This window comes from Cyprinodon tularosa, unplaced genomic scaffold (genome assembly GCF_016077235.1).
Source record: "Cyprinodon tularosa strain WSP-4 unplaced genomic scaffold, ASM1607723v1 ctg243, whole genome shotgun sequence".
NCBI classification, from domain to species: Eukaryota; Metazoa; Chordata; class Actinopteri; order Cyprinodontiformes; family Cyprinodontidae; genus Cyprinodon; species Cyprinodon tularosa.
This window is the reverse complement of record NW_024038903.1, coordinates 496,722-640,900: the sequence shown is the minus strand read 5'-3', so window position 1 is coordinate 640,900 and position 144,179 is coordinate 496,722. Positions and strand designations below refer to the sequence as shown.

General features: G+C 37.5%; 6 protein-coding genes across 11 annotated transcripts in view; 4 read left to right on the top strand and 2 right to left on the bottom strand.

Annotated features, from left to right (window-relative positions):
- im:7138239 (uncharacterized protein LOC497366 homolog) overlaps positions 1-2,923 on the top strand; it is a 12,245-nt gene extending 9,322 nt beyond the window's left edge. Inside the window, exons 6-7 of one of the 2 annotated variants that reach the window (XM_038287668.1) lie at positions 1,181-1,239; positions 2,454-2,923. In XM_038287668.1, coding sequence (XP_038143596.1) covers positions 1,181-1,239; positions 2,454-2,604 — 210 coding nt within the window. In that variant the 3' untranslated portion in view covers positions 2,605-2,923. The remainder of the gene's footprint in view (positions 1-1,180; positions 1,240-2,453) is intronic. The other variant, XM_038287669.1, reaches the window with a different exon arrangement.
- Positions 2,924-6,339: 3,416 nt separating this feature from the next.
- On the top strand, positions 6,340-10,573 carry LOC119785221 (anti-dorsalizing morphogenic protein). The gene is made up of 5 exons (XM_038287726.1): positions 6,340-6,807; positions 6,889-7,025; positions 8,281-8,403; positions 8,497-8,686; positions 9,898-10,573. The coding sequence occupies exons 1-5, from the start codon at positions 6,528-6,530 to the stop codon at positions 10,320-10,322; spliced, it is 1,155 nt and encodes a 384-aa protein (XP_038143654.1). The 5' UTR covers positions 6,340-6,527; the 3' UTR covers positions 10,323-10,573.
- A 4,572-nt stretch (positions 10,574-15,145) lies between these two features.
- On the top strand, positions 15,146-21,580 carry cib3 (calcium and integrin binding family member 3). 2 transcript variants are annotated; one of them, XM_038287723.1, is made up of 6 exons: positions 15,148-15,381; positions 16,592-16,626; positions 17,425-17,536; positions 18,683-18,830; positions 19,378-19,573; positions 20,732-21,579. In XM_038287723.1, exons 1-6 carry the CDS (start codon positions 15,331-15,333, stop codon positions 20,751-20,753), a joined length of 564 nt encoding a protein of 187 aa, XP_038143651.1. In that variant the 5' UTR covers positions 15,148-15,330; the 3' UTR covers positions 20,754-21,579. The 2 variants fall into 2 exon arrangements, with proteins under 2 accessions (XP_038143652.1, XP_038143651.1); XM_038287724.1 differs by lacking the exon at positions 16,592-16,626 and having other exon boundaries at positions 15,146-15,381; positions 20,732-21,580.
- Positions 21,581-24,388: 2,808 nt separating this feature from the next.
- LOC119785204 (ras-related protein Rab-8A) lies at positions 24,389-32,443 on the bottom strand. The gene is made up of 8 exons (XM_038287700.1): positions 32,237-32,443; positions 31,749-31,809; positions 30,074-30,134; positions 29,916-29,993; positions 29,729-29,818; positions 29,561-29,626; positions 29,225-29,275; positions 24,389-28,156 (listed from the first exon to the last, which is right to left on the bottom strand). Exons 1-8 carry the CDS (start codon positions 32,358-32,360, stop codon positions 28,067-28,069), a joined length of 621 nt encoding a protein of 206 aa, XP_038143628.1. The 5' UTR covers positions 32,361-32,443; the 3' UTR covers positions 24,389-28,066.
- A 3,387-nt stretch (positions 32,444-35,830) lies between these two features.
- On the bottom strand, positions 35,831-54,596 carry LOC119785210 (tropomyosin alpha-3 chain-like). Of its 4 annotated transcripts, none has more exons than XM_038287714.1 (9): positions 54,255-54,595; positions 50,394-50,519; positions 40,958-41,091; positions 38,911-39,028; positions 38,728-38,798; positions 38,567-38,642; positions 37,012-37,074; positions 36,839-36,908; positions 35,831-36,334 (listed from the first exon to the last, which is right to left on the bottom strand). In XM_038287714.1, the coding sequence occupies exons 1-9, from the start codon at positions 54,366-54,368 to the stop codon at positions 36,252-36,254; spliced, it is 855 nt and encodes a 284-aa protein (XP_038143642.1). In that variant the 5' UTR covers positions 54,369-54,595; the 3' UTR covers positions 35,831-36,251. The 4 variants fall into 4 exon arrangements, with proteins under 4 accessions (XP_038143642.1, XP_038143644.1, XP_038143643.1 ...); XM_038287715.1 differs by lacking the exon at positions 35,831-36,334 and adding an exon at positions 36,453-36,659 and having other exon boundaries at positions 54,255-54,596; XM_038287716.1 differs by lacking the exons at positions 50,394-50,519; positions 54,255-54,595 and adding an exon at positions 45,142-45,409.
- A 4,791-nt stretch (positions 54,597-59,387) lies between these two features.
- Positions 59,388-82,340, top strand: ap1m1 (adaptor related protein complex 1 subunit mu 1). The gene is made up of 12 exons (XM_038287722.1): positions 59,388-59,597; positions 61,536-61,692; positions 61,838-61,905; positions 62,015-62,145; positions 67,302-67,449; positions 67,647-67,773; positions 70,253-70,395; positions 73,943-74,014; positions 74,293-74,451; positions 74,706-74,831; positions 81,109-81,184; positions 81,594-82,340. The coding sequence occupies exons 1-12, from the start codon at positions 59,556-59,558 to the stop codon at positions 81,614-81,616; spliced, it is 1,272 nt and encodes a 423-aa protein (XP_038143650.1). The 5' UTR covers positions 59,388-59,555; the 3' UTR covers positions 81,617-82,340.
- The last annotated feature ends 61,839 nt before the right edge of the window (positions 82,341-144,179 follow it).

The following is a 144,179-nucleotide window of genomic DNA, read 5'->3' as shown; positions in this document are numbered from 1 at the left end:
GGGAAGTCAGCACTCTAGCAGGGTAATTCAGAGGCTGGCACCGCACATGCGAGTGTGAAAACCACCAGAAAGTGATGTTCAGACCCAAAGAGAAAGAATTAACATAGAAATAGGCAACAGTAGCATTTTATAAATGGAAAGGAGATTAAAAAAGTCACAAAGAAACATTTTCAGAAGAGGAAATTAGGGTGTACCAGCAATAAAGAGAAAGTGGAAGCATGCAAGATCACACACAGGTAAAAAAAAAAAAAATGAAAAACTAAAATATAAGAATAAAAGAAAAATACAATGTAAGAACAATACTGTAAAGAAGGAGGTTACTGAGGGGGGTGATTTTGAAAAATAGAATAGAATAGAATAGAAAATCTATTTGTTGTCTGGTGTTTACAGCAGCAAAAAGATGATAGAAAAAATTGACACACATGTATGGACCTAAGAAAAATGTGTAAGAATAAAATAATAGTGAAGAATTGAAAGATAAACAATAAAATGCTGTACTGTAAAGAGAATAAATAACCAATATGCAGCTATGGACATTTTCACAGTAATGGATATTTAAAAAATGCAGCAACATCACAGATGTGCAGAAGGACAGCAGAAAGTTATTTAACTGACTAACTGGTAGAAACTGTGTAAAATCATGTGCAAATGTGCAATTCTGTTATGTTATCTATTTAAACACAGGTAGGAAAGTTATACTTTCCCCTTATCTGTGGTTTTTGCTGTGGTTCCTGAGTTTGAATCCTTTTTGTATCAAAGCTGCTGCATAATAATTGATTTTGGTTGTTTAGTTTTTATGTCCTGCAAAGCTTCTTAGCAGTTACTGAGCTGCTCTCATTCATGGAATTCAATTTAAAAAGATTTGCTTTGTTTTAATTTAGCATTTTTTATTAACTAAGGAGCAAAACCAACTAAAAAGATCTCTCAAATTTGCTAAAATACAAGAAAATATTTTTTCTTAAGAGGATCATTTGTTTCTGTTTTGGTTTTTGCTTTCTACTGATTCTCTGCACCAAATGTGAGAGCGGAGGTAGCAAACACAAATGGCCCCTGCAGGTGTCGAATCAAAGCGCTTTTATCTTTCTAAATAGCAGATGCTCCTCAGCTCAAAGTGGGTCAATATTTGCAGCCAGCTGTGGTCTGACTTCCCCTCTCTCTCTGTGTTGCTAATTCTCTGCAGGAAATAGATGTAGGCAGATGTTTGGGAGGTTGCACAACAGGAAGCCGATGCCTTCTCAGGTCAGTATGAACTCACACACACACACACACACCTTCTCCTGCCTCTCTAGTTGTAACAACAGCCTGTAAGCTCTAACACCTTCTGCACTTAGTCGTCTTTTTAGGGGATTAAATCCTTGCTTTATATTTGTATTCTGTCCTGCATCTGAAGGAGAAAAGCTGCACAGAATTTCACCAGAATTTTTCTATAGTTTAGATTTTTTTTCATTTGTTTATAAATACTTTGACCATATGTTATGCATACATAGCGGAAACACAAATTTAGGTAGAAAAAGAAGAGGAGACATGGTTTTCAAAATTTGGTTAAAAGGCTTTTGCATAAAATTCTGTGCAAAGAATTCTTTCATAAGTCACCAAACTAGATAACACAGTCCTCCACTGTCTAAGTCAGTCATCCAATTGTTCAGTAAAAGCCTCATAGGATTTTTAAGGGAGTACTTGTAAACAAACGGCATGATGAAGTGTAAAGGACAAAGCTGACAGAACAGGTAGAAAGCTCTGGAAGATTTACAGCGTTGTTAGAATTTAAGCAAGCAAGTCTGCAGTTTTTTTAAGGAAAATGATGGATCAAACCATATGCATGGTATTTAATGGTCCATTCAAAGTCCAGACTTAAGCCCAATTGAGAATCTGTGGGAAAACCTGTGCATTAATGTTTAAAGATGCTCTCATTAAAGTGACTTGTATGAGAAGAAGAAAAACAGACAGGGGGATTTAATACACAAGTATGCCACACTTTATGGAGTTAAACACATTAAAATCATGATTTTTCTTTCTCCTTACAATATATTCTGCTCTGTGCTGCTTCATCACTTCACATTCCCACAAAATCATTGAAGTCTGTGGTTGAAACCAGATAAAATAGAAAACAATAGGATCTAAGCACCGTAGTTTCCTGCTCTGCTTCACAGTGATATGCAACTTGTAGGTTATTAAACAATTAAACAAAGTTATACTGTAAAGAATCTTTTGATGATATATGTTTTGAATACTTTTGGTCTGATTATACTTTCTTTATACTACTTTGAACCAACAGAAATGATGTTTTAACTGTTTCTAAATAGAGATTTAGCTTTAGACAGATATTTAAAGTAGCCTCACCTTCACATTTCCACTAAAGCTGTCTGTTATTGGCCTAAATACTTAAAATATTTATTTTTGCACAGGTTTAATGTATTGATTAGATTTTTCTTATTTCTATTTTGCTGCTGTAGGAGTCCATCTGATGAGGAAAACTGTCTCTTGTGGTCAGATAGACAGTCCAGCTCCTGTGTTCCTAAGGGGTATGAGAGCCACAGCTTCATCAACCCACATGGACAGATTCGCACTGTCCTATCCATCACCTCCTGCCTTTGTCAAAACTGAACACAGCGCACTCTGGTGGAAGACAACTTCTCTTCCTTTCCTCATGCAGATTTACTAAACTTTATCTGTCAAACCTCTGTTTTTGTTGTTCTTGTTTAATATGTAATATATGTATAAATGATAATTTTGTAAATAAAATGTAAAAAAAAAAAAAGCAAGATCATAATGTGTATGTTGTTCTGCACACTTGGTATGTAAAAGATGTTAGATTGAGTGTGTCTTTGAGTGTAAGTTGGCATTAGTGTTTTATATTTTTTATTTTATTTTTCCAGTAAAAAATGAAACATGAATACATACAATAAAAAATTGTGCCTTACATGAAAAGATATGTTTAGAAATGGTCCCAGTTTCTGGTTTCATTGATGGCTGACCTGCCCTCTCATGTTTTAACTGGTTTCGATTTTTTCTATTATTCCAAGGATTCAATTAAGTGAAAGAAGGAAAAATTAACCACAGGTTTTTTAAATGAAGAGGGTAGTATTGAATTTGACAAGATGATAAAGGAATTAATGACTTATATACTTAAAAAAATATTTTTATTTAAAACAAAGTGAACCACATACTATATTTGCGTTTGATTTACAACCTAAAACTGAGGGAGTTTTTAGTGTTGATGCTTTTAAATCTCTAACTTAGAGGTTTGGGACATTTCTCATAAAGAATAACCCTTACATTAAAGCAAAAAGAACAAAGAATAAAATATCAGTCTTTAAAAAAACACATGCAGGCACTTACAACCTCCTCTTTTTGTCAGAGGCTTGTGAAGCAACACGTTGTTTGTCATGTGTTCTGTTTTTACTGCAGTAGAATTCTTTATGACCTGAATGCCAGGCGCTAGGAAGAAAACCAAACCTTTGATCCCTTAAATGTGTATTACAGTGAAGGAAACACATTTTCTAAACTTGATGCATCTATCTATCTATCTATCTATCTATCTATCTATCTATCTATCTATCTATCTATCTATCTATCTATCTATCTATCTATCTATCTATCTATCTATCTATCTATCTATCTATCTATCTATCTATCTATCTATCTATCTATCTATCTATCTATCTATCTATCTATCTATCTATCTTTATTTTGGAGCTAAGCCATGCAGGGATTTATAGACAAACAGAATTCTTTTTTTTTTTTGTTGGTTTGTTTTTTCTAGGATGTTAAAATGATACTGATATCCTAGATTCCACGAGTTTTTTGGGCAACTTTTCTTTTCTGTTTTACTAAGTGAGGTTAATAGCATGCATACTCTCCAAGAACAGAAAAATCTGTACAACCCATGGAGGTGTTTCTCTGGTTTAGATGTTCTTCAGGTTTATAAAAGCTACAGTTGGCAAGACCTGGAAGACTTTCTACAAGTCCTCAGCTAAAATTCTTGTCAACCACCAAAGAAACTTGATCAGACTATTTTTGTTCTTGCCTCCTTAAATAAAAGAAGTTAGAGATTACGTCAGCCTTAACAGCTACATAAATATCAGTCTAAAAGAAATCTGTAATAAGTTAAAAGTAACATGTGACTGGTGCATATATTGTTTATTTTCTTCTTGCTTCCTTTTTTTTTTAATTAAAAACTAAAATGCTCCTTTTTTGTATTTCTACAAATAGAAAAAAGGTTTCCTTCACATCCAAGTATGTTTTAAGAATATCTGTTCAGCATACAATAATATAGTTTAAGTCTAATGAATCTTAATGTGTTAGATTGTAAACTAGAGCTGCACAAATGTAGTTTAGATTCCTTTCACGTTCACAATGATCCAACAGTAAAATTTGAAGTTGATGGTCACTTTTGCATGCTTATGGTTAGCATTTGCTTCAGTTCTGTGGGCTAACAAATTCTGGGCAGCATGAAATTAGACAGCAACTAAATACGTGCTTTCTGTGATGTATGTCAAATAAGAGTCTTAAAGCCATTTCCAGTTCCTGTAATAGTGACTTGTACTAAAACAAAAACTACATGATAAAAAAAAAAAAATGGTTTCTGCAAGAAAAATTGTCACTTGGACATCAAATTGAGGTAATAACACTCATATAAAGTATAAGAATGAAATGTTGGCCTGCTTTGGTTAAAAAATGGGGCCAGTGTGGGATTTTTCAAGACATCTATTACGACACCTTTGTAGATGTAGATGAAACAAGTATGGAAGTGCAATAACCCAAGTCAACTACTATGTAGTCTTCACTTATCTCTCTACTGTGCAGATATTTCTATATCTAAGGAAAACATATTCCAGGACATTATAACTTTTTTTCTTTTTTTATGCTCTATCTTTACTTTATATAGAGCATATATATATATATATATATATATATATATATATATATATATATATATATATATATATATATATATATATATCTTTATGTTCTATATATACTCTTTTTTAATTGTCTGTTGTATTTTTATCTTTAATGGCATCTGGCTTTAACTCTTTGTACTCTATATAAGCTACTGGAACCAGAATTACCCTGAAGGATTAATCGCAACATATACGGTAAATAAATTTGAGTCTCTTTGGAAAAAGAGAAATCAAGGTTTGGTGGAGGACAACTTGGGGTAGATAGAGATAACCTTAATCATCCTGGATGTGTTGAGCCATTTTAAACTAAGCAAGGACCTCCAGAAGATAACTAACTGATTTTTTTATATGGATTTTAGTGAGTCAAGTAGCCTTTTGTGAACCTGGTCTTATCTAATACCAATCTAGATCAAGTATCCTACATGTAGGGCTCACATATGCATGCTGGCTAAAGGGCATCACTGAAATTATTTAAAAACTATAATACATAGAAAGGTCAAAGATGGATTAAAGCATAGTAAAAAACACAGATTTTGATTTGTAAATTGTTTACTGGTCTTTATTGGTCTTTTTTTTAGCATGGGACCACTTTAGGTCTAGCTTAAAATACCATACTTAGACCCAAAATATTCCACACTGATAATAATAACTACAGAACAGACTGTTGAGCTTATAAAACTCTAATTATGTAGTCAAAATTTCACTGTAGTTTTCAAACTTGTGTCCAAAGGTGATCTGTAATCAATACAAAACTTAAAATCTGTTTTTTTTTGTGTGTGTGTGTCATAAACTAAGTAAAGGTTTTACAATTGACAGAATTAAGTATATTTGCCATTAGTTTGAATGTATTATATCAGATTTGGACTTCTCAGGGTTGTATAGCTATGTGTCTCATCAAATGTATCCCATAAAACTATATTTTATTGATTGTTTCCTAACTACATTTTAATTTTATTCCCGTTTGACCTGATTATATATTGCAGTTTGTGAAATTTGGTGGAATATCCCTTTAGCTCCGTCCAGATGTGAATCAGAAGCCAACTTCGAGCTGGTCAGCTCTAGAGTTATCCAGCTGTAGCTCGACGGGCAGCTATGTAAATATCACCAAGTGTTACCAGTGACACTGGCAGCTTTATCCCTATAATTGATTTTCCACCTATAACAATGCAGCCTTTATTTTAAATTAATGGATTCATTTAGGCGCACTGGCCACCCACAGAGCGCGCGCCGCAGCTTCTGGCCCCTATGTTGCTCTAATCTTCATTTTTTTTATTTTATTTTTTTTATTTCTAAAGTTAATATACATACTTTTCATCTGCAACACATCTGCAAGAACACGATCACTTGTTTTGCCAAAGCAGACTATAGTTTATTAGAGTCATCTATGCCAGACACGCAGACAATGGGCTTGAATCAAATCTCCAATCGGGGGTCACACCTTGTTAGCACCGCCATTAGTCTCCCTTTACATTCGCTGATTGGTGATTTACATTTGCAGCCAAATAACATCTTTACTGCTGTTTACCGAGGCTGCAGAGGGGAACCGGGCCATTTGATATAAAAAGTGGAGCATCGGGGTCTCCAGAGTCATTCCAGCTCCAAGCTGCGTTCAAACAGACCAACATGTTGGGTTTTGCGCTCATTTCTGCGTCTCTGCTGTGGGTCACAGCATCCTGGCCTGCGCATCATTTCCCCTCAGAAAGAGAGTCAGACGAGGTCCGCTCAGCTGCCATTAAAAGACTCCTGGAAGTATTTGGGATGGATGACCCTCCTGCTGTCCATGCGTACAAGCAGCCTCCTCAGTACATGCTGGATCTGTACAACACGGTGGCTGATGTGGACGGTGTGACCAAGGATCCCTACCTGCTGGAGGGGAATACAGTGCGCAGCTTTTTTGACAAATGTAAGCTTCTTCTATTTTATTTCTTCAATACATTCAGAGTAGAAAAGTTAAATGTTCTTATAGTGATTTTTTTTATTGCAGTGCACAGTGAACAGGTGGAGTTCAAGTTTAATTTGTCTTCTGTGGCAAGAAGTGAGAAGGTCCTCACAGCAGAGCTGCATCTCTTTAAGCTGAGACCCCAATTATACCTCACATTCAGCAGACACCACTTCTGCCAGGTATGTTCATCTATGTCAATAATTCAATTACTGCATGCAGAGGAGCCCAGCTGCTGTATGGTGTTGTCCCTTAGGCATAGCCAAAAAATTTTAAGGGTGTCCAGACAATAACTGATAAATACTGAGGGGTGGCTGAAAGTGGATAGGCATCAAAACCTCAGGGTCAATCTTCTCTTTTCCAACAGGACAATTAACGAGAAAAACATCCATATTGTCTAAATAAAGACAAACTATACTTTCCCACAGCCTTTGCAAACTAATAGACGGATATATTCAAACATCCGTGCTTTCTAAGGTATAGTGGATAAATTTCTTTCAGGTTTGAGTTTTGGGCGAATCTTTTCCATTGTCTTCACTTACCTACTTTTATCAGTAATCATTCTGCATAAAATTGACATTTGCAAGCACTAATATCTACATAAATTGATTATTTAAAGAGTTTTTATTAAAATAGTTTTTTATCTATTTATCCTAGATGACTTGCAGAGATGCATCATTTTCTCTTTACCCCATAAAACACAAAATCTATTTCTGCCTGAATTCTGTATTTATCATCTTTAATTTTAGTATATTGATGTGCATAATTAACCGCAGTGTTTTTGTTGTCAAATAATTATCAATGTATGAAAAATTAAAATGTTTTGAATATTCCACTTGAGACTGTTACAGTTGCCACTGTCTGTATTAGAGGGAAATAAATGGTAGGGGTGGCCACAGGGGTGGCCAATGATTGGCTAAGGACGGCCATGGCCACCCCTGGCCCCCATCTAGCTCCGCCCCTGCCCTTTTGAGTCTATCTGTTGTTTTTTTTTTTACATCTAGACTTTTGTCAATTTCATCTTCAAAATTTAGCTAAGGCTCAATCAGATTTGATGTAGAGCATCTTTGAAGTTGACATTTTAAAAATTTGGTACGGCTTTTAAAGTGGAAGTCTGACAGGATATGCTCACAAAATTATTCTATTGTAGCTCTAGATGTAGAATTAAAGTTGGTGTCAAACTGCAGGGTGAATCTCTGCCAAACTCTCAGGTTTGTTAACACTTGAAAAGCTTTTTTTCTGCTACATCTATCCTCTTATGAGCTCTCACCAGCTTCCCTTTCTCTAATAAAGAAAGCTGGCCTGTTTTTCTTTGATTATGTCAAATTTCAATTTAAACTTAACCCCAGGGATACACTGGCAGCTTCAGGATTTGAATATATCTCTGGAAGTGAGAGTTTTATTCATTGGTTGCTTTTTCAATTCTCCATCATTCAGGTCAGCGTTTATCAGATTCTGGATGGCAGCAAAACAAACAGCACACAGCCAAAGAAGTTGCTGTCTTCTAGACTCATCCCAGTCCACTCAACCGGATGGGAAGTATTCACAGTCACACAAGCTGTAAGTATCGCCTGAAACTCAAATACTTCCAGCCTCAGCCTAAGCTGGATGGTGTATAAAAATAAAAATTGCTTTCTAACTGAAATCCCAAAGGTCCGCTCATGGATGGCAGATGAAAGCAGTAACTTGGGGCTCCATGTGGTGGTCAGGACCCTGGGGGGAAGCCAGGCGGACCAGAAACTGATCCGCTTTGCTTCAGGGCGCCACCATCACCTGAGCAAACAGCCCATGCTGGTTCTCTTCACCGATGATGGCCGTCGCTCTGCTGCCCTCGAGAGCACAAGTAAGATTTATATCAGTTTTAATGTCATTTATAAACGCTGAATACAACGAAGAGACTATATTGCTTTTCCTAAAGATTTGCTAATATTACTTAAAATATTAATTTTACTTAGTGATGACTGCCTTTGAAACTTCTAACTTACATGGAGGTTTGCAGGAAAAATCAGCTTGCAGCAGCTGCTGACTTGTTTTGCGTGTGTGACTTCAGGTCCATGATGACAGTTTTTATTCTAGATAAAAGAAGCAGAGCCGAGCATTGAGTGATTATTTTGTGCATATGGGTGGTATCCTCAGGTAACCTTTTATCAGGCTTGTATTTTTTAAAGCCAATCAAGATCAAGGACCACACAAGTTTTCTGTGTAGCTGGATTTTGAAATATGAAAATGCGTAGAAAGGCCAAATGAAAATTGGAGTATTTTATTTGGACAGAACCTAGAAAAAACAAAGAATTGATTTTTAAAACTGCACTCACTCAAATGGATTAGTTACATTTTATTGTGTTTTATATTGACTTTAGACATAAACTTTTGAAACGATACAATATTCAACTATGTACATGAGTTGATTAGAAGTGGAAAAACATTAAAGAAGTCAACACTAAGAAACAAAGCTTACCAGAAATGTAGACTTTATCATTAAGAGTGTTGCTAAGTGAACTCAATTTACAGGCTAAACATTTTCAATTTATTCTAAGGATCTGAAATGAAAACTATTCACTAGAAAACGACATTTTTATATAGATATTTCAAATGTAGTTTATTAGTAATGACTGTCTTTGAAACGTCTCATTTAAAAATTTTAGGACCTATTCCAAGAAGGGGATATTTAGTTTCCCTGACTTGGTAGCTGCTAAGTTAGTGTAGCCATGTTGCTTAGTTAAAGCTGGATACAAACTTAAATCTAAAATTCAAGAAAGAAATGTCTTGGCTTCCACCAAGAGTCAGGAGCTCTGACCTTTTACTAAGTTGATATATTCTTAAATATCCTGTAAAAACTAGCTAACAAGTGACAGAAAGAATATATTTTTTTGTAATTCTATTCAAAGTTTTGTTGTTAATCTTGAAATACAACCACTGTTAAAAATTACATTATAATTTTTTATTTTAACTAACATGAATACTTTGTCTGTGTTTTCGGTACATTAATATACTGTAACCAAATATCTGATCATGGTTACTTATCTAAAACATCTCACTTTTTTTCTCCTCCAGCTCCCCATGAGGCGATTGCCACGTCCCTCCTCCCTCAGACCCCTACATCGATCAAATCTTCCCGTACCGCTCGCTCCCTGGACTACGGCGAGGAGGAAGGCCGCTCCAAGCCCTGCCAGCGCCTGCCTCTGTATGTGGACTTCGAGGAGATTGGCTGGTCGGGGTGGATCGTGTCTCCCCGGGGCTACAATGCTTATCACTGCAAGGGGTCCTGCTCCTTCCCTTTGGGTCAGAACATGAGGCCGACCAACCATGCCACCGTCCAGTCCATCATCAATGCCCTGAAGCTGATCCGAGGCATTGAGACGCCGTGCTGCGTGCCCGACAAGCTTTATTCCATCAACCTGCTGTACTTTGATGACGATGAGAACGTTGTTTTAAAGCAGTATAATGACATGGTGGCTGGAAGCTGTGGCTGTCACTGATGTCATAAAGCCTCTTGTGTTGAGCGACACAGCTTCTGCCAGATTTAATTTTCACTCTTACCCATCCTGTTGCCCTTTCACTATTAACTCATGAGTAAATATGCTGAGCTAGACAAACAATACTGTAATATATGTAAATAACCACATAAATTATAATATATGACTGTGATGGAAGAGATAGCCACAAAATGTGTAAATATGTATATGTTATGTTTTGTTGTTTTTTATTTTTATGAGGTAAGAATAAATTGTTTTTTAATGGAGCTTCTGTATCTTCAATTAATCAATCAATCAATTTATCTGTCTGTCTATCTATCTATCTATCTATCTAGCTATCTTGACATCAATAAGGAAATTACTGTTAAGAAAAGTTAATCATTATAACAAGGGTGGACAAACTGACTGCAAGTCTAATGTATTTTGGAGCTAAGCCATGCAGGGATTTACAGACATATTTTTTTGTTGTTGTTTTTTCTAAGAAAGTCAGGGATGAAGTGGAAGAGCTTTCAGACCAAGGTGATGTACTCCTCTTTCTTAGCTTTACTGGGGAAGCAGGCAACAGCATTCTGATCATTTTAGGCAGACCTGAGATAAAACCACTTCACTAATCAATTCTATTAAAAGTGAAGGCATGAATTTGTTTTTTTTTAAATCCTGCTGAGACATTAGTTCTTTCATTCTGGAGATGTTCTTTAGGTGATAAAATGCCAACTTTGTTACTGTCTTTATGTGCCTCAGAAGGATCAGGTCTCAGATAATCTTTACACACAGATTGGCAGATGTTATTATATTGATGTTAATGGTTTATTCCTGTGTTTGAAGATCAAACTGGTAAGAGGATGACTGCTGCCAACCTCTGGTTTAGAGGGGAACTGTTTGTTCTTGATCTGATTAATTACTTCCATAGAAGAACATCAGGCGGCTCTCTCTATAGCACTGAATTGAACTATAGAAGTATGGAATATTAAATTAATTAATTAATTAAATAAAAATAATAAATTGTCACTATATATTCCATTAAATAAATGAATATCTCTATAAAACAAACTTTAAATAAACGAAGTGAACTTTTAATTATTCAAAGATTTATTAAGTACTTATTTTATGTATTGCATTATTTATCTATTATCTTGAAATACAACATACTTTTACAACTAAAATATTAATATATTACTAAACTATGTTTAAATAATTGTTTTTGAAAACAAACATTCAAACATAGAATATGTGAATAATACATAGAATACCACGTTATAAAGACATATTCCACAACCAATGTCAAGCCCACCAACCCTAGTCCCCCCCCCCCCTCAATTCCATAGTTTCACTACTCTAGTTTCGAGAGTATTGATACTTTTGACAACCCTAGCACTTGTATAGTACTATATCATGTATGAGTACCAAAAATAACTTAACACTACTTTCAATTATTCACACACTGAAGTTGGTAAGCTACTTTGTGACAACAGCTACGCTCTAAGATTGAGCGAAGAACTGGGAATTTCATTTGGTTTTAAGACAAAGGATAAAAAAAATACTTAAAAAAGAGGACTGAAATAAATTTTCTCTGTGAATATTTATTTCTAAAAAAATTATATATATATATATATATATATATATATATATATATATATATATATATATATATATATATATATATATATATATATATATATATATATATATATATATATATATATATATATATATATATATATATAATAAAGTCTCTGGGCTGGGCTGGGCTGGACATTTCTGGATTTATGAACAAAACAACTTCCTGTTTAACTGTTGTAATCTTTATTTCATTAAAAGCAGGATTAGTGACAGTATTTGGCATGTAAAATTGCAGCAGAATTCCAGGGTTGCAGCTGTACTCTGGAGTTCAAAATAAAAATAAAAAAAAAACATCCAAAAATAAAGAAGATTGATATGTTATTCACATTTAACTGCTGCTGTTTTAAAGGATGCTTTAACTGCTTTAATCCTTATACATTACTTTAACAAATATAGCTTTATTAGATATAGCAAACATATGTAGGATGTATATTAAATAGTCTAATAAATAGAATAGCTGAGGATTTCTAAGACAGAATTGTTGACAAAAGTAAAATGCAAGTCATGTTTGTGATGACTAAAGAGTTATACTAACAAGAAATTTCCAACTTTTGAAAGTGTTTTCATTAGGCACGTTTTAGTTTGTAACTTATCAGTAGAATATTTGAATGATAAATAACATACAAGAAAATAATTGCACATAATAAACCAAATTTGGAAAGAGAAGACACACAGTACAAAAGCTTTCACAGTTGTTGATGTATAAATAAAATATATATAAACAAAAATCATTTATATGCAATTTTCAATGTTTGTAACGTTTAGAAATACTTAAAATCCTCTTTTATAATACAAAAGCTTCAATTTACTTTTTTGATAGACTAATTCTACCAAGAACTGTTTCTTGTGGCCCTCTAGTGGTGACAATATGCAACCACAACTGTTTGTGAGGAATACTAAAAGTTTAGTCAATAAATAGGATTTCTAAAAATACTGAGGCTTCACATTAAAACAAAATATGTGATAGAAATGTAAACATTTAATCAATATAGAAATAATGGTAAACATAGTTTTGTAGGATAAAACCTTCAATTAATTAATTATAAACCAATAATATTAAGAACAGTTTATGCTCTTATGCTAGATGTAAATTTTGACACAAGCAGAAAGGCAAAAAAGATTAAAGAGACCTCTGGCTGTTCAAATCCTTGAAGCATTCTTACATTATATAATATATTATAATAAAAAGAGTAAAACGAAAAGCAATTGCTATCTCTCTCCCACTGGGCGGATGGCTTCTCTACCAGAGGCCTGTAGGTTGAGGGTTCTTCTTTGCATCTTAGGAGTCCCTACAATGGTGCATTTCTGGACTGAGATCTTTGTTGTTTCTACAGGTATCTATTGGAGCCACTTTTCCAGTGTGGGGGTTATGACCCCCAGTGCTCCAATGACCACAGTTGTCATGGTCTTGGCCCTGATGGTTGGCTTTTTTATATTTTCCTGCTAATCTGTCTATTGGCCTGGCGGCTGAAAAATACCAATCGTTCCCTCAGCTGTTTGTGTTGTTTACCAGCCTACCATCGGCGCCAGATTATTCGAGCTGTGATGAGAGTAACACTATCGTTAAGTGAGTTTTGTCTATAATTCTGATTCTGACCTGCTTCCCGTTTTGGATATTTGAGTTTTTGACTTGCCCTTGTCTTCTTTGCCAGCTGTGGTTTTTGTAGTGTTTTTCCTGGACTCTGCTGGTTACCAATCCTGGACTGTTTCACTGACCTCAGCTTGGATTCCCTTCACGGACTCTGTTGCTCCCTCTATGTCGGCTGGCGTCAGCTCATCATCACTCGGGGGTCTGGAAGCGGCTACGGCTGCAAACGGTTGACAATCTCCCTGCCGGATTCCTCTCCTCTGGGATTGGACTAGACTTTGAACCAAGTCAGTGACTTTATCTACTAGTCGTGATCAGCCCGACATTCCAGACACTGACCTGTGTTGAGTCCAAGTTTCCGAGGTTATTCCAACAGTGGCATACATCTTCCAGGCTCTCTCTAGTTCTTCCCTGAGGATTTGCCATTTTTCCAATTCTCCACCACTTTAGGAGGTGGCACCCATTTTGACCTGGGGGGTTTCCAGTTTGTATTCTGCACAACTCCATGTGATGGAAAACCAGCCGGGCTCAAACCTTCAGTGGAGGGATCGGGTTAGGAATGATAGACGGCATGGAAAAATATTAGTCTGCATAAATCTCATAGCTGCTGGAAAGGCTTTATTGACACTACATGAGGCATTATGTTACCTCTAATCAGTTTCATCAGATCATTGTATAACATTATAATGCATTATTGGTGGAGTGCTACTCCTCATTGCTGCGTCGAGGAGGCCTGGTGAAAGCCTGGCTGCTTCATTCTGATGAGCAGCATTAGCAGGAACAGACTTGGAACAGTCTGTGGAACAGGACCTTAGGTTTATCAGTCCCTAAATGCAGCTTTAAAGCGTTCCACCCAAACCCTGAGCCTCTCTGTGTTCATAGCAGGAGAGTAACATCTAAAAATATCCTGCTCTGATGGTCAACACCTCAGGAGGAGAGCATCAGTGTCTCCTGTTGGCTGTACAGAGATGAAGTTGAGAAATGTAGGGCTTGTTTCCATCTGTTTTCATGTTATCCTCCTTCATGTGCTTTCAGTTACATATTGATTTGAGATATATAAAAGAAATATGCTTTGGTTTTTTGTGTTTGCACAACTTTCAGTATCTGGATTTCTTTTTTTACTCCATGATTCAGTAGAAAATACATGCAAGCACTCAAACACGATGCCGTAGATCTTCCTGTACTTAGGGAGTAGAAATAGGAAAATAACTCAGGCTAGTTTACCTTATTAGGTAATGCATATGTAGATTGATGAAAGCGAAAAAAATGTGTGTTAAAAAAAGTGTGTTAAAAATGCATCCAGATCATGTTAAAACTGAACAGAAGTTAAAGCACACGCTAAGCTGGTGGCTTTTTGCCCAGACGAACTGAGGGAACTCTGCAGTTCTGCTAAAGGTTTTAATGTGGAGCTGAGACAAAACATTGACAATGTTGTTGTCAGCCATCAACGTTTCTTTCAGTGCTTTACAAAACCTTGCCTGTAAAGAATGTAACCTGAGCAGTGAGCGAGGCGTTGGCCATAGAGTGGCACCAAAGGGGGTTGAAACCACTTGGCATGATGCTGGACGACAGCTCTCATTCATTATCAGAGGGGCTGCTATTCACAATGGAGCAAACGATGAAATGCTGCCATTATGGTGGCAAGCAAAGGGCCCGGCTGCAGCCCGACACCCGATCTCCTCTTTGGCTCTGGCTTCCTTTTGTCCTGCTATTTCATATCTGACAGGGCCACCCTAATAAATACCCTTTGCTGGAGGCTGAGGCAGAGATGGATCTGTGGTTTGGGAGCTTGAGGGCTCAGAAATGGGGAATAAACAAACCATCTTCACAGCACAACAGCTTGATGCATACCAGGTTGGTTATGGATCCCATTTTCTGTATAATTTGAAGCATAACCATGATGTTTGTAGCCTTTATATTTGTAGCCTTGATGACAAAGCAGATTAAATTTGTTCTTAACCAGTGGTTTATTGAGAAAATGAATAAAGCCAGGGCAAGAGACTGCAACTCTTAATGCAATAGCGTTTGTTGATGTGATTTAGTAGAAAAGTGCTATTTATCCAACCTAAAAACAACACTATCCATAAATGTCTGAAGTTACATTTGATGTGTTTTGCATACAGACATAAAAATAATTTCAAATGCAGTTTGGTTTAATGCATGGAAAAAAACTTAAGCTGATAAATATTTATTTATTTTAGATCATAAAGAATTTGCTCTTAACAGGACGCCACAGATTTCTTCCTATTGTTCCTCTCTCCAATGCATAAAATGTAATAATGATAAGTACATTTAAACTGGAGTCTACAATAACTGACACGCTGCATTTATGTCTGTGGAGAAGTTTCTGTCTGCTGTTCTTTGCAAGATTGTTTGCAAGATTTGGTTACATTTAAAAGTCATTATGACTCAGCAATCAGGCACGAGCCCAGGCTTTGAAATACACGGTTTGAAAATCTGCATTTTATGTTTTCATGTGCTTGTATATGGTTGAGGTTGAAAGTGTACCTAACCCTTGATTAAAGGAAGAAAATTCAACTTCCAATAAAATACATTGAAATTGTCAAAAGTAAGTCTAAATAAAAGTTATAAAAATGGAAAATTGACATGGATTTGTATACATGCAAAAAAAAAATTTAAAATAATAATATACATATATATATATATATATATATATATATATATATATATATATATATATATATATATATATATATATATATATATATATATATATATATATATATATATATATATATATATATATATATAAGGACTGAAATCAGGTGTTTTCTGATGTACAGGAAATATTGAGTTAGACTTCTGCACCTGTTTGTTCAGTGTTCATGAGCAAGGCACTTTCATTTGTCTGCGTTTTTAAGTTATTTTTCTTTTTAAAACAAAAATTAAGAAACACATTTTTTTTACTAAATTAGTTATTGGTTAAAAAAAAGACCCCTGCAATAGGAGGAATACGTTTTCACAGCACTTAAATAAAACAGAGCGGGGATATGTGAAAGTAGGGATTTCTGTATTTCCAACGGTTGTCTCTTTGTATTTGCAGGATTGTACATATTTTACAAGGAAAGAAATTCTCAGGTGAGCATCACCAATCTTAAACATATCAAAAACATCAATCAGTTAAACTGCATGCTGAAGTAATCCAATGTTAGACCAACATATCCAGAATAAGGCAGCCTTTAGTTTGAGTACATTTATGCAGTGTGAAGAAAAGTGCAGATTAACAGCATTTTTACACAACTGAAATCATTTTTGTAAAATGAATAAAATATAATTCTTCATGCATGCATACTTTATTTTTTATTGAATAAGTCAGACAGCTGTCAAACTTCTAGTTAAATGCCATGTCTTTCCCAAGTCACTCAAAAATAATGTCCATCTTAAAACTGGGAAAGACAAAATAACAAGCAATGCAAGAGAGGCGAATGTACATCGACTTTTATGAGTCCCAAAATAGTTCCCAAAAAAAACTTTTTACCTAAACCTGCCCATATGAAGCGATCTGGGTTGACTAAAACTGGAAAACAAGTTTATAGGAGTTCTACTGCAGTAATGTAAACCTATAATAAAAATGACTGTTTTATATTTAATTCCAGATTGAAATGGAGGCTGCTGAGTTCTCTTCCTCCACTGTTTTATCCTGATTCCTTTCAGTTCTTTTCTCAGCTGACCCGTCCCTCTGAGATCGACTTTCACTGAAATCAGATTCTTTTTAAGTTTTGTTTTTTATTTTCTTATTTTGTATTTGAATCTTTTTTGTGCTTAATGCTTGTAAAAGGAAAGTCTATTAATAGTAAACAATATTCATCAATGTTTTATAATCTAAAAGATGATTTGTAATTGAATACTGAAAGGGAATGTGTTGGACCTTCCTAGACTGTTCTATCGCTATCGGGATTTGGCACCGCAGCTCGTTCCTCTTGACTACACCAACCAGCCAGATGTGAAGTTACCATACGAGCTGATTGGCAGCATGCCGGAGCTGAAGGTAGAGCCACTGATCCGATAAAAACCTTGCAGACCTGCTCTCCCCCTCTGTTCCCGATCCATAATTAATGACAGACTAATCGGCAGAATTCACCCAAGGGTTATATGTTATCTGACTCCTTTAAACTTGAAGAATACTGCTTTGGTCCCTGAGGACTAACTGGTTAAAATGGATCGATTATATGGCCCTTTACGTACAGGCGAGAAAGGTAAACATATTTACTGTTTACAAGAAGGCACCGAGGTAAGGTGGAAGCAGGACAAAATACTAAAGTCATTCAAACTGGGATTTTTTTCAACATTTTCACCTATTAAAATGAGAAAACAGTCCTGGAGGCCTGATTCTACAGCATGTAACCAGGGCCGGGTCTAGCATCAGGGATGTCCCGGGCTAAAGCCCTGCTTTTGTAGCCCCCATCCTTATACGTAAAGGTAAAGTGGAGGATGTTCTTTTTCCGGGTGGATCATCAAAATAAGTGGTCCTCCTAATTGTCAATCATTCTGGTGATATGTTTACGTAAGGCCGTCCTACATGCTCGTCCCCATTTTAACTTACCGGTGGTGAGTCTAACATAGTGGAAAAATTGCAAATCTTCTTTTGGAAAGTAGCTTGTATGAGCGTTGCACGAGGAGAAACAGGCTTGTGCACGCTCTCGCACACGTTTAATAGGCGTTCCCTCTCTGGAGCGGGTACAGGGTTGTGCATGTGTATTTTTTTTTTTGAAAGTGGGTCTAAAACCGGTCTTCTCAAAAATTCATGAAAATCCTGCACTATACCTTTTGCCAGAGACATGTGTACTATAACAATGAACAGCGTTTAGCAAGAAAAAGGAACAAGGAAATGTTATTTTTTCAATGTTCATGACATATAAAGGAAACTTGTATTTCCTTTATATTCATTAATGTATATTTGTACCGCTTTGCCATACCTTTTGAAAAAATTTTTTAATGTATACATTGAATTGTTAGCATTTTTAACCTGGGATGTTAAAAACATTTTTTTAAGATAATAAAATCTTCCTTTATTTAGCCATATTGAGTAAGATGGTTTTAGGGGATCCCCACAGACCAATAAATCAAATGGTTTAAGTATAATTTGTTTTAAAATCAGCTGAGGAAATTATTTTTTTTTTTGGTGTCTTTTCAGGACAACCCATTTCGGCAGAGGATCGCCGAGGTTTTCTCTGAGGATGGAGAGGGAAACATGACTCTGGATGACTTCTTGGACATGTTCTCAGTCCTCAGTGAGATGGCTCCTCGTGACCTAAAGGCCTATTATGCTTTTAAAATTTACGGTAAAGATTCACAGGGAGAATGTAAATGGAAAGCAATGCAAGGATAGGAACTGGAAAGGAAGCTTTTGTTTGACATGCATTTATGTACAGTATAAAAAAAATGTAGATTGAAATAAGAGTTTCATATTCTATAAACAAATGGAAAATCCATGTTTATATGTTAAATGATGCAGCTTTATTCATTTTAACATGCAGCATAATCTTTTATAACCTGTGCTGAAGTTAATAAACCATTGTAGTGATGCTAAGATAATGATATATAAATAAATCCTGCAGTTAGGGTTATATATATACAGTTGATATATATACATATACAATAAAGTCTCTGGGCTGTGCCAGAAACCTGCACTATGAGTAGCTATTGTGTCTTTTGACTTGATTGTTTGTGACTCTTCCATTTGTCTGATTACTTTTTTAGCGTACTTCACTTACCATCACCATATATTTGGATCCCAACAGCCCCAATTAGTGGAAGCTTACTGATCACATTTAACACAATGCAATTCAAATGAAACAGTATCTGATATATATTTTCTGCTTGTTACAGATTTCAACAATGACGACTTCATCTGCAAGTCAGACCTAGAGAAGACGCTGAACAAGCTCACTCGCAACGAGCTGACAGAAGACGAGGTGAAGATGGTGTGTGAGAAGGTGATCGACGAGGCTGACCTGGACAACGATGGACGCCTGTCGCTTGAGGATTTCCAAAACATGATTAACAGAGCTCCAGATTTCCTCAGGTATTAGTGGCGTTAAAAGTATTCACGCCCTTTGAATTATTTTTACATCTTGAGCTTCAGTGTGATTCATCAAACAAATATTAAATAATTAAGAACTGTGGAGTGGAAGGAATACTAATCATGTTTTTCAAAATTTAAAATTAAAATAATAAAAGGAACCTGAACAGAGTAGAGGGAATTTGTATGCATGTGATACTGATAATGAAATCCAGTGCAACCAGTTGCCTTCAGTGTGGTGATTAAATAATAAGAGCCAGGTCATGATAATTTAGTTTGCTATACATCCTGCCTGCTGTTCTGTGAGGGTTTCAATGCAATATGCAATATGCACTGTGTTGCAGAAAACTGTGCTGCTAAATCTGTGCCCCCAAGCTATGCTCAGAAAATAAAAATTATCAAATAAAAGATAATCTGACTGAAAACAGGAAGCAGACAAAACAAGGATATTAAACAGTAAAAAAAAAACAGAAAATATTTTAAGAAACTATTTTGTTATTTTTTGGGAATTCTTAATTCAATTTTTCTGTTTCAAAACATTTCTTTGAGCAAATGCAAGGCCCCAATTTAGGGCTACAGACAAAGTGGCAGACATCAACTCATCATCCAATGGTTGCGATTTTCTTTTAGGGGGAGGGACACAACAAGGATAGGAAGATGGAAGGAGCTTAATGCAGATTTGTTTTAAAAAATCATTTAACGTTGTAAAAGACTTGAGAGCAGAGTGGAGGTTTACCTTCCAGCATGATGAGGATTTAATGTTTGTTCATAGATACACTGAATGTTTTTGGTACAAAATGATTTATTACTGCAAGCCTATTCAAAGTCCAGAACCAAACCCAGGTGTAGAGAAAGACTTGAATATGGATGTTTACAGATGTTCTCCACCCACGCTGACCCAGAGCTCTTTGGTAAAGGGCAGGAATTGTCTCGAGGAGAGAAAACCTGATAAGAGCATAAATCAACCAGCTATCCTCCATGCAAACTGCTGCCACACTTTATTTGTAGAAGGCTTCCTTGAGCTTCCAGTTCTTCCAATTTAAAGTCATGCACTACGTTGCACTGGTTAATACAATCCCAATAAACTGCATGGATCTTTGTAGTTATTACTGTTCCAATAAAAAAACATAAATATTACATCTAAACATCTTTGCTTCACAGCACTTTCCACATACGGATCTGAGGAAACCAGCTGTGCCTCCTGATGGCTTGAATACAGATGGACTGGAAGCACTGCAGAACAAATGTGGACTTTCTCAGAAATGACTTATTGTTGTCATATAGTGAATATTTTTAACCCTAAATAAATGTCAACTCAGCCCAGCATCAGCAGGTGGACGGCCAGCTTATCAGCTGCCATGGGCTTCATTAATTATGACAATCAACAGCAGATTTGTTTTTGTCGTTAAAGGGTTTGGTTACACTGAATATAAAAGAGCCGAATATTCCAGTGGCTCCCTGTGGGCTAGTGGGGGGTGAATGAATCAGCAAAGCTTCAGCACAAGGTCACCTATTGGTTGTCCATTCAGGTAACCAATGAAAATACATTTCTTAGACTTAGATAAACTTTATTGTCATTTTGTATACACCAAGTGTATATGTTCGCTACAGTTTTAAAACAGTGAAATGAGCAGCTTAAAACAGTGTAATAATCATTACCATTAAAAAATGCACCTGTGATCCTTTTGTAAAAAGTACGGGAGAAAAGGAAAACCAGTTTAAAAAATAATGGTGCAAAAGGGCTTTAATATAGAACCGTTCAGTGTAGTGCAAAATGAATATGGTGCAAAATGCTGTATAACATTAGGTTGTGTCCTATTTAAAAGGATTATAAAAGTTTCAGCGACGTCGGTGGTGCAAAATAATGTTGCAGGTGTGATGCAGAGTCCAGTTTAGAGTTTAACAGTTCAACAGTCTGATGGCAGCAGGGAAAAAGCTGTTGCAGAACCTGCTGGTCCTGCAGCGGATGCTGGGAAGCCTCTTTCCAGAGTTCCTATGGGCTTTCTGTGAATGTCCTAAAACAGGGGTCTTCAACGTTTTCCAGGCCAAGGACCCCCAAACTGATGGTGAGATGGAGCAGGGACCTCCTAATTATATATACTGTATGAAATTGTGTTATATCAAACTTGTCCTATAGTCACTCTATTACAGATGGAATAATGTAATGAAAGTAATTTCACCCTGGAATTATCAAAGTACTTCTGATTCAGTTTCCTGGTTGATGGGACAGGTGTTGTGAATGAAACGGTGACCAGCTTGAAAGAGCTTCTGTGTGTCACTGAATGTGTGCATTGATGACTGAAAGACATCTTCTGCCTCCATTTATCTGTTTACAGTGTGTTGAATTCATGTTACGGTAATGTGGATTTAAAGACATGTCAATTAGTGTAATAAATTGCAGTGGGGAATAAAAAAAAAAAGTCTAATCAGCAAAAACTTTCGAGACCCCCATGCAGTGCCTTCCGGGACCCCCTAGGGGCCGCGGACCCCCTGTTGAAGACCTCTGTCCTAAAAGCCAGATTGAAAACATAACCACTAAAAATATGTTTGCTTTAAAACAACATGGGATGAGGATCTAAAGGAATTGTTAAAAACCAAAAAGAATCAGTCCATCTATAAAATCAAAGTACAGACCAAGTCTGCTCCTTGAGGCTCTGCGCTTAACTTTAGCAGAGGGATGTTTAAAAAAACTGGCTCGGTTAAGTCCCATCGTCAGACATGCAATATTTAATATTAGTAAATAAATGACAAATCTTGCTAGTGTATTGTTTCTATATAAATAATATTTAGAAATGAATCACTTGGTATTAGATAGCTGCTCCCACATTTCTGCCTGATATTAGACAAAAGCAGTAGCCTTCCCCTGTCTGTCCTGATGCTTTCTTTTTTTCTCTCTATCCTCACAGCTGAAATAAATTTATTTTTTGTTAAGAAGTATTTGGAATAAAGCTCTCTAACCACAAATAAAAGTGATCTCATTTTTTGATGTTTGGATTCACCATCTACTTAAATAAATGATTACCATCAAAAGAAGAGGAAATAACCCCGAACAAGTCATCTTTGTATTTTTGTCAAGATCTGTTATAAATACCAATAGGGAAAAAGACAACACATTTTGCATCGGTTTGTAACTAAGTGATAGTTTGGATCAGAAAAAACATCTTTTCATACTATAAACATTTGTGTGTCAATATTCAAACACATTTAAGCTGATTAATGCAGTCAGATGTTGCAAATTAACATGGAGCTATAAACTAAGTATAAAAAATAAGTTTGAGCTGTATTAAAAAAAAAAACAGATTAACAAAAAAAAAACTGCATGCAGAAAAAACTACAGAAAGGCGAGTAGAAAACGTGGATGTTTCTGTTTTAGTAAAGTTTCTATATATATATAATGGAGCTGACGCGGTTAGGTTCCCCAGGTGCATGCATCTGTACAGGAAGCTGTATGCTCACCAGATTTGTACTTGATTTTCACATGTTTATGATATAAGACGCTGTCAAACATTAGAATATAGGTTTTCATGCTGAGGCACTGTTTTATGCTCTTTATATACACTGTAGGCCTACGTGCTTTTATGTTGAAGTTTGCCAAACTACTGTTTTAATATATATGAAATAAAACAGAAATATGCTTTGGCATATAAACAAATGTATAAATCAATACATTTTATGATATAGAATGTAAAAACTGAATTTAAAGAAAAATGAATTTAAAGAAAAAGATAGAAATTAATTGTACGTTCCTGCTTTAGACTATCCACTCATGAAGTGAGCAATGCAAAGCAGTAATCCTAGTGGGAGAGGAAGAAAAAGTTTTTGATACAAATAATATCACTTGCCGGCACCGTGACTATGAGAAAGATTTAATTCAGTTATTCAATATGCTGTATTGGTAAATTCAATGCAATGCATTGACCCTTGTGGTTGTTACTTTACATGACAATACTAAATATTAAGTCAAAACATTTTATTTCACAGCTGCTTGCAAAACCCTAAAAAGATGAATTGAAAATACCACAGAAAAAAATGTGCACCGTCACATCCAGAGTTTATTCAGCTGAAGAACAAGTAATTGTCTAATTAGGATGAACTTCATTAACAGTCCACTTTTTTTTTTTTTACTCTCAAGATTTGCCAAACTTGAAAAGAAATGATTCTTCCAAAGAGCAGGAATGACTCCTCTCAGTCACATGTGTTTATTTATCCTTTTTTTTCTTTTAGATGGACGTCCCAACAGTCCAATATGCATAGGATGTACAGTTAGTAGGTTGATAACCTACTAACAGATGAGTTAAACATTACACATCAGAAATAATAGAGTTCAAATATTTGACTATTTTTTGCTTTTCATAATTGAAATTAATTGAAAATGGGTAAACAAACCATATAGCAAACCTGTGCATAGTAATGTCTTCAAACACAAATATTGCATCAAAAAAATCACATTTTTTTTGCTTTGTGTATTAAATATTGTGTAAACTTTGAATATGTCCCATTTCCTATCAGCGGTGTCTTTGGGGAAGCTCTAAGCTAAAGTTCTTTCTCTGAGTAGAGATCAATGTTTAAGCACAAGTGAATGGGATTTAGCACCAAGATGGATAAAATGAACCACAGATGTATGGAGATAGTAAAAAAAAAGACCAAAATATTCAACTCAGATTGTTAGTTTAACTTGACAATACTTAGGACCCTCGACAGCAGATTTGTTTTGCATCAGGAGGGGTTTGGTTACATTTGTCCTGAAAACAGCAAAGCTTTAGCAGGGGGGTCAACCACTGATCATGTGGTCGGGGTAAGATCAAACACTGGAAACCATTTTCACTCCTTTTTTTATTAAATCAAAAGTACACATATCTACAGTTCAGTGTAGATACATCTCTTATGGGTTTAGAAAGTACAGTACAGTTTATATAGATTTTTTTAATTTTCAATGATATTTATGTTTTTCTCCCTGTGAATGTCCCAACATACAGAATGAAAACGTAACCACTTACAATATGTTTGCTTTATTACAACATGGGATCTTATTTTAAGAAAAGGTTTAAAAAAAAAAAAAAGCATTAGTCCAAAAAAACAAAAACAGATTGTGACCCTAACATCTGCTCTCTATGGCTTTGCTTTCATATTACTCAAGCAATAGAACAGCAATGTTAAAAAAAAATAATTAAAAAAGGCTTTAAAATCTGGTTATCTGGTTAAAGGTTGAAATCATCAACCTTTAAATGTAACAAAGCCCATGAATTCAATAGTAGAGGTGTACAAGTAAGCAAAGGTCCAAGATTTACAATGCATAGCTCAGCTGTGAGAACTGACAGTTAAAACAAATGGTCCTTATAATCACGAGGTCCCAAATCTTTTTGATCCTTGGAGAAAAAAAAAAAAAAAAAAAAAAAGATGCAACCAAACCATAAAAATGCCTTTAAAAATATTGTGGATGTAGTTTCCAGAAAAGAAACTTGCATCGGAAAGCAAACATGAGGTAATAAGATTCAAAGGAAAATATTGAGAATAACACAATCACTTAACTGGCCTTTTTTTTTTCCTGCAAGTTAAATTAAACTCTTGCTCCAATTTCTGTTTACGTGGTAAAGCCAAGAGGCCCTCTGTTCCTATAGTGCCACCTAGCCATCGAACATGAAGGCTACAACTAAAGAGAAAACACCAGAAACCATCTTCATTCTGACCTGCTTTGATGTTAGCAGAGCGCAAACATTACTTTTATGAAAGGAATTGTCAGGTTTTAGCTTTAAACATCTTTTCTTTACCTACATACTGGAAAAACATTTGAGAAAATATACAAGGAAACAAAGTGAAAGTTTACAGTATGCCGATACTGGATGACTTGGTGCTGTGAATGTTGGGGTAATACATTTCCTTTATAATGCAAATACTCAACAGGTCAACACTGTGCTGTTATATGGTGACGCTATCACTTGGCACGGACTACACGTACAACACTATTTAATAATAAAGTGCTGGAAGAGCTTGATGGGAAACATGGTGACCTTAATGACATCTAATAATCAGAGACATCATTTGATTGTTAGAAGAGCCTCCAGTGCCTCGTTTGTGGACACCCCAAGGAAAGAAAGCTGCAAGAAATAAACTAAACTAATGCAGGAAGATCATCTCAGCAGAGTTTAGAGGTGATTCAACCATTTAATTTGAGCACCGTCTCCCTAACAAACCATGTTAAGGCCAATCGGTTGTATTGGAAAGGCATGTCTAAATAAGCAGAATCTGTACCAACATCGCCATCTAATGAGACTTTTAAATGGAGCGGTGTGCTTTGGTCTGATGGGATTAAGATTGAGCAACAATCAATCCACTGAAACGGGCCGTTGGAGGCTACCTCAACTTTTTTAGTACTTCTGCATCCAGTGTAGCTCACCGTGAATCTTAGCAGCTATCACTGATGTTAGGTCTAAAACATGGAAGAGATGATTGAGAGGAAAAACTGATAAACCAAGAGATTATGAAAAACCAGCTGACTTGTTAGAAGCTGATTCACTCTTCCATGATGATCCAAAACTTCCTAAGACTAAAATACTTTAAACTGGATCAAACACATATATTTTTGCTTGAAAGTTTACACACCCTCCCACGAAAGAAACTGATAAATTCACACTAGTTAGTCAAATAACCCAAAACTGAAACTAGAGATAAATAAATGATAATTTCATAAAATATTTGTTTTCTGCCTTTAATGTTTGGGTACATAAACTTTCAGGCACAAGCATATATTGGAAAGGACCTGGTGTCCACAGTTAAGCTGTTTCTCTTCTAAAGACCTTGTTATTGAAAAACTAATGCAAATACACATGTGCTATGATGCTAAAAGTTAGCAAAGAAACAAAAGTCATACAGGCTTTTGTGCTTTGAACAAACTGTTAGGAACTCTGCTGCTGAAGCTGGATTTTCATACAAAGGAAGCAACACAGAATATATCTCCACACCAAAATGAAGTAAAAGATGCAGTGATATCTATTTTTCCACCACCAGAGATAACATATTGAATAAATATTCTATTTCTGTACTTTTGTTTTATAAAATAGTCTTTTTTTCTAAAATTGTAAATATTTATTTATACACAGTAATCTGTCCAATGGTGACGAACTTCACGCTCACCTTTAACCAGCTATTAAGATTTTTAATACAGGTGACGTTTGGAGAGGAAAAAAACAGAAGATGTCCACTTTCATTTATAACGTTTCCTTCATAACCTAAATAATATGAGAGATCACTTCTTGGGGTAAATAAAAAGTGTGAAAATTTATTTTTTTTTTTTTTGGGATTAGCCTTTTTAAATGATAATGCAACCCAATCTGAAGGACTGAATGTTTTTTTTTTTGTTTCCCGCTAAAAAGCAACATTATACAACACTGCATAATCCAGTCTTAAGTAAATTGCATCCATTTAGACCTTTTTAAGCTATTTAACTGATGTTTCTTTTTCTTTAAATTTCCCCCCTGGGATGAATGGAAGCTAAAGTTGCTAACAATATGAAGAACAATATCATTTCTACAACATGAAACAGTCTCAAAAAAGTTAAGATACAGATTGGTCTGAAGATTATTATTAAGAGACCAACCAATATGTTCTTTAAATGGGAGATCAAATACCTAAAAGTCTGATCTGATTTTTTTTTGTATATCTTTAACAGGTTAGACCTTAAAAGAAAACCAGACACTAGTTTAGATTAAGAGTCTTCTCTCTATACGGGTTACTACTTCAGGAATCCTTTACAGAAATCTGCCACCTCTTATTTTCAGTTAAACTTTGGACAGCAGGACTGATAAAAACCCAGACTGTGTTTTGCAGACACTTGGAGGCTAGTGCAAAAAGATTTTGGCGGCAGTGATCAGGGCTTAAGAAAAGCCTAATTTTCAGTCACATCAGATGATTGTCAAGAACAAGAAACAAAATGAAAGAGAACAAAAGAAAAGAACCTTCCAACTGATTTTAAATGGACTTTATGCACCGTGATATGACTTCAGCTGCTGATATGAAAAAAGTGCAACTGGTGTTTCACTGAAGGTTGGGACATCAGTCTCTGTTCAGCAACACGAAGCAAATAAGCAAATAGTGATGTCAAAAATGGATCAAAACACATTTTATAGTTTCCAATTCAAAAATATTGTAATGATGTACGCGTCATCTGTCATTGGTTCTGCTACTGGCTGGGAGAAATGAAAAAAACCCATATTTTGTAACAGAGAACGTGGATCGTGTTCAGGTTTGAGACCTCTGTTGGTTAAAAGCTGTGGAGAATGAAGACAAGTTATCCTCTAAAAATGGAAGCGACGAACCTCTGGAAGCCTTCAGGAAAGGAAGAGAGGAGGGGAAGTCCTCCCACTACTGACAACAGTGGTTTTTGCAGAGCAGGAGAGGCAATGTTTGGGAAGAATAAGGAAAAAGAGGAGGAAGTGCTGAGAGCAAAGACAGTCAAGTTGTGTCCAGCCAGCTTGTTGCCAGCATGAATAGCTTTGGCTCTCAGAGCAAGCTGCAGCGGAAGAAACTGCTCTTTTTCTGTGGCTCCGAGATCTTGACTCCGTGACCGGCACCCTGAGGAGCGTTGCCTTCCTGAAGCAAAAATCACAGAAAAGATCAATTAAACACAATTTCACTTCATTTAAGTCCATAAACCCATCCTAAAGCATCTGTAGGTGTTTCTTAACAAGAAATAATTGTCAACTAATTTAGTAATCGATCGTTAACTGGGGTGCAGAGATTCTAAAAAATGCCTTCATCTGATAGAGCAGTAATTATACCAAGATTGTAAAAAATAAATAAATAAATATATATATATATATATATATATATATATATATATATATATATATATATAAAGATTTTGCATTCAAGCTTAGAAAAAACTTTTTTTTTTTTTAATCTATCAATATGCTCTATCCAGAACTCCTCAAGTGGAAACATTTTAGCTTCACCTAGTTTGATTCTGTAAAAAAAATAAAAAAAATCTTCTTTAAGGAATCTTTGCCGATGCCATTATTAATCGAAAACATAATCGATAGATTAATCGATTTGCAAAATAAAAAAGTTAGTTGCTAACTTAATTTGAGCCAACATCAAAACAGTTTTCAAACTTCGCAAACCTCAATGTTTTTTCTTGGGCTTTCCTTTGATAAACCAACACAGTAGCATGCAATTATGGGGTTTAAAGAAATGTCTTTTTCATAGATTTTTTTTAAGTTAAAAAAAAATGTAATCAGACAGAATTTTGGTAAGCGTCAATATGTGTGTAATTCTCCAACCCTTAACTTACATTCAGAGCCACACTTGAATGGTTAACATTGAAACATATCATTGATCATAAGGACCTATTCAAACTCCAGACCTAAACAGGAATTTGTGCAAAGAATGAAAAACTAATGTTTACAGATGGCCTCCATCCAATTTGACTCAACCTGGGCTTTTTTTTATTTAATATAGTCACTAAAAGTGAAAAGTTGGTAGACATACCAGAAAGACTTTATCTCTTTGTTTTTATTTTGGAGAAAGAAGTAAAATGTTTTCACCCCTCCAATTAACATAAGGATAACCCATTGAAATATCCGGCAGTAGTTTGACAAAATGTAAACAGATCATATTGGTTCAAATGCTTTTGCAAGACCCATACTTAAGTTTTCCTACCATTTTTGTGTCCATCTTTGATTTGATGTCTCTGGCAAGAGTCAAAAATGCCTGTGAATCCAAAGAAAGGTAAATTAATTAACAATTTGCATATAAAGCCAGGGCAATAAATCATTACACATATCAAGCGAGAAACTAGGGGCATTAGTGCAGGTAGAAGCAACAAGGATCAACTGATTTACAGGATTAACTCCATGAGTTTAAAACATTTTCTCTGATATGCAAATAACATTTCTGGGATTGTAACACATCTAGAGCTGCTTCCAGGTTTCAATCAGACATAAATCCAGCTGGCATTCAAATAAGATAGAACAAGCAATAAGGGAGAAGGTTTACATTTTCCACATTGATGTTGGCCTTTGCACTGGTCTCCATGAACTTGATCCCATACTCTAGTGCGAGCTGAAAGAAAGAGAAAAGAATCATTTCCAGCAACATTTCATAACACAACGGCGCTAACAACAAAACAAACCAAAGCTTTCATTCTTAGCTGAGATTTCACACCTTTTCTCCCCTGTCTTTGGACACCTGCCTCTTGTCGTTGATGTCACATTTATTGCCAAGGACCATCTTCTCAACATCAGATGACGCATGCTACGTTAATAGAGGGAAAGTTACAGTATTAAGTTTCACGCAGCCTTTTAGGAAGGAGCAAACATGTCAGTGATAATTAGTTTCAAACAGCACTTACTTCCTCTATGTTCCGTATCCAGTTCTTGATATTATCAAAAGATTTCTCATTCGTGATGTCATAGACAAGCATGATGCCCTGCAGACACATATTGCAATTATTTAAAGCACCTTTAAATGCTTAAAGATGAGAAACCAATAGCATTTACAGCTACCCACCATTGCTCCTCTGTAGTAGGCTGTTGTGATTGTTCTGAAACGCTCCTGGCCTGCTGTATCCCTGTAAGAGTCCAAGATGGTAAGTTAAGCAGAGGTTGAAATATGCATCTAGGGGGTTACAATAAACAGTAACTCACAGGTGATATTTTTTCGGTTTAAAACATGTCTTACTTTTTCACATCGGGGAGATTATGTCAAAGAGCTCAGATTGGAAACGTTCAGACTTTTTTTTTTTTTTTAGCTCTATGCCTTCATAGTGAGAGGCAGCTTGTTCATAACCCAAAAATCCCATTCTAACTGGTTCCCTGTATGGTTTGGCACATATCACCCATCATACTTCCTTTTTTTTTTTTTTTTTTACTGTAAATTAAAATATTATTTTATTAAACTGTGTTTAAGAAACCCAAAACCTGAGATCTGATATTCATCTAAGGTTGAAACAATGAATCTTATTAATTTATTATTATATAAACTAATTTAGTAATGGATTCATTGTTAACTGAAGTATAAAGACTCTAAAACATGCCTTTAGATGACAGAGCAAACCACTTATAGCAGTAACTATAAGACTGTAAGAAAATATATATACATATTTAGCCTTTAATATTTCACTTTTATTTTTAATGTTCTTTTTGGAGGTTTCAGAGGTGATGTTTGTTTGTTTTATATATTTTGCTTTAGTTTGCAGAAGTCAGAGCAGCGTTAAAATGTACAACAAGTGCAAGGAAACACACATTTTTCGGATTATTATTGATTTTAAAAGTAGAGGACTATTTTTGAACTCTTTTATCAGAGAGAATTCGCACCGCTTGAACATGACAAACTTTAATAATATAACATACTGCTTATACTGTATCTTAACTGGAGGATATGTGGTACTTCCAGTGAAGGCAGACAACCAGCTGGATGCCGACTGGTGGATTTATTCATTAAATGCACACCCATCCAGCCACAAATCCAATCAGCACTTGCAAATAGTTCATGTAGTTTTTTAATGGGTGCACCACCCTTGCTTCCTTCTTCAGTTTTTTTAGTAAGGGACCTACATCTTAGCTCTTTGGTTTCTTTCATGTTAGACAGGGAAACTTAAAACTATGCCGTTGACAATATCATCTACCTTAGCTGTCAACATCTGCATCTTTTCCAGACTTACTGATGACTCTGTCAGTTTATGTGGCAGACCATATCTTACTTTCACTTTGTAGATTTAAAATAAACAGCCCTTAATAAGATCTTTATCACTTAATCTTCTTTTAACATCTCCAAAACCCTATTTTTGACCTGTCTGCTGTGATTCGTGGCCATCGTTGTGCTAGTTGTTTATATTTAGTTACAAAAAAAAACGCTGAAGTCTTCACAAAAATAGCAGTAGCAGCAGTATATGCTTACAAAGGGTCTCCAGGTTCTATTTCCTATTTGAACAACTTTTGAAGGGAACTGACTGCAGTGGGTTTTATAAAAAGCACAAATCTATGAGAATTCTACTTTTGAAATACCTTTATATACAGTTCATCAGTTTCTTCCAACTTTACGATTATGCATCACTTCTCTCTTTTATATATCACACAAAATACACTGAATTCTGTGGTTGTAATAGTGATACAATGTATATCAATTAAAGGCAAAGCATCCTATATATAAAACAATGGTTGGCTTAGATAAAAGGGAATCTTACCATATCTGTAACTTTATCTTCTTGCCATCAAGCTCTATTGTCCTAATCTTGAAATCAATACCTGTGGAAAATCAAGCATAAACTAGCATTCCTATCATAACTGTAAAGCTGAGATCATTTAAAAAACACATTGAAGGAAATGATTAACCCGCAACTGACATAAATATAAAACATATCAGGTTTTCCGGTGTCTTTCCAGAGCATAGACGGGTCATAGACACTAGGGCATATAAACCGGTACAAAAGGTAGGTTTCATATTGACAGCATGCAAGAAAAAAAACAAAACGTTTACAGTTCTCTCCCTCCCACTATATTAAAGCGGTCAGGACCACAAAATCTGCACAAGGATTAACGTTCTCTAACAAAATCTGTAATGCCTTATATGGCATATATAGCATAACCAGCATTCCAGCAATTAGACGAATCCGCAAAGCCAGTCCTGCGTAATGTAAACAGAGAATACACCAACATATCCCTCAGTACGTACCTATTGTTGAGATAAACGTTGAGTTGAAGGCGTCCTCTGAAAACCTGAAGAGCACACAGGTCTTCCCGACACCAGAGTCCCCGATGAGAAGTAATTTAAACAAATAGTCGTATGTTTTCGCCATACTTGATATTATTGCGGAAATCCCGCCCGGCGAAGATAGGATGCATGAAGTTGATATGTCGCCCCCTGCTGGCACGGCATCCACTGGCAGGAAGTTATCAGTGACGTGTACCCAAGTTCTTCGTTGGAACCTACCACTTCATGGTGCAAAATCAAAGACATCTTAGACTTAACGTTTGGAGCCGATAATGGAAATTATAAAAGAAATACCTTGAAAAACTTTACCTCAACTTTTTTACATTTTGTCTTGTTGCACAATTGTTCCAAAATGTCACGACCTGAGCACACACACAGCATTATAGACAGCCCAAGAGAGGGGATTGTGTTCTTTATAACTTCAGCCACTTCCTTCCACTGGAGTTACATGGAGGAACTGAAAGGGCCAATAATACTCTTTTGTTGTATGATAAAGAAAAACATTGATTTGTATTTGCTAAAACAGATTCATTTGCAATTAGATATGTGATGTTTTTTGATATCTTAAAATCCACTTTTTATTGATTACATTTATTAATATTTAGACTTTAGACAGATTTTATTCGTCATTTTGTTTACACAAGTGTAAAACAAAAAGAAATTTCGTTTGGAAACAGCTAACTGGGCAATTCCATCTTTTTAAAAGTGCAGCCTTGAAAAATAGTTAAAAAAAAAATTGCATTTCTGATTTACACAAATATTGCCAAAAGTATTTGCTCACCTATCCAAATTATTGGAATCAGGTGTTCAATCACTTCCATGGACCTCGGTTTATAAAATCAAGCACCTAGGCCTGCAGACTGTTGTTACAAACATTTGGGAAAAAAACAGGTTGCTCTCATGAGCTCAGTGAGTTCCGGCGTGTAACTGTGATACAATGCCACCTGTGCAAATAATTCAGATGTGAAATGTTCTCGCTCCTAAAAATTCCACAATCAACAGTCAGCTGGATCATAATAAAAAGAAAGTGTTTGGGAATGACAGCAACTTAGCAGGCCGTGTAAGCTGACAATGCAGGGTCAGTGGATGCTTAGGCACATAGTGCGAAGAGGTCACCAACTTTCTGCAGAGTTGGTCACTGTACACCTCTAAACTTTAGATTAGCCCAAGAACAGAGAGCTTCATGTAATGTGTTTCCATGGTTGAGCAGCTGCATCTAAGCCATACATCACCAAGTGCAATGCAACGTGTTTGATGCAGTCGTGTAAAGCACACCACCACTCGACTCCAGAGAAGAGGAGATCCATTCTCTGGATTAACGAAGCATGCTTCTCCACCTGGAAATCTGATGGACAAGTCTGGGTGTGGCAGTTGCCAGGAGAACAGGAAGTGTCAGAATAAAACTATCATAGTGTAAAGTTTGGTTGGTGGGGGATTATGGTCAGGAGCTGGGTTTGCCCCCTTGGTTCCAATGAAAGGAACTCTGTATGCTTCAGCCTCCCAAGACATTGTGGACAACCCCATGCTTCTAACCTTGTGGGAATAGTTTGGAGCTGACCCCTCCCTCTTCCAGCTTGACCGTGCACCAGTGAACAAAGCAAGGTCCATAAAGACATAGATGGTGAAGTCTAGTCTGGATGAACTTGACTGGCCTGCAGAGAGTCCTGACCTCAACCCAATAAAAACACCAGTTGGATAAATTAAATAGCCAGGCCCTCTCATCCAACGTCAGAGTATGACTTCACAAATGCACACAAATTCCCCTAAACACACTACAAAACCTTGTGGACTGCCTTTCCAGAAGAGTTGAGGCTTCTCAAGTTGCAAAGGGTGGACTGACATCATTTTAAATCCCTATGGATTAGGATTGGGGTGTCACTTAAGCTCATGTGTGACTCAGGGCAGGTGAGTGAATACTATTGTGGGTATATATTTACATTTCAAACTCATCATTGCTATGCAACTCCAGTCCTATGTCTGGGGAAATAAGTCAAATTAATCAAAGGTATTCCAATACTTTTTACATGGTTAGCTTTTATGTGTTTAACTTAATTCAATGATGTATAAAAGACAATTATACAATGTTCTAAGAATGGAGTTTATGACTTTTAGTCCATGTTACTTTGCAGAGCCAAACATTGAGATCAAGGTTTCAGTGTAAAGATGTTGTAGCATCAGATTAACCAGAGGGAGTCAGCACACTTATGCCTTCTTTATTTTTAACGCCCTTTATCTGGATGTATAATGTGAAGCCTTGTCTTATGAAAATAACCTCATTATTTTACCATGGCTTCATAGCAGTACAGATATCAAACATGAAATGTTACAGATTATATATTTATTTTGTCGCAATCATTTAGGACACATCAAGTCATTTTGGAACTTTCCTTATATCCTGCCCATAATATAATGAATTACTTCACTAAGGGTTAGCTGCCAATAACATGGTGTTTTTTCCCAGACCAGAATTTGATGCTTCAACAGATACAAAACAAATTCACGGTTTTCTTGGAGCCAAAAGAAAACACAGCATGTTTGCGCATGCCTTCCCTCTGCTTGCTCTTTTTCCATTATAATTTTTTGGATGAGTGTTGAAATCGTCTCTGGGATGCAAGTCGGAATATGCAGAAAGGACATCCTCTAAATGAATGCCCATATCATTATTACCATAATCCGGAGTCTTTTTTTTATGCTCTGGTTTCTTTACCTTTACAGTATTTAATCTGGGGACTGAGAGGCAAGCAGGTTTTATTCAAAAAGCTGCTCTTTTTTTCTTTTGAAGATAGAGAGAAAACATGGTTCCTATTGCCTATAGAGGAGAAAACATCCCTAGCGCTGTAAATCTGTGGTTTCCCCACATGGTTATACTTTGTTTATGACCAACCTCCCAAGAGTTCGGGTTGTCATAAAGCTATGTCGAGTTTAATCTGATGAAAGCATAAGTTTTAAATCTGTGATGGTATAAAAGGCCATGCTTTTTCCTGCATACCTCCCAAGACAGACAGATTCTAGATTAGATACGGTTTCTATAGAGAGATGGTGTGCTGCACATGTCCATTAGCAAGCTTTTAAGATAATTAACATCTCTTCTTACTCTGCATTAATATTTTGAGTTTAAATAAAAGCAAGTTAACATGTGGTATTGATACTCTATGACAAGCATCCCAGTTCCTGAAACGGATGTCCCACCACAGCTCACGCTCTCTTGAATTTTTGAATGAGAAATTATAGATCAGTACTGTAGCTCTGTACTTGCAACCATCTCTTATTATATGAAAACCAACTAACATCTGCATTGTCTAAATTACATATTTGTGTTTTTTTTTCCATTTTGAAGAGCAGAAAAACTGCCTCCTTTACTTATCATATATACTCAGAAAACAAAAAAGTAGGTTATTAACTATAGGTTAGACACTTTGATCAAGTTAACAAATTAAGAATAACTCAGAGATGTTTCCAGTTGTATTTCTTTAATAAAGATTGTAATGGCTGCCAATAATACAGGGATTTTTCTTTCTTTCCACAACGAATAAACGTTTAAAAACTCAGTTTTGCTTTTTTTGTTACATCTTACAGAGTGAGATTTATCAGCAGCACTAGAAGATGACATATCTTAAGACTTTTGACACATCTTTATCAGGGATGCCAAAAGAGCAGAGGGTGTCAGGAGCTGCATAGTGCCTGACATCATTAAAAGCTTTATTCACTCTCAGTGTTTGGTCAAGAACAGAATTTCCAGCACCAATACTGAAATTGCATGGACCCAAAACCATTAGTTAAAAAAGTCATAGAAAAAAAAGGAACCATAAATATAAAAATGAGCTACATGTGTTAAAAAAGTCACAGATACGTAAGGAGATGTGGAATGACAAAAAAATGGATGGCATGTAGAAAAAATTATTTTACAAAAAAATTGGAGTATTAATTTTTTTTAAACTGTGCTTTGTTCTTGTATTTTTCTTTTTTTTTTTCTTTTTCACAAGCTATTGAGCTCTTGCAGCGTTTGGTCCAGAACCTGGTGCATTCCTAGGTTTTCTTCCTTTGCCTGCGACAGACTCTCTGCAATAAAGAGGGTGTCATCAATGAATTGCATGATCACATAAATGTCTGGGCTTTGAAAAACATAATCATGTTATGTGGAAAACAGAAAACTACAAGTGAAAGAACAGAGGCAGGAGAAGAGAGAAAAAGGTCTTTATTGTTTTTAGTTAAATGCAAACTGAAAAGAGCAGGATGGGAGAAGAAATGCTTAAGAATGCAGAAAGAAATGAAGAGCAAACATCAGAAGCCAAGTGGGAGCTTCACAAGGTGTTCATATCATTGAGGGCATGATCCAGCTCCTCGCTGATAGCCTTGTATTTCAGCTTCTGAGTGTACAACTCATCTGAAGTCGGAAACGGAGGAGGAGAAAGCAGGGGGAGGGGGTTCAGAGTCAAGTGCAGGTCAGGGCAGAGGAAGAGGAGAGAAATGAAAGAGACCAGCTTAAATATAAACTCAAGTACGACTTTACAGAAGAGATCAGTGAAGAAGAAAAGAACAGATTGGAACAGAAACAGGATGTACCTTCAAGGTCGTCTATGGTCTTCTCCAGCTTCGACACTGTTCTTTCTGCAAATTCTGCACGGGTTTCCGCCTATAGTACAACACAAAAAGAAAAAAAACAAGCCCACCACAAACATTAATCATCCTTATCCAAACAACAAAAGCATGTGGACAACCCTTCAGTTTGATTTTACCTCCTTGAGTCTGTCATTCAGGATTTTAATCTCCTCTTCATATTTGTCTTCTTTCTCAGAGTACTGCACAGAAAAAGAGCGGCTTCATCAGTTTACTGCCATGGTAGTTCATTTAAAAACATTTGATTTCAATTTACTTTTTCGTTTTTGCCTAATATTTTAATTATTAAAAAAACACTCTAAAAGTCTTTTATTGAGATTCTCTGTGATAAACCCACACAAGGTGATAATCCTTTGCTCCAGCCTACAGTCTTCTTCTTTAGGATGTTATTGTACTTGGCTCCATTTCTCCCACACTGGACCAGTCTAGTGTTTGGATATTCATCTAAACGGCTTAACTTAAATTGACTTTATAATTAGGGTATATATCCATTCATCTTACTTGGTTCCTCCATCCTCTCCAAAGAAAAGCAACCCTGTAGCATGATGATCCCACCACCATGTTTCACAGTGAGCTTAGTGTGTTGAGGTTAACTTCCCTTGTTAGTTTAAAAAAAAACCTAAACCTGAGCCTGTCTTCCCCACCAGCTTGCTGTGTCATTTGGTCTTCAAGATAATGTTCGTTCTCTAACTCAGTATTTCCCAAGCTTTTTTGACTCGTGTTCCCCGTTGGGCATTTTGTCTTACATTGAGTCCCCCTCTCAGTCAACAGTGTTGTTAATTGTTCAAAAGTGGAACGTACAATAACCGATTATAAATATTTTACTAAATCTTTCAATTTGAGCAAATAATTCTTAGGTATTTTATTATTGTCATCTCAAATGAAAAAAAAAAAAAAAAAAAAAAATATGTTGCCTGGAAGTTAATAAGGAATTGAAATATATACAAAATAAAATCATACTATAAACATGTATTCATAAAACAGGAGCTCCTCTTAGTAACTCCTTTATAATCACATTTAAACTTGATGAAGTGGGAACAAAATACAGGAAAAAGTATAGTTAGACTGACTTAATTAGTTACTTAATTAATTATTTTGTTTTCATCAAGACACCTGAGCTGATCTGATGAGCTCCGATAGCTCAGTGTGAAAAACAGCTGATCCCAGGCTGTTCTCTACATCCAGTCCGTTAAAGCTCTGTCAAAGCTGAACTCAAAGAAAAACTTACATTTTGGTTGAAAAAAAAGCTTGTTCTATTATTTAGTTGGGTCCTCACAAAGCAAAACAGATCCCAGCCCTATTTCATTTACTACCTAAGAAATAAAATATGCTTTCATGTACCCCTTGCAATGCACTTGCAGACCACTAGGGGTACGAGTTCCACCAGTTGGGAATAATTGCTCTAAAAAACCTCTGAGACGTCCTAATAGAGCTGGATTTGTACCATAAGTTTGGCTTACAACATAGGTGCTCTTTGAAGTCCATTAACTGCACTACATTTTAAAAAAAAGGTAACAAGGTTCATTATAAAAACGAGTTACATGCTTTTCTATTCAGCCGCTATTACTTTGTGTGGATCTACCAAATAAATTCCCCAAAGCATATGGTGTGTGAATACGTCTGTTTCTTCTATAAGAAGTGTTGAGTAGGAAAGTGTGTAATCTGGACTGTTACCTTATCGGACTGAGCCTCTAGAGACTTGAGATTGTTGGTGACATTTTTGAGCTCTTCCTCCAACTCGCTACACTTTCTGCAGGGGCAGAGTAAAAAATTATCCGTTATTAGCACTTATCAGCACCTACCCACCATTTGTTCTGTTTTTTCCTTGTGCTTACAGTTCAGCAAGCTCTGCCCTCTCCTCCGCCCTTTCCAGGTCACCCTCCAGGATCACCAGTTTGCGAGCAACCTATTGAGAAGGAGGCCGAGAAAGAGAATCAGCACAAGGCGAAACAGGAGCAGAAATAAGATCGGGTTTGTTTGGAGAAATGTGGAAGAATAGCTCCGATTTGAACTAGCACCTCCTCATATTTGCGGTCGGCCTCCTCTGCAATGTGTTTGGCTTCTTTGAGCTGCAGTTCCTGGATCTCCATCTTCTCCTCGTCTTTCATGGCTCTGTTCTCAATCACCTTCATGCCTCTAAAGATGAGAAGATGTAAAACGTTAACAGGGAGACAGACCTCAGCAAAGCGATGCTTTTAAATTAAAGCAATGAGAAAATCTGGAAAAGATTAAAAAAGCAGACACACACTATACAGTTAAAGCTAAAATTATACAAATTATACAAAATATATATTAACCAATAGTTAATTTCAAGAGAAAAAGAAAGATGTCATTTTTTTAAAGTACTTGAGAGTTTACACTGTTGTTCACTCAGTTTTATTATTTGTTCAATTTGAACAATTGCCACATAGGTCATATTTGTACATTTCTTTTATTATATTTTAACAAATGTCAAAAAACTGAGCAACCCCTAGATAAAGTAAATAAAAAATATAATATATTTTTGCCTTAAAAGAGGTTTTAGATTTGAATAACAACTATGGTTCCCAAATTATTTTATGTTGGGCTTGTTTTTTACCTCTTCGAAAGACTTTTGATGCGTTTCATGTTGGATCAAGTTTTATGAGACGGGCATTCCTGAATCTTTATTTTTTGGTACTCTAAGTCCATACAGATAAAATGAGGTAACTGTGTGCTGCAGGTTTTTATGGTTCATAACAGCGTTAACCAACTTTTGAACAGTGAAAGCTGTAAACTGATTGTGGAACAGGGTACATGTTTGCTGTTATCTCACAGCTGCAGCTGCTGCAGCTAGAAACCACTGATTATGACTGAAATCCTGATGTCATAATGGACTCAGAACTGAAACCTTCAGAGGCAAATAAAGGCAATTACCAGGTCAGCCTTTTATAAATCTGAAGAACATCCCAAGGATTAAAGGACTAATTTCCAAGCAGCATCTAGAGAAACTCATTCATGCATTTATCTTGAGTATAATTTATTACTCAAACAGTGTCTTGAAAGCTTTGCCTAAAAAGTCCATCAGACAGCTGCAGCTGATCCAAAATGCTGCTACCTGTGTTCTCACTAGAACTAAGAAAGTAGAGCATATTAGCCCAGTTCGGCTGTCCTTCCACTGGCTCCTTGTAGCTCAGAGAATAAACTTTAAAATCCTTCTGTTAGTCTAGAAAACACTGAATGGATCAGCATCTCAATCGGTCTCCGCCAGTCACGTGACATTTGTTGCTAAGACGCCATTTTAGGTGGAAAAGGCGTAGTGTAAACAACCGCAGCATAGCTAAACGAAAGACTAAAGGCCCATTTACATAGCAGCCTGTCCAAGATAAGTCATTACAGTTAACATAAGCCTGAAAACAGGGGCGGATTTAGGAAAATCGGTCTCCGCCAGTCACGTGACATTTGTTGCTAAGACGCCATTTTAGGTGGAAAAGGCGTAGTGTACCGCGCCCGAGGTAAACAATTGACGTCACTTGGCGGAGACCGATACATAAAAAAGTTGTTGTCAGTGTTTCAACCTCTCAGACCACTCAGGTCTTCTAGTTCAGCCTACTCTAGATCTACACCCAGAACTAGAACAAAGATGGAAAAGCAGCATTCAGTCCCTATGCTTCACTTATCTGGAACAAACTCCCGAAAGACTGTAAAAGTGCTGAAAGCCTGAGTTCTCCTAAGTAAAATTAAAAATACTATTTGTTTAAAACTGCCTTTGACTGTTGAAGTTAAACTATTAACTGATGTATTATTAGTTTAAGGTTGTGGTCATGCTGTTATATGTGTCTTTCTACCTGCTTTTATTGTATTCTTTATCTTTATTTGCTTTTATTGTTTTTTATTTTCTTCTATTTCGTTGTTTAATTCATGTAGAGCACTTTGAATTGACTTTGTATTTAATTGTTAGATAAATAAACTTGCCCGACAATTGTCCAAGACATGCTTAAGTTTGATCAACTAGATTTTCCTTCTTCTCCTGTTCTGTTCCCCAAAATACAACCAACTCTCTGTAACTAATAACTTCTGAGCAGTGTAGGTCTGTGTCTGTTGTACCTTTCACTCTCGTCCGCAGCCTTCTCTGCCTCCTCCAGCTTCTGCAGGGCCGTGGCCAGTCTCTCCTGGGCTCGGTCCAGTTCTTCCTCCACCAGCTGGATGCGTCGGTTCAGAGAGGCCACTTCGCCCTCGGCCTTCAGCCAGACAGAGAAGAAATAGACAGAGACTTGTTAGAGGTCAAAGTTCAGATGGAAAACATCCAGTGCAGGATATTAACGATGCAGCTGTAATGGCATGATGAAGTACTGTGATTTATTTAGATATTATGGAGCGTTTGACCGAGTTAAATAGGCAAAAAAGATTAAATTGCCAAGAAAAGTTCATATTTGGACGCTTCACAGACATTTGAGTTTTCCTGCTAATGCCACCAGGAGAGGGAAAGTGATTCTCAGCTTTCTTTGTGCAACATCTGATAAAATTCCAGGCATAAGGACGTCTTCATTCCAGCAAATACAAGCTTGACTTTGGTCTGTCCTGACTTGCATGGAGGTGTGAGAGGCCTAAACACTCTACTTAAATCCCCTTACATCACATGCATTCAGTAGAAATTGAAAATGAGGAACAAACTGAGACATGATGAGGCTGTTTTCAGTATCAAGGCAGAACCATGGTTTAAAGAGTTGCTTTCAAAGCTGAAAACATTCCCATCCAATCATTAGACCCGCTGAGGGTCTATAATAGCGATGCTGTTGCTCTCTGCACAGGGGTGCCAGATGTTGGGAAATGGAGTCTTCAGATTTCATCATACATCTGTTATTTATTGGTTCTCTCTGATAAGTTACATAAAAACAAGTAGTTGTTCTGGAGCTGATTCCTGCAGCCCTAAGATCTTTTGATGAGCAGCAAGAGAAGGTTTCCTAGTGACATGACTCGTTCCTGAGCAATGCAGCAATGCCCTTTCCCCACTTGTTCCTGTGCACTGCTGTTTAGCTGGCTGCTCTACTTTTTCCTTCTCTTACTAGAGGAAGTCCCTTAAATAATGTGTGGAAACCGAAGGTCCCCTAAATACATTTTGTTTTAGGTAATAGTGCTTTAAAAAACTAACACTTTAATGAAATTTAGCAGGAATTGTATTTCTTTTCTCATGATGTCATGCTGTCTCACTTATTCTTTTGTGAAGAATTATCTCTGTTCTGCTTTTCATAAAAAGCTCTGGACTTTGCAGCCTGAGCAGGGACTTTGAAAAAGAAAAGTGCTGATGCTGAAAAACAGAGCGTTCATTAAACCCTAACAATGTGAAAAGCTTCAGCTGCGTAGCTTCTTCACAACCTTTTTCCTGTCAGGCGGACGTTTCCTGTCTGCCTGATATCTCAGTTAACCATGTCTGTTCCCTCCTTCCTGTGTGAAGACTGAAGAGGAGGAGGAAGAATAACAGAATCTTCGTTTCCAGAGAGGCTGTGTGTGAAATTGGGTTTAGTCAAAAAAAAAAGGGGTTAAAGGAAGAAAAGGAGACAAAGGCTTTATGGATGTTAAAAAAGGAGTAAAACTGTTTCCTAAAGCCTTAAAATACTGGCCCTCTGTCTTTACATATCATGTCACTAAATAATGTTCCTTGTACCCATGAAATGTTAAGACTTTTTTAATTTATTTATTAATTTTTACACACAGTACTACAGGGATTGGACTTACTCCAACTCATGAGTCTTTACAAGACATAGGAAATTGTACCTACATTTTTAACCATATTGCAAAATAAATAAATAAAAAGTCCAAACTCTGAGAGAGACCGCCGTTTCTAACCAAAACCTAACTTTACACATCTGATATAATTCCAATATATCAGGTGTGATTAAAGCAAGGTAACAGTGGCAGTAATAAAATAATCTGGTTAAACTTTCACACAAATAATATTACCTGCCACCAATATTTGTTGCATTTTAAGTCATTTAAAACACATGACCAATAGTAGGATGTTGTGCTTCTCTTTGAAATATGTAAGGTAGGGTTTCCCACTTAGAACCAGAAGCTAAAATCCTTAAATGGGAAACTGGGGAGTGTCTTAGCAACCCCAAAATTCAAAACTCTAATATGGCAGGGGAAAGTTGTAACTATTGTTTTATATAGATCTCTAGCAGTAGCTTATTTTATCAAGCTTTTTCTACACATTATGCTATACAAGCTTTATTAATGATAATGTACCTGTATTGTGTTAATAGAAAGAATTTATGGATACATAATTTTACAGTTTTGCAGACATTCGTATCACTATATGTTGCAATTCCTAATTAGTTTTCCATCGTTCAACTAAATATACTTCATTCAGGTGAAAAGTCATTCCCAATTCTAACGTCATGAATTAAACAAACACAACGCGAGTCTGGTGATAGAGTACAACAAAAAGCCAATTTGTATCATAAAAGTTGTAGAACAGCTGGTTTATGTAAAGATTAATGCAACATAGCAACAATAGCTGGAAGTTCTTGGTTAGCTGTGGAACTCTTTGGTTCCCACTGGGGTGGGGTTTTTGGAAATATTTACTACTGCTTGAACTACTTTGTAAACTTCACAGGTGGAGTGAGATCATTTGATATCAAAATGCCAACAAATGTAACAGGCAAGCCGAGAGTTAAACCGTTCGTGACAGACCTGAAACGGGTCGGCCAATCATGTAGCAGAATCTTTCATAAAAGGAGCAGCAGTGGCCTTATAAGCATACATCCTTGTGGTTTCTCATGGCTCCCACAGACATTTGGTACCATGACCGGCTTAAACCACACTTTGGTAGGTGGGCCACAGGTATTGCTCAGAAGGTTCTGTTGAATGTTGCACCTTTTCAAAGGGATTTGATCCGAGCAGTCCCAGAAACCTGAATGCCACTCATCATCAATCTGGCTTGTTGGATTAGATTACAGTTGTTCCGTTATGACTCCTGATCAAACTAAAAGAACCCTGAGCAGGTAGCCACCTGCTGGTAGATAAAACGCATCATTGCCATATTACTTAACTCTTCACAGTGGAATGAGGATGAAATTTTAATAACAAAGTAGGTCCTTGGTGGGAAAAAACTGAGAAATAGTAGGTACAAAATATCCCTGTAGAAATTCCTACTTGCTGACTAAAAATTTGGACAAGCAAAAAACCTTGAAAAGTAGGAAATGGCAAGAAGGTAGAATGTCCATAACATCTCACCCAGTTTTAAATGGTTGTGTAGAAGCATTGGGTGAAATCAGTAATTATTTGTTAGTTTATGAGAATAGTTCGACTGGCCATCTTTGCCTGCTAAACAAACCTCTGCTAATACAGGTGTTAATGTTATCCCTCTATTTGCTCTCACATATACAGCTAATTTGCTTCACATTAACCATTTAAATAATTGAAAGAATTTTTTTTGTTTGTTTGTTTTGTTTTTAAGCATTTATTGGTAAAGACAGCCCAATATGTGGTACATTTACTGTTATAGAACCAAGGTCTTAAACTGTTTCAGTGAAGCAAATCACAGCAGAGAAAATGTTATAACTAAAATAACTTAAAACAAAATTAGCCAGTTTTTTCTTGATATGCTACAAACAGTTATTGGCAGGTCATATACTACAAAATTGCTTTTTATTTTATTTTAAAATCAGTAAATGTATAGGGCTAAACCAATGCATCTGCTAACAGTACCAGCATTGCCATACCATCCCTATAGTGATAGATTATGCTTTGGCTGTTATATTTGTTGTAATTTTGTCTTTCCTTTCAAAAATTACCCTCACTGCCAGCATAACAGTTTTTGTCTGTTATAGTACTTAGAAAATACTTAATTTAATAAGAATAAATATTATTAAATATATAAAAATAATAACTTAAAAATAATAAAGTTGGTTATAAATGTACCAGATAGAAAAGACCTAAAAGGTTGCACATCTACTTATAATGTGGTAAAAATGACCCCACTGTGGAAGAGTCCCTGCATGGATGTGGGGCGGGTGGGAAGTTAGGTAACAAAGCCTTGAAAAAGTAATCCAATAACGAGTTATCTGATTTTAAATAATAACAAAACAAATAAAATGTAACAAATTCACATCTGGGCGGATGTTTAGACACTCCCTTTGCTTTATGCGTCTTTCATTATGGCCATTGCTCTGTCATTAGTTCTGAAATCTTTACTTTTTTTGCAAAAAAGAAAAAAAAGAAAATGTTTAAGAGAAGCTTTAAAAGCAGACAAAGTGTTTTATCCTGGGTTAAATTATTAAGGAGCTCACTTTTTCGCGCAGTTCCCGTTCTGTATCCAACTCCCTTTGTACTTCCAGTGCGCGATCCTCTGCTTCATCAACTTGCTGCTGAAGGCTTTGGATTTTCTTCTTTACCATCTCCATGATTAACTGCGATTATTCACTTTTATCTCTAACACACTAAAACTTTAGAAATAAGAGACTGAGAGATGAATGTTAAATCGAAGTTTCCAGCTTTTTTTTCTCTCCCTCTGGCAGGAAATCAGGGACGATGGGATGAGTTAAGAAAAGGAAAAAGAAAGAAAATGGGCTGGGAGGTTTCAGGAAATGTATGGCGAGATCCTCCAATCCCCGTAAAGAAAGCAGTCTGGGATGACATCACAGCTTTCAGGAGGGGAAGGGACTAAAATTTTTCCTCCTCCTAGAAAAAAAAGGAGTGGAAGTTTTTCTATTATGGACTTATAAGGCAAACAAGGTGTATGTTCCTGCTCTGATCACTGAAAGAGTGAGATAAGAAGGCGCTGCATTGAAGGCGTGGTTTCACTTGGTTGCTTCATGTACAGACCGGGGGAAAACAATGGGAAAACACAGGAATAATGTATTTAAACGAAGAGAAGTAGTTGGGTGGGGCGGTGATAATCCCACTCATCTGGGGTTGCTGACCTGTGCCATGGAATGTAAATTGATTTGTTTGCATACATGACCCGCAGCCCTGTTGGGGGGTCAACACACCCCTCAAACTCCTTAAGCTATGGAAGACTGGGAGTGCCACAATAAAATAACAAGTACGAATAAAAAAAACAAAACATTCAACAGCAACATGGAAAGAAGATGCTCAGTTAACTAGCAAACAACAAACGTCGTAATGAGTTAAGGTATCTATAATTTATACCAGGGGCAGAGCTATATGTGGGGGCAAGGGGTGGCCATGGCCCTTATACCCTTAGCCGATCATTGGCCACACCTGTGGCTACCCCTACCAATTTTCCCTCTATAAAGCCCGGCGTACACTGTGCGATATTTTCCAGTTGTGTGAGAATCTTTCGATCGGGCTGATTTTCAGCCTGATCGTGAGTCGTGTAGTGTACAGGGAGAGCTCTGCACTCCAGCTGGAGTCCCACGGGACCCAACGCAAGGCAGTGCGACGCTGGGACAAATATTGAAAGCTCATTGCAGGTGCGGGCGGGAGGGAGAGCGTACAGTGCGGGTGCGGGCGGAACGGTGGTAAGCGGCAGACCCACAAACTAAAAACATGTTTTAAAATGTAAAATTAAATGTAAAATAAAGTCATGAATTATCAATCAATGTCTATATATATATATATACACCACAATGTGCTGGATATTGCAGTTCGTGCAACCTAACGCGCATCATGCATTATGTGGTGAAGAATTGCCAGTAATGTGCTCAGCTAAGCACTGTGTGTTTAATTCCTCAAACTTATGACACAAATTGCCTTGAGCAGTAGGCGAACAGCGGAATCATGCTGGAATTGCGGACGGGAGCAAAAAAACTATTACAGGTGCGGGCGGGAGCGGGACTGAAAATCATAATTCTTTGCGGGACTGAACACTGCGGGAGTGGGTGGGCCTCTAACGAGCGGTGATCAGTCTCTCACGATCACCTCCCCATCAGGAATCGTGAGGTCGGGACCTCCTGGGCAGAGAAGGATTCTTCTCTTTATTCTTCCTCTCAGGCCCCGTCCACACGAAGACGAACCCTGGCCTAAATGCACAAATTTTTCACCAAACCAGCCTCTCATCCACACGAAGCCGGCGTTTCGGGGGTCTGTAAATTATCTTTTTTTTATTCAGCCTTCAGAGTGGGAAGATTTCGAAACGCCGTTTTCGCGTTTCCATCTTTACGCTCGAACCGCATATTTTATTTTTACACGCATGCGTCATAGCGTCGCCTCTAAACACGCATGCGCGACACAGTATCACAACAACAATGGCGCCGTTGCTGCTAATGCTACTCACCCTGCTGTCGGCCTTACAACAGAATCTTCTTCTTCTGGAATATCTCCAGGAAGAACAGAGCAATATCGACGACATAGTTCAGCACCTGAATTTGACTTAACCACGAAAATGGACCCGCAGGGCAACCATGTATAAATATTAGTGCGCATGCCCAACATTTCGTTGCTTATTTTTGCTTTGGCACCACAGCGCCACTTGCAGGCCTGGCATACATTTTGCAGCGTTTTCATGCATTCGTGTGGACGCTCACATTTATTTTACGTCTCCGTCTTTACGGCAAACGTTTTGGAAAATATCAGCGTTTCGTGTTCGTTTTGACTTCGTGTGGACGGGGCCTCAGATGTAAACTTAGCAGCGTGGCAGTGATGCATGAGTGAAATGCAGTTCTTTCTGTAAAATTGACAGACCGTAGTAGCCACATTTGCTCAGAAAGTCTTTGTCCAAATACGTCGTCACCTTTTCTTTTTAGGGCTTTCAGCACAAAAATGCACAAATTCCAAAGGCAGTGCGTTTCACGATAGTGAGCTTAATATTCCCCTTCTACTTGTTTGGCTTCTGGATAGACGCGTCAGGGCAACTCACTGCGGGGCTGAGTCCAACGGGGTTTTTAGTCGTGCAGTGTGAGCAGGTAGATCGCATGAGAGCGTCGGGCCGAACATAAATCGTGAGCTGTGAACTCACACTGTACGATAAACCCTGCAGATTAGTTGTACAGTGTAAGCAGCAGCTGCATGCAATGATTGAAAAAAACCTAAACAGATCATGACAGGACCTGCTTTAGTTCTAAGTGATCTGGAAAACCTCCTCAATAGATCCATGGATTCTGCTTTCTGATGTGATTATGATGTTTTAGTGACTTAATCAACGTCTGAACTTTAATCTGATCAAGGTTCTGTGGCATGACTTCAAGCAGGCCCACCATTCTTAATAATCCTTCAGTGGGATAGAATTAAAAACTATCATGAGAGTGCGGGAAATTCCTCCACAGTGATGTAAAACATTTTCCATTACTGCTAACTCTTGCCAGCAGAAACTGTGATAATGGGTGGCACAGGAGATTTGAGGGCCAGGTAAATATGGGCTGATCGGCTTATATCCCTGAACAGATGAAATGACATTTTCAAAACTATGTTCTTTATAGTTATTGTTGTGATATTTGTCTAATATTTAAAGTAGTCTGATGATCTGAAACCTGAAAGTGCAAATAAAAAGCAAAACTGGAGGACAAACTACAACAGGTTTTACTCTTTTTTTCATAATTTCTACCTGAATTATTTCCTTTTGTTACAGTTCTTTTTACACAAAATAAAAATATCTAAGAATTAAGTGCTCTCTCTGAGAAAGTTTTCCTATAAACACTGTATAGCTCACAAAAGTTTGTTTGCAATTGTGGTGTTTTTGTACTATTCAGGTATGAAACCTGTTTGTTTCTAGACATTTCATATGCACCATGCATAAACTCCAACACCCCATAAGTACCATTGACTTATGACAATTTCTACTCTGGCTAAAATGTAATTTTACATACGGTAATATTTTTTAGTATTTGCTTTTCTTTATTTCTGTTAGAATCTTTGAAAATTGTTAATTTTTCTGGTCTATTTTTTCCAAAAGTATTGTTTAAAACTAAAGAAATGCCCCTCTTGTTTTAAATCTATGGATATGTTATCAACTCATCTATGGACCAATAGATATTTTCAATCCCCCATGACGTGTTAGATTTATACTGATATAAACGGGTAGATGTTAGTGGACAAGTGTGTGAGTGTGTGCATGAATGGTTGAATATAGTGTAAAGCACTTTGGTCAAGTCCCCTGACTTAAAAAAGTACTATATAAGTACAGGCCATTAACCATTTACGATGACGGTATTTAAAGAAGTTAATAGTCGGTATCTGCTATGCAACAGTTGCTATTCAGTCCTCACTTCCATCCATAATCGAAAACAAACATAAAAAATAAACATGTCCACAATTTTTATGGATAAATTTTCACATGTCAAATTCCTGTTGTTAATGTTATGATCTGTTGGCATAGTCTTAATTTATGCTTTGATTTTTGATTCAGACAGTTTTGGTTCTCCGTAGCCCTTTTCTTTTCCTCCTTAAAGCTCACTTTGGATTTATCGTCCCCCTCTGACCTTCTGCTAAGGGTTTTCATGCTTCAGCTCCCTCAGGGTATGGCAGTAGAAACCATTAGCAGAACACACCTGATGTCATCTGATCACACTGACCTAAAACTCTAAGGTTTGAAACTTTGAGGCATTTTCTCACCTGCTGCATTTATCAAGATCCATGTTAGCTGCATCAGAGTACACCTAGAAATACATTATATCCCCAATGTTCACATTGTGTGGCGGCGTCTGCCATTTTAGAAAATAATTAGCCTCTGTTACATTTCGCATTTTTTATTGATCTCAGATATTAAACATTTTATAATTGTGATTCTGCTAATCTTTTCCTTTGCATCCTATATTATTTCAGTGTTTTTATTTTTATGAGCAGACTAAGCAGGCCTGCCTCCAGTGCTGTTATGTAACACTTGTGGTTTCAATTAAGATTTTTCCTTATTGGATTCTATCCCTTATAATCAAAGATGGTACATGCAACGCATATAAGAGGGAAACAAAGTTGCTCTTTAAAAGCCGGCTGCCATTAAATGGTCCGCAGTGTAGGCTGGACCCAGTGTTAAATCTCCACCCCTAAAAAGGCCAAAGCATTGATTTCATTAGACACTGCAGTCTGGGGTTCTCTGTTTGCTTAAGCTGCATTCCTGACATTCCTGCTCGGCTACAGGCTGGCCAAGTTTTGTCTCTGCTTGAGAAACAGCTCAGTTAGCGGCCTTGGTGAGGCAGCAGTAACTTCCCAGAAATGGCTGGGTTAAAAGATAGATGTCTCCCATTTTATAATAAAGTGTAGGTTTGTTTTTTTTTTAACACTTGAGCTGAAAAGATTGATGAAATAAGAAGTTTTAGATTCTTTGGAAAACAAATTGTTGTCATTCTTTTTTTTTTTTTCCTTTTTTGACCTCATTATTCATAGCCTCTACACTTAAAGTATTTGGCTTATCCGTCTTTCTTTTGTCACTTTACATATATCATTTTTGTGGTTTGGGTAGTAAAAAAGCACACTCAAAATAGGAAACTTTCTCTGCTCCTCCTTTGTTTAGCATTAAAGGGCTGTTGCTCAGTAAAGTCCATCTGTGAGAGTGGATATCGATACTGTACAGGGAGGAAACCCAAAGGTTGTGGTGGTAGGGTGATTAATGAGTTTCAGATGGTGAGGGACGCTGTGGTTAACTCACATCTGCAGCCTTTTTCTCTGACAGTTCCAGCTTCTCCTGAGCATCCTTCAGGGCCTCGGAGAACTTGTCCAACTCATCCTCTGTCCCTTTCAGCTTCTTCTGCAGAGCCAGCAGCTCGTCCTCCAGCTGAGACAAAAGAAAGGTTACATAAACCTACTGAGAAAACAATGCCTTTGCTCTGTTTATTTAATAACAATAAAGTGTCACAACTATCATTTTTTGTTGCTGTTTTTTGGGAGCTATTCAATCTTTTTCATGTATAGCGTCCACACATTTGTATTAACAAGATTTTATTTAACAGAGTAAACAACACATATTAGGATAACACTGCAAAAATTGAAAGGAAAACAACGTTGTTTTTTATTGGCAATCAAATATTAAAAGTGTAACTTGCTTTTTTTTCACATTTTTTCTTTTAACCCAGATATGGATATATATGATATGGAACTAAAACTGAACTATCTGGTGAGAAAACGCAGCATTTGGGAGGGAACTAACTTTGCTCATCACCTTAAACTTCCATGTACCAAATATACTTGTGGCAGCACGATACTTTGGATTGCTTTTCTTCAATAACAACGGGGACTCTGAAAAGGCTTGATTGGAAGATATATGCAGCTACATTCAGGGCTATTTTTGCTGAATGCCTGTTAGTTATCACAAAAGATCTTCTGGGTTGGAAATATAACTTTCATATAAACAAGAACTTTAAATATTAAGTTAAGAATGAAGAAATATTAGTAAGAATGAAGCTGTCAAAGAACAGATTTAAATCCAACAGAGAACCTGTGGCGAATTTTGAAAGTTGTGTAAAGATGCTCTTCAGCATTTTTTTTAAGGGACTGTGTAAATCTTTGTACACTGAAAAATGTGACTTTTTGTTGCAGTAAACTCTATTAGAGTATTCGTCATAATTTCTACTTTGTATTTAAAATTAAACCTTTTTTAATGTATTAAATGAATTTTGGGGAAAGAGTAAATTTTACTCAGATATCCTTATACTATTTAAATTTTTAATAGCAGTATGTACGGTACATAAACCTAAAAATACTACATAAACTTTACTCTAAAAATGCACCATTTTGAAACGCATGCAGGGCTCATGAGCAACGTAGCTCGCAGCAGGACTGATTCTGTTCAGACGTCTGGATCACACACAGAGCAAGACGTAGTCGCAACGACAGTCATTTTGGCAGGGTGCAACAGTACTGCAAAAGCCCACTTGCTGCTCATGGGACTAATATATACCCTGAACTTGGCATACCCTGTTGATTGTATTTGAACTGTCCCCAAAAGTAAACACCCTAAAGTTAAAGTTGCTTTCCTAAATGCATTCATGACTTTGTCATCTTAGGGTAGGAAAAATGTGGCATCAAATGTGGCAGCGGATGCAGCAAGAAGGTTCCGGGTTTGATTCCCGGCCGGGGGTCTTTCTGCTAGGAGTTTACATATTCTCCCTGTGCATGCGTGGTTTCTCTCCGGGAACTCTGGCTTCCCACAGTCCAAAGACATGACTGTTAGGTTAATTGACTTCTCTAAATTCTCATTTGGTGTGAGTGTGGTGTGAATGGTTGTTTGTCCAGTTTGTCTCTGTGGTTCCCTTCGATAAACTGGGTGGACCCCTGGGTGGTCCAGGGTGGACCCCACCTCTCGCCCATAGACAGCTGGAGAGAGGCACCAGCACCCTTCGCGACCCCAATTGGGATTATTGACAGAAAATGGATGGATGAATTCCAGTTAGACTGTCAAATGTCAAGCACAAGAAAATAATTAATATCTACTTAATTACTTAGTAACAGCAAATACTACTGGGATATAAGATTTACTTAAAATTTTGATTAAAATGCTGTTTTTGCCTGTAAAAAACAAGTACACTTTACTTAATTTGTTTAAATAAATCTAATTTACAACGTAATTAAGTAGCTGTTACTTATTATCCTCACAACTGTAATGTCTTATGGAAGGTAAAATTCACTTGATACTGGCAAGTGAGTGTTATTTGATATTGCAGCATTAAATTTGTGTGCAAATACTTGCAATATATTTTTTAAGTAAATCTTATGTGTTCCTTTTTATTTAAGGGCATTCAAATAGGGAGAGCTGAATACTAATGAATGCTGCATTTTTCCATTTCTTTTGGAATATTTTTAATGTTGAAAATTATAATTACCATCCTTATATACGACTATAAACCTCTAAGATTTAATGGTAATAGGTTGAAACATGACAAGATCTTGGAAAGCTTTAAGAGGAATTCCTTTTTTTTTTGTAATTTATTTGATAATTAACCAAACATTGTTTAGCAAAACTCTGTAATTATAGCTCTGGTTGAATCTGGTGATGGAGGACATGAATTAGGGAAATCTGAGATACTGCGCTATTACTGGGATATATTTTCAAAAACAAAGAAATTCTGTAAATGTTTATCAGGCATTCTCATTCGGCTGTATCATGCTGTGAAGAGTTGTTCCCTGATGCTTTGGTTTATAAGCAGGAACTGGGGCATTTCTAATGAACAAACTCATCGCCCCTGGAATTTTCAGAATTCCTCTGTAATTTGGGTGACCCGCTCCTCTAATTACCACTGGAGTCTGAGCCCAGTCCTCTTTGTGGTGAATGTTGACATTGCATGTTACTCTGTATATTTTCAGTGTTCTCTGTTGGCCAGACTGCACCCTGGTGTACAACTCTTCCTGCCAAGAATAGCAAATAAAGTGTCTCGGTGCAGCTCTAGCATCTTGGCTATGCTAAGTAAACCAAAGAGCTCTCTGTGATCTTCTTGAATTTCAAGCTGAATGTTCACTCATGTGAAAGACATGATGAGGGTCCATATGTGCAGTGCCAGTGATAACTGTCACGCCTGGAGCTCTTTGAGGGTATGATGAGGAGCAGTAGCCTCCAGAGGGATGGAGGGATTCTTTCCACTTGATTTAATGGGGATCCTTTAGCTTTACAAACCTCTTCTCTGTAGCATTCCTTCAGTTGGACCACAGAGACAACACCATCCACAGCTCTGCAATAATTACCTCCATTTAGTAACCCTTAAATGCCCTATTACATGTTTAGATCCTGCTTTATTTATGTGAAGCGAGATAAGTACGCTGTCATTAGGTCAGAGGCTTGGAAACGTCCGACTCTCCAAGGCTCGTGTGCTGCAGCACCAAATAAGGATATAAGGGATCAGTGATGTTTTCTCTTAAGACCTCAGTTCAGATAGCGATGCTGAGCAAGATTGATGGAAAAGGAGGGAGGATTAACTGATGGAGAGGAGTGCTTCCAGCAATGCAAATAATTATTTAGCTCAATACGATCACATAAATTTAAGGTGGATCTAACTTTTTTTGTGCTTCTAGGATACATAACATGCATAAGAGGGGGCTCAGTATCAGCTGCTGGCTAGGAAAAGCCCCTCTATCATAACATTATTTACCTATACCGTTTGTTATAGTATTTCACTTTTTTGCGTTTATTTTATTTAAAAAAAAGATTTAAACTCATAAAAAGATGCATATTTATAATTCTAGTAAATGAATCAAAGATAACGTAGATTTTGAATTATCAAAAAGATAACTTTTTACTTGTTTTATGCAAACATATTCATTATATTACTCGGTAAGTCTTGAATTTGCCCCTTGCAGATACATAATGTTGCTGAATGAGAACCTGAATTCATAAAACAGTTTCAAAATGCTTTAAATATATACAAAACTATTATTGACTGTATTATTGTGCTTTGATGTAACTGTCATTTCTCCCTGTTTTACAATATCTAAAGTATTTAAATCTTTATTTTTCCTTACATAAATAGGAAAAAAGATGTATTTTGAATTCTGGTACATGAAAAGAGATCAACCATCTCACCTGCTTGGATTTATCCTCTGCCTCCTTCTTGTCGGACTCGGCCTGCTCTGCCCTGTCTATGGCATTCTCCTTGTCCAGCTTCAGCATCTGCATCTTCTTCTTGATGGCCTCCATGGTGACTGTTGGCTCTTGGTGTCCTGCAGGGCTCAGAAAAGGGGAAATGTATTACTTTTTCTCTCCTTCAAAGGAAGATGCCTCACAGGAGCTCTTGCCGGGCTGACTGCAGGGAGCAGTTTGCGGATGGAAGAGGAGAGAGACAGGGGGATGCAAAGCAGGAGTCAGTTGAGCTCTGTGTGATTTAAACTTGAGTGGAGGTTTGGAGGCAGCCCCAGTCCCCCGTGACGGCCCTTTCCCACCCGTTCACCCCGTCTGCCACTCCCCAACTTGACTCCTGCAGAATTTACTGTGTACCCCCCCACCCCCACCCCCACCCCCCCCACCCCCTCCTACTCCCTAATCTAAACTTCACCTCTCAAGAGCTCTTTGGAGTAAAAACATTTAGGTAAATGTTCAGGCAATGTCCTTATTTGGAGAAGAGTAACAGATAAAACATGTGAGAAAATCTAGAGCTAATAAACGTAAAGGAAATAATTAATAATATAGAACTGTTTTATTTTTTCTTTCCATTGCTCTTTAGACCATCTATATGCCTGCGCTCTAACTTTGGAATGCTGAAAATGATGTTAATACCAGAGACGGTTAGAAAAAGACATAGTTTTCATTCTAGTGTTGAAGGAAAAAAGAATTGGGTGGAAAATGATCCAGCCAAAGAAAATCTGGGGGCGATTTCAGTCTGAAAGCCGCATCCACAGCAGACAGGCGGAGTGTTACAGTCGGGCTAAGAAGACAAAAAAAAACCCACAATCACTCCAATTAGGATCCTGCTAATTAATAGGAGTTTGACAGGCTTTTATTTATTTATGGTCTCGGATGAATGATTAAAAAACATGCCAAATGTTGCAAGCTTCTCAGGCTGGTTCTAGGAGTTAGTGATATACACTTGTTAAACTTCTTCAAACTGAAACTGTGCTCCAAATTAGCAGATCATTGTGTCAGACCAGAAGGGAAACTAAAGGAGACTCAAAAGTAAGAGGTGAAAACTGCAGCTCCTTCCAAGTACTTTGCAAAGCACATAGGACATTGTGTTGAGATACAACTACACAATGTAATACATTCATATACAAATCATGATTGCGCTGCTATTTAAAATATGATATAAATCCATAATCAGACCCACTGAGCCCCAACTTAATAAATTTCTATTACGGATGCATGTTTTTTCTCTCTTTACGTAGGGCGGTAGGATATGGCAATGAAAATTATAAATATCACAAGCTAAGACTTTCATATCAGATGATAACTATTGCTTAGTGTTTTGTTTACCTATTTGAAACAAGGAGAAAGCAACATGAATTTAATTTGTAACCACAGCCCAACAACTTTTGAAAATAGGTCAGCCCTGCTTCCAACAATGCTTACTTCCTTTGATATTGATCAGAGTCTCTTACGATATATAGATATTAATTCATTACCCAGCTCTGTATCTACAAGTGTGGCCTTTATGGAAACACATTTCAGCCTAACCTCTGTTATTTATTCTTGTATATTTATTTGTAATCTGTGGAGTAGTTATTTCCAGACTTTGACTAGGCCACTCTGATGCATTCATGTGCTTTGATCTAAATCATTCTGCTGTTTCTGGCTAAATGGGTAGGGTCATTGTTTGTGTGTCCCCTGAGATCCCTGCATGTTTGTGCCAAACTAGAAATGTCTAATTATTGTCCTGTTGACTGACTGTCTCACCTGAGCTATCAATCTCAGTTTATCCTCGATCCTCTATTCTATCAGTTCAGGTGGACAGCCTCTAACATTTTTGGCTGTTAGTATATTTTTCATACCAAACCCTTATTTAGCTTTTCTATAATTTTTTCATTGTGCTGTCTAAGCCTGCATAAAATTATTTCTTTATTGGTTTTACCTTTTGATTGCAATTTATGTATTTTTGTTGAATACAAGTAAAGTGAGCCCAAATCAGATTAATACCAATATGTCATAGTCTTCTTTGTAAAATATGTTAGAATGATAAATTACATGTTTTTTGTATAATTATAAAAAAAAAAGAGGGGATATCAATGTACAATAAATACAGGGATAAATTAATCCATGCTTTTAACCTAACATGAATAATTACAAGTAAGTAGTTTACATGATTGTCATAAATAATTCAGTATGAATACATTCAATCTATCATAATAAAGCTACAGTATCATTGTGGGTCTTCATGTATACCCTTAGCACTGAAGTCGGTTGTTCTATGGGCTTCATGGGGAGTATTGGGGTGGTAGAAGTAAAGGGGGGAGCTCAACTAAAATATACATACAAAAATAGACATTTTATATCTGTCATTTGTGCCCTAATTAACGTTTTATTGCTTCAACGCATGTGCATAAAGTCCGAGATGTCACCTCAACTTGCTACTAAATGTAGGAAAACAAACTGGCTATCTGAGGTGTGGTGCAGGTTATTGTTTCACTTGTTTGTTTGAAAAGAAGTGGCATCTTTACGACGTATGTCTGTTTTTGTGGATGTTTGCATCATAAGAGCAGCCCTAAAGGGAAGTAATTAGGGTGTAGGGTGTAGTTTGCAGCATAATGAGTGGCCTACCCACAATCTTTTGTGCAAATATGCTATTGCCATTGCATTTGATTGGTTACCCTGCACTGCTAGTCCAGTTCAGACCGACTGGATTTGGTGGTTAACACCAACATAAAGTAATTAATCTAGATCCTTGAGGTATTAATTGTATATGTTTTTATCCTAAATATTTATTATAAAATGAAAACATAACTTTATATATATATTTTTTTACATTTTGTAAATGCTCAATGAGATCATTCAATTGTATTTTTTTAGCTATAGATTTCTGGCACTTTAGAGTTCTTTAGCTGGAAGTATAATATAATAACAACCAATAACAATTCTGTTAAGGCCGCATGTGGAGCTGGTTGACAGCTGCCTTTTGTATCTCTGCTTCTTTCTGTATCTATGTTTCTGTCTCCTTGAACCCCAGTCAGCCTCAGCAGATGGCCGCTCACACTGAGCCTGGTTCTGCTGAAGGTTCCTTCCTGTTAAAAGGGAGTTTTTCCTCTCCACTGTCGCTACAAGCATGCTTCATGTGAGGGATTGCCTTCGAATCAAAGAGTCGATGCAAACAACTGGTTTTCCTTAGATAGAAAACTGAATCAATTTGACTGTATGAGCTGGTTGAATTGTAAAGTGCCTTGAGATGGCATGTGTTGTGAATTTGCTCTACATAAGTAAACTGAACTGAAGTTTATTGTATGATTAATATAAGACTAATAATTCTCCTTAACAGAATAGGGAAACAGTTTTCCAACCAGAGATGAGCAGAGTAATGACAGTTTGATGACGTTTAAATTGTACAGTGCCTGAATTATGGTTTTAATAAAAACTTTAGGAAATGACATGTACCGCAGCAAATACTTTTCCTCAGACCTTTACTCCAATAACTAAAAGGGCTTAGAGCATAAATGGAAGAGGAAACACTGGGAGGATAGGAGAAGCACAAAGAGACGGGGTGAATCAGAAGGGGAGTGAGAGAAATAAGAACCCTCCCACAGGAAATCATTGCTAAACCCTCTTCGCCTTCTATGGTAAAAACTCTCCCAAACGCCACAGTATCGTCTTGGGAGTAGACTCACAGTCCCGCTAAGTATAAATTACAAACTATTTGGGATGATGGAACAGACTAGAGTTCCTTCATGAAGAGCACAAGCTGCTCCAGTTTGTTTGCAATAGTGGGAACATCTACACATCCACTTTTGCTCACATGAACACTTGAACTCAGTCCATGTCACAAGACAATCATGCTTGCCTGATTTTCACAGTGTGCTGTAGCAATCCCCACGTGTGACTAACCCTGTGTAACACCTGTGTGATATCACCAGACTGGCACATTTGTCAATCAAAGTAAGCATGCCAACATTTGTCAGCTCTAAGGTTTCTGCACAAACATGTTCCCAAAGAATCTATTGACTGACTAACGATGTCTAACTTTAGAGGAAGCATTTCTTATCATGGTTTGTTTTACCAGCTCAGCATGCACCATAGTAGTTTGAGAACTGATTTAAAATTAGTTTTATATTCTGAGATCCATTTGGAAGAAAACACTTGTACTTAAGTTTCAGAGGACCTTTTCACCCTGCCTCTCGTGTTTACAGTACTTCGTAGTTTAAGAGTAACAGATAGAGGATAAGTTGCTTTGGTTAAGAGAATCATAATTTATTAGCTGATAAAATTGCAAGATTAAAACATTGGATGCAAGTTCAACTCCTACAAAGCTCATATCATAGTGCATTCATACAGTGCCGTCTCATATTAATCATTTAATAGGGCAAGTTACCGCTTTTGATCACTTGCATACCCCTTACAAATGGAGTCACTCAGTGAGGTCTAGAAGCACGATCTATACCCAGCCATTCAGCAAAAATACTGCTACATGGAAGTGACATGACATCTTATTTTGGCATTTGACCAATTAGATGAGCCCTTGAATGGTATATTACCTACTGTAAATTAAGTTGGAAAAAACAAGTGAAGAAGAAAAGGTAAAAAAAAAAAACGAATTCAAAAAGTTAAAAAGTAAAGATAAAAATGATATTTAGGTTTATAAACTAGAAAAATGTAAGTGTCAGTGTCAGCATTAATGCCTCTGGTTATGCTGTACCAAAAAATTAGTTTTTTTTTCACTCTAAAGTGTTTTTCATTAATTTCGGGCAAGTTGGCGTTTCTTGTTATTACATTAACAATAATTTTTGCCTTCAAAATATTGATATTTTTTTAATGTTACAAAGGTAATAAGGTCTTGTCCTGAATATCCAATTGGCTTGAAATTTTGATTATCAAAGTATTTAACTGAGTGAACCCTATAAAGGGTTAAATCATATATTTATCTCTTGCTGTAGATTAAAACTAAGGAATAGTATAGATAGAGATATAAACATATTAGCCTATTTAATTATACTAGTGAGAAGCAAATGTTTACAGCACGGCAGTATGATCCTTCTGTATAGCTCTAGATATAGGTCTTCTTGTCCTATAGGGGGCGCTCGTTCTCAAGGTGTACCGCGGATGTCCGGAAAAGGGAAAGGATCGTCTTCTTCTCAGTATTATGAATGAAAAGACAGATTTTTTATGTTTCTTGTAAACGAGTAATATCACTTATTGATCAGAAGAGATAGTATAACGAGCCGAAGTGAGCTCGTGTAAAGCTGGTTCAGGATGTCGGCCAGTGCGGTGTATGTGTTGGACTTGAAAGGGAAGGTAAGATGTAACCGAGCTACACTGCTAAGCTAATTGTAGCCTAGCTAGCAGGTTACATTTTTCCGTTGACAGATTACAGTGTGGCTCCGTCCGGAGAGGACAAATACCGGTCTTTGGGAAAAATATAGATGTACCCTGTGACCGAGTATAATGCTTTATACCCAAATAGACAGAAACAAAAGAAACGTAAGCACTAATTTATTTGGTTGTTTAGCCCTAATTTTAAGCACATTTAATCCCAGTGAATAATGAATCAGGTGACCAGCTGTTACCGCAGTGAGAATATAACACCCATGGCTTGGACTTTTTTTCTAATATTTTCGCAGCTTAAAGGCAAATAGTTTATTTGGCCTCCTCTTTATACAGCTTGTTAAAACGGTTACCTATAAAATAAATGTTAAACGCTGAGGAAAACGTGTGGTTTTTGCACAAGAATGCTTCAGATTGTGAAGGAGAAAGTGTTTCCCTTCAAACTAATGTCAACACATACTTTATCCTCATGTATGTACTGTGTTATTACTAATAACAGCAGAATATTATCTAGTAATAATACAGTGATATATATATATATATATATATATATATATATATATATATATATATATATATATATATATTGATATGAGCTAATATTAATATTTTTTTATTCTAATATAATATTCAGTCATTTTATTTTTATGTGGCTTGGTCTGAACCTGAATGCAGGACAATAATCTGTCATTTGACTTTGTGAGTTTTGTCCAAAGTTTTATTTTTCTTTGCACAAGTCTCTATAAACTTTAAATATGTTTGTGTATGAAAATCTTATAAAAGAAGTAGTTTCTGAAAGAATCAGATCAATTGGTCAGACTCAGTTTATCCCTCTCATCTCTATTCCTGTGCTTTGAGCTTTTATACAGTGAAATGGTAAATGACTAGAAAGATCCTGAGGTGTATCACAAGCATTTAGCCGAAGGGATTTTCTCTTTCTTTAAAATGTCATTAGAGACGGATGATTGGATGTCCATAGTAAACAGTGGCATTCAGGTAGTGTCAGTTTTCTGTGCTATTATTATTATTTCTTCCTGCTTTTTTGTTTACTTTTTTTGCAGAATTTGTGGGTTTCTTGTCACTGATGCTGTTAGCAGTACAATTCTGAGAGGAACCTGACAAACCCTGAAGTTTTTAAGAATGGTACTAAGCTCTTAGAAATTGGGGTTTGATCCTGTGTGATGCGGATGGCCTCAGAGACGGTGCTTTAACCACTTTATCCGTTTACCTCGGCTACATGTAATTCAACAGCCGTCAACAATCTCTCTCATGTTTTTATTGGCTGGTGCTGTGTAACGCAAAGCAACAAGGCAATCAGTTAGCTTTTAAATTGAGCAGTCTATTTCAGGTTATGTTTAAAAGTTGTAAACATATTTAGCACTTTATAAAGTACCAGTTTGTAAAAAAAAAAAATATCTTTGAGGAAATCTAATCATTTCCCGTAAGTAAGGCTTTAATTACCTGCCATCCTGAACATGAGCCGGGAGCTAGATGTCAGAAATGACTAAAATCTTAATGTTCTTCATAGACATATCAACAAACATTGATCAATTAGAGATGCACCAATCGGCTGAAGCCTATTTCGCCTTGATTGACAGGTGTAATCTGGTAAAATGTGAATTGTTAAAATCTGCGGGCCAGATCCCAAAGAAAATCTATTGTTAATATAATCCAGGAAAAGGTTTTTGATGCATCTCTACTGTAATTAATAGAGTAGTGCATTGTTAGTTTAAAGAGAATAGTGAATACCTTAATATATTTTGATAAGCCTCCGATATTTAGTCACAGAACATCATGTAGCAGAAAAGGTCAGTAAGCGGATGGTTTCATTTAATTTCTAATATGTTGGTAGTCATGGTGATGTTTCATCATGTACGGCTGAATGCGTCATCTGGTTGTTCCTTTTAGGTCCTGGTGTGTCGAAATTACAGAGGAGATGTGGACATGTCTGAGATTGAACACTTCATGACCCTTCTGATGGACAAAGAAGAGGAGGGGACGCTGTCCCCCATCCTGGCTCACGGAGGCGTCCGTTTCATGTGGATCAAACACAATAATCTTTACTGTATCCTAACCCTTCAAACTGCTCTGTTTGTGCTCAAATATATATTTTTTTGTTTGTTTGTTTTTTTCATTCTTCCACACAAGAACATTTGTGAAGAATTATTTTACAGTTTGTGTTTTTACTTCTTTGACTCGCTTTTCATCAGTGGTCGCAACATCCAAGAAAAATGCCAGTGTGTCTCTGGTTTTCTCCTTCTTGTACAAAATTGTCCAGGTATGAAACAAGCTTTGCTGGGTTTGGTGTAAAGCAGCACTTTCTACATTTGTAAATATAAACGTGAACATTGTACTGTGCTGTAAAGCTATATTTTTCCTTTTTTTAGGTGTTTTCAGAGTATTTCAAGGAGTTGGAGGAAGAGAGCATTAGAGATAACTTTGTGATCATATATGAGCTGATGGATGAGTTGATGGACTTTGGTTATCCTCAAACCACCGACAGCAAGATCCTGCAAGAGTAAGTGTTTCCTTTGGATCCACCTTACTTGAGGCACCCCTGCAGCATTTTTTTTTTGTTTTTGTCCCTTTTCTCCATATTTTTAAAAAGTAATTTCAAATGCTAGGTCCCAGTCTTTAAAGCGCATGTGGCTCTGCTCCGCTAATATGCAGGCAAGTATAATCAACATTTACACATCCATCACATGGTGGAGCAGGGCGGTGACGAGCAGATGGCTTGCTGGCAAAAATCGTACTTGATTCTATTGTGGTAGGATACAGCAGCCAGACTAAAGTACATACAGACATCACACCAACAGGAAGCTTTGTGGTCATACCATCAGGATTTCAGAATAATTCACAAAAGATGGGTAGATGAATTTAAGGACTTCACCATATTGATACGTTTATGAATATACTTATATATATGTTTGTATGTGTGCATTTGTATATGAGCAGTCGCACACATTAAATCTATTACTGGGCTGTATAAACTAATAATCAAACCTTGACAATTAAAGGGACTTAGCTCTAAATACAGTGACCCCATGTAGGATATCTGGATGCCAAAAAAGTGGAATAGTTTTAGATGGTTTGAAAACGCTAAAAGCCTGAATATGTAGGACCCGGAGAATCCAATTTGGGAAGCTTTTTTTTTTTTTTGCAAATTTAAAATTGAAATCATTGTATTTGTGAGTCAGTTATTAAGTACTGTAGTTTAAAACTGTATTTTTTTTTTATTTCTGAATTTAGATTTAAAAAACATTATTCGTTTTTACTTTTATAAAATATTTAAAAAGTCAGTTTATTTTCTTCTTCTGTTTCATCTTTCACTTTGTATTTTCTTTTCTTTTAAATACTGTATTGAAATACATAACGACCCAAACAATTATCCCCTTCTTCCCACCCTTTCTCCCAAAGACTTGAGGTAAAAAAAAAAACATTGAAAGGTCATGAGGGCCCTCTTCGCTGAGAAATGGTTGTCATGTCTGATAGTCCATCTGATGTCCCTGATAACTGGGATCATATTTTTTCCATATGTAGAGTATTTGAGAGCTCATCAAGCCAAGCGTCGGAGCTTGGAAATATCTTTGTTCCAGACTTTAAGAGGAATTTTCTAAGCAGTACTGGATTGACAGAACCTTTGAGTGGCTAAGAGTTTCGATCTGGTGAGAACAGCACCCAACACTCTCAGATGTTATGCACTTGGAGCAGTTTGAGCTGCAGATCCATTTACAAACAAGGACACCAGCTCTTTGGTCTCAGGTTCCTTTGTTAGAGCAGAGTAGATTTTGTTTGGGAAACTGTATAACTAATTGTAAAACGTTTGCTCAAATATAGGTCCCGATCTGCAGGTACCTGAAAAAAGTGAGATTATTACTAATAAAATTCAGTTGGTCAGATGAGGCAAAAGTATTGTCAATATTACTGGTTACTCTCAGATTAAACAGGCCTTCATTTATTCTAGTGCTGTCAAAATTATCGCGTTATTAACGCGAGGCCATTTTAACGGCGATAATTTTTTTAACGTGAGATTAACGCTATGTGGTTTTATGGTACAATTTTCCAAGTGCATCCCGCTGCAGCCTGCGGGAAGGCGGGGCTATTTTCCCCCAGTCTATGCATTTCTCATAGGCTTGGAGAGCGGACCTCCTCAAGGAAAAAAGACGCTCATACACTGGGTGACGCTAGCGCCTTTTCTTTAAGCCCCACCACCAACAAACAAGTTGAGTGTCTGGTAACTAGTAGCAACCTGAAATACGCTGAGAAAACAGATTACTGAGGTGAAATGGAATCTGCTACGGCACTCTTGCCGTATGTGTACGCCACAGGTCGGTATCGTGTGTGTGTGTGTGTGTGTTCTCATTTTTGTTAAGAGGCTGAAAAGTAACTTTATAGGGCATAGACTACCTCCATCTAGTGATGTCGGTCTATTGATTTTGATGTATTGATTGAAAATTGTTCATTATTACCTTGGTTAATTAACATCTAATGTTAACTCTACTAAATTTTATAGCAGTAGGGTAAAATGCTTGTCTTTGTTCAAAAGACTGTATTAACTGTAAAGACTGTCTTTTACATCAGCCTGTTTTCAGGGCCTTTTTTTTGGCTACATATTTGTTATTTTTGGCATAAATCAGTGTCTGTGACCTGTTTTCATTTTAAAAAAAGAACATTGGCACAAACCTAGCCTGTATGTATTTTTTTGTATGTCATCGAGAGTATTTAAATGATTTTCAATCAGGAAAAAAAATGTGCGATTAAAATGCGATTAATCGCGAGTTAACTCAGGCATTGATGCGATTAATCGCGATTAAAAAAATTTAATCGATTGACAGCACTAATTTATTCGTATGGTACAGCTGCAAATAAGTATTTGAACACCTGTCTAGCAGCTAGAATTCTGACCCTCAGATACCTGTTAGTGTGCCTTCAAGATGTCCACCTCCACTCCATTAATTATCCTAAATTAGATGGACCTGGTTGAGGTTGTTAAATGCATTAAGACACCTGTTCCACACCATACAATCAGTAAGAATCCAACTACCATTATGGCCAAGACCAAAGAGCTGTCCAAAGACACCAGAGACAAAATTGTAACCTCCACGAGGCTGGAAAGGGAAAATTACCAAGCAGCTTGTGAAAAAAGGTCCACTGTTGGAGCAATCATTAGAAAACGGAAGAAGATAAACATGACTGTCCATCTCCCTCGGACTGGGGCTCCATGCAAGATCTCACCTCGTGGAATCTCAAAGAAAGCTACGAAATCAGCCCAGAACTACACGGGAGGAGCTGGTCAATGACCTGAAAAGAGCTGGGACAACCGTTTCCAAGGTTACTGTTGCTAATACACTAAGACGTCATGGTCTGACATCATGCATTGCATGGAAAATTCCCCTGCTTAAACCAGCACATGTAAAAACACGTCTTAAGCTTGCCAATGACCATTTAGATGATCAAGAGGAATCGTAGGAAAAAGTCATGTGGTCAGATGAGACCAAAATGGAACTTTTTGGTCATAATTCCACTAAACGTGTTTGGAAGAATTGAAGATGAATGATGAGTACCATCCAAAAACACCATCCCTTCTGTGAAGCATGGCGGTGGTAGCATCATGCTTTGGGGGTGTTTTTCTGCAAATGGGACAGAGCAACTGTACTGTATTAAGGAGAGGATGACAGGGGCCATGTATTGTGAGATTTTGGGGAACAACCTCTTTCCCTCATAGCACTGAAGATGGGAGGAGGCTGGGTCCTCCAATGTGACAATGACCCAAAGCACACAGCCAGGATAACCAAGGAGTGGCTATAAAAAAAGCATATCAAGGTTCTGTCATGGCCTAGCCAGTCTCCAGACCTCAACCCAATAGAGAATCTTTGGAGGGAGCTCAAACTCTGTGTTTCTCAGTAACAGCCCATAAACCCGACTGATCTACACAAGATTTGTATGGAGGAGTGGGCCAAAATCCCTCCTGCCGTGTGTGCAAACCTGGTGAAAAACTAAAGGAGACATCTGACCTCTGTAATTACAAACAAAGGCTACTTTTCCAATAATTAACAATGATTCTCTCAGGTGTTCAAATACTTACTTGGAGCTGAATCATAAAAATAAATCATTTAATAATATTGTGATTTCTGGGTTTTCTTTTAGATTAGGTCTCTCATAGCGGACATGTACCTACGATGCCAGTTTCAGACCTCAAGTTGGAGAACTTGCAAAATAGCAGGGTGTTTAAATACTTATTTTCCTCACTTACCAGTGATATCCTGTTCTATAGCCAGCCATGTTGGGGTAGTATTATTAGGTTGTTGCCAGTAAACAAGCCCTCATGCATTAGCTGGCCAGTAGTAATGTTTAAATAGAGGGAGTGCCAGTCCGCCCAGTTCTTTTGCTTCTTACTTATGCAAAGTTATTTGTATCCCCAAACAAAGGGAATAATAATTGAATCAAATCTTTTAAAAGAAACACTTTTAGACAGAAAAATGGGTATGTTCTGAAAGATGTACAGATATCTAGGTACAGTCACCATTTCCACCTTGCTTTTTCATTTTTAAAATTCCATTTTATTCCTACCTTACTCTCCATTTAATATGTTGGTGTCCCTTCTGTTCCCCAAGCCAGCTGACAACCAAGTTAAACCAATCACAGTTGCTTTTCAGATGTAAACAGTTCTCTCATTGCCTAGAAAATGTAATTTTTTTTAAAGGGATAAAAAAAAAAGATGTTAAGAAAAGGAAAATGGAGAAAAGAAATAATCTTTTTAAATGTTTGGTAAGAAAATGTACCTATGATCAAATGTATGTAATGTGGTTTTTAAATCTCTATTCAGAAAAATGGATTGAAATTGTAATGTTGAATATTTGAATAATTCAAAAAATGTGCACTTCCTTTGTAATAATTTAACTTCAAATATGCATTTGCAAAAAACTTTTTTAAATGGATTTCTTTTTGTATAATTTGAGTGTTAAACTTGAAATGGTTGCATTTCTTTTTCAGAGACTTGTTTCTTCATTCATGAAAGGCCGAAATATTGAATGCCTTAAAAATATTAATACATAATTTGGGATCACTGACTTTAACTAAATATTATACTTTTTTTTATTCTTGTTTTGGAAAATATGAAACATCGGCATTAACTCTTTTACATCAAACATGATAAGAGATAAAAAGATTTTTTTTTTTAATTCATGGTTTTAGAATAGTTTTTTTTTTCTGAATTGAAGCCAAATATAACACAGCATTTTTTAGTTTAGAATGGGTGCATATTTTTATGCATTAAGATTTAACCCAAAGTTATATTTTTTTATAAATTTTTCAGTTGTAAATACAGATGTTACCACTAGATGTCACTAAAACGACACTAATCTCTTATCTTCTTGCTGGTTCTTGTAATTTCCTTTGCAAAGCCAAGTTTATTGTTTTCATAGTTAGGAGTAGTGGATGATTAACAGTACTTTGAATGAAGAATATATATATATGTTAAAGGTTAACTTTGGCTTTATTAGAGTCTGAAGACAGTAATAAGTCACAATCCCTCTCTGGTTGCTGGGAGAGTCTCGGTTCTCCTTTGATGATTTCTGGGAACACACCACAGTAGACAATTCATTTCCTCTGGGTTTTTACTTTTCAGTTTTGCTTCAGTGTTTACAGCTTTTTTTTTTTTTTCCTTCCTCTCAGATACATAACTCAAGAGGGACACAAGTTAGACACCGGTGCCCCACGACCCCCCGCCACAGTTACCAATGCCGTCTCCTGGAGGTCAGAGGGCATCAAGTACAGGAAGAACGAAGTCTTCCTGGACGTCATTGAGTCAGTCAACCTCCTGGTAGGAACTCCTTGTTTAAAAGACCTGGGTTACTTAAGGAATTCCAGGAACAATGATTGTTGATTTCCTCCCTTTGTGCCTGGCAACACAGTGTCAGCCTCAATGAATCTGTGATGTTACTTAATTTATTTAAGTGGATGACAATGTCAGCTAATTTTTTTTTACTAACTGACACCTTGAATGATCTTATTTTGCAGGTTAGTGCTAATGGAAACGTGTTGCGTAGTGAGATAGTTGGGTCCATTAAGATGCGGGTTTTCCTGTCTGGAATGCCGGAGCTGCGGCTGGGTCTGAACGACAAGGTTCTCTTTGAGAACACTGGGCGTAAGTCCTTCACCATAGGGCCCTTATGAAGTCATGCATCTCATTGAACTAACATATCATCAAAAAGTCAATTTATTGCAGTCATTCTGTTATTAAATGCATGTAGGCTCTTTCCATACTGAATCATATATTTAACTTTTTTATCTCTCTGAATTCTGATGATGATGGCTTAGTGATTGTGTAAATGTTCTAATTTGAACCACATTTCTCTATAATTATACAGCTAATGAAAGTCTCAGTAATTAGACCAGTCCAGCTTTACAGTCATATGGCTTTATGTTCACCTTTCATGTCTCATCCAAAAGGCTTCTTTAACAGAAGCAAGAGAAGTGCAAATCTACTTGAGAGCTTTAGAATATTAAACAAGATTGATATAAAATGATTCCCATATCAGAGATGTCAATCTACTGAAAATATGCTTGTTTCTACATAATACTTATTTGCGGCTCCCTTAGCATGAGTTGCTGCATCAATGCAGCAGATTAATCATGTTTGAAATTATACTCAACTAGTTTAGTTATGAAATAAACTAAACTGGAGTATACAGACTCTAAAACATACCATTTGCTGAAAAAGAAACTTACTTTTACATTTTCTATTAAACATTTTTGTCTCTTTCTAGAAGTCCTTAAGTAGTGAAGTTGGAGCCTCCCTTGGCTGACATTTTGTAAAACATTTCCTTTTAATGTCCTTATTTTTATCTCATTTTTAATAAATTGTTGCCAGATTAATTAAATAGTAAATGAATTAGTTGAAGCTCTACAGTGCAGCCTGTAGGCTCTGCTGAGGAATCCCAGGTTGCTTCATTATTGATCTTCCACTCATCTCCATAGTTCAGGCTTGATGTCTGTCATCTTGCCGATAGTTGATATAGTGTCTGTGGGGTTTAGGTCGGGTACATTGGCTGGGCAGTCTTCCACAATAATGCCACAAGTATCTCAGCAAGTAGTTGTAGTTTTGGCTGTAGGTAGATGTCCTGTTGTAAAATTTATTAAGCATCTCAATTAGCGCCAATACATTTAATTGATTAATCTTGATTAATTGATTATTTAAATAATCGTCAACTAATTTAGTAAAAGATTAATCTTTAACTGGAGTAAGACTCTATAACATGACTTTAGCTGACAGAGCAACCTTTAAGGGTAGTAATTATATTGAGATTGTAAAAAAATAAATAAACATTTTGAATTTAAAATACAAAAGAAATTCTTCTGTCAATATGCTCTATCTAGAACTCCTCAAGTGGAAAAGTTTAAGTTTCACCTGGTTTATTTTTATAAAGTCTTCTTTAAAGAATATTTGACTCTCTGATAATTAATCGAAAAAATAATCGACAGATCAATGTGTCAACATTAAAAGACATGGGAGCTGGCTCGGAGCTCGTCTGCCTCTCTGTGTGTTTACAGTTGCCTTTTGTATCTCTGCTTCTGTCCCTTGAACCCCAGTCAGCCTCGGCAGATGGCCGCTCACACTGAGCCTGGTTCTGCTGGAGGTTTCTTCCTGTTAAAAGGGAGTTTTTCCTCTCCACTGTCGCTACAGCATGCTTTGTGTAAGGGATTGCTTTGAGTCTATGAGTCGATGCAATCAACTGGTTTTCCTTGGATAGAAAACTTTCAATAAACTTTGACTGTACGATCTGAACTGTAAACTATGGAACTGTAAAGTGCCTTGAGATGACGTGTGGTGAATTGGCGCTATATGAATAAACTGAATTGAAATTAATTAATTGATTTGCAAAATAATCATTAGTTACAGCCCTGATATCCATCGGCTTTGTTGCTGTGGCAACCATGAAATGCTCTATTTCCTAGTAAACTGCTGCACTGACTTTGAAGTTCATAAATAAGATAAAATAGTGGAGCTACAGCAACAGATGGTACAGATCTCTAGAGATGATTACTGGCTTTGGGAACTTCACACTGGACTATCAGCAACTTGAATTTTGTGGCTGGCCAGACTCTGGAATCTGGATTTCTTTCAAAGTAATGTGACAGTTTATAACCCAATTTTTTGATTATTCTATGTGTTGAGACATTTTTCCTTCTTCTTAACTTTTCATGAATATGCTGAGATACAATGCTGAACAGTTTGCCTTATGACTGCAGGTCATAACAAATCTGCATAAAAAAATAATAAAAAAATTCAGTTGGTTCTTTATTTTTTTCTAAACTGAATTTATGATTTTACATTAGCTGAAATAACACATTTCAGGTTAAAAGAAATGCCTTCATGAAATATATTACTTTGTGTGAAATAAAACTATATACACTGTGTTTTACTTTTTGAATTGAAATAGTAAAGTAAATTAACTTTTTGATGATATTGTAGAATAATGAGATGCATTTGTACAGCTGCAAAGCTAATTTTAGTTTAGCTATAACATCTTTATAACATCCTAGGCTTTTGCTAACTGTCATAAAAGTTTGAAAGTACAGTTCAGCTCAACTTGATTGTTCTTAATTAATATTTTTCAATGCAGGAGGGAAGAGTAAGTCGGTCGAGCTGGAGGATGTCAAGTTTCACCAGTGTGTCCGTCTTTCTCGCTTCGAGAACGATCGCACCATCTCCTTCATTCCTCCAGATGGAGAGTTTGAGCTCATGTCTTACCGCTTGAACACTCATGTAAGTAGCTTCTCAAAAAGCTTTTTAGGGAACCTCTGAGAAAACCCACATTTGAAACATGCTCACACTAACCATCAATAAAGTGGCTGCATAGCAGATGCCGATGCGTTTTTAAGGCAAGGGTATAACCTTTACACAATTTTACGGTAAAGTCTTTGACACAGTGTTCAGCAAATTCACAGTAAATTCAACCTGGAGGGAGTCACACAGAGAGAAGCTGCAATCAGAAAAGTATTCAATTTATATATGCAGGTAACACAATCATATTCTTCAAAATATTTCTACCTAAGGAAAACAAGCCGATGGCAAAGACTCGTTGACTCTGCAGTCCCTTGCACTAAGCATGCATGTAGCAACTGTGGAGAGGAAAACTCCCTTTTAACAGGATGAAACGTCCAGTAGAACCAGGCTCAGTGTGAGCGGCCATCTGCTGAGGCTGATTGGGGTTCAAGGAGACAGAAGCAGACAAAGATATAAATGAATTAAATTCTTTGGTGCTCGAGCCCCGGCAGAAGACTTTGATGTTGTGAATCAACATTGTCTTGGATGAGTAACCTAGAAAAGGATTAGAATAGTCTTTGCCCAGGCCCTGGAACCTGGTGGTGGAATAAGCCAGAGAGGGAGTGGGACTGAGAATAGTCTGAGAATGAGGGAGGAGATGGGGTGGAGGTGGGTGAAAGCTCGCTCTCGTGCGGGAGAGAGAATTTGGAGCTTAATGAAGGGGATCTTGGATGATGCTGGGCTTCGGCGGAGGTGCGACCCCGAGTCGATTGGCTAGAGCTGAACAAGGGACATTGCAGTTGGCTAAGGGGAAGCTGATGAAAGACTTACAGATTAAATTTTTGCTTAAGCTTCATTTACCTAAAATTCAGGTTCTTGATTTTATTTTCTAAATTAGAGGTTACTGTTTCTGCAATTCACAATTTCTTGGTTTTAGTTAAAAAAAATTGAACTAGTTCATGTATTATATAAAAAAAACATTTTTAAATAGATAGTTCAGGATTTTGAAAAGAGGTTCTGCTGAAAGTTTATGAGGTGTTAGTATCTTACAGGTGGCTGTTCTAGCATCTTTATATCTGTTTTTCCAGATTAAATGGTTCCAGTAGCTGAAGCTGTTAAACCTCCTACAGAATCAGGTGTACTGTGTTTATACTCTGAGCCGCCCACAGTAAGTAGTCTCTTAGGAGCTCATAGTGGAGTTTACCATTTCACTTCATCTGTCAGGACCAATTCCAATATTATCTCACTACAATAGATCCGTTCGATCAGGAGGAAAAGCTTACTTGTGTTGTAGCTATGGAAACATTAAAAGAAAATAAATCAGTATGTAGAGTCATGCTCGATTGTTTACATACCCTTTCTTTAAATAGAGAAAAAAAAAATCAGCTGCTAGTAAAAATTTATAAAAGTAATAATAAATAAAAGGAAATAATGGACACTATGGCATTGATTTTGATTACATTATTATTGTTTGCACACTTGATAATGACATGAATGAAGAAATCGTACATCTGAAACTGAGCACACATGGTGATTAATATTCAGTAGAAAAATTTGAGATGAACACATCATTATTATGGCACATAATGCCATCTGAGCTTTTGATCCTGATTTTTATTTTTATTTTTTATCAAGAACTATACTTCATTCATTTAGTTAATACAATATAATAAACACTAAATACTAGAGATAGCTGCAGGTTTCTTGATAAAATGTAAAAAGCCATTGAAAACAAAAGATTAAAAGGATTATTTACAGATTTTGTGTAACTGACCTCCTAAAAACAGGTCAGAGATGATTATTACGATCCAGATATAGTCGCTCCTTTGACTGCAGGACATCTCTAACATTTTATTTCTGACTTCATTTCACAGCTAAAAGTGTCGCTAAGCCTTCATTATAACATAATCTGTTAGAATTGTTTTCTAAATGGATAAGCATGAAGTTATAACCAGTTAGTAAAACCATCAACTGAAAGATAATTGCAATGCCCCCACAAAAAAAAAAGAAAGAAATGGTACAGGAAACAGAGATTTTCTCGAATGTTGCAACTTAAGGAATTTCCAGACAGGAGATGACAAGTGCAATTTAGAACTCCCCTGTTTGTTATTTTAATGTGCCCGGATGTGTTTCAGACCACTACAAAGTTACTGTGTCTAAAGCATTTTTGAAGAAAAAAGGTAAACATGAAGCAGAGTGATTTTTATTTACATTGTGTTTACATATTGAGTTGATACCGTCATAGAAAAAAGGAAATAATTGATTACCTTTTTTTTTTTTTTTATTGTACATCATTGTAGCATTTACACTGCAATGCACTGATGTACTTGTATAGTAGTTGCCTGTGCAGCATCTGCCTCTGCATTGTACATACAAACCTGCTCTACTGACCTGTTGTGCAAACCATTGTGTCGGATAAATGTTGACAATAGTAGGTAAAAATCAATTAATCGTGTTTGTCATAATAAAATGCAGAACTTGTGCTAATAATCAGAAAGTGTGAATACCTGGGAGGAGGATATGCAAATGCTTAACACCAGCTTCAGGATGTATCAAACCTGAAACAGATATTGAGAGAGCAGCTTCTGTATTTAGCTTGTTTGAAGTTCAGGTTCCAACAAAATCGCAAAAAAATATCTGCGATCCTTGTGGCAAGAAGGTAGCATATGTACAATAACCGATAACAGAAATAGTGCGCAAGTCAACACAGGTACAATCAGAAATAAATAAAAAATAGAGACCTATTATTTTTTCCCTTGCTCCTTTCCATTTTTTATTTTTCAACCCTTGAATGTTCTGGGTTTATTTTCCTGTACAGCGCAGTTACACAATGGAGGAAAAAAAAGTTATTTTTTTAAGGTTTTTATAAAACCTGGGGATATTATCAGTTTAAAATAATACCTTGAAACAACAACTTTTACATTTGATTTTAAGCTTTATATTGAATTTTGAGATTTTTCCATTATAGTTAATAGAAAACATTTATAATTAAATGACTCATCTACTTAATTGTTAATAGTGCAAACATAGTTTTAATTTGTTTTATGTCTAATTCTATGTTTTGAGTCTCAGCACCATTTTGCCTTTGCTGTGTTTGTTATTATATGGACACTATTCTAAATGTGTGAATCTACTTTAGGTTCATCACTATACTACTTGGATTAATTCTGTTAACTGTGATGATTTTCATTCTCTGATTGTGACAGCTTAACTTTCAGAAAATAAAAGAAATACCATTTTAACTGCTGACTTTGCATATTAATATATGTTATCTTTCAGTTTTTGCAGGAAATTGTGAAAATCTGAATTTGGTGCTTTTAACTCTAAGCAACAGTAATAAAAATAACTATCATAAATATTTGGACGATTAATTAAAAACTTTTTAAAAATGTTTACCTTTTTTCTGCGGGCTGGCATTATGCTCTGTGTAGTAATAAGCAGCCTCCACTAGGTGGTGACTGTGACTTGCTATTTAAACTTGTAAGCTTTTCAGATCAGAAGTGAAAACACCTGCAGATGAATATTTAATCCTGATATCCTCTGATAGGTGAAGCCCCTGATCTGGATCGAGTCTGTCATTGAGAAGCACTCTCACAGTCGGATCGAGTACATGATAAAGGTAGGAGACTTTCTCAGCACATGACTGCTGTGTCATCCTAAACTGTTGCTGCACCCTGATCTTGTTATTCCTGTAAAAAAAAAAAAAAACATACAATAAGAAGAAAAGGTTTGTATTTTAAGGCTGGTGCAAACTGTATTGACTCATGAATCTAGTTGTGAAGAAGGAAACTCCTGACTACATAATACTTATGTAAAGCAATCATTAAGACCAAGCTTAAGACCTCACTAAGGGAGGACGTTGTTCTAAAGTCACCTTGCCTGTTCTTCCTCTTTTAGGCAAAGAGCCAGTTCAAGAGGCGCTCCACAGCCAACAACGTGGAGATTCACATTCCTGTGCCAACAGATGCTGACTCACCTAAATTCAAGACCACAGTGGGCAGCGTGAAGTGGGTGCCTGAGAACAGTGAGATCGTCTGGTCGATCAAGTCCTTCCCTGTGAGCCCAAAACGTGACTCAGTAGTTTCATAGTGACGGTTTATAGACAGCTAAGCTTCTTCTGTACTCATAATCCATCTTTCGTTACCTGACATCTTTGTTTTTTTTAATGCATTTATTTGTAGATCTGCTTTTATAGACAGAAATTTTTTTTTTATATAATTCTCTGGCTTCTGTTTCAAGTAAAAAATAAATGTATAACCACTCATCATCATCACATTGTATTAAACATTCTGCTCTGCAACTTGTCACAGGGAGGAAAGGAGTACTTGATGCGGGCTCACTTTGGTTTGCCCAGTGTTGAGGCTGAAGACAAAGAGGGGAAGCCACCGATCAGTGTCAAGTTTGAGATCCCGTACTTCACCACCTCAGGGATCCAGGTAGGCTTAACACACGTATGACCCCTGTCAAGCAGTAATCCCACAAAGAACCTTTTGTTAAAGCAGAGCAGAAAAGTTCAAAGTGTTTCGTAAATCTGTCCAACCAAGCATGCAGTGTTTATTGTTCATTGCTTACCTGTACTGTACATTGCCAACATGTTTCAGCCTGTTCCAGAAACGTTATTCTAGTTTTTAACCAGAGGGGGCAGCACAGGAACACTTGTAAGCTCTCCCAGCGCTAAAGTAAACTTGTGCAAAAGGCAAGCGCTCATCAACCTGAACTCTGGCCTCTGCTTTTATCATAATGACAGTGATATAAGCCATCATTCCTGGTACCAGGTAGGCAGATTAATAGGATTCTGATTGTAATTTCCATGCAACAGAGAGAAGTTTATATGTTTATATTTCAGGTTTCCCCCATGCTGACCACAGACTGACACACGTGTTACATTTACTATATGATTACAGTTGTTCTGTGATTATATGTGTGGCACCACAACACCAAATTATGCTTTCCCATGTCCTGGTCAGGGGAGGAAGCAATACTCTCAATCCATTTGAGAATATAATATAATATTTAAACCTCACAAAATTAAATTCCCAGTTTTTTTTTTTTTTTATCAAATGTTTTTGTTTAATCTTAAAAGCTTTTGATTTCTTCTTTTTAATAAATAAGATCAATATATATTCATGTAATTTAAATCCTCAATTAAGTTTTAAAAAAAAAAAACAAATATGTAAGATTATAAAACATTATCTATTGTAAATAGATATTGGCCTATTGGTAGTTTACTGTCCACCCAATATCTTCATGTTTTTTGTGCACCTCTGGTTCTACAGTGCAAAACTTACTGGTATCATTTACAACTCCCTTAATATTTATGTTCATATAAAATCAATGTATAAATATGTATTTTCAAAATAAGTAGCATATCAGTGAACTTTTTGATACTGATTTATGAATCCAGTTTCCTTTAAGTTTTGGTTTCTTTCAGCCATGCTTTAAAATGCTAAATACATTAGTACATTCTGTTAAATTGAGGCAGATTTATATAAGTAGCATAAACCTGCTCACATCCCCAGTCAGACTGCAGAGAATAAACCCAGGAACTAAGAAAAGTTTGGGTTAAACAAAAATCCCCAACCTGCACAGAGGGGGAGATGATAAAAAGGTAAAGAAAATCTCAAAGGAACTGCAGAAATAAAAGATTTAATGTTGGTTAATTATGTTGGTGGTCTTAACACCTTAATCAGAGATGTAAATGTGAACAGTGCAGTGTGGTATTATTATCTTAAAACCACCACCATGATCTCTAAATTTAGTATCGCTAAAAATCTGGTGGGAAAAAATAGACGCACGCCTCATCTACTGGTAAATGTTTGTTAGTAACATGAATGAACTGAAAGCTCCCCTTCCAGACCAACTGCTTTATTTTAGTAACCAGCAGACCCTGGTTATTTTAGTTTGATGGCTGAGGGCCCCAGTAACAAAGCAAGCATTCATATTAAATGCAAACATTCAGTTTCTAAACTTGCCTCAATAACAAGCAAAATATTTTTGGCAATAGGTTATTTAATAAATCCGCTGTTAATACAGAGCTGATGTGGAACCCTGTATAAAAAGTCACGATTATATCCTGACTTTTTTAATTTTTATTTGTTTGAATCATTAAGAGCCAATAGGTCACATTTTCCAGCTTCCTCACATTTGCCTGCTTCCTTGGCAAAATGTTATTAAGTTGCTCGGTTATTATGCAGCCCACTCGGAAACAAGACTCCCAATCTAAAGTTAATTGATATGCGTGATATTTGTAATGGAGGGGAAAGGGTGCTAGATTGTGAATTGTTGTGATTTCCATGGTGATCTGAATGAGATCCAATGATTTACCCATCATTTACTGTCTATGTTAGAAATGATTGAATAAGAGCAAGTGCATAAAACAGTGGAGTCATAAAAGCCGCTTTGTTTTGATTTACCTTAATTCTACACAAAAAGAGCAAATCTTTATGAAATAAAAATCACACAATCCAACACAGGTGTTTGTTATTAGAATAAACAAAATTTGCTGTTTGATGCAATAGCTAAATGATGCCGAGTCATTCATTGTAATGACCAGGACGAACCCTGCTCTGCTGAACTTCTGACTTGCTCATCTGCACTGTAGTGGTGGATCCTCTTTTGTGGTTTTCTACAAACCTTGATGACTTGTATTCAAACACATGAGGGTTTCCTGTTCGCTTCAATCTGGACACACCCTTCAAGTGTTCTAGCCGCAGCTTTGAGAAAAAGCAGACTTGTAACCGTAAGTTAGTTTGAATTTGCTCAGATCAACAGCTTTTTTTTGTTGTTTCCTGCATAAGCTTTACCCTGACTTCAAATTTACCCGAAGAAACAAACAAATAACAAGCAGAAAAAAATTTAAATTTTCCATTCGCATCTTCAGGTAAAGTATTAGATCAACAATGTTTTTTGTTTTTTTAAACAGCTGGAAAATTAAGAGAGCAGTTTGCCTCTGCAAACTATTGAACTTCCTGAAAGGAAGCCACCTGTATAGGTCGGTTTGTAAATGCCACCCAACACCCAAACGTCGCTTTATGATTTTTTTTGTTTTTTTCCTGTGGGGTCTAACGTATTCAACCCCTCTTTGCAATTTTTTTTAATTCTACTTGAACCTTTTAATATTTTGTTGCCTTACAACCATATTCTTTATTGCATATAATACTATTTAAAATGACAAATACCCCAGTATTAGCAAAAAAACATTTGAAACCACTGTGTATATATATATTGAACTACACTATCAGCTTTTTTCCAAATACAGCTCTATTCTCTACCAGCTTTTCTTGTCAAGAGACTAAAACGTTTGCCCGTTCTCTGCAATATAGCTTAGCCTCAATCAGCTTGGATCAATAGTAATTCTTGATCCATTATAATTAAGTGTAATCATAAGTTTTTCTGTCTGTTTTTTTGGGGGATTTGGTTTTGCCATCAAGGAGAACTTACACCTCACTCTAAAATATCCCTTTTTTTTTGCCTTTATTTGGCTCTATTCCTCCTCCTATCAACTCTGACTACTTTTCATATCATTGCCATAAAATCAGCCCCAAAGCATGATACTGCCACTGCCAGTTTTATTTAAAGGCATTTTGCTTTTTTGCAAAAAAAAAGAAAAACAAAAAAAGAAAACATTTTGCTGCCTTTTATTCTCAGATGGGGAATTAAGGGCCTTCTTCTACATGTTTGCTTTTTCCCATGTCCATATTCTCCCACCTGAGCTGTGGAGATCCACAGCTCCTCCAGAGCTAAGAGGAAATTCTTGGCTGCTCCATGACCAGAGATACCTTAGCAGCTTCTCTCTCTATTGTTTTAGTTGATGGATCAAACAGTGCTGAGATTCTCTAATTTCCTAAATGGGATAAAGGGGCTTAAACACTAATGTGTGCTGTCAGTTTTCATTGAAATCATCTCCCCTCCTTCCAATTTAACTATGACGTAATATCACATAACTAAAAAAAAAATATTGAAGGTCCTGTTGTAACATAGCATTTTTGGAAAAAGTTGATGTTGATCCAAATGGATAAGAGACTAATTTTAAAGAGTTCTTTTTTCTATAATTTTTTAACAAGAGAATGTTTGGACCAACATTTGAGCTAAGAGTGATAAATATGTTTTTTAAGCCCCACTTAGACTCAGGTTCTGCTACCAAAATCCAATTTTTCCCATGCCAGCACCGATGGTTCAGCATCCATTTTAAAAACAAAACACCAGGATCACTGTTCCCATCCAACTCCTGTGTCAAGCGTGCAAACTTCTCGTTATTACAGGGCAACTGCAGACTGGGTCTCAGACTCTAATGCAGCCCAGTGACACCACTCTCTACGTGTGAAAAGAGGCAGTGAAGTTTAATTAGATGCATGTAAATATCAAAGCATGAGAAAGTTTCTCTTAACTCCACCACTAAGTGTAGGGCAGCGCACATGTGAAGCATGTATGATGCAAGTCACTGCACCTTAAAAGTTTAACTGGAAAACCGTGTAACCCCACACGTTGGTTGGATGAAAATAAGAGCGTCTTTTTCAAATGTTGGCTCTTTAGGTGAGAGAAATCCAACAAGTACGCAGATGTTTTTTGTTTTTTTCCTACCCATGCCATCTACAAGAAGCCTGATAAATCCAGACCACACATGCAGTCTGTACTTACCAGACGATATACTACAAACATCCTCCCGTTCCCTTCTCATCTTACAAAGCCATAATGATATTTTACGGAGGCTGTCCTTTCATGGCGTTTTGCTGACTATGTGCCCATGACCAGGCCGGGATGCACGTTTGGCTGCAGGATGCGCGGTAGAAGTGCTGCGCCGGCAGACTTGGTGATCCCGCGTCTGCATGTTTTGCTGTCATGTCTTCAGTGACCATGGCGCTTGCTCTGACCTCACAGTGAGCGGTGGAAGGTAATAACAAGGCGGCCGGTGCCGTGGCCTTCCCAGAGCTCTGCCGCCTCCTGATCCACAAATTCCTGCGCTGTCTGTCACCACTTTCAGATGGGAACATCCAGGTCATAGACAAGGGGGTTACAGCCGTGTTTTTACATAGCAATTTGCAACTTTGTGCTTTCTTTTTTTTTTTTTTTTTTCCCTGCTGCGATATTATTGTGAGAACGTTCTGACTGCAGAAGCCCGCTGATGCATGAAAGATATCCTGGGTATGGGCGTGCTGACTTGCTTTACATAAATACTCACACAAAAATCATTAAGGAGCTGCATGGAGCCAGCTGAAATAAAACCTCACTACAAAATCTTTAAATTCCCTTTACGGTTTTATTTCCCCATCTGAAGGGGAAAAATGTTCTGCAATCCTGTTCAGCACTGCTAGGACTGCAGGGTATTTTAAGCATTTCTTCTCGAAATTCAGCTCTGTGGTAACTCCAGGCAGCTGAAATATCGGTTGGCTTGTGAAAGTTGTCTTATTTGTGCTGATGTGAATTTTTTCCGCACAGGCGTAAAAAAAAAAAACTACAGTTATGTAAATTAACATGGTGTGTCCCTTGAAAGCTGCTTCCTTCTTCTTGTGACTCATTCTACTGCTTCTTCATTAACTAGACTACTCCTATGACAACCTGCTGCTTAGCATAAACCTAAAGATGCTCTGTGACCAAAACAGGCTCTTTGAATTCTGAAGGTTTAAAGCTTCAGGTAGAATCAAATCAGATCATGTGAACAATTTTTCCTCTATTGAAATTTTAAAAATAATTTTTAGATAATTGTATTTTTTTTAATAATTATTCTTATTTTAACAATACTTTTTATTCTCTTTATTTTTTGTGTTGCCTCTATTTTCTTTGCTCATCTACATCACTTTGAATTGTCTTGCCACTGAAATCTGCTATTTTAAAATAAACTTCCTTCGCCTTAAAATAACACTTCTTTTTTTTGCTGATATAAAGTAATTTTATGTGCAGTAGAACATTATAGCTGGGCATTATAGCAGGAATAAAGTCCACTCCAACACATGGTGTTGGCTGCATCAGCTGTGGGACCCCTTTCTTTAGTAGGAGAAGGAAGCTGGTTGGAGTTGATGGGGGAAAGATGGAAGAGCTAAATGTAGAGCGATCCTAGAACAAAGTCTGTAAGAATCTGCAGTAAAATTGAGGTTGAGACAGAAGGCCCAGCTCCAGCGGGACAACTCAAGCATCCAACCAGAGCTAGAGTAAAGGGATTTAGATCAAAGTAGATGGTTTTGGTAGAAAACTTAAAAGTGACTTTTCACAGCCTCCTTTCATCCAGTCTGACAGGGAAGGAGTTGTTGGCCAAAAAAACAAATTGCTGGTTGATAAATACATATGAGTATTATGCCTTTACAATTCTGGACATATTTACAATTAAATTAACTAAGCCTTTTATTTTTTTTCCTTTTCACTTCACAATTTGGTGCTTTCACATAAAAAATCCCTCGGAAATAGATTTAGGTTGTGTAGCATCTAGTTATAAGCTAAACATAAAAGTTAAAAGTACTCTACTAAGATCTTCTTTCTTAAGTATAATAATTTGCATAAAATCAAATGTCAAACCAAGTAGGGATTAATTTTAAATGTAGTTATAGTTTAATTTTGTAAGCATCTTGCATTACAGAGGATCAGAGGTTCTGACTCGGATTTGGGAAATCTGTCAAATAAGTAACAATGGGACCAAGGTGTTATGTTTACCTGCTGTGGATTTACTTTTTTCTTCAGATATATTTAAAGCTGCCTTTTCTCTGTCTTTTTATTTGCCTGCAGGTGCGTTACCTGAAGATCATAGAGAAGAGCGGATACCAGGCCCTGCCGTGGGTGCGCTACATCACCCAAAACGGAGGTAGGTCAACAGTTTATCTGTAGCTCTGTTAAGTGCCCGCATGTGCAGGTATTAGGCAACAGTTGGGCAACGCTGTGCAACTTTGTGGGAACTGACCTCGAAGAGAAGCAGTTCTATGAAAAGGGGATACAGAGCAGAACATGAGGCAATGTGGCAACGCCCTGCCAAATGTGAGAAAGTGAGCTTTATTTTCTCGAGCTTCCCCCTGCTCATCATAGTGAGATTACCAATGTTGCACATGTTGGTCTTGAGGCTAATATTGCCACTAATTGCCAAACATCCTCATCTCATTTCCTTTATATTTCATCCAATCCGGGGTGGAAAGCATCAGCTGCCTCCAGCTGATTTCTCTTGGATTCCCTACTTTTCATTTGCACATTTGATTAAGTCCTGTCAATTTCCTCCACAGATTACCAGCTCCGGACCCAGTAGGCAGCGCCTCAGCCGGCACGTGGGCAGGTGGAAGTCAAGACGGGGTGGAGTCGTGGTGCTAATGTGCTGGGAAGGCAGGTGGCAGTCAGGAGATAAGAGGACTGTCAGTATTTACTTTAGTTGTATAGCTCTCAATTTGTTAAACCTCTATTCATTCACGATCAATGCAATTATTAGGCAGATGCTCGGGTTAGGCAAGATTCAGAAAGATGATTTTGTTACAGCTGATTGGATCCGGAGATGATGGAGACCAAGAAAAGCAGGGAGAATGTTTACAACCACTTGTCTGTCTGTCACAGGGCTTCAGATAGCTGAAAAGAGCGTGTTACAATTATGTAAAGTTACTGTAATCACAACGGCCATTCAGTTACAGTATATGTCCTTTGTACGAGGCTGCTTTGTTCTACCACAATTCTTTTTGTTCATTATTTGTATATATTTGTTACATGTTAATGAACTCAGTGTTATTAGTCCAAAACTGTACATTTAAAACAAAGCATTTTGTAATATGAGCTGCATGCCATAGATACATGCCAAAAGATCGCCTTCATGGTTTGGTTTGGTTTTCCATTTCGACTCCACAGATTTATTTTTCAGCTTTGCAAGGGATATTAAAATGGTGAGTTTAGGCGGCAAAGGAAGCACCCCAACACCTGCTTTCCTTTTCTCTGTCTGTAACCGCGCTGTTTTTGCTCATTAAATGTATATTTAGAGAAAACTGTTCCATCATGTGCAAGCGTCATTTCTTCCTGTTTGACGTCACTGCAATGGATGCTGAACGGAGGGGAAAACTCTAGAAAAACGACGAGAGAAACCACAGATGGTTCTTTCTCATCGGAGTGAGGAAAAAAACCTACCCAACAGTGTGACTAATACTAAGATTGTAAGCACTTAGGTGAGATTATTCTCTCACCAAACAAAAAAAAAAAACTAAACAGGAAAGGATGTGAATCAGAAACATGTTAAAGAGAGAAACAGCCGTAAGACATACGTGAAGACGCAAAAGGTGCTTAATAAATGTGAGCCCCTCTGTGCTGATGGTGAAGGTACGTGTCTTCCTTACAGAGGTGCAGTGAAATTGTAATTAACTAACTAATCCTCATTAATTAATTTCATGATTTAATAATGTTTCCCATAACTTTAAATGATCTTCAACACAAACATATGCAGACTTCTGCATTTTACCCAGGAGTAATAATTTAGTATCAAATATTAACACTTAAATGAAATGTGAAAGAATCAGTGGAAATAATTGTATTAATATTAATAAACCTATCTATTTACGAATAATAAAAAAAAGGTAAGGACAAAAACTTTTTTCTGTTAAAATGTACAAATTTTAAGACAAAAATTTTTACATTTAAAACATCTAAACAAGAGTTTTGCAAATATTTCCCTCATACAACTGGAGAAAACTCCAGTTACTCTGTTACTTTCCTTTAATCTGTAAGGATATTAAAAGGGATCCTCCAGCAGCGTTCAGTCTTCAACATTTAAACAAACATTCCAACAAAATTAAAGCAGTTTAAAAAAAAAAAAAAACACTGGACCTTGTTTTCCCAGTTTGAAGACGTTTCGATTCCCATCCAGGTAGCTTTCTCAATTCAAAATGTCTGCAATGGAAAAAATAAAAATCTAGGTAAGTCATTTTTTCTTAAAATAAGAGCATTTGTTATTGAATTGACGAGGTAAAAGCGAAATTTTGCCAATGGAACAAGACAATTTACATTTAAAATTAGAAAACACAACTGCATTGTCTTATTTCAAGTGCATTTTTATCTAATTATCTTGTTTTAAGAGTAAAAATACTAATTCCATTGGCAGACCATTTTATTTACCTTCTCAAAATAAGGGTAAATACACTTAATTTATGAAATTTGTACTTATTTCTAGATCGTTTTTCCAGTGTGGAGTAGCGTCTGAGTTTCAGGCTTATAGAGTGGCACAAACAAAAGCCTTGTTATTGCTTAGGAAACAGGCAAATTGAACCAAAAAAACAGGTCCACCCATTAGTATTAGGAAGTCTTAAGGTCGTTGGCCTGCAAAACCCAATACTGGCTCATGTCTTTGAAAAGGGAGTCGTTAGGGCATTAGTCGAGTTGTTAAAAAAAAGAAGGGGGGGTGGTGGAATTATTATTTTTTTTGGAAGCATACATAAGCTAATTAATGTAGTCTGTTAACCTAAAGCCGTATGCATGGTATGGTTGTTACATGTCAGGTAAGCCGGTCATTGAACTCGACCAAGGCACCTTCCTGTAGAACTGTCTTCATTCCATGGACTGGCATGGCTATCACTGCCTCTACATAGTTAGGGACAAATGCAGAGGACACATTTCCCAACTGGGATCAGCTTCATAGTGATGGTAGGCCGCTTCTTTGATTTTACTTTGGAAAATGTTTCGGTAATGAATCTATTGACATTTGGAACAAAAATTCACAACATTGCAAATGAATATCTGAGTCCTAAAGTATTTTTTTTATTCAAATTCAATTAAATAAATTGAAACAGCTGAAAGAATTTTAAAAATCTGAAGAAAAAAAACAGCTTACAAATTTAAATAAATTCAAATTAGCCTGAAAATGAAATAAGCCTATATTAAATCTAATAATTTTACTCCCTTTTCAAATATTCGTTTAGAGTATTTATTTTATAAAATAGACTGTTTATGACAAAATCTAGGCTACATGCTGGCAATGAATGAGTTAAAACTATTCTAACAGGTCCGTCAAACTAAACTATTTACTATTGATCGGATGACATTCTACAAGTCACATGAGGGACCTTGCAGTCAGATGTCTACATTCAATTCATCTATGACCATTGGCCAGACATTTACATCACATTTGGCAGTTCTTTCAAGATAATAATATTAACACTTGTCTTAAATTGTTTAATTAAAATTGAGTTTTTAAACCTTTAATTCTCTCCTCTGGGTTTCCACCACTGCTCTTTGTGGTCAATTCACAACCAAAATTTAGATTTTGAATGTTCAGCAATGCCTGTGCACTCTAGACTAATTCTCGTGTGTCATGACAGCTGTAAAGATAGAAAAATGTTAGTGCTTCAAACTAGTTTACATCAGGACTTCTACATATTTGGTGACACAATGCTAAGCTTATAAAAGGTAATGTCTTTTGACTCTGACCTACCTGAAGCATTAGTTTTTGCCTTCTTAAAGATGAAGTTCCTCAAATTGTGTTGTCTTTGCCGCTTGGCCTTGATGCTGTTCAGAACATCGTCACCTGCTCTTCTGGTTGCGCCACTGAGGTTGCATATGAAATTACACGTTTCTCTGGCCCACCGTATTTTGCTCAGGCTACTCATAAGCCCACAGTGTGCCAAATGTTGAAAGGGCAATACTATTGCAATTACTCTTAATATATAAATAGAAATTTACACATTCAGTGACTTACTGGTTTAAATATGCGGATGACACATTCGTCAAAATCCATCTAAAAGAAGTGGAAGCTTTCACAAGACACATGAACTCAGTGGACCACCACATCAAGTTCACCAGAGAGGATGCCAATAACAACAAGCTGCCATTTCTGGACTGTTTGGTGAGCATGGAAGGAGATGGAAACCTCGACACTGAAGCGTATAAGAAACCCACTCACACAGACCAATTTCTTCTTTTTAACTCACAACCCATTGGAACACAAACTTTCTGTCACCAGAACCTTACAACTCCAGGTCGATCATGTCCCTACCAAAACAAAAGGGAAGCATAAAGAAGAGAAACACATAAAAGATTCTCTCCAATTCTGTGCATACTCCAACTGAGCATTTTTCGAATCAACGAGGAAATCCAAAAGACACGCAGCAGAACATAATAGTGCAAGATTAAATGCAAAAACTTTGCCATTCCCTATGTTGCTGGAGTTTCTTAAAAACTCGAAGATTTTCTCCAAACACAAAACCCCAGTACATTGCAAACCAAACAAGACCCTTAGACAGAGGCTAATGCATCCTAAGGGCAAAACCCCCAGACCTAAGATGAGCAGACTGGTATATGCAGTTCAATGCAGCTATGAATGCTCTGATCTTTATATTGGAGAAACCAAACAACGTCTCCACAGATGCATGGCTCAACACAAACAAGCTACCTCCTCTGGACAAGACTCTGCTGTCCACCTACACCTTAAGGACAAAGGACATTCGTTTGAGGACCAGAATGTTCACATTTTGGATAAAGAAGATAGGTAGTTAGAAAGAGATGTGAAGAAAGACATTTACGTTAGGAGAGAAAAAAACAACCTTAAACAGAGGGGGTGGTCTCAGGTTCCAGCTCTCAAAAACCTACAACAGCAATAGAGTTGATTCCTTCCCGCTATCATCTCAATCCTTATCGCCATGCAGGGGACCAAAACATTTCGCCGTGTCAGCCAGGCCAACAATGACCCAAACGACTGCCCCTTTTCAGAGGCATGGGCCAGTATCGGGTTTTGCAGTCCAACAACAACCTCAACGACCCCCCATTACTAAGTGGTGGATGGATTTTTTGGTCCAATTTACAAGTTTTTTTAGCCATAACAAGGCTTTGTTGGACTACTCTATAAAGCTTGGAACTCAATGCTACTTCAGACATTTTGAAATGAGAAAGCTTCCTGGATGGAAATCGAAAGGACATCAAACGTGAAATCAAAGTTTTAATTTTTTTAATTTTGTTGGAATGACTATGACTCACATAGCCTCTCCTGAGTCATTTAGGTCTTTGTTGGCCTGCAAAACTTGGTTGACTGAGAATCTTCCTCAGAATTTAAACAACCAATAAAGAAACCGTTGAGCAGCTTTGAGCTGAAAAGAAGCGGCTGATCCACTCAGAGAAACTATTGGACGTCTGCGGTTTTCCACAGTAGGAAGTTCTTAGCTCCACTTGCAAAACTGGGTTGCAGGGTTGCCACTTGACACTGTTTCTCAGCCAGAAGTTCTCTCGGAGAGTGGTAGGGCGTTGCTAAATTACATGAAGCACAACTTGCAAGTTACCTACTCAGCTCTACAGTAAAACATTAATCGTTCATTTAATAAAAACAAAAACATTTCAAAACAAAGATCAACAATCTCAGACTCTGGCAGGAGAGGCTATGTGACTTTCTAAAGGAAGTTCCTACTGAACCTGACTGAGCTTTGCTTTGGCAGTGCATGCTTGAGCTATATATGGGTGGAGCGTCACAAGGACTTTTCAACAAGTGAAATGTTGAGCTTAAGCTTAAGTATTAATTTAGCTAAATACAAACGTTCAACAAGGGAAAAATGAAGGTACAGGAAGAGGACCAGGTCTTAGAGGTAAAATATTAAATGTTGTACTGTATGCACTGCAGATGGCCATTTCAAACATCCCCATATTTAAAAGGCTCATAGGACCCTTTGCTTTGTCATCTGGATTTGTTTTTTTCCAAAAAGCACCACGCTGAGTCTTATCTAACCACACAAAACTTTAAAATGTTATCTCAAAACTTTTAGAGGTAAGATTCTATCTTCTCTGATGATTTCATTTATCTTTCTAGTTTTTCTCACATAGCAAGTTTGCAAAGTCTGGAAACAAACTGACTCATTTTCTAAAGCCAGGACAATAGCCCAGTCAGCTGTCATTGTTCTAGACTGGCATCTAGATAGAGTAAAAGTATGACACGCAAACAACTGAAGTATGTGCGTAGGATGTGTTATCTTAAGCTATGATTGTCTGTTGTTGTTGGATAGCATTGAAAAGATGGCCCAGTGTGAGAACCTCATGGAAGGGCTAATGTTTGCCAAAGCTAATATGTCTAAAAAGCCTCATTTAACCTGTAGTATGAGACGTAATTTACACCTGCATAATGATAACGAAGGTCAGCAGCCAGTGAGGCGTTAACCAATGGAACCATGAGCACAGTTTAACCAAAAGTACTTGGATGTTTTTCTCTTGTTTTTATATGTATATATGTCTTTATCAGTTGTCTGTTTGCTAACAAAACATAATTTAAAAATAAACTGTGATTTGACAACAATGATAATAATTAAACTTTATTGATCTCACATTGGAGAAATTTACCTCTGCATTTAACCCATACCCTTGGTGAGCAGTGGGCTGCCATTGTGTGGCGCCCAGGGAACAGCGTGGGGTTAAGGGTCTTGCTCAGGGACCCAGACTGTATGCTGTGGGGATCGAACCGAGTACTTGCAACCTCCTCAGAGCACAAGCACTGCTGTACCCACTAGGCCACCACTGCCCTGATGCCAATCAGCAGTGTTCAAAAATGGAAAAGGAGAAACATTGATTTAATCCAAGCCAAGGTCAGGTAGACTGATAGAAATTTAGCCATAATTGCCAGGGGAGGGGAATATGGACATAAGAAATAGCAATCTGCAGATAAAAAAAGGTTGACTAACAACACCATAATACCAGAATAATGGAAGATATTGGTTTGTTTAAGGGTTTCATTAATTACTGTATTAAAAACTGCTTCCTATACCTTAGATCATAAAGTACTTTCGACTTGAAGCAGAGTGTTTATAATTCCATGGTTATAGAATGACTGACATATGTTTGGCAATCTAATTCATATAGGTTATACATAAAAGACGGGTCCTTTAAAGGTTTCTTTACCCCTTTTGTCTGGTTCGCAGCCTTAATCTTCACCTTCATCTGTCCATGTGTGGGTGTCATGTTTTTTTGTTTGTTTTTTTCCTGGCTGGGAGCGCCGATGTGAATCACAGGTATTAGGCTGGTGGATAACACCTACTCAGTCTAGATTAGGTTTATCTTTTCTCCAACAAGCTCTTAAACTCTGTCTAATAAGGACAGCTCTTGGAGAAGCTTGTAGAAAACACTTATCTTGCACAAATAGATGTCAACTTGCATGGTCGTTTAGGTGTCTCTAACCGCCAGTCAGCGTGTGCTCACTCCTACTAACTGAGGAGCATTTCTGTGATATTTGGCAGGGGATGTGACTACATACTATTTGGCTCATGATGAGAAGAGCACATTGAAGGAGTGGAAACCTGAACCTCATGTTTCAGTGTATGCTTAAATATGCTCCAAAACATGTACCTTCTTTAACTTTAACCGCAGTGTTATCATAACATGTTGGTTATTTATTTCAAAATGTATGTATAGACAGGGTTGGACGAAGGTTGTCAAAATACTACAGTTTTTGAATTGACAATGACAGATAAATAATTATTTTAGAATAATTGCAAACTAATTTGAAAACACAGTCTACTACTTAGGAAAGGTCAGAAAAATTACATTTGTTTCACAAAACTAACAGTAACATTAAAGAGGCAGTTTCAGAAAATGCTTTTCAGAAAATACGATTCCTAAAGTGTGAGTGTTATTGTTATTTTAAAAGTGTTTCCTTATTGAAATAATGCACTCAAATTAAAGGTTAGCTTTTAATTCATTTTAAGGTCTTTCATAAATCTCTAGCAGACTGGACTGGGGTTGAATGGGCCTGAATCAGAATGGGATTTTGGGCCCCTCTCCCTGTTCAGAACAAAATCCCCTTTAACAGCGATGGTGAACAGAATCCAAATCCAGTTTATGGGAATCTAGAAAATGGAGCCAGGTTTTAATTGGCTGGACTTAAAAAAAAAATAGGAGATCATTTGTCATTTGCTAAAACAAAAGGTGTTTTAGATAAACTACAGATCAAAACAGCAAAAAAAAAAAAAAAAAAAAGATTCCATTTAATCAAAGCAAGCTGTTACTACGGTAATACAATATTCAACAGCAAAGATTTTTATTTGCACTGTTCCAAAAATAAACTTGCCATTTTCTTTTAATCTTTTAATTTATAATTTTAAAATTTTCTTTCATGAAATAGTAAATGAAATTTTTACTCTCAATAAGCACGTTTTTGATCTTTGGTGTGTGTTCCGTTTGAAAGATTTATAGGGGCCCCTGATTGTCTAAGGGGCCCTAAGCAGTGGCTTAAAATGCTTGCCTATGGACTAAAAATAATCTTAGAGGGCACTTTGCGGAAAACTACCCGTTTCACTGTAAAATCTATTTGCAGTCACGTCATCTGGGTAAAGTTATCAAATAAACCATGTCCTGCTTATATTGCAGCAGCACAGACGGATGAAGAGTATAAAAACCTTCACCTTTTCCCCTACTTACTGTTCTTTGATTGTCACTCTAATGCAGCACTATTGACACATTTTATGGCACATTCCTCACAACCGTTTCCGGTAATGGAAAATAACTATGGTTACTCAACGGCGTTTAAACAACAGGTACACGGCTGACAGCGTGGCAGTGTCAAACACAGGTGTGCCACGAGGAACCCCCCCCATTGTTTACCCACAACCGGAACTCCATCTCCCTGGCAACCAGAGGGAATCCTCTGTGTCACATCAGGACTCTGATCTCTGCATGACGTCAAAAACCAGGTCTTTCCTCTCTCTGGCATGCAATGCGTCCCTGTAATCCTTGCGTGAAACGTCTATCCCTGCGCTTGTGTAATACAAAGAGAAGCTGGTGAGTCACTTTAAGAAAGGCTTTTTAGAAAAGGTGTTTTACTGAAGGTAATGCCATGTAAGGGGGAGCTTCCGCCCACATAAACTTGATATAGTTGCTACACTGGTTAGAAAGCCTCAACAGCTCGGTGTGTGGTCCGTGCTCTCTTTACAGCAGGCTTCCAATGGAGAAAATTTCCATCCTGGTGTGTAGACTTAAGAACAATATTATTTTAAAGAGCATATAGCTGAGTGTTCAACCATACTGGCCTTGAGCGGCCGCTGCTATCTTTGAATGCCTCCACACATCGCCCAGTGCACTACGTGACACGCAGCTTAGATTGTCGCTCTCACATTAGGTCAGTTACTCACACTGTCTCTGGGTCAGAGTGCACATCAGGGTAAACATTTTGGCACCACGGCTGTATTTACTTCCTTCTCTAGATCTTATTTAACAAGTGTTTTTGGTGTGTCTTTGCCTTGGAAACTGAGTCATCAGCTCTGGAGTCCAAAGTCTGAAAGATCAGCAAACTACAGCCGAGCACGTACCAACCCTTCTCATTTCACAGTCTCACACAGTGTTATTATGGAGGAGTAATGATTACCGAGCTGTGAGCGTGACCCCCCAAGAGCCTCCATCATATATCAGAGGGGTCAGCGGGAAAATTAAAGGGATATAAAAGAAAAAGCTTTCACATGTCTTTTATTTTCCTTCTTGAAAACATTACTTTTTGTCTCCATGGTCATCTAGAAAGGCTAAGAACACAAACTGCTCTGTCATATCAAATGAATGATAAAATGCTCCTACGGTGCCCTCCACAATTAGGGGCACCCCTTGTAAAGATGTGTAAAGAACAAAAAAACAAAAAAAATCAAATGAAATGAACCTGGAGATGAAGAACAAAAAATTTTGAAAAATACAACTAATTATTCACATACATTCCTTCTCAGCAAATATTGGCACCCAAACAATATGGTTTTTGTGTCAGAAACTTTTAGAAATACCTTTCAGTCTATCAGATGGTAAAATAACTTTAAATTAGTGATTCATCTGTTCATGTTCGACTATTTTTACGACATGACACAAAGGCCAACTTCTCTAGCCTCCCTATTTCCAGTCAGAAATCATGGTTTTCTTGCACAGATGTGAACAGCTTTCCATCTTCTTTCCCAGACTGTAGAAATGAACTTCATGATGCTAAAGCCAATGTCATGAACAGGTGTATAGATATTTGCGCACACGTGTGAAAGTATCTGAAACCGGAAAGACAAGAGAATATGTTTTGCTATTTATAGGTCACAAATTGCCTGTTTGCCTAAATGAGCCCTTATCTCCAGTCAGGATTATTTGTAAGTTTAACACAAAAGCCACAATTTCTCTATTAGTGAAGATAATTAAAAAGGTGAGCATCTTGAGGTCAGTAAAGGAATGAATCAGGCTCCAATTTGTCTCCATCTGATCCTGTGATTAGGAAAGTTACCCTGTCTAAAGCCAACCTGTCCAAGCCATCCATCCTTAAATGTACATTGGCACCTGTGCAAAGAAATCCCATCCAATTTCTCCTCCTGTTCTTAAATCATGCACACAAGACAACATATAATGTTCGATTTATTGACTTCTCAATGTGGTATGTGTTTAGTAATAGGTTATATTTTACAGCGGCAGAGCAAATCATTCATGAAGCAGACAGGAACTGAGAGTAGTGGGGTCAGAAAAAAGCCACTGAATACGTCTCAGCTCGCCAGAGAGGAGACTTTGTTTCTTCAGACTTAAAAAAGTAAACAGGTAGAATTTGTTAAAGTCTACTATGTCTTTCACTGATCTGTGTGATTTGCTCACATATAAGATTGAACTCTCAAGAAACTTGCAGCATTAAAACCTGTGCTGATAATTACCTGACCGTCATCATGTTGTTTAATTGAGAGAAGTGTAGCTCTGCTTTGCTGTAGAACCGTTCCACTTTGCTCAACTTAAATTCCTCATAACTCATGTCAGTACAGAGGAGCTTTAGCTGTAAGACCCTGCTTTATTTTACATTGCATGTGGAGAAAGGTTGTCCTGCTGTCACACTCATATTTCATCCCATCGCCCTTTGTTGCTCTTATTAACCACAACTCCAGCCATTTCACGTTTCCCTCCCAGTATGCTTGGAAACTGAAACTTTAAACCTCAGTAGCATGCAGTCGGTCCCCGACGTGGACATTAAATGAAAGTTTGACTTCATTATGCACTTTATTTTTTTTACTGCTTCCTGAGAAACCATTGAGTCAGTCAGGGGAATACGAGCACCATTAACTTACTGTCAGCTCGGCTCTGTTTGTTTAGTCGGTTGCTAAATGTGTCTTCCAATCTAAACTTACCTTTAAAGACAAGCGGTTTCTAAATGCGTTTAAACCCTATAGTCATATGTTTGTCTTTCTGGAGGCTTCAGTGCCATGACTTGCCCCACACACAGCTGAGGGATTATGAGAAAATTACACATCTATAATAATGGCACATCCAACCTTTCTGGGGTATGAATAATGTTCTTACAACTGTCTTGTTATAGCGCCGGAAACCTTGAAAAGTAAACAAAACCCTTGCTAAACAAATATAGATGTGTCCGGTTTGGATGAAAAGGAAGCTGCGCTTAAAAAAAACAAAACAAAAGTAAAGATGTCCCTCATATAAATAGCACGGTACATAATTTATGTTTTATTACAGTGGAGAAAAGGCTTTCATTCTTTTCTGTCGCTGAATGAGACCATCAAAATAAATGTGGCTTTAGGCATCGTGGTAATCGAGAAGTCTTTTCTTGGAGCACAATACGGGTTAAAGCCTTTGTCTGTTCCATCTGAGAAATACGGACACCTGGCTCCCTGGTAGAAGTTCAAAGGCATCGAAGACTTTTCTGTCTTAAAAAATATATTAATAGTACTGAAAACATTTCTTATCTGATTTTTTAGGTTAATCTTTCACTAGTACTTTATGACTTTCTATTTCCCACAAGTAAATTACATTACAATGTGATCCATTTCTCTTAGCCTTTCTAAAAATTGGACAGGCAAGATAACACGCCTTACAACGTAGAACAGTGTGTTTAAATGTGACTCTCATACACTAATTTACTTATAAGAGTTTTAAGAAGCAAATTCCATTAAAGTAGATATTATGTGAGTAAGAGTGTCTCCTAGCCACTCCTCAAAATGGAAAAGACAACATGACTGTCCTATAGCAACAGTAGCAAGAGTTTTAACAAAGATCAGCATAAAACAAAACAAGAGATATGTGAAAATGATGGCCTGTCCCCCCCTCAAAGTTCTTCAGAATCAAGTCAGAATTCATTTTATGTCTATAAATGTCCAAAGGTATTTGCTACTAACCTAAATTTGGCTATGCTTAGAGCAGTTTCATTAAAACATGGCAACAAATGGTGCTGGAGGCAGCATGGTAATCCATAAGTACTTTTTTACAGCACAGTCCATGCTTTGTCTTTCACAATAAGAAAGTCAAGGACTTTAAACTACCCAGTTCTGATAAAACACACTGAAGTTTTACCTGTTTTAGTTTGAAAAATCAAAGTTCACAGGCGTGACTCAGACATTTTCCTTAGCAACTCTTCAAAATTAAATAGACAGGAGGAAATACCCTTTCACTGTGACAGGTTTTGATTTCTATAAGTCATTAAATAGCTTCGTCTCTGAGGACTATCATCTGCATTACAGTGGATTAATCCTATTCTTTCTTATTGCTCCACCAATTTGATGAATATCTAATGTAAAGAGAACAGACCCTAGCTCTGACCCCTGTGGCACTCCACAAATCCCTTTGCAGTTTGAAGAACAGCCGATTGAAAGTATTATTATTTGTCATAAAACAAAAGCTTTTACATAAATGTAGCTTAAAGGGAAGTGTGGAAAGTTAAAAAAAAAAGCCCTTAATGCCTTTCAGTTACTCTGTTATTTTTTAAAATTTGGATAAAGAAAGACAAGTGTATAGTAGGAGCTAAGACACCTTGCACTCTGATGATAATAGCAGATTTTTAGCTGAACCACTACGAACATACCTCTCACCGTCCTTCAAACTGCTATTTTAACACGTCTGCCAGATCTACATCTGGATATTATCTGGACACTAAGAGATGTAATGAACCCTGACACACTCATCAGAAAGCCCCTTATTCACTCTGAGTGTCCACCGAAATGCCTTTTGGTTTCCCTTCTTGCTACTGAAAATATTTGTGTTTCGCCTCCTCTGGACATTCGATAGGACTTGGACTCAGTCCGACATACTTTCTGCTGTCTTAATGGCGGCCCTTTGCACCAAATGGTATTTTAGCACAAGTGCATGGCAACAGCAAAACAAAGAGGCACAAGATGAATTCCACGGCCGACCACTTTTTGAATTACTGATCATGTAAAAACCCGCTGTGGCTCCCAGATTGCAAACATCAGTCCTTGGAGCCTGGATGCAAACCAGCCCTCTAAATAGGGTTGTCTATTTCTGTTCGGCTGCGGGGGAAAACATGTGTTTGACATCAGTGTCACTTGCAAGTCATTTTGCATTGGGGCTTTATCCCCCCTCCCTCACTGTTACTACACTCAGATTAGCGGTCGACAATAGCCGTATTCAACGAACGCCCCTAATTATCATCCAATCAATGAACTTATGTTTGACAACAGGCCTGCCTTCTGAGGTTAAAGGGTTTATGGATCTAACGTTTTGTCTGGTTCTGAATATGTCTGGGCTGTTGTTTATACTAGCCTTTTGCAAAAGGCTCTGGATAGGCTGAAGCAAAGTAAACATGCAGACAAAGCATCTTGCACCACAACAAACTATCCAGGACTATCAAGAAATGAACATCAAAGGACACAATTGAAGGCAAATTTACATCACGGTGTCACCCTGAAACCTGATGCATGATGACGACTGGGACTGGGGGAAAAAGAGACAGAGCAGCATTTTAAAAGAGCCACTGGAAGAAAAAAAAAAATAGTAGATCCCAGGTGTATGGTTGGAATATTTCTTAAAATAACACTATTGTATTCATAAAGTCGTCACTGAAATAAAAATTTAGTTTTATTACAATTCAGATTCAGTCCATGTTGGAAGGATTATATTATTTTCCAAGAAAAGGAGATTGAATAAGTGACTCTTTTCAAGCTAAGATTCGGACTAATTTCTGATATACACCCAGCAACCACCTTATTAGACTTCAATAATTATTTGTATTTTACGTTAGTAACCTGGCATATAGTCAACAGTAACTTTTTCATCCATTCTCTACCCCTTCTTACCTTGGCAGAGTTATTGGCGAGGGGCTGGTGCCTCTCTTCAGTGGTCATTGGGTGATAGGTTAGTCACAGTGTAACACAGAGATACACACCCATGAACACACCTTCACACACCTCAGGACAATTTAGATTATGTTTTTGTCAGCATTGGTGGATGAAGTTGTCCATGAAAATTCAGAGTCAAAAAGGCAGGGATGATTACTTGCAAAGTTTTATAAAAAAGTAAAAATACAAAATCCAGCCGCTTGTGTCTCTGCTGTGTGTATGTATATGTGTATGTATATATATATATATATATATATATATATATATATATATATATATATATATATATATATATATATATATATATATATATATATACATATTATTATTCTTTTTTTCCTGGTGCTTTTGCTGGAATGCTTGTTAATGTACACTGTCCCTGTCAAATAAATAAATAAATCTAAATATAAATCATGGGGACATTAGGGAGGAATAAACCAAAAGAATGACGAGGATGCAGCAATGAGTAACTGAACAGCAGGTGTATATATGGAAGACAGAAACATTGAGAGGACTATTTAGCTGATAGGGAGCTGGTGAAGACAGAAGTAACTAGAAGGAGATAAGGGAAAGGTGACTGGCACAAAGGGGAAACAGACAGTAACTAAAGAAATACAACACTGCTTAAAGGATAATTCCGGTTTTTAACACTTTTAGCCCATTTTCTGTAGTGTCCAGGATGAAATCGAATGATCGACACCAAAATTTTGACAATTGGTCCTGTCTCTGCTTTTTGGCTCATGCAGAATCCCCCCCTGGCTGCTTCAGAATGGCTTCCATAGTGCATGTCCGATAATGTCCTTAAAACAACCTTAAACGTTCTTTTTTTAAAATATGCTACTCACCGGGTCGTCAGCGCTGTTCAATGACGTTCCAAAAAAAGTTTCGTAAAGAAAAACCGTTCCTGTCTTGTTTTATTTAGCATTTTGTAAATCCCAGAACTATTTTTTCCAATACATCACAACCGCTTATAAACTTCCGCTTCCGGTTCGAATCTGAAGCGTTGCACACTCCAGACCACTAGTTGGCGACGGTATCCTCTACCGTCAAACTCAAAGTCCAATATGTCCTCCTCAAGAATCCACCTTTCGTATTCCATTTTCAGAGTTTTTTAAAGTGTTTAACAGAGACGTTAGCACCTCGACGTCGGAGTACACAGAGTGAAGCATAAACACTTGGGCCTTGCGAAAAGACTACAACTAAGCGTAAACAGGCCCCATTTCCGTTTCCGGAGGGATATTGACTATTCCAACAGAACTCAATGGGATTTACAAATGCTAAATAAAACACTACAGGAACGTTTTTTCTTTACGAAACTTTTTTTGGAATGTCATTGAATAGCGCTGACGACCCAGTGAGTAGCATATTTTAAAAAAAGAACGTTAAAGGTTGTTTTAAGGACATTATCGGACATGCACTATGGAAGCCATTCTGAAGCAGCCAGGGGGGGATTCTGCATGAGCCAAAAAGCAGAGACAGGACCAATTGTCAAAATTTTGGTGTCGATCATTCGATTTCATCCTGGACACTACAGAAAATGGGCTAAAAGTGTTAAAAACCGGAATTCTCCTTTAAATATAACAAAAATGGAAAAAAAAAAACAATAACCAAGAAAACACAGAATTACATAATTCAAAGTGTAACGTAAAAAAGAAACTGAAGTCCACAAAGGGCAGAATCATGACTGTAGTCTTCGTTGGTCTCAAGCTCTTTGTAGGCTGTAGAAAGAAGCTGGCGTACCCTGATAGAACCCACACATGCAAAGGGAAAACAAGCTAACGATGTAGAAAGAGCCTGGGCCGGGATTCTAACCAAATGACTGTGCTATAATTGAAAAAGTTGAATATAAAGCAGATAAAACAAAACTAGATGGAATAACTAAGGGAACAAGGAGGGAAAATTCTGTTAGTGGCTGCTTTTGTCAATATTCTATTTGGCGTTTTATACTGTTTACTCTTAATCAGCTGGATCATTTTCCCTCTTGTGAATGCAGCACCTAAAATATCCAAAGCAGCATTAGTGGCTTTGAAACTTCATAACTCAGCAATTTAAAAAAAATGTTTTTAATCTCCGATATTTGTGGCCAGAAAAAGGAAATACTTCATTTCCTAGTATTTTTCATCAGAGTAGAGGCTGACACTTTTTCAAAGGTGTAACACTTAGTTAGAGGTTTTCCTTGAACCCTTGAATTGAGGTTCTATAATGAAGAATCTTTCGTTGTATTAACAACAACATTCCCTTATGGGTAAATAATCTTTAAAATGCAGCTGAAAAGGGAATGATGAAATGATATCAACATTAAAGCCTCTATTGATATCCTTGTGAAGTTCTCAGGAATGATCAATAAAGGTGATCAAGCCTGACTTTGAATGTTTAGCTTTAGAGTAAATGTATACATGACTTATACAGTAGGTAGAAAAAGAGTCACATTTTAAAATTTCTTAAATTTTGTTTGGGATAGAAATTTGCTTACCCAAGGCTGGTAATATATCAGACTAAATTCACTTCTTCTTTTACTGAACCCTTACAAATCTACACCTCTAAAGCTTTGAAATTTGTGTTTAAGATTAAATTAAGAAGACATTTTAGATAAGTGGTGCTTATTGACATGATTAAGATAACCCAACATTAATATTATTAACTTATTCAAAGAAACGTAATTAGACTTTATTGTCATTGTATACAAAATTTTAAATACAACAAAATTTCGTTTTGTACAGCTCTCATGGCATTTCCGTTTCTTAAAGTGCAGCAGTGATCAAATGTTAACAGTGTGGGAGAAAAAAAACATGGTACAAAAAACACGTTCATATGGAAGTTCAGAGCATTTAATATGTATGGTGCAATTATGCTGTGTTTTGGTTTGGTGTTATCAGTGTGATTCAGAGTCTGTGACATTATTTAGTTTTTTTGAACAGTTCAGCTGTCTGATGGCGGTGGGGAAAAAGCTGTTTCGGAATCTGCTGGACCTGCATCGGATGCTTCGAAGCCTCTTCGCAGAGGGCAGCAGGGAGAACAGTCTATGGTGGGGGTGTGAGGGGTCACTGATAATGTTGCGGGCTTGGGACACGCAGCGCTGGGATGAAATGTCTTTTATGGAGGGAAATGGAGCCCCGATGATCTTAGCCTGTGCTTAGGGTGATGACATCAGAGGTGTTCTGTGCGACCCGAACTGAGTTTAGAGCGAACTAACCAGAAAGTGCAAAGTGTAAGGCATCATACACTGATGTTGCGATTGGAGTGGAAGTAGCAAACCATTGTTTGGAACTCGGTTTAATGGATGTGTTGCAATCTTGTAAGTTGAACTTATTTTATAATGGGAGATAGTACCAGAGATGTTACATACCACCCAGAGACAACGAGGGAGAAGCGCAATTCTAATCCTTACATTCATAGTAGACTGCTGGCAGTGGAAACAGCTGATCAGTCATGTGTGGTAAATGTTTGCTACATCAGAACTTATACAACAAATCTATTTCCGTCACCTTTTTTGCGCAATTACCCTTTTCTGAAACTGTCCTGAACTACCTCAAGTAAACTTAAAAACCTTGTTGCCAAATTAAGTAAGTTGATTCAAATTTTACTATTTCTTTCAACTTCTTCTAATGCCATAATTCAAAATATAAATTAAAAAAGGTTGATGGAAACACATCTACTGAGAAAGAAAAAAACTAGTGTGGGGGGTTTACAAAGACACTGTACTGTCCTGCTTCAGAGTCTTAAATGGGTTGGGGCAGTGGCAGGAGAAGGACCTTCACCCATTTTGTTCAGGTCACCAATTTCTGACAGATTAAAATTAAAGTTGGACGTACATTTGCCAAGAAGCTGATTGACTTGGACCCATTGAAGTAAAACCTAAAAAAACACTGAGAAAAGCTAAAATTAATAATACAACTAATGTTTAACATTGATTGATCAAGCTATTTGGTTTTAAACCAATTAAATAGTCTTAATAATTTGTGTCAAATAGAATTATTGTTAAAGGTAAGGTGAGTTTTCGAGCATGGTAGATAAAACATTTTCTTGGATTTATCCCCAGGGACTGTCTCCTTTGAACATTCATCTTTTTTTTTTTTAAGAATTAGGAAAGTCCACAGCCACCATCTAAACGAAGCCTTTTAAAATAAACAATATCCAGCTGTAAGGGCAGGTGAAACATGCAACCAGTGTCCTCATGAGCCAAACCAGCAACTGTTTCCCAGTTTCAGAGAGACCTTGCGATTTACCCAATCAGCAATGAGAGGCTTGTGTGACACCAGCACTCTCCCTCTGTAATTTCCGTCCCCATTTTCCACCAAGACCACTCAATCTCACAGCCATATGGTTTGCTGCCATAACCATTCGCAGCTGAGCAAAAATAAACCATAGGGACGAGTCCCCAGGACAGGGGGTTTGAAGACGCATTCGCCACCACTCGTTCTTGACTTTGAGCTGGTTACGATAACCTACCGTGACTCATCCTATCTGCAGATGATTTTCCTCATATAATTTGCAAGGGGGAATATGGTCAGGGTATACAATATCATTCAGTTAAAATTCAAGGGTGAGGCAAAAATAGCACATCAACCACATGAAGAAGTAGGGACCAGAAATAGCTTGTTTGATGGGTATATGTTTCAGTGGTGCAATGATGGGGTCTCTCCACAGAGCTTTAAAAGAACCCACCCCCCGTCTCGTATATGATTTTGGGTCCGGTGGTTGCACACGTGGTTAGTTCACTGTGTGCCTCTGCATACGACACAGACGCTTAAAAAAAATCAAACAGCCCACAGCCTCAAAACGCCAACATCTTGAAACGTGAATCACAGATATCTGCATTCCCCAAAGTAAACACACATTTCAAGAATGGCACTTATTGGTAATCTTAGACATAATTAATGAGATTAACTAAGGCTCTTTCTTCAGTCTTTTTTGCAAACATGGATTGCCTGATGTAGTAAGCGTTGTATATTAGAAGGTGCGGCTGTCGTCTCCTGCCTCCCACGTTTCAAAAGTGCAGACAGGCAGACACAACCTTCACCCACCTCAGAGCAATTAGAGATTACTGTCTATAATTATTGTGACTTATTTATGGCCTAAAATGTATTGTAACAGCTGCTATTTCTCAATGGGGGGAAAAATCACCACAAACACCTTCATCAAAGTGTCAAACATTCTTCACTCTTCATTTGTTTTTAGCTTTATTACTTCTATAATCTACTTTGACTTAATAAAACAACTTTTTGACACAGATTATAGACTTTTTATTTTTGGGTTTTCTAACAACATACACTCATCAATCAGGAAATTTGGTATAGATTGAACAAGTTCATGCTCTTGCCGACAGTGCTTTGATTGATTTCTTCAATGTTTATTAACTAGAAATATTCTAAAATACTAAAGATTTCCCCTTTCCCATTATTACTCAATGAAATGTAGAGCTTTGATTATTTTCATGTTTTATATTACATAATTCTCAAATGAAAGCTGCTGCTTGTGGGCCGTTTGTCCTCCAAGCAGGCCTGTAAGTTTACATGGAATAAACAGAAACCAGGGTGGGTGAACTGCAAAGCAAAACCAAAAGTTCAGTGAAAATACACGCAACAGCCTGCTGGAAAGGACACAATCTGTTTCAGAATAACACAACCATCTGTTGTAGGACAAAAGTACCACAAATTGGCTTTATATTTACTGAACTTATAACTCTGTCTTCTCAACAGCTATTTTGTATTTACATCCATTTTCCACACCAAATTTTAATAAGGAAACAAAAGAATTTATAATAGGCTGTTACCTTGATAGTCAAATACTTAGTTTTTTAACATTTCCAAGCCAGTTTGAAGCACGATGCACACAGGTATCCCTAATGAAAGCACAGAGACAGCACACACCGTTTTTCTACCTCTAGTAGTTTTTAGATTATTTTCAGTCAAAAAAGAAGCTTTTATCTGAAAGGAAATGAGACAAGCATCTTTTCCAAATGTATTAGGAACAATACTTTAGCAAATGTACCTTCTTTTAATCAACCTCTTTTATAATAACCTATATGTCAGAACTAAAACATTTAGGTAAATGCCCAACGGAACAATTACCCCTTTCCTCCCTCCTCCCTCCCCAAGGCAGGTTGATGAAAAAAAACTAAGAAGAAAGCTTCACTTTAAAACAGCATGGTAAACAGCATTTAGTTAACACCTTAAAAACAATTAAAGTTGTAAATATTCATAAGTAGTCACAATGACATGAGGGCGCCTTTCACGGTATAATTTGATCAAGAAATGGTTGGCATATCTGATGGAATCTGTTCAATGTTGCCAATAACTCAATACCAGTTGTTTCCATATTTATACAGAATTTGAGAAGAAGCATCGAAACCTGGATATATATAAATGCCAAAGTTCAGAACAGAAGGATCCAGTTATTTGAGGAGAACAAAACTGTTACATTTCTCAGAACATTTTACTAACAATATAATTGGGCCGACAGTGTCAAAGTCTAAGTCAGGAACCTCTAGCCTCATAGTTCAGTCTGAGTCCAGCGGTAGAGGATTGTTCCACTCAGCTGGCTGCCAACACGGTGCAGCGGTTGCCGCACAGCAAGTCCCAGACACATTGGAGGTCAGAGGACAGACAGGAGATCAGAACCAAGCAGATGCATGTAGGCAGGATAATCTAGAGGGCAAAGCCAAAGCTGATATCGGGGACATGTTTGGATGTCACAGCCAGGAGATCAGAGATCCGGTGAGGCGGCAAAGGATAATCCAAGATGGAGTCAGGTAACAATTTCAGGTTCCGCACACAATGGGGCTGACGGGCTGGACGAGAGAAAGCAGAAATGCCTGGAAACGGTTCTGGGCACAAGCAGGCAGAGACCAGACAGGAATCAGAGGACAGATCAGACGGGAACCAGCAGGCTCAGAGGTCAAGAGGCAGAACGGGTCAGGATCAGGCAGTCAGAACACAAGTACGCTAGCATAAGTCTCACCACTGGTTCGAAATAATCTTGCACTTATGCAGGTGGATCAGATAAGCAGGTTATGAAAACTGGGCAGAGCTAAGCAGGTGTTTGAAATGAGTGATCAGAACAGGCATCAGTACCAAGATCATGACAATATATTCCAGACTACGAATATTTTTCTTAGCAATACCCTATTCCCTACTGCATTTAAAGAGCCTTTGAATAGCTCACTCACATGTTGCTTTGCTAGAAACCAGTAGATTTTGACGGTCAAGGTAAAGTTTCACATTTTAAAATGTTTTCTCTTTTACAGTATTTGACTGGAAAGTACCTGAAAAAAGTGAGCTTGGTAGTCACCTTATACCCTGCCTCAATATTTGACTCTATCAGAGACTGGGTTGCAGGCAGCAAAAAGACCAAGTCTTCTTTCTCCCCAGACACCTCCTGCAGCTCCTCTGGAAAAGGTTTGAGTCATTCCAAGGCATGAGGGACATAATGCCTTGTGTAACATGGGGTCCCCCTGCCCTCCTTCCGATGAGAGATGACTGGAAAACCTCTCGAGCAGGGGGCATCTCTAAGGGAGTGTGGGGGTATCCTGTGAAAGAAGTTGATTTCAGCCACTTGTATTCAGGATATTGTTAGTTCTATCGTAACCAAAAAGAACAATAGTAATTCTATGTAATGATGGATGCACATCATTTAGAAATTACAAAATAATTTGGATATCCAGTACTCTGTAGTATATATATGATTTAAGATAATAGTTATAAATATAGGTATATATAAATTAGACATTTAGCTTGAGAATTATTTTTTTAAGTCTTATTACACACCATCCTGGTATTCTAAACGAGATTTTGAACCTTAAACATAAAGTGGTTGAAAAGACATTGAAAAGCTGACATGATTTACATTAAAATGATGTCTACATTTGGTTGAAAAGTGAAGTATGAAAAGCCGTAAATTTCAGATAGTTGAAACGATGTTGAAAACTGGGTTTGCAGCATCTTTTTAATGTCTATTATTGGACTAAATTGGGAAAAAATCAGACTGACCAAACACGGTTCAATTTTCGCTATGGTGGATTGACCGGATTTAGCCTAAAAACGAAATGACGTCTGGTATTTTGGGGAAAACATGTCAACCTTTGCCCAAATTAAATCTCATAGATACTATGGAGTGCTGGTTATCCAGGTTTTCCTTTTTTTTTTTCTTTGTTTAACAGTCATAGCTTTAAGGCACTCTATGGCTCCTGGTAAAGTGTTCAAAGCAAACAGATGTTAAATATAATTGAGGATTCATTTCAGGCTGATCCCACTTTTAGGAACCAAATATATCTGTGAAATGACCCATGGGTTTGAGCTTTCCCAGTTAGTGCTCAGTGAATAAACACTTTCTCTCTAGGATGGCATTCTTAAAATCACCGGTCCATATCAGACTATTGGATTTGTTGTTATTCACAATTCCTAGAATTATTTACCATGCTATTACTGTGCCCACCTACAATACCCCTATAGAGCAGTAGTACCATAGATCGTCACTAGGAGACAAGGAACCATGCTAGAGTGGTGTGTAAATGGTCATAAGGAACAGAGCTCGGCACGGTTAACTGATCCAAGCTCGGTCCAAACTCGCCACAATTCGGTATTCAGAGGGTAGTGTCAATAGGGTATAAATTTACCATCTTTATCTATCCAAAAGAGGATAGATCAACACTGTCCTAGATTTAGGACTTTGTTTGACATTGACAGGACACTTAGAGGATCTCTTCAATCTAGGTATCATGTCCTCCAAAAAAGGGACACACACTGGGCACTCAGATGAAGTGCTGCCCACCCTTATGGAAGAGGGTGTTAAGGTAACTAATAGGCTCTTCAAGTTAAGGAGTGCCAGGAACAGACGAAATTTGCCCTCTGATGCTAAATGGTATGGATCTTGCTGAGTGCGGATCAAAGCCCTTTGTTATTGTTCTACTTCCAGTCTCTTTTCTTTAAACACACTTCACAGATAGTGGACCTTATGCCGTGCTTCTACTATCAATAGATCCAACTTCTTGGGAATGAATATTTAAGGGTGTTATAAAGCAGAAGGATCAGTGTGGGCCTCATTCTGATTGAATCGTGTAATAGATTATTGAGCCTTTTCCTGCAAAGTAAGGCATTGGTATATTTAAATAAATTTGGGTTTTTAGCTAGCTGCCCTTACCATTCAGCCTTTATTAAAAGTCTATGTGGTAACAGCCTTTGTTTCCTACCCTATAATTTAAGGCTCTGGTCACTTTGAAAAGCACTGACAGATTTTTTTATTTACTTGGAGGAAAACACATCTGTCTGTAAATGATTTGCTTAACTGAAATTTGTATAAAAAACGATTATATACTGTATCCATGTGGTTTGTTTTTTTCTATTTGTCCTTTCCTAACTTGTACTGCTTTCTATCTTATCCAGACTTTGTTGGTAAAGGTAGCTAGAAATGTAAAGTCACAATGGTTTTCCTTAACATTTGAACTTGATAAAAGAAGGAAGAACTAAATTTTGTAAAAAATTAAAATGTGATCTCAAAGTGACCTTTCCAACAAGGTTAATTGACTTCTGACACGTGTCTAAAAAAAACTTCACACCAAAGCTGAGGTTGTAGCCCTGTGATCTCTATCTCATTATCTACGTAGAGGGGCAATTTACTCTCATGCCCACAGGAGAACATAAAGCACCCAAGCAATAAATTACAACCCTTAATCTCCGACTGCAGCTCCATCTGTGTTAACAGGAAACATTTGCAAAATAATGTTTCCCTGTTTGCATTGAAGTTGTGGGGAAATTTTTTCATTTCTATTCCTGTTGTGTTTGTCACTGTCACAATAGGATGTGCTTCCTTGTAACATAATGTTCAGCTTGCTATAACCAAAAAAGCATGGTGAATCTTTCACCATTTGCAGCACTGGAAAAAATCATGTTATTGAAACCTTTCAAAAACAAGGAGCTACTGCTCAACCATACAAAACACACAGTTGAGTCACAGCTCAGGACAGCAAATCTTCCTTAAACTTGCAGCAAAGTTTACTTGGTTTCATCACACTATATGACCTTTTTTAAATGTGGTAGCTTATCAAATAAACAGGTTGGTTCTAGTTTGCTTTCATGGACATGACATGAGTAGTGAGATTAATTTTACATAAAAAAAAAAATCTTTATTTATAATTTCCTTTGCATGCTCCTCTCAGTTCCAGAGCTTTATATATGAGCAGACAATAGAAATACAGCAGAGAGGATCATCAGAGCTCCTCTTACCTCCATAAAAGACATTTAATCCCAGTGCTGCGTGTCCCGAGCCCGTAACATTGTCAATGACCCCTCACACGCCCAGCATGGACTGTTCTTCCTGCTGCCCTCTGGGAAGAGGCTTTCGAAGTATTGGATGCAGGTCCAACAAATTCTGCAACAGTTTCTCCCCCACCACCGTCATAGACTCTGCATCACACTATTAACACCAAACCAAAAACACTGAATATTTGCGCAATGTATATTCTATGCTCTGATCTTCAATATCAATGCTTTTTTTCCTCTCTGTTTACATTTGATCACTGCTGCACTTTATGGAATGAAAAGGTTTTGCGTTTCAGCTCTGTCTGAAAAGCTGTACTAAACAAATTTTGTTTTGTATACACTCTATGTATTCAAAATGACAAAAAAAAGTTGTCCAAGTGTCTAAGTATCTAAGTGAAGATGCTAGTGTTTTAGTGTTTCTAGATAACATTGTGTATTTATGGTGAAATGAAACTCTAGATCTAAAAAAAACATTTAAATGGGATACCTTAGTTTATCATAAAGGGGTTAAAGATTACTGTGTGACATTACAGAGTTTAAGTGTGTCATAAACAGTTATTTAGAAATACTATCAACTGAGTTTACAGGTGCTTAACTAAAGTATTCATACCACTCAAAGGGCAAATGTGTTGTTCATATTGTTATTCAGATATAATTTGAAACAAGACCACTGTTAATCCCAAAATAATAAACAAAGCTGGAAAAAAGCTTGTTAGACTTCATAGTGGCACAAGGTTCACCACCACTAAAGATACAGCTACTATGGCATAGGTCAGACCAGAGGCCCATTTTAATTCTCATGTTGTGCATGCTGTAAATATATTCCTGCTCCAACACTGCTGAGTTCAGCTCCAAATTGCCACCCCGTTATGCCATCAAATTCTGAAGAGGCCTCTCAAAAATATATTTATTTGAGTAGAAAAACTGACTAGAGTTGGACAGTCCTGGTTTAGATCAAGGCCTCTTAATACTTCAGACTAGCCCTGTAAAAGTTCAGACAAATGAGAAACTAAACTGGAACATTGTTGCTCTCCATCCAGCCTGATGGAGTTTGACCTTTTTTTTTTTTAACAAATATTACTAAAAGAAGAAAATGGAATGAACAGAAGTGGATGAGATCACCAGAGATTTCAAGATATGAATAAATAAAAAAAAAACACTAATGCAACACAAAAAAAAACACTCATGCATTGCAGTTAGAGTTTGATGCTTTTTAGATGTGTAAGAAGACAAAATATGAATTGCTCTCTTTTAACCTTGCAGTTGTTTGTTGTTGCATCTATAATATAAAATCCTCATAACGCACACAGGCGGACAAACAAATGTGGAAACGTTTCAAGGGTCTATGTGTAAAGCTGCTGCCTATGTGTAAAGCTGCTGCTACACTGCAATTTCCCAGCTTGGGATAAATAAAGTACATCTATCTATCTATCTATCTATTAATACTTTTGAAAGGATTTGATCTTGTCCTCACAACCAGACATTTTCTTATTTTGTGCAAATTAGGAGTTGTCCAAGCGGTGTTTCCCCTGTAGAACATCTTTCTTTTACTTGTCATTCTGGTTGGTGTTGGTAGATTTAAGGGGAATCTGGCTTTTCGCTTCCTTTCTTTCTTCACCAACCACAAAATACTTTAAATTTCTCGGTCTCATTCTCACTGTCTTTGTCTTCAACTCTCTCTTACACACCCAACAGGACAGGTGAGCTGAGGTGAGCAACAAGAGGCAGCGTCCCTCAGGGCTAAGGCTCCTATCCTTTGATCCTCGGCTGCAGATATAATCATTGATGGTAGCTCAATACCCCCCCTCCACATCTTAAAAAGACCTTTAAAGTCACCTCTATGAATTCAAGCTGCGCTAATCTCTGCCATCTTTATCTCCACACTTCAAAAAAGGGACCAAAGGACTAAAAAGATCTGTTTGCGTCTCAAAGTTCAACAAAATCTCTTGACCCGAACCCTAATGAGGAGTTTCACTACATGGGGGATGAAACAACCCAGCTCTGCTCTATGTACACTTTTACACTCTGTCTTCCTCTGAGAGAGGAGGGTGAGCCAGAGTTTCTTGTTTGTGCTAAGCCGGTAGCTTTTAAACAGATGCTGTGTCCACTCGCTGTGGGCCAAACCAGCCTCACTTTTGGTGTTGACCCATGTGGTCACTCTATTTAGCTTCATGCAGACCCTATTAAATTTACCCGACTAGCTCAGGCCAAATATATCAAGCAATTTAAGTTTATGTGGACTTGAATCTAGTGAGTCACTTTTAGTTTTTATTTAGCCGTGAGCGCAGGTTGGTTTGAAGGAATCTTGCAAGAGATGTATTTTGAGGATGATTTAAAACTCAGGAGAGGGTAACTTGCTCCACTCCCTAAGGAGATGTGTTAAAGTGTTTGAGTTTTATTGTTAGACGCTTGTGTGGGAAACACTCACTCTGCAGCCTTCCACTCTCCCATACAGCTTTCAACACACCAGAAACACAGCAAAAGCAGAGAATGAGTGGTGGGCGGGTAGAAGAGGAAGAAATTACTCTAATGTGTTGATGGTACTTTGTCTAATTTAGTAAAACACCCCCATAAACTCATCTCCCAGCCCTCCTAATAATCTATTTGCCTCCTACATGGACAACAACAGCAAGAAAAACCCATTTTCCCTCTGCGGATGGTTTAACTGCAATGGTTCTGTGATTGCTTACATGTTGAAATGTCCTCTTCAATTTTATAGGAAGAAGGAAAATAATAACAGCAACATTCCTAAGTGGCTGTAATTTTCTTCCGGCGGGTAAAAGTTGTCCATTATGGTCAGGGTCAAGGAACACAAGCAACCCCGTCATCAGGACTGCGTGGTCGGCCACATCAGAACCGCCCGTCACGACCAGTGGAAAGGCCCTGTCTCTTAGCACAATACAGCAGCCAGAGGCCCCAGCTCCTCTGGTCGTTTGCCCCCCTAACCACGCACTCTAAATAAAGCACACATATCCCATTGAAATTACAGCACTCATACCCACCCTTCCCTGCAATTTGCATGATTTGCAAGCTGATGGGTAAAAATGAAGGTCCATTCAGAGCATGCGGAGTAAGTTGTTTTTCTTTGTTCTGGACAAGTTTGGAGGAATTGATCAATGTCTCACACACATTAGGAAGCTTTCAAGAAAACACCAGTGCATAGTTCAACAATAGTTTTTTTTTAGGTTAGATGTACGTCTCTTTTGCTTTCACTCTGTAATACACCACTAAGCAGCAGCAATCACTCTTCCACATAATCCTTGTGCCGGGTGGGAATATTATAAATTCAAATTCTGAAAAAGTATTTTGAACATGTAAATAAGCCCTAACTTATTATTAACTTGCAAAAATGTTAACATTATTTAAGATTTTTTACCATATTTTGTCAAGTTGCAACCGCACGTTTTGATATATTCTCTGTGAGAGATTAAACCTAAAAAATTTTTAACCACTGGAAACCCTTTTCTCTGGTACCTCTGAATAAAACTAAGTGAAACTGAGTCTAACAAGTGGTGGATACAATTTCTATGATGAAGGACATAGATGTTTGGTAAAGAACATGAGACAAACGACACGATGAAGACCAAGGAACACAGATAACAGGTTAGGGAGAGCTGTGGAGAGGTTTACAGTGGGTTTATAAAAAAAATATCCGAAGCTTCCAACATGTAAAAGAGGTCTGTTCAAGCTATCTTTAAAAAAAAGGAAAGAGGCCCAACTGGAAACCTAGCAAGACACAATCGTCCACCTAACCTTACAAGGGGAGCATTGAGTGGAGAAGAATCAATGAGGCCCATGGTGGCTCTGGAGGAGCTGCAGGTGTTTATGATTATAGACAAAAGTAATAGTTGACAGAAAGCTAAAAGAAATTATGCTTGCATCAAAATGAAACCCAGTAAACCGTCAAAACAAAGATTTAGAATGGTCCAATCAAAGTCCAGACACATATCTTGGGTTTCTGTGATAAGAAATTGGTGCCCACAGAAATTCTCCATGACTGTCTGAGCTCAAGCTTCTTTGCAATTAATAGATAAAAGACTAACTTTCAACAAATTATTGTCTGAAAGATCCTGAATCTGCATGCACCACAATGAACTTACAATGTTGAAAAATGTAAGCTTAAAAAAACAAACTAATTAATCAAGTTCAAAAGTCTGAGAAATGCCTTATTCATTCAACCAAGATCAAAGTTCTAAACACAACAAATTTAAATTGTCAATCAGAGAAAAAGGGCTTTGCTCATTGTGGGTTTTTGGCCATGCATGAGTGCACCTCCTTTATCCTGTTTGTGTTTTGGCCGCTGTCAAAGCACAATTTGGCTGCAGCAACTCTCCAATCGTAGGTGGAATTTTACAGGTGTGGGAACGAGAGTCTCCTCGCTGTGAAATAACCCGTCTTCATACCTGCAGTGTCAAACTTTCAAAGTTGTTGTTGGATTCTGAGTTGTTCTTCATAACAGCCCCTGAGGTGTTGAAAGGAGCACACCATTAAACTCTCTGAAGTGCTGTGGTGCAATGAAAGACATTATAGACAAGCAAATACACACACCTCTCCTGGGAATGCTGCAAAAAACTGAAACGCCACTGTGCTGCACTGTGTAGTGCAACTCATCCCTCAGGTCAGGTGGTTCACATGCCTAAAATCTGCAGACCTAAAAAAGTTAATTACTTCTGATCGCGTTATGTTTAACTTGTTGGAGCCACTTTTCTCTGTTTTCTAAAGAGCGCACATAATGTACTTTCATTTGGCGTTGATGCAATAAAGACATCAGCTTGTTAAAGAGGTTGGCAGGTGTCTGATGTTGAGCGTGGGTCTCCATGGACACCCAATTTGTTGTCATAAATGCACTGCAGATTTGACATTTTTTTGAAAAATGATCTGGGAATGTCTGTGGGTTACAATTCCACTGTCAGAACTAATGAGACAGGAAGGGTTAAGACTGGAGCCTGCAGGGAGTTAGAAATCCCATTTCAGGATAACAGGAAAATCATTATATTACTGACATAAACTGCACAGTTCAAAGCATCTAAAAAGGCTTTAAACATTACACATTATATTTTGATTCTTCATGATCTTATCTGATCCGAGTTATTGAAGTACTGTGAAATTCAGGTCCAAGAGTCTAAATGCCTCCTTAGCATTAAGTCGAGCTTTACATTGCCCTGCAAATGAGCTAAATATGTGAGTCAGTTTTGTTGAAGCAAAGACACATCCTGAATTTACAGGAAACTGGATGTCGAGGAACTGAGTTGACTTCCCCATAATATTTGTCAGTTTGCATCTATGAATTTCTCCATTGTAAACTCAAATTTAAACCCGGTTTAAAGTTGCAACAAATCTTCTGCTTCTTCATGTGACAATAAGTAGAAACGTGAGGTTTGAATTGAAAATATAGGCAGGTGGAGAGGTGGTAGGATGGGTGAAATCAAAAAATGTATCTGACCATTGACATTTTGGCACTGATATATGGCTGTTCTCTTATAGATTGGTAATTAGCTTCATTATGTCTTGGACTGGGTGCATAGATGGGTCTTTTCCAGTAAGGATGGTCGTCTCATCTGTACATCTCATGGGTGCTTCATTTCTGAGATTTCCTCATCATCTCCAACTACAAGGAGGCCTTGTGGAGTAAGCAGGGGAGAAGATCCAGGTTTCCACCTGGGCCTGCTACTTTGGAAAGTTGGATTTGGTCAACTGTAGGTGGGGCAATGGAAAATGGTTTGATTGGTCTTTTGTCAGAATCTGTGTCTACCTCACCTGGTCATCTGGACATGCACAGTTACAGTTATACTGTTGTTTTTAATCTAGCACTTAGAGAAACTAAGTCAAATGTGAAGTGCATTACAACACAAATGTAATATTTTAAAATATTTATATTTATTGTTAAACCTAAAGTTTTCATACCCCTTGCAGACTTTTGCTTAGAAAAAATCTAGATAAAAATCTAGATTAAAAATAGTTATACCAAAGAGGACTTTCCTCTTTAAAGACATCAGTGATGTATATTTAAAAGAAGAAGAGTGGTCAGCAAAAAAAAAAAAAGGTTTGGTTGTTGTAATGTTGATAAATTTCCACCATTCAGTATCTATAAGAGTAAATATAATTTATGATATATGATTTTTGTAATAAAATGTGTATCCTTTTACAAATTTCATATTATATTTTAATGGCAGCCTGTCTCAATTCATACCAGAAACACACCATCTGTTTAAAAGGGGAAAAAAAATGTATTTTAAAATTCACCGGGGTTTTATATATATATATATAGATAAACTACAAAAAAAGGACTGTGTTAATAGAAAATAAAAGTTATCAAGGGCTTACACAGAGACTATCTGGCCAAAAATTCTACCCTGGGTGCCATTCCGAACTTAGGCCCGCCCACAAAGTTTGAGGTCGGGAAGTTCGGTCTGGCTCTGCTCCATAGTAGCGCGAGTATTATCGCCCACTGTCAGGCGATCCAATCAAATTGTCAGGGCGGGCTTTATACGATGATGGACAGATGACCAACAGTAACGTAATCAACCACGTGACCAATGCGCGCTTGGGTGACAACAATAATGGCTGCCGCTGGAGAGTTTAGGTGAGTAGATTCTGCTATTAGGTCTGTTCTAGAAGATATCGACAGCAAATTAATTTTAAAAGAGGAACAGAGAAACGCGATCAAGTCTCATCTTCTTATTATAGGCGTGCAACTGCACGCTTTGATTTTTGTGGACAACAACTATGCCTCGCTTAACATACGTCACGCACTCTGTTGCTCTTATTGGTTGTAGGTCTATCCAATTGAGTGCAGAGGCATTTTTTTTCCTGGTTCGTTCGAAACACGCCCCATAATCACAGCTCTATGGAGCAGTATCAGACTCATATTCTGACTAGAATTGAGTCGGACTACGTCAGACTACAAAAATTCAGCTTCCTGATAAAGAAATTTGACAGAAGCATCCTCCCAAAATCTGAGCTATTTGAATGAGTAATAATAAAAGAAAAAAAAAGATGTAAAGAGATTCCATTTCAACTTCCTCATCCTATAGAGGAGGAGGTTCAGTCACTTGTATGTATGTAGCTCTTTCAGTCATGGTTAAATCTAGAAGCTACTAGAGCCAGGTCAGTTCCACATGGATGCTGGTAAAACCTTGACAATGATGGAGTCTGAAAATGGAACAGGATACTACCTGCATTTGGAAGGTTCAAGTTCAGGTATAGTGTGAGACAAATGGAGGCAGAATGAAGTGCAGGGCCGTTGGAAGACATTTTGGACAGGGGGTGCTATGAAAATGTTCTTTTTTTTTTTTTAAGGCCCATTATAAATACACTAAATAAAAATAAATAAATAGATACAGTCACTGTGTATGTGTCACACGTCACTCTATTAGCTCTCCTCCTTTTACCCAAACCACAAGGAAATAATTATATCATTATACTATTTAGACATTATTGATCAGTTCTCCATATCCATTACAAAAAAGAACACAGGATCAAAATAGATCAACGATCAAAATAACACTCTCTAAAATACTATGGTTATGTTAAACTGCACAAATAGATATGAAAGTGCTCGGCGGGACCATGCTCTTACTTTAAGGTACAGGCAGGGTGCCCTGGTTACATGCTAGGTTGGGTTGCAGGTGCTGGGGCTTGGTATGGCGGTGCAACTGCCATCAGAGGCAGGTGGACAGTCTTCTCACTCCAGCCCATTATCTCCTCGTTTCTGCCATTAGACTGTATGTAAATTTACTTTTTTGCTGCCGCGAGCGGGATACCTCTTTACTCTGCGACCACTACTTTGCTTGACGTTGCCATGGCAACGTAACTTCCATGTTGATTAGGCCTCAAAGTAATTAAATCAATATCCAAATACATGTAATAGTAATATAAAAGACAAGGCAAAATACGTTGCACAAATTTATATACTTTGCAAAGTATTTTTAATACATTTTTTAAAAATCTCCCTCTCGCCACTAGTGGGTGCTGCAGCACCCCCAGCACCCCCACTTACTGCGGCCATGATGTGGGGTTATTTTATCTCTTTATAGTTTGCTTGAAGTGAAACCAAAATACTAATCTGGACATTGATGTCATTAATATCTGGGTCCAGTGTAGTCTGAGTGATCAGCGTAGAGTTAATCAGAGTACATGTCGACAAATGTGAGCAATCTGGGTCACAATTCTTGACCCAGAATCTGGTGAAAACCATCCAAAGTCTTTCCCAACAGCATAACACCAGAGTTTGTGCTCTTTTTAAAGCTTTAGTATACATTTCAAACGACCTACAAGACCTGCCATGTTTATCACAGGTAAAATAAACAGCCTACTGCTGCAGAGGCGGGCAGCCCAGCTAAATAACTCGCTAACATCAGCTTGTCAGACTCACTAATGAAAAATGGCACTTATCCTGTCTGAGTGTCCCACACACATGTACGTCACGTTTACAGTTCAAGGCTGGCTTTGTTCGCCACCGATGTGGTTCAGTCATTTGCTCAGGTGTGCTGACGCCGCCACAATGGTTACGCTATCGCACAGTAAGTGCTTTTGAATAGGAATTTGTTCATTGTCACATAAGATGGAGAGCCGAGGGGGTGCTGGCATTTGAAAAGGCCATATTTGCGGGCCTCCTCTCTGCGAGTGTTTACCTTCAAGGACAAATGAAGCCATTGAGTCCCTGCAAGCTGTGAATGAGCTCCTTCTGCACACAGTCTTTTTGAATGCACATCAAAACAACCTCAGCAAACCCAGGGACGCATTCCTCAGGCGTTTAATGTGAGGGCAAATAGGCAACCACTTCAATAAAATGCCTCTTGGATGGAATTGCATAAGTCAGAGTAGCAGGCTCTGGACCGACCGGGGTGAAACCCGGGGAATCTAACTGGCTGGAGTTTTACCTGAGGCTTCAAGGTTTTTTAACCTGGATTAATCTTGCTGACAGTTTTACAGTGAGTAAACATGCAGCTACTATGTACCGGTTCAGAAATTTGATGGGAACTACTACAAAGGCCATAATTTCACAAGACATTGATCATCGTCGCCTCAAAGCAGAATCCATCCCTCAGATCGGTCTCCAATATATGGAGGGAGCAAAAGAAAACACGTCTATTTTTACAGTTGAGGTTGAGAAGACAATAACATGTTGAGCTCTGCAAAGGCCATCCTATTTTAATTACATTGTACCGAAGCTCCCCCGCCCCATCTGCCTCCCGTTTCCGCAACCCCTTCCCTCCACAAACACACACACCAGAGGCATCGCATTACATGCTAACATCTTCCCTCCCCATGCTGTGTAATTATACAATCTTCAGAAAACATTTTATTTTTAGGGTCAGTAAATGTTTGACTTCAGCTTGTGCGTATGAGGGTGAGGGAACAGGCAGGGGTATTTCACTATAAATTTTTAACAACTTCAGATTCATTGTCCAGTTTGGGTTTTTTTATGGGCTGTAGGCGTTTTTCGTGTGTTGAAAGCGTTTCCAGCTCCAAGATTACTTACGGAGAAAAAAGAAAAAAGGCTCAGTGGCTCCTTTTTTTCTGTATAACAGGTGTAATTAAAGCTAACTGGGTATTTTATTGTGGATATTTAAGGTTAAACCACTGGAATTCCCCTGCAGGGATTAATAAAATCTCTCTAATTCTGATTACTTAGTGATTGAAGCGATTCTCTGCTATTGTACTCATAGTTTAAGTGACATAATGAAGAGTTTACACAAAATTAGGTAATACAGATCCCTGATTACTCTGTCAAAAGGGAAAAGCAATTTGGGCATGAAAACACTTTTTTTCCCCCTCTTTAAACTCACAGATAAAAAGTTAGCTTAAAGATTTTATGAACTTATACACATTTTGTCATGTTACAGACACAAACCTCAGTGAATTTCCTTGGAATTTGATTAAAGACCAACAAAATGTTTAGCATAAAAGTTCAAGTAAAAGGGTTAGATGTTTATTTTTCTGACCTTTTTGCAGAAAAAAAGAAGCTGGTAAGTGTGGTATAATGCTTGCAGTAAGACCTAAACTATATCTCCTGCTACAACATTTTCTCAGAAAGTTCAGTGTGTTTTGAAAAGATCAAACTGACTATTACCCTGAACCCAACATTGCAGCAGCATAACGTGATGGCAGCCTAATTTTTTTCAGAATTCCAAGGGAAACCAGTTCATGTAGCTTTGCAAATGCTGCCAAAAGTGGGTTTTGCTCCCCATTACGTCTCTGACTTTCTTCAGCCTTATCTTGGGTCATTCATGCATCCTAATCTGAAAAAAAAAACAAAAACATCTAAATGTTAGACAAACAAGCATCTAGATTTTCAGATTTTAATTTTACTCTTCTTTTACTAATTTGCTTTCAGTCAATTTTAAACAATGGTGCATTTTGTGAACAGATTTCTTCCATATCATCTAATGGAAGAACACCAGAATTTTTACAGGTCTTGTTAAATTAATCTGTAAACCTTTAGGCCCCTGTCGACAAGCCTTAACATTTTAATGTTTAATAACTAACGTGTAAAGAGAACTCAAGTCTTAGTCACTGGATCTTAATCTCTGTATGAGTAACTCGCATATTTTGGACATGAGTTTAAAAGCAAGAATATCTTGGCTGCCCCTCCTTGAAGTTGTACAGGTTTATTCCAGTGGCAGAACCAGAAAATAAAGATTTATTAAAATACAAAATGTTATGTCTTGTTTTTTGCTTCACTGATGTGAATCTAAAAGCAGCCACCACTTAAATCATTTAGAACCTGAAATAGAGGTTTTCTGTTTCAAGCTAAAATTTAACCTAATGTGATAAACCTGTATACATGTATCCCTCTCAGAAAGGGATTCGTGATGTATGATAGAATAGAATAGAAAAGAAAATCCCTTTATTGTCCCACAATGGGGAAATTCTGGTGTTCACAGCAGCAGAAATTTTGTTATAAATGCAGAAGGAAAAAACAAAAAATGTTTAGAAACTCAGGATACTGGTTATTACCTATTATCATTTACAGAAATGTTTATTAATGTGCACTGTCCCTGTTCAAATAAACACATAAATAAAATAAATTACCTCCATCTGCAAAGTTTTAATCTTAAACAGATAAATAAGAAATAAGAATCATAACTGTTTGGGTATTGGTGTTTTTTTTTCTGACAGGCTCTGAACAATTTTGACTAATTTGGCTCGTCACATCTAAAATGAGATTAGCAGTCATTTTTCATGTTTTTTCTATTTTATTTTATTTTATATTTTTTTATTCTGTAATCTTGTTTTTTATTTCTGCTTCATTGATATGAATCATATTAGTTTATTGAGATTTCTATGGCATATCTATCTTAGTTTTCTGTATTTGCAGCATCTGAATAGTGCATCTGGACCAACAGTCAGTGTTCTTTTTGTAAATATGTGCACAATGTTCATGGTATTATTTATTGCTCATCATTGGCTCATCACACAAGCATTCGATACAAATGGAGACAAAGCATTTTAAGGGATAATTGCTGATACTTTTATAGGCCCTGACTTGCCTTTCCTAACGTCTTCTAAGGTCTAGGAGCAACATAAGTCATTGTTCTGATATTACCAGGGAGTTCCACTAATGGGTTGTTAACACGTTTTATCTGTGATGTTCATGTGACTTGGAAGGGCCATGTCTCTGAAGCACACACGCATGCCTTCATCTTCCAGGCCGGGGCAATTGCCCAAGGCGAACTGTTTGCAGAGGTTGAGGTCTTATCTTTGCTTTAGTGTAAATAAAACATTTGCAGCAGAAGTTATTGAATCTGGTGATGTGCCCGATTTTAATCTAATCTAAAGCAAATATGCCAGAGTTTTACAACTCAGAACAGATCTGTGGGTTGAGCTGACTAGTTTATCTTATCTAACTGAGTGTACAGGTTTCTGTAACTGATTCTTTCAGCTGGTATTTCTGTGTATATTTGCAAGAAATCCAGATAAATGTTATGACAGATATTTTCCCCTGGAAAAATGAGCTCTTTGTGTTATATATTTTTTTATCCATGGTGGGAAATGGAAAACTCAGGGCTTTTGATGCAGAATTTTCCCCCAATGAGATTCTGAGACAGACTGCTATAAAGGAGCAATAATGAAAAAGAAGAAAACATGCAGCTTTTTAAAAAAGTTTTTTCTTGGTGGCGCTTAGGTCAAAATCTTGTCTTTTTATTTTCCTCTTGGTGTGTCGGGGTGTGTGGATGGGTGTGTGTGTAAGTCTGGAGGGGGGTGCTGAAACTAAACACAAAACACACCCTCAGATGACATTCTGCGCTAGGACAATTGTAAAGATTTTTTCAGAAGCATCCAGATTATTGCAACCATGCACAAGAATATCCTGTCCAAAGATTTACTGCTCATCCTCCTCGTTGGCCTAAGTGTTTAAAACCAGAAAAGTTGCAGAACATTTCAAAAATTTTCCATTAAGTTCATAGATGTCATTTGTACAAGTTATGTTGTTTGTTCCTGTCAAACAACATGCAGTGCCACTATTAGCTCATAGTGTTTTTATTGATTAACTACATAGGGTGCAGATGATTTAGCATGTGCAGATATGACAGGCATGTGGGGCCATTCAAAGTTAATCACACAGCTACAACTCCAGTAAAACTTAGGAAAGAATCTTTAAGGTTTCTTTATTTTCTACAAATAGAAAATGTAAAACCTGTGACAAGCAATTGTGTTCAGACCCCTTTACTGGGATACAACCAAATTAAATCCAGGGCAACAAAGTGCCTTCGATTTATCAGGCACTTGGTTTATCAGTACGTAATTTAATCTCAGTATAAAATTAACCATTCTCTAAAGGCCTCACAGGTTTGAGAATTTGTGGCATGAAATCGCAAATTTTTTACATGAACTTTAAAGAGTAAAACTAGCAGCTTCCCATCCCTTAACCTAACCCTGACCTCTAAATCTAAACAAGCGTTAGTTTACATGTTACTGTACACCCCTAAAGCTACCAACAGCAACTTCTTAGGGTAAAATCTTTATCGCAGGGCAAGTGTGAAGCATGTGACTCAGTGTCTGCAATCTGTCATCCACCCTGTCCATTAATATATGACGAAAGGGATACCCCTATCATGTCAGTATCTAATGTGCAGGGGTTTGACTAATTGTCAATATTGAAAAGGTTATTGTCAGTAGTGGCTTTAACAACTTTATATCAAACTTTAGTGAAAAGGTTTTTTTGTGAAATAATTGTGCATATTTTATTATATTTTCAAGCATTGGACTACTTTGTGTTGGTAATTACATTGAATCCAAAGTTTATGGGCATAACATTACAAAATTTGAAAAAACTTCTAGGGTGTACATAAATGCTTCACCAAGGCACAATCATATTTGGAACAGGTCCACAAACACTTTAATCTCCTCAAATAATGTATGGAATATTGTTTTTCTTTAACAACAAATAATGGAGGAGTTACAGGAAAATTATGAAGCACTCCTCAATAATATTCCTACCTAAAAGGAAGTTAAAAAAAAAGGTCAATAAAACCCGTAGAGGAGAGTAATACTGCAGCAAGAGGGCAAATTATTTCGCAAAATGCCTGGTTTTCTCAGTACATTCAATGTGGCCAAACAAATGCATGCCAGTCCCATCCGTCTGAGAGGACATTGTTCCAAAAGTCATGTGGTTTGTTCAAATGCCGCTTTCCATTTTTGAGAGTTGCTACCATGTTCTTTTCAGAGAGAAGATGGTTTCATCTGGCAGTCTTTCCATTTTTTATTCAACTTTTTATATTCTGCTGTATGTCACATGCAAAGTTTTGACAGTCAGATTTTTCACTTTTTCTCTGATATAATTGCTGAATTTGGGGTTAATTTCCTCTTATATACAAACGTCAGAATGTGGGTAGTTGTCTTGGATGTTTTTTAACGGGCTAATATTTCTCAACATAAGCTTCTAAAACTTGATTTTTGTGCTTCACTAATTGACAAAAATGTCACTTCAAACCTGCAAAAGCTACTTGTCACATCTGTTAAATAATTGAGTTAACCTTGTTTCAGCTACGGATCATATTTACTAAATTAATCCATAAGGAGCACTAAGAGCTCCTTATGGATTAGTTTAGTAAATATGATCCGTAGCTGAAGCGTCCTTATGTTTTTTTCCTATTATCACTGTTTATTAAAAAATAAAATCAGAAAATCAGGCTGTGCTGTTTTTTTGCATTCATTGCTTTATATCTGCAACTGCAAGCATTAAAGGTATTGTAGAGAATTTTCGAGAGTTTTTAAACAGACTGCCTAAAAATGCACATGCACAACCCTGTGTCATGATCTGGCCTGGTTGCTCACCCTTAATTGGTTATTTCTTTCAACCGTTGTTTTCCCTCCCTGCCTCAATTATCATTTATTCCTCTCACCTGTTTCCTTTGGTTTATATTCTGTTCAGCCAGAGCATTCGGGGCCAGATTGTTATTTGTTTTTCCGTTAGCTTGTCTGTTCTGTTGATTCCAAGGTTCTTGTCCTGGATCCTGGCAGCCAGTGGAAGGAGGGTTTTGTGTCTGTCTCGTGCACTGTTCCTGCCCTGCTGAGCCCTCTGGGTTTTTGAATCTGTTTGCAGGGAGGTTTAGCTTTTATCCAAGTAAGCCTGGCTCCAAGCTGGAGACCAGTTTAAAGGTCCTGCATTCAGTTCTAGTTCCCTGTCTCTTCCACTGAGCCTCCCCGTCTGCACCTGATCCTGTCTGCTCCTGTGCGTGACCACCTGGTCACGCTTCAGACTCTGTAGGACTCTGAACCTGCCTGAGAGCCCTACGAGGCCTGGAGGCCTGGATCCTGCTTGTTCTGTCTGTCTGTTCCTGTCTGTTCTGGATCCCTGAACAGGATTGGCTTCCTGCAAGACCTCTGGGACTGCAGCACTGGGGACACTCTTGGACTGGACTGTTAAACCAGGTAAGTGTGTTTCTCCCACAACAGAGTGTCTTAGATTGGGCGGTGAACCACCCCCCCACCTGCAGTCGTCGCGTGCCACAGACCCTAGCAGCTCCCCTTTTAGTTTTGTTCATTAAATAAACGTTTTGAATTTGCCTACTAACTGTCTCTCCTTGAATACTGGGTCCATCTGTACTTGCCGAATGACACCCTGTACCCGCTCCCAAGAGAGAACGCCTATTGAATGCTTGCAAGAGCATGCACAAGCCCATTTCTCTTCATTCATGCACTGTTTAAATGTTGCTGTCCTCATAGCTCATACAAGCTTACTGTGTCTGAACCTCCGTTCCAACGCCGAAATCCCTCAATCACTATATAGAGCGGGGACTTTATTGTGGACTATATAGCAAACTTACCGTACAGACCGATGATGACTACTTTTTGCTTCCCGTTGGTCACGTAACTCCTCCTTCGCTGCGGGGTGCCTGCGCCATCTTTGTTATTAGTTGCCACTGTCGGGTAGCGTTAGCCTATGATAACAGCGGGCCGCTATGACTGCAAATTCCATAACGCTCTGCAAGGAGAGCTCTCTGCCCAAAGCATTCTGGGATATATCAGCCTCTTCTGATGCCTTTCTTTTCTTCTCATACACTTTGTAGATATTTTTTCTCTCATGACCCTCAGCTATTTTCAAAGAACCCTGGTGAGAAAGGTAAGCTTCAATGACTGTCTGAAACCATAGATAAACGCCTGAAAGTGCGCATGAGCGGACAAAGATAGCTATTGGACGAGCATGTAGGACGGCCTTATGTAAACATATCACCAGAATGATTGACAATTAGAAGAACCACTTATTTTGATGATCCACCCGGAAAATCCTCCTCTATACCTTTAAGCTGTATTTGTTCTCCAGCTTTGAGCATCCAGAGACTAATATATAGAACCAACTCTTCTTTGCAAAACAGCTCCACCTCAATCATAGGATTTAGATCTAACTTTGTCTGGGCCACTCTGTTACAAGTCTTCCACTGCAGCTTTGACTCTGGTGGTCTCCAGTCTTTTGTACCCCTAACAGCTTTAACTCCTAGTCTGCCCTGTTTGTAGTTTACTTTTGTTGTACATTCTGATCAGCCTCATTCTGCTAGTTCTGTTAAAGAAAAATATCCTGCCAGCATGAAGGATCCACCTCCATGTTTCTGTAAAGGGCCTTGAGATGACATGTGTTGTGAATTGGCGCTACATAAATAAACTCAATTTAACTAAATTGAAACCATGTCTCATTGGGAGGATAGTGGTTTTCAGGGTGAAGGAGTTTTGATTTTTCACAACACATATCTATTTCCTCCTTTTAATTTTGGTCTCACTTTACCACAAGCTTTTGTTACCAGTGTGACTATGGCTTGCAGCAAACTGCAGAGAATATTTCCATTTACTGTCTTTCTGGATGCTGTTGTCACGACTTCTTCAGGGCCTTTGTGGTTAGGCTGTACATTTAACTGATACACCAATTGATAACTAATATTGGACACCTTAAGACCTGCTAAGATGCTTTGTTTTTAAACCCTGACTATGTGCTCATTTGTCACCGCTCTCCTCTACATAAGGTATACAAAACCTCCTGCTTTTGTAGATTATTTTGTTAACATATAACAACACATCCCATATCCATGGAAACCATACTCAGCTGATTTGACTGACTTTCACATTTCATTTCAGAAGACTTGATTTATTCCTAGTTTATTTAGAGTACATTTTTCATTTTAAAATTCTTGCACATAGTGTTGTTAAACATAGGTTCTCTGTGTCTACACCTTGAATCTTTCTCTCTCCAGTCCTTTTTCCTGAAAAGAGATCACTCGAGACAAACTCTTTAAATACCACTCAATATCATATGTATTAAATAACATAAATATCGGTCCAGAAGAGTGCAGTTCTAGGAACAGCAAAGATACTGCACAGAACACTCAAGCTCCCAGTCCTCTGGTAGAGGACCTGAGCTCGGATAAAAAAAGGGGGGGAAGGCCGCGATGGGTGAGGAAGAGTTTTTTTTTTTTTTATAAATAAAAATATTTATATATATATATATATTCTCCCACTCTGCAGAATCTGTTAGTTCAATCTGTAACGTTATGCACTTTCCGCTTCTTCTCATAGCTTCGCCTCGTCTGTTCCTGTTTTGCTGCTACACCATCCTGGAGAGAAATATCAGCCGTGCTGCTGCCATCAACACCTTTGTTTACAGATTTCTGAGATTTACCTGTTTTTGAGTCCTGTTTCTCTGACTGTGACTGGCTGGATGCTCCCACTTCATCTTCTGACATGGCAGTTGGGCCGGAGCTTATCTGCCTGGCTGTGTGTTTCCTGGATGGGGCCGCCTTTTACAGTTGCCTTTTCTATCTCTGCTTCTGTCTCCTTGAACCCCAGTCGGCCTCGGCAGACGACCGCTCACACTGATTCTAATACTGCTGGAGGTTCCTTCCTGTCAAAAGGGAGTTTTTCCTCTCCACTGTCGCTACAAGCATGCTTGGTGTGAGGAATTGCATTCCAGTCAATGCAATTTACTGGTTTTCCTTAGATAAAAACATTTAAATCAGTTTATATATATATATATATATATATAAATTCTAATACTTATGCTTCTTTTGTTGTTAACACAGTGACATCAGTTTGTTGCTTGCTTAACTTCAAACAACCTGCTTTTGGAGGTTAAAAGCCAAAGTAATGTGGCTTTCAGGTCTGAAATGACCTGCCCAGGATCTTCTTCTGGAAGCTTCCTCCTACCAATCTTATTTGACTGTAATGAACTCATTGTTTGCTCAGTAAACCCAACATAGTACTCTCAGTACAGTAACTAAACCATCAATTTGACTGAATGAAGGCGCATTAAAGAAGACAGCTACTGAAACAGTAAATCTCTTCTAAAATGTTTGTTTGACAAGATGTTTATCAGCAGGAGATAAGAAATCACACGTGAGCCAGAACATGCAGCTAATTAAACTATAATACTTCAATATAAAAAGTAAGAACTCATAAGATTAAAAAACAGCTATTCATTCCCCTAAATAAATATAATTTAATTTAAGTGGAAGGAAAAGTGTGATGAAAAAAGGCACACAAGCACAAAGGTGACTTTGGACCTCTCTGTATGTCTGTTGTTCTTTATCCAGGCTAAGGCATTTCTGCTGCTTTCTCTGGTCCTGGAATGTCTTAGTGCTAGCATGTAGCCCGAGTCCTGGATAAATCTGTCTGTAGTGGGTTCTGAAGCACTGACTCAAACCTTTTTAAACAATCCTTTGAAATGTCCTTTAAACTTATAAAGGTCATTGCATCCCAGAGTTAAGGTGATAGATCTGCTCAGACTGATACCCCGTTTACACTACCCTTAAAAAACTGAGCCGAGACCGGTCCGAGCTCAGTAACTGAGATAACTTGTCGTGTGTGAACGGAAACAACCTGAACTGAACCGAGATAGACATAACCGGACCGCGCTAACTGCAGACCACTTCCCGAGGTGGGTTCGGCTCGGTTTTTTCCTGGCTCGGTTCTCTGATAACAAGAGCGCATGAGCAGAACGCGTCATCGCCGACTGGCTGAACATGCCGATTCACACTCCATTCACACTCCATTGAGAAAGTCGGCTTTTGGGAAGCCGACTTTCTCAAGTACATCTGCGCAAGGTTGCCGTCTTCGCCTGACCCACCGCAAACACGGAAGTACAGCAATAATAATCAAGCATAACTTTCTGAATGTGACGGGCGCCGCCATTTTGATTTGCTTGATTCCCTCCTCCTTCGTCTTCTTCTTCTTGGGTTTTACGGCGGTTGACAAACAGCGTTTGGTGCATTACCGCCACCAGCTGCTTGAGTCCCTCCTTCAATCCTAGCAGTAATACCGCACATCGTCACTAGGAGGCGAGGAGTCAAAGGAGTCGAGATAACCGAGATAAGTGTGACGTGTGAACGGTCGTCAAAACTGAGCTTGGCCTGGTTACCGATCCAAGCTCGGACCGGTCTGGGCCTGGATCGGTTTTTCAAGGGTAGTGTAAATGGGGCTTGAGCTTCAGAATGTAGTCTCACACCTTTCCTCTATTGTCCGCAGTGGATCCTTCCACCAGCTGTCGATGAGCTGTTCTGTTGGCAGAGACTGTCTTCTGCTCCTATGCATAGATAGAGGCCAAAAAATAGTCCTAATTGATATCAAGGTCTGAGCTCTGCGATGTTTTAAAATAGTTGAAATAGTCTAACAAAACACTGACATGGTTTTTGTGGCTTAAAAACCTTTGATTATTTGTGCCCCTGTATCATACCATAACTACTTTTTCTACGGCACACACCCGCCATTTCTCAGAACAGGAAGCTCGGTGACCAAACGGACACCATTACATCTTAGTTACAGACAAAGAACATTTTACAGAACTTCATGCTCAAAAACCTGAACTATTCCCTAAAGTACAAATGTAAAATGCCAGTTTCTTTTACTTAAAATATACAAAATGACCTAAAAACTACTCAAACCATTTATATTCTAAGAAAATTACTTCATCTTTGTCTTCTGCTGACTGTGTTGGTAGTAGGACCATAAAAAAATACTGACTAGTTTGGTACTAAATTCAAATTAGAGTTAGGATAATATGAAATGAACTCAAAAGACGTCCTGCATGAGCAATTGAATACTTTTAAGAGCTCTGATAATAACAGTATTAAAGTTGCACATAGCATTAGAAATGAAATGAAATTTTAAAAGTAAGCAACATGTAAATGTAAAATCTAATGAAAGGAAAGTGAATAGGAAAGGTCTTGGCTCTAAAAATCTGGTCACCTGCAACATTTCCCAACCTTCATCCATTAGTGTTTTCTATAAACTCACTATTGGGCGCCTCGTTGGAGCAGTGGGTAGCACTGCTGCCTTGCAGCAACAAGGCTCTAAATCTTTCTGCATGGAGTTTGCATGTTCTCCTTGTGCATGCGTGGGTTCTCTCTTGGTACCCCGGCTTCCTCCTACTGTCAAAAACATCACTGTTAGGTTAATTGGCTTCTCTAAAGTCTCCTTAAGTATGTGCTTGAATGTTGGTTTCTCTCTGTGTTGCCCTGCAATAGGAAGGCGACCTGTCCAGGGTCCCTTGCCTCTCGCCTGTAGACAGCTGGAGATAGGCACCAGAAACCCTCGTGACCCCAGCTAGAATAAAGCGTGACAGAAAATGGATGGATGGATGGAATAAACCAAAGGCTCCTGTTAGTTTTAGCTTTTTGTTGCAGCTGTAAGATTATGTCCTTATCAATATTTATAGAAGTAATGAGCCAGTTTTAAAAAAAAAACAAAGAATGGAAATTACAGATATATTTGTTCAAATAGTGATTAAAATAGAAAATCATCAGAAACAAAAAAGAAACTACTTAACTGGAGTAACTTGATACCTCTGCTCTTTGCAAAAGGTGCTGGTGACTGTCTGCCAAAGAAATGTCTCTTTTTCTCCTGCAATGTGCAGAGTATTGAGCGGTTTGCTGCATGGAACAGGGCCACAAGTTTCACTTTAAATTGAACAAAAACTGTTCCCTGCATCCCCATCAAGGGGCCGAGGGCCTTTCTCAGGGACCCAGAACATTAGTCTGTGGGGATCAGACAGGTTCTTTACAGCCTTCCAGAACTCTCTCTGCTCTAACAAATAGGCCATTACTCCCCACACTCCCAACTTATAAATTATTGAAATTGTTGAGATGTTTTCTCCAAGTAAAACCTTTGTGAGTTTAAATCTCTTCAATATAATGAAATAAAGAGAAGTTATACTAGTTTCCCCATCAGTGCGAATGAGATTTGGCTGTTGTGTTTGCTTTAAAGATGGAGGGACCTCAGGGGATTCAGCTTTATTACTGGTGCTGTGTTTCGCCATGATCTGAAAAGGAGGTGGGTGTTCAACTCCAGATGCTATCAGATGATGGAGCATTTACCTCCATTGGTGTTTTCTGTAATTAAAGAGTGTAACGTCACCAAACGCTGTGGCCACTAATCACTTCAACGACTGCCTTTCATGGTCTCGTGGATGTCTCCTTTAGCTTAACCCCCCCCCCCACATCGAAAAATAACACTTCAACTCAGAATCAGGACTGAAGCCTTCATCTGCATATAAAACTTCCTTTTAGATTATTTATCTGCTGTTAATTAAAAGAAGCTTTCATGGCCCAGCTCACGCACGTCCAACAACATCTTTGAAATATGACGCCTCTAAACGAGAGCAACAGCCTGCGGGAACACATCGCCTGCAGGAAACCTGCCCGAGAAAGCCTGGGTTGTGTTAAGTAGGATGGCTTATCCTCAACCCATCTCCAGGGCTGCTTAAAAAGTCTGCAATTGTAGGTTGTCACAAAGAAAGAGAGATGATGGGCTAAGCTGGGCTGCTGGAACGTGGGGGCTCAGTTTAAGGTTTACTGCTCACATCAAACATTACTAAACTTAAGAATGTGATGGGGTGGTTTTCATAGACGGATAAGATACTCTTTAACAAGAGGTATGCTGCAGTAATGCTTCAAGAACAAGGTTGAATAAACACAAAGGAAGAAACAGTAACCCCACCAAAAGCATGGTTTGATTAAGAAAAATAAATTACATTTCTACCTATTGCATTTTCCTTAAAGAAAAAGTTTCATCTTGTCAAAATAAAGTTGGATAATTTTCTTCGGCTTATTTATAGTCACTGCAGATTAGAAAAGTAACACCTTTACAAAGCTGCTGATTGAGAAATAGAAAATACAGTCAAATAAAAGTACAGGTATAATGGGAGCATCCTGATCTGAGACAGCAATGTTTATTAATGTGTAAAGACTTTATGGCCACAGCATGCTTCGTGACGTCATCTTGTCTGGATGTTCGATTACGCCGGGTGGTGGGAGATTAAAGGCTCTTCCAATATGCTTCCTGTCCCTCTGAAGAAGCACCCGTGTCCCCCCTCTAATTTGCCTCCTCCTGCCATTTGCTTTGTGCACACATCGAAGGCTTTGAAGTGGCAAAGCTCCCTCTCTTGCACACGATGAAGACGTGTGTGTCTGAGTGTGTGTGCTTTGGGTTTGTGCCTACTGATGTACCAGTGCGGCGGTGATAATATGAAATATTACCAGCTCAACAAAAGGAAGGTTTCCTGTTGTCCTCATTCCCATGTAACACAATGCATACACACAATAGAGCCAGGCTCAGTCCCAGTCATTATCTACTGGGATTCACTGTGAGCTGCAGAAACATGAGCCCCACTTATATCCCTCTCCAGAGGTAACCTCAGGTTTATCTGCATGACCGTCAGTGTAAGGTTACTTATGAACAACTGTTCTCCGAAAAGATACTGTAAATACTCTCTTATCATCTAAAACATCTGATATTCTTGTTGATCTGTACCCACCTGCAAACCTGGATGAAGATCAACAAACATATTCTTTTTGCATTTCTTAATCCAAACTGTTCATTAACCCCAGATCAGGGTATTTAAGAAATTAAACAAAATATTTGGCTTCATGGGAAGAATATTTGAATAGCCTTCATCAAATACCCTTGAATATGATGAGACATACAGCTTTTGGAAGTTTTGGCAGCGAAGGAGATAAACTATATAGCAATACAGGAGTTTTGGTAAACAACAGGAGGGCTAATCAGATTACCCTTTTTTCTTTTTTAAACCAGATTATCACAAGTTGTTTTATTTATTCATTTGGCGTATTTAAACTCTGTCTACAGCAAAAAGAAATACTGATTTATGCATTTTGGCAACATTTTTGAAGACTTTAACTCAAGTAGGAATTTTTTATTATTCAGAACAGAAGCAGACCAATGCTATTAGTTAGAATTGGTAGCTCTGCTAGCTTTACTAAACAAAAATACAAGCAGATAAAGGCGGGCAAAGCTAAGTTTCAGTAAAAAAGCTACTTATATATGTATTCATTCATAAGTAATTATAAGTACACACTGTATAATTATGTCATGCTTATTGAAAAATTATGACATTATCAGTTATCTTTCTGCCTGGATATAGCTTCTTCAACTCATTTAATGTATGTTTTTTCCCCTCTCAAAGATAAAACACAATTAAAAGCAGCAACATTTCATAATCTTTGTACACATTCTCCACGTTGCTCTCCATGTTTAGAATAAGCATCTCTATATCTGACAAAGGCCATGAAAAACACATAATGAGTAATAATTAGTTTTGTAAATGTAATTGGAGCTACAGATGTTGACACAAAGCATCTATAAAGCAGTAAATAGTCAAATAAAAGCTTTCAAGATTGAAAAACATTGTCATATATTTGAATTTGGGTTGGATCCGAATCCTCAAAAGTGGATGTGATTATCTCTTTTTCCTATTTTGCATTTCTTAAGTTCAATTATTTTTCCACAACTATGCTTCTATTCAAAAGTGACATTCATGAATCAACAGTACTGAGATCTGTGACAGCCTTTGAAGTTTCCTCATTTACATTAACGTTGAGAGTCACTTTAAAGTTCTCCATAAATAGAAAACAAACAACATTAGCAGCTTCTTAGTTGCTTCTACTCTTAACTTGCATAAAGCTTGATGAGAGAGTAAACTTGGCCAGTCTGTTAGTCCATTGATTGATGTTAAAACGTGTCCTAATCTGATAGCAGCCTGGTCTTTGATTAGGAGAGCGGGAAATAATTCAAAACAGGAGCTAAGGCTGACTGAAAGTTTTAACTGTTGCATCCTGCAGCAGATAAAGTGGCATCTATCTGTAGATGAAACAGATTTCTTGTTTTCCTCCCTCATCAGGGATCCAGGGAGCAGTTTAAATGTGAACATCAAGTATCTTAAAGATAAGATTGGCTTTGGTGTTACTTTTAAAAAGCTTTTTTTCTTACCTAAATGGTCAAAAGTTTCAAATTACATTAAAAGACACTTAAGTCCTTTGTAAAAAATATTTAGTGGGTTGGAAATACACCAACCTAAACAAAAAGAAAAGGACTAATATATGAAATGGAAAGCCGGTGTTACATCTTACAAATATAATGCACGTACCTGTTACTCCTGATACTGTATCTTAAAAACTGGGTGAGAGGTTCAGCCCTGGGAAATCTCTTGAGGATTTTGTCTCTTCATGCCAAAAACAACAAAAGGAATGAAAAACAAACAAGATGATGTTGGCAACCCTCAAATCAGTGTTAAGGACACCGCAACACATGAGCTTCGGTTCATGAAAATAGTTTTGGAAGTTGTTTAAAGGAAACCACCAATACATTTCCCTTGATTACACAATTACACGGATATGCTCTCTTTTTTAGCCTCCTCATAAAGAGTGTGGTGATATGGGCTTCACTCCAACTCTTTCAGATTTAGATCCAGTACATGTTTCTTAAAAGCTGCAAAAATAGCAGTTAGGTACAATACAGATTGGAATCAACTTCTATGTTACTTGTCATTTTGGTCAGTTCTTTTCGATTCTCCAAAATGCTGCCACACACACATTAAAAGTGTTGGATGCTTCTTTACTCTTGCATTACCTAATAGCTATCAATGTGTTCAGAAAAATTAATTCAAACCTCTGAGATTGATGTCAAACACTGCCTTCTTCATTTCTTTCTGTCAAAAAAGAGACAATAACAGCAGGACTCCTACTGCATTTAAGTTGGATGACGTCCCACCATGTGTGATTAGTGTGAGTTAATACGGGAATCACTACATTCTGTATGTGCGCCATATTGGATTCTGACTTTGGGGCTTTCCAAGCAAAAAACAGGCTCAAATCAGAGGCTACTTCACAGTTTTGTAATTGCCGTGACCTTGATGACTGAGAATTGCATAGACATCCAGCTTTCCAAGTCGTAATGCCAATTCATGGGACACACTTGTTACTTTTCTGATTAACTTGGAAAATGTGATTACAGTACAGAGAAAGTACGCCACACCACAGGCTTTGCTCACTTTACTAGAACATAGCCAATTGTTCTTTTTGGCAATGAAGCAGCTCTTTTTGACCCGGACGTGTCATGCTTCACAAGAACTCAAACAGTGAATACATAGGAAGTCCCCTTAGTTACCTCTTTCTGTAGTATTTGTTAGTGTTTTAATCACAACCACTTCACATTTAAGATCAGCAACACAGCAGGTCTTGGATAAAACTCAAGAAAAAAGTTCTGCTCAGAGTTTGTTTTAAGAACAGGCCACATTAACTCCGTAACCAGAGCTTCGGAGTTCTAGAAAATATTTTTTACTCTTCATATGGAGTATTTATTGGCCTCTACTCTTTCAGACAAAGAATTGCAAGAATAATGAACAAGGCAACTTTATATTCAGGGCCTGCCATAAAAACAACTAGGTGAGACAGGCTTGTGTGTAATAAGAAATACTGTGATACTCATTAATAGCTCTCAGCATTCTCTTGCAGCTTAATTATACTAAATGAAAAGACAAAAAATACATTTCCATTAAGCAGGTGATGAGAATATGGTAGGAATGGCAAAGGAGTTAAGAAAGTGTTCACTTTCTCATAAAAACAAAGTTACTGAAACTTGAAACATTGTCGTAAGATGTGAATAAGACAAGACGTTTAGGTTATTTCAGGAAAATCCTGCTTTAATGTGACTTTTATGTTTTTCCAAGAACAAATATTCTTCCGCATTCCAGTTCGATTGATATATTGTTGGTGTCCTGTTGAGTTCTTGGGGTGGCCCACTTTCAGAGGGTCAACAAGACCTCACAGGAGCTGCCAGCAATGTAGTGTCCACACAGCCAAGGATCAGCATTCAGTAAAGACAATCGTACGACAGCCTCCACACAATGCAAGGAGACCCCTGACAATGCAGGACTCCCATTAAAGATGGGGGGACTAGTGCAGCAGCCAATGCAGGCAGAGGGCGATGCAGACGTCTGGGCTGGGGATTTAACCAAAGGCCTCGGGGCATCATACCTGACTGCAGGCAACCTGAGACATGGTGGGGGAGGAGTGGGAAGACAGCTGAGGTGCTGAGTGAATTAGAGTAAAATTGGTCTGAGTGCTTTTCTTCCAAATCTCTCAATGTTAAAATTATCTAATCTAATTTAAATATTTCCAGGATTTACAATAATAAGACTCATGAGTATTTCACCTTCTCCTACTCCCCCCATAACACACATATACACAGCTTACATACCGACAGACTGTGACACAAATCAAGGCTTAGAAAGATAACAGAATGCGTTCATTAGATACAGACTATCTAACAACTGTTTGAAATAACTTCAATTGACTACTTGTTGAAAAGTCAATGGACTCAGCCAGCAAGTTTTTCATGTTTTGTCTCTTCTGACTGACAGCTGAGCTCCTCAGTACATTCAAAGGCCCATTTTGGAAGTATGAAATGCATTATTTCAAAAGCCAGAGTAAAAGAATACAACAAAACTTTTTGATTTTTTTTTATAAAAGCAAAAAAAAAAAAAAATTCAAAATAAAATATAAGGAAGCAATAGGCAAAATAAAAGTTATTTCTTTTGAACCACTTCTTTTCCAATCCTGTGTATTTACTGCTTGTAACCGTTTAAAATTGACTGCATGCATCTAGAATACAGTATTTTTTAACATTTATATTGAAGATCTTCCAAAGAGCTTAGATCAAAGTTGTTGTTTTTTTTTTCTTATTATTTCTATAAAAATATTGTTTGTTGCTAGGCAAAGATATATAGATCACCGTCTTATCATCTTTAGGTCATGTTTAAACCTTTTATGAATGTATAGCTGTTATTTGGCTTTTTTCAACAAAACCAATATACTGACTGTTCAGCAACAATCAGAATCATGTCCACTAGCTTTAAATACCCAATAAATGGAATAGGAAGTTTGCAGCTATGGGATATTGGCTTTAGAGTCTACATAATGAGACCAAAAGAGCAATTGCAACCGCTTCATTTGGCATCGAGATGTGAACACACCTGTGCATTGGGATTTGTACTACTATGATAATCAGGTGTGAATGTGCATCTACGTGTGCGTGCATTCTCTGCAGAAGTATTTACCACCTCAGACTAAATGAGAGTACTGATGAGGATTTAAGAGCTGAGATTAGGGGATAAAATAAAGAGCTTGTGGTTTCAGGGAGCCAGCTTGGACAAATAAGTACAGCAAGAAAATGGGTCCTTTGTTGAGCTCAGTGATACTTCTCGCTCTGCTCAAACAGAAAGGAGCTGTCGCAGGTGATTAAGAAAACAAATTTCAAGTTCTTCCACCCTGCTATCAGCCCTTTTCAACACAATCCTGCACAGGTGCATGGTGTGTGTTTGTGCTTGAGGTGTGTGTCAAAGTACGCCCAACCAGAGCCGAGTTTTATTTGCTGAAGAAAAGTACGAGTCTACTAAAGATGTTTTACAAAATCATTAATGTTAGTGCATCAGAAAGGAGGTAGTTAGACAGAGAGTATGGAAGACATGAGAAACAAGTTGAACCAATTTCATCTTGAAGCAAAGCCAACAAATAACCAAAGCTTGCTGAGTTTCCTCCACAAACAAGTTGAGTCGGAGGCAACATAAAACAGAGAGTGAAAATAACATCACAGTTTGGAATTTCATGTGGTTGTCTGACTGTGAGAAGATCCAGCTCACCAAACAACTTTACAAGTAGGATTGAAGCTCTTGGTGAATAGTGAATAATTAAGAAGTCATAGAGAGGTGCAGTACAGACCGAGCTTTGTTAAAAGTGCAGACAAAATGTAGCCAGGTCTCTTATATTTTTGTCACAATGTCAATAGAAGTGCATATAGAAGCTTTTATGATGCCCTCCTTAAAAGACTTGTGGGGTTTCAGCCAACATTTTACTGCAAAGATACACTCAGAAAAAAAAGTATGTTGACTTTTACTGCTGCTTTATTACCTTTAGATGTACGCAACTCAAGGATTGTTAAAAAAGATAAAACCCTTTTAAATCGAGATATTCTTCTGATCAGATAAGTAGGTCAAGAAAAGGCAACAATGCTAACATGTGTATGGATTTGTAGTATTTTTAGCTTACATAAATACATGAATGTAGCTGATGTTTTTTAAATGCCTTTGGTACAAAATCACGTGCAAGAATCAAAAGCAAATAAATGTTTCCTGAGCTAAAAAAAAACAAAATAAATCTGTCTTGTCAAGGAAAACAGAAATGTGTGCATATTCACAGGAACAAATGATATGCCTATTGTTAAAACAGCTAAAGGAAGTTTCTAATTTGTAATCTGTCAAAATCAAAGAAATGAAATTAAAACTCTGAATTGTTCTTCTGCTGAATTCTTGTTCTTATTCTTTTTGGTGAAATGCTTAAGCTTATGAGACCATAACCTTAACACAGACATGCATGCAGACCCTAATTTAGATAACGGGGGTAATTTCTTATTTTTTTGGTTCTACAACAATACAACGACAGTGTCTACTTTGTTATTGAGCCGTTTATTATGCATTAGTGAACAGATAGAATATTTACATGTCATGCAAATTATACTTTTGCATTTCATCCAAAAAAGAACACTTCTGCCTAATAGAAATTAACCTTTTAACCCCCATACTCAAGCCTTTCCTTACCATCACCACCTAATGGAAAGACAAGCTTTCTTTTTCTCTAATCATGATCATGATTTTGTTGGCTGCAGATCCTTAGTAGCTGTACAATACAGTGAATTTGCTAATTTGTGGATTGGGGGGATGACAGTGACATGGGATGCAGGAGTTTGCCCGTTAACTGATGGGATGACTCAAACTCTGCCTCTGGCTTTCAATGTCTTGTCTTTGAGTAAGGCGCTTTCCCCTGCATTACCTACTGATGGTGGTCAGAGGGCCATGTGGCGCCTGTGTACGGCAGCCTCGCCTCTTGCAGTTATTATTTAGACTTGAAAAAGAGTCACTCTAGACGTACAGGCATTTTACCATTTACCTTGAAAAATTATTTTCACTAAATCTCTACTTAAAGTCAGAACGTACGTTCTCAGCTCTGGCTGTTTGGGTTCTACCGTTGTCTTGCTTGACAACTTGAGCCATTTTGTTGTCTTCCAGGATCACATTGCATTTAGCTCCATCCATCTTTTATCAACTGAGACCAATTCTTCTGATGCCACTAAAGAAAACCATCTCAACACCATGTTGTTGCCACCATTATGTTTCAGCCTGGAAATGTTTTTGCTGGATTTATACTAGAATAAATTACACACAAGTTGGCACTTTTTACATTAAGTGAGTGGTTTAGGTGTTGCTTAATTTTTCGGGTGGAAAAGGGACCAGAGTTTATGCCTACGTGACAGTTTTTCTGTCTATCACATAAAAATCTCAATAAAATACATTCAGGTTTGTGACTGGAAAACGTGAATGCTTTTTGTCAGGCAGTGTTACAGCATACAGTTCTCTGCTTCAAAGGATGTAGTGACATTAAAATATAGTTGTTCCTTATAAAAACTCATACGGGTGTGGTTAAAGATGAGACATGAAGAGACAGGCAAACACACATATGGAATGTGGTAATAGTTTTATAAGCCTGTTTGACACAAAACACACCTTCAAATACTGTCTGAAAGGACAAGAACATGTCCCAGCTGATTGACTTTCTGCTTTACAATCTTCCAAAATTAAAACCCAGTTGGTCCGGGGAGGGGCGGGGTTGATCTAAATCCTTTAAAACTAATGAATCCACTTCTGCTTAATAGCAGAAATAAAGATAGGTTTGAACTAAATCAAAATAAGTGATTGCTGCAAAGTTAAATTCTACACCCAACAGTTTGCAAACAGCTCTAACATCCTTTGAACTTTGCATTTACCTTGAACGATAACAAGAATTTTATCAGCTCCAGGAGTGAGGAAAAGATTGCTGATTTGCCTGAAAAGCACAAGACGAGAAGAAAAGAGGGTTAATCAGTAATAGGGCGAAATCTTTCTGCTCAAATCAGTTGTTTTATACCTCTCTCTTTTCTTGCTCCTCTTTTGTAAACGTCTGTTCTTGTTGGTTATTATCTTTCCGTTCTGCACTTGACGTCCTTTTCCTTAAGCTTAAACCTGCTCAGCGTGTTACCTTCAAATATTTGGCACTATAAGGACAGGAGTCTACAATAGGTTTTCTGAGAATCCGGTGGCACCTGCTTATGTCGAAAGTTTGCACAAAGAGAATTCAAAGAAACCAACACAAATAAGCTGAAAAGTTCATTTTAATTGCGCTGAAAAATGAAAAGGTTGTTAGGCAGTAAAAGTGTTGTTACCCAATGAAGTTTTTCACATATTCCTTTAAAGGAAGCAGTCTTTAATGTACTTTATTGACTATTTTCTAAAGAAAGTAGAGAAACAAAAAGACGAAATGTGTTTCAAACTTAAATAAAAGTATCAAAAGTATTGCATGCATATATTTTTTCAGACCCCTTTATTCCGATACCTGAAAATGACATCCGGTGTTATGAACTGCCTTTGGATGACAGCTAAAAAACAAATAGTGTACCTGTGTTTACTTTAATCTCAGCGTACACCCAGCTGCTCTGTGCAGGCCTCAGAGGTATGTTAGAGAACAGAGAGATAATAGGTCAAGGACAAAGTCGCTATTAAACAACGTCCCATGCCTTAAACCCCTCAAGAAGATTAGAATGAAACGATTATTATTAAACAAAAGTAAATCCAAGTTTAACTAGAAAAGCCTGAGAAATGCATTCTCTAAGTCAATGAAACAGTAAGTCTGTATGGTTTTATTATTATTTTATTGTTGTTATGAGGGAATTAATTACTTTTTATGACTACGAATTAAACTTGTTTCTTGTATACCTGGGAGACATGCTGTTGGCGCTGCGTCATCTCGTTCCTGACAAACTCAGTGACAGAGATACTGCTGCAGCTGAACTTTGTCACTGGTGATATACAAGAAGCTGTAGTCTTAAGGTTTGAGCACTTGAATAAAATCCACCTTCAAATAATATTTTGTCATGATCTTTACTTGAGTTTATTCTCTAAAAGAAATATTTTTTTCTGTATATTTTTACTGGAATATGAAAACATAAAATAAAACAATTACTTCATACTGAATCCAAATAAACCATATCTTCATTTTAAATTAAGTATTGTCAATTTCGAATTTTAAACTTGGATTACTCTGAACCTTGATCATGTAGGTCTTAACCAGGGATTAAACGGAAAGGCTATTAATGCCATAACCTGTAAATTAGATCTACGTGTAGCCTCCATTTTTAAATTACATGGAAGAATAGCAAAAAGAATTAGACTTTAAAAAAGAAATCTATTTAAAAATAACAGACTTGAAATAACATGCTGCAAGTGAGCTAACTTCCTCAGCTCACAATCCCCACAGTAAAGCATAATGGTGGCAGCATCATGCAGTGGGGAAGCTTTTTTTTTCTTTTAGCACAGACAGATAAGCTGGTCAGAGTATATAGAGTGAAGAAAACAGGGCAGTGGTGGAAAAACACCTGTTAGCTGCTACAAAGAGCTTGACACTCAAACATGTGAATGTCATGTTAGTGTATTTAAATGGCCTAGTCAAAACCCAGCACTAATTCTGATTTATTATGTGTTGATAGATCAAATAAACGCTGTTCACAGGGATACTCTCCTTTCAAAGTGACTGAGCTCTAGCTGTTCTGAGCTGAATTTTTCACTCCTTTCAGGTGTGGAGCAAGATCATTTTTTGCCACATCATTCAACGTACAGTCTGATTTATTACCTCCAGACATGAAACATTTTTCTTGGGAAGTGACTCAACTTTATGTCTCTTGTGAATCTTTAGTACATGTTGATCTTTACGTATCACTGTACCTTGCTATGGGGGATTGATGTGTCATGGCACTTCAGGAATTACCTGAAAACTCAAGCGTTGTGTCTACACAGTGCTAACTGTAGGTGAGAGGGGAATCCTCCCCCTAACTCGTGTTTATCGCCACAGCGATGAGGAGCTGCTGAGTGAGGCCGGAGTAAATCGGGATTAACCTTTCCCACTTTTCTGGTTGACCAGCGCCTCACTAGGCCTCCCTTTTTTTTACTGCTTTTGTCCTGATGAGTGTCCAAAATATTTCAGTCATTTAAAAAGCAGTTGTGCTGAGAGGCTGGGGTGCTCACCCTGCAGAAAGTGAAACAGGAGACCCACAAGACTTTCCAAGGATTCATTCCTGAGATGCCAAGCTTCAGATCGCCTGCTCTGTATTTTTAGGCTTTTAGGGAAAATCCTACCAGAAGCTGGGTCTATCTGAAGAGTCATGGGTTGAATTATGAACAAATTTTTAATTCAAATGTCAGAAAACACGCTGCTGCTTGAACAGATGCATTGGTTACTGAACTATTGTTGGAGCCAAAAGGCCAAAACGTTTTTTTTTCTTTACCTGAAAACTAGTAAATTCTCATGTACAGATTAATCCATCAGGATTTAAGAAATACTTTTTTCTGGAATTTCTAATTAAAAAGATAAACTTTATTTTAATTTTGACTCATGAAATGAACATCTATATTTTTATTAGGCGTGTATTTTCATTGATATTGATAGTTATGACTTGAATTTATTGAAAACACACAATCTTGTTTGAAAATTCTCAGAAACCAAAAATATATTTTTTTGAAAATGTTTGTATAACTCTATTTAAAAAAAAAGGTGATATGGTGATAATATGATTTTACTTTGTCTCTCAAAAAAACATCCTGTTCAAAGAGTTACTTTTAGCTGTCTATTGGCATTAACTGAAGTGTGGCTGCATATAATGTGTAATTGTAGGGGGAATGAGAGAAATAAATTTAATTAATTCATTTTGGGAGTTTTTTTATTTATTAAGAGCAATGTTAAAGTATTTTACACAGTTAAATATATAGCTAAACTTCGAAGGATTAAACTTTAGGATGTTTTTTTCATTTGAAAGATATTTTAGTTTATATATGTTAGTTGCTGCAGTTGAGTTTTTTAGTTTCTACACCATTATCTAATCACTGAGTGAGTCAGTGGAGCCTCTGGAAGCCTTTAAGTTATTAGAGTTTTATTAGTAGTATATCAGATGATAAACCATGAAGATAAGGGTTGAATATCTTATCATTTCAAGGCAGCCCCACATCAAGATTGTAAAATTATTAACACTATAATTAACTTTGCAATTACTAGACAAAAAATAGGTGCTAAAGGTTGTCCAGTTGGCTTTCTACGAACTGCCTGGAACTTGGTGTTGGGCAATGAGGAGCTCCCCAGAGCCTCCACGACCTCCCAGGCAGAGATTTCTCCTTGACACAGCTTCGACATGTTTTCACTGTGGATCCTGGGCTCATAAAAGACACTAATTAGAGGGCATCCTTCAGCTGAGTGCAGCTATCAGGCAGTCATTTCACGTTTATGGCCTTTTTTTTTTTATAAAACTCTGCTTAACTGGTGTATATCTGACTTAGGGAGCCTCAGGAGGAGATAAGAGTCGTATCATGTCTCTGTATCAGCAGTAATGTTAGCACTGCCTCCACAGGGTTGCAACCCTTGCCCAGACACAGACACAATGTCAGTGTTCTGACAGACGCCCACGCTTGTTTCCAAAACTTTGGCTGTGTATGCAGCAACGCTGGAGTCATTACGTTAACAATACTGGTGTCTTTTTGGACATATAGGATCTTGAGGTTTTAAAGCAGTCTTCAGTGATTACAAGAAGCTTACATTCATAGTTCAAGATGATTGATGCGTACTCAGGCAAACAACGCAGATTCAAATACCTACGTTAAATTCAAGTCAAACAGATACTACACTTAAGGCATGAGAAAAGCGCTGCAGTCCAAATCCCATCCAGTCGGGCTGCAGTGACTCACAGCTGCTGGGGCAAACATCGTTGTCTGGCGTGACTCATCACCACTCTGGCACATGGGTATCCAGAACACGTGGACAGGCATACAACAAGCAAGTCAAGGCAAAGGGCTGCAGCCGTTTACACCTGGATAAATCCCCTGATCTGTCTCACACCAGGCAATCTGCCACAATTAAATAACACAATGTGTAAACACGTGAGCTAGCATGGAAACTCTGATTTTGCTTTCATAAGATCTGTATTTTATTACATCCTATTTGCATCAAAAAAATTATTTGATTACATGTTGATCAACTTAAGTTATTTTTGTCATCTAGCATATTTATTTATTCTTGCAAAGTTGCAGAAGTTTGTGTCCGTATCTGTTTTTCTTAGCCTACCTATACAGGTTTCTTCAAATGGCCAAACACTGCAAGCAAAACACTGCAAGCATGTGGTTACCAGGCCTTTGTAAACCTTGCACTGAGTCATTGCATCAGCATGCATACCATGTCCTTGCCAATATTGCCCATCCCGTTTACAGTCGTACAGTACATTCAAAAAAGATGTACTGCCAATCATTTTCATTTGTGTTCCCTGCTTCTCTCCCTCTCTTTAGAGGTTGCAGTTTCAAGTTTTTCAAAGCAAACACACACCTGTGTTCTGGGCCGTTATGGAAGCTTTGCATATCCTGTCTCCACATTTGAACAAGACTTAAAGCTAAATCTGTCCCAGAGAACACAGCTAACATCTTCTTTGAGTCAAAACAAACCTGCCTGTATTTCACCACTTAATAATCATGGATGTTTTCCAGGAATGGTGTAGTATGATTTATGTCAGCCAATTATTTGCTATGTCAAAGCCAACCTACAGCAAGGAACTTTCTCATTTTTTTTTCTCACAAAAGTTTTGGATGGGGCTTATTGCCAGCCAGCAATTGATATTGGAACATTCAGTACTCCGGGTCGAAGCTCTTTATTGTGCTTCATGTTCTCATAAAACTGCTCAGCTAATCGACGGAATGCAGATATTCCAGCCGATGCATTCAGTCACAATAAAAAAAGTACCTGACAATCCAGGTCATTAAAAACTTCAGGGCATGTGAACGGAAAACCAAGGCACACATCTTGAGTATTTTTGGTTTCTTTTTCCAGTTGTAAATTTAGTTCATAACACTAGTTATTTATATAGCATATTCATCTATTAGTAAGATTCTGTTATAATGGTATCCTTTTCTATACTTATTTAGTAGAAACCCATATCCTGTATTTATGGAACCATTATTTATCCTGCACTGGCTGCTATTGCACTTCTGGTTAGACCTAAACTGCATTTTGTTACCTTGTACCTGTACCTGTGTAATGACAATAAAGTTGAATCTAATCTAATCTAATCTTTATATCTTCCTAGAATCAAGACCGTCTTCAGACTTTCATGTGATCTTGAAAAAGTCTGTTTCCACGCTTTCACCCTCAAACAAACACCCAAAACATAGAGCAAAAACTAATGGAGTTGAAAGGTGCTGTCCAAAGATGTTTTTGATCTGGCATGACTGAGAATGGGCAAATACATGCAAAGCTGTAAGAATCTACTTGGAAATGCATCAAAATGTTGTTATACAAAGTATTCAGCTAGTATCTCGCTTGTTGTAGTTTTTGAAAACCATGCATCCTTTTCTTTACACTATGCACCTCTTTGTTTTGTCCTATTAGATCAAGATATGCAATAAAATTGATGTTTACGGCAATGTTAAGACAAAATGTGATCGAGTTTAATTGGTATAAACATTTTTGCAAAGCATTTAAAACTAACCAGTAAAATGAAGATTTATTTCCCTCTTAATTTGATAAATATGTGTGGTCAAAGTGTGAATCATAAGCTAACCTCCGTCAGCAAGAGGCCTCACTACTGGCAGACATTTGAATCCAGATCCCACAGTTTGTTTCTCATTACGCAAGTCATAATGTTGTGCTGCCCCTTGTTGATTGCTTAATTGTTTCCAATGCCTGCTTGACAGCTGCACATGGTGAGGGAGAGATGGAGCAAAACTCATGGTTTACCCTCCAAAAAGCCCCCTCTCACAGATGTTTTTACTGATGCAAGAACACAGCCCATATTCAGACCGCAGGCAGTTAGATACAATATGCTTTACACTCTCCATAGGGAACATTTTAGACTTAAACTGTTGAGAACATAAATACCTTCCAAGTTACATCAAAATATAATGTCATAATAAATTGCACATACGTAATTCCCAGTGTCCATACAGCCTCTTGCATAGCTGTTACATGTAACAGACTATATCTACCCCAAAGTAAAATGCAATGACAATACAACTTCAGGCTAACAGATGTTTTGCTAAGATGTTTACGACTGAGCTTTTCTAATAATATATGCCTGTGTTGCCATGGCAATGGAGAAACACTACTGATGATGAAAGTTTCCAGCTGTTTTCTGTAATTTCAAGCGTAGTACATTGCCAGTTTCAGCTTGCGTTGTTCTAAGACTTGCCGTCAATCTGGATTAGACTTTGTTGTCTTGCATAATTTTCTGTTTGGCTTGGCTGTCTGCTTAACATGCCATCCCTGGCTGCTCTTTGAAGGGAAAACATTTTTCCCCTTTTTTCTGTTTATTTGCTTGTTGATAGATTATTGAGGAGGTCCATTCATCGTGTTGGATTTATCCAAGATTATCCCTGTCTCCAACAACACTCTCTGGCTCGTGGTGGGAAACCTTCCAACCAAAGGGAATTCAGTTATTGCAAAGGCAAAATAAAAAGCACTTTGTCTGATTGATGTCAACACTGACAGTTGTATATGACTTCTATTATTTTTCTTTAGACATAGAGCCCATTTTCTAAAGGTGTAGCTTTTATATTTTATCAGTTTGCATGTTAGCTTGTTTTTTTGTACATGTTTAATTGACAATTCATAAATGTTAATGTCCTAATTAAGGCCAAAAGACAAACATTACAAGATTGAAATTCCTGAATTAAGGCAGCATTACTCTCAGACTAGATTGTTCTAATATGATGGAGAAGTGTTTATTTCAGTTGTTAGAAACTCAAGACTTGACTTGGACTTCACCAGCACGGACTTACATGTGACTCTGCAAAAGCTATTTTCTTTCCACATTAGCATACAGTGACCAAATGTCCCAATTTGTGCTTAACTGTGCCACGTTTTTTTCCTTCTGTCCACATATTAAAACAATGTCCCCCGCTTTACTGGGTCAAAATATAAGAAGTCAAGAAAGTATTCAGCTGCAGTCATTGTCCCAGAGCCACGATGGCTGTTGGCAGTGGAATGAATTATCTGGTTTATCTTGACATTCGGGGATTTTTCTACATGTTTCTTTTTATCTGACTCATGACACTGCTGCCAACTTGCTGTGTAGCTCAGACAAAAATAGAGCAGGGGTCTCCCTCGGTCTGCGCTGATAAGAATAGTTGCAGCGTCCTGTCAGAGCAGATCCCTGCATTTCCAATGACATGTCAGTGCCACAACCTTATACCATCTGATTCTCCATCAGATCAGATGAAAAATCCTGTCCAGCGTTCTTTGTCACTTTGGTACATTTCTGAAACCATCTTCTGCATCAGCAAAACAGCTTTTGTATCATTGATCACAAGTAATTGTAGCAAAACACCAAGGATTACCTTCAAAAGCCAAAATCCTGAAATCAACTAAAAGGTTAATATTTGCATAAAAGATTATATGCTGGTGCCATTAAGATAATAAGTCCGTGTTTCACTAAGTAGACACTGAATTGTTAAGTGGTTTTGTCAATATAACAGTGTATCCTGGAGGAATGTTCTGATATAAACTATGGTTGTAGTGAGGACAGTTATTGTGAGTTGTTTGGCGCACCTTGGTGTATGTGAAAGGTTAATTGCAAGAGACTAGACAACATTTGCATGTATGTTGTTACTTATTGTACTGTAACATGCTGACAGATCACGTCATTATGAAACGGAAAGGAACAAACAGCTCAGCATGACACTAATAAAAACAAAAATAGACGTGCGAACATAGGACATTTTTCTTAGGGCAAACTGTACATGCAGTACTGTAAGAATTACATTCCTGTTTTGCCAGTGAAATGTCTGAATGATAGAGGATACATTTCGTGCTCTAGAAATGTTAGTTGCCTTCTTTGACCTGCTTCGACCGTGTTTACCTCGTTACATATACAGTATATATATATATATGTATATATATATATATATGTATATATATATATATATATATATATATATGTTTAAATTTGTTTCTACTTTAACATATTTAAATTTCAATCTCTAAGTAACTGGCTAAACAATAGGATTTTGTGTAGCATTTTGGGACCAAACAGCGGAAACAAGCTTGACAAGTACCTGATATTAAGTTACAGTGAGAATACACAGACGCAACAGCTTCAGGAAAAGTCGAGCCAAAGAGCTCCCAACGCAGCTGCTCCATGTCGACCCCACTGCGGACATAAAATATCTGAAGTGTAGAGCCAAGAAAATATTGCAGTTTACTTAAGAAATTTATGAGACTGATAAAGGGAAAGCCTATTTTCCTGCAGATGTTTCTATGGTGTATGGAAATGGAGCAAACATCTGCAAGTTACATTTGCAGTTTTAATAGCTTTTTACAACTGGTACTTTCCTCATCCAGTATGTTTTCCATCTGTTGGTAAACTCACTACAATAAAGACAATCCTGCTGTGACTTCAAAGTTTCTGCTTGATGGAAAGTTAAAGAGGACGATCATGTCCTCACAGTCACCATACAGCCACAACACTGGACACCCCACGGCACTGGTCTTTAACAAAAAAAAAAAAGAAAAAAAAGATGCCTTTCTCCTCCTCCTCTTCCTTCTTCTTCTTCTTTTCTTCAGGGTTGTGTAAATATGAGAGCCAGACCTGAGTGGGATCAAAGTGCTCATTAAAGAAGCCCACAACCCTGAGAAATGGCAGGCCATCGTGATGG

What these genes read in the sequence shown, in the direction of transcription:
- LOC119785221 (XM_038287726.1), top strand. Translation starts at nt 6,528, where the DNA reads ATGTTGGGTTTTGCGCTCATTTCTGCGTCTCTGCTGTGGGTCACAGCA. An exon ending in GCGCAGCTTTTTTGACAAAT is followed by an intron (nt 6,808 to 6,888) that starts GTAAGCTTCTTC and finishes TTTTTATTGCAG; the next exon opens with TGCACAGTGAACAGGTGGAG. An exon ending in TATTCACAGTCACACAAGCT is followed by an intron (nt 8,404 to 8,496) that starts GTAAGTATCGCC and finishes GAAATCCCAAAG; the next exon opens with GTCCGCTCATGGATGGCAGA.
- cib3 (XM_038287724.1), top strand. Translation starts at nt 15,296, where the DNA reads ATGGATCTGTGGTTTGGGAGCTTGAGGGCTCAGAAATGGGGAATAAAC. An exon ending in AACAGCTTGATGCATACCAG is followed by an intron (nt 15,382 to 17,424) that starts GTTGGTTATGGA and finishes GGACCTTCCTAG; the next exon opens with ACTGTTCTATCGCTATCGGG. An exon ending in TTATGCTTTTAAAATTTACG is followed by an intron (nt 18,831 to 19,377) that starts GTAAAGATTCAC and finishes TGCTTGTTACAG; the next exon opens with ATTTCAACAATGACGACTTC.
- LOC119785210 (XM_038287715.1), bottom strand. Translation starts at nt 54,368, where the DNA reads ATGGAGGCCATCAAGAAGAAGATGCAGATGCTGAAGCTGGACAAGGAG. An exon ending in CAGAGGATAAATCCAAGCAG is followed by an intron (nt 50,520 to 54,254) that starts GTGAGATGGTTG and finishes CTTTTGTCTCAG; the next exon opens with CTGGAGGACGAGCTGCTGGC. An exon ending in CAGAGAAAAAGGCTGCAGAT is followed by an intron (nt 41,092 to 50,393) that starts GTGAGTTAACCA and finishes GTCTGGCTGAAG; the next exon opens with GCCGAGGGCGAAGTGGCCTC.
- LOC119785204 (XM_038287700.1), bottom strand. Translation starts at nt 32,360, where the DNA reads ATGGCGAAAACATACGACTATTTGTTTAAATTACTTCTCATCGGGGAC. An exon ending in GGATACGGAACATAGAGGAA is followed by an intron (nt 29,819 to 29,915) that starts GTAAGTGCTGTT and finishes CTATTAACGTAG; the next exon opens with CATGCGTCATCTGATGTTGA. An exon ending in CAAAGATGGACACAAAAATG is followed by an intron (nt 28,157 to 29,224) that starts GTAGGAAAACTT and finishes TTTTTGCTTCAG; the next exon opens with GAAGGCAACGCTCCTCAGGG.
- ap1m1 (XM_038287722.1), top strand. Translation starts at nt 59,556, where the DNA reads ATGTCGGCCAGTGCGGTGTATGTGTTGGACTTGAAAGGGAAG. An exon ending in TCTCTTTGAGAACACTGGGC is followed by an intron (nt 67,774 to 70,252) that starts GTAAGTCCTTCA and finishes TTTTCAATGCAG; the next exon opens with GAGGGAAGAGTAAGTCGGTC. An exon ending in TCACCACCTCAGGGATCCAG is followed by an intron (nt 74,832 to 81,108) that starts GTAGGCTTAACA and finishes ATTTGCCTGCAG; the next exon opens with GTGCGTTACCTGAAGATCAT.